Here is a 107,754-nt window from a genome sequence, read left to right as displayed (position 1 = left end):
AGACTTTTCAATCAGGAACTGCAATTGAGTTTTCAAACGTTAAACGTTGCGTCTTTCGCTCTTACGAGAAATTGCTGTTAAAATCGGAACGTGTAATAGTTGTTACGGAAATACAAAATTTATTTGTTCTTATGTTCATGTTACGGAAGAAGTCCTAACGAGAGTTTCCTGCTGAATAGATTTTTGAATACGGGTACGGATAAGGATTCGATCATGGTTGCTGCGTTTAGAGAAAAGAATAGAATTCGTGAAGATTTCGTAAGTATCTCTTTGTATAACTTTTCGCATTTTAGTGGTATATATATTTATCGTGCATGATGTACGCGTGTATTCTGTAGTTTATAGTGTTAGGTATCTGTCCTTGGTTTTCAAGGAGAACAAATGACCAGTTATTCGGAATCTTTGTATTTTGCTGACAGCAACGAACGTAGAACACGAGCCAAATTAAAGCAAGCAAATTTTATAACAATATCATGTTCGGTCTCACTAAAATCTCAATCAATGGGGTCTCATCAATGTTAGCGATAATTTTATTAGCAAAAGAAGAAAACATATATATTGGATTATCACTATATCGATGTCGATGCAAGAATCGCCACGTCCCCTTGGTGTAGAATTTTCATTTCCGATGTAAGATTTTAATTAACTTTATCTTTATTATTACCGAAACATATATTTCAAGTACATATTAAAGTATATTCATATATATTCAAATATTTTCATGATATAGGTACTTGTATATATATGATGGATTATTTATCCGCATTTTTCACAGATGATTCCCTCATGAGCGTAAAGTATGACATTGTAGTACTCATCAGCTGTAACATAAAATTTTAGTGTCGTCATAGGATTCATCTAAAAATTTATATATTTCTGGTAACGCGTTGCAAAAAGCGATATTTCCGGGATGAATGGGGTTAAATACGAAATGGATTACGTACCGCGGTAGATGTTTCCAAAGATATAGGAAAAAATCCACCAGCGGACAGGTAGCATGGTCGCATTGATTTCATCATCATCACCTTCACGTCTTCTCGTAACATTCTGCCAGTTTCGGTCATTGGCAGAATCGTCCACCAGCCTGAGTACGTTGCCAAGCTAATATTCGAACTTTCCTCTATTAAACCGTGGCAAGTGTACGTGAAGAAAATTATATGGATAAAGCTTCCGACCATGTGGAACACGAAGATCAGTCGTGTACCAGTGGATACATTTGCCTGTATACGTAATATAATACTCGTTTATTCATATCGAAATCGTTCTGATGTAGCTGGTATAACTGTCGAATATATAATACTTGAAACGAGCATTTCGTTTCTAGGTAAAGAGATAAGTTTATGAAATTTTGAGAAGGACATAAACCAAAGTTAAATTACTCATGCTATTTAACGATTCTTACGTAACAGTGAAATAATAAAACTTGCAATAAATCGTATTTCGAACAAATCGTATTTAAAAACGAATCCACTACCATACTGTAAGTAAATCCAACGTACCAAAAGTATCTCGTACGTGTCGAAGCACATTAGCAAGCTAAAGACCACTACATGGCCAAAGATCGGAAAAGTATTAACATACTCGAGCTTCTCGCAGAATTTGATCAACGACTGATGCTGCCGAATGCATTTTTTCAACGCTATGTAGCACTTGTCGGCATAATCGATCTTATCCGTTTTCTGGTCGATGATCTTCCATAAATTCAAAAGTCTGTTATGGAGCATGCGGAATTGGCAGATAACGTGCATATTCAGTATGCATAAGAAGTTGTCGTTGCACAAATACGTTATACCGATTTGTTGCACAGTCGCTAGCTGGGTAAACAGTGATCTTCCATAGTAAAATTATCGTTGTATTCGCCGAGTTCGCTATTTAAATATATTCGGAAATGGAGGAGATATACGATACCTGAATAACGAACATTATTTCGTAATACGGTGTCACGCTTAGCGGCAGATCGACCCACATTTTGAACGGAAGTACCCTATCCGATTTGTTTTTTCCGATATTCGCTGAAACACAATGGAGCATGAATTCTGAAGCTTCGATTTCGTACGTTTTATTAATTAGTTCGCACATATTTGTGATTTCTTTCAGAATCAGGGTTGACTCGATGGAGATTTTGTCAATTGTTTATTAATTGTTAACTAATTTGATTATTTTGAAGGATACGGTGAAGAGGGTAAAGCATGTATTTTGATTGTTAATATCGTTGGATCGTAAAGCTATAGAATTGTTTTTATTCGAGACTAATTTATTTATTTTGTGTAGAAACGAAGATCTTTAAATATGCATGCTCACCGCAGATTGGCGTAATTATGTAAAATGCCAAGGAGGCTTGCGTGAAAGAGCATGCCGTTATGGTCCACAGCTTGCACAATTTTCGGCACTTCATGAAAAGTATTTTCTCATCATGGTCGTACTTGAAATGCCAAAAATTTTGTTGTGCAAATAAAACTAAATCCTTAAATTCCGTTCTGCGAAAATTTAATATCAAAAGCTTGAACATCGCCAATATGATGCATAATGTATTAGAGAGCAAGAAGGTACAATGCTGAAAAAGTTAATTCATTTTATATATAGTAAACCAGTCGGAACATCGATAGAATTTGTTTCTCTCTATAAATCTTTTAAACATTTTCGTAATACGATTGTCGTATTAATATATTTCTTGCAGTTTTCTATTAAATTTTATAAAAACAATTAGGTAGATTCGGTATTCATCTTAATTATTTTCTCTGTAATTAAATTTATAATGCAATCGTATAAAAATTTAAGTTGATTTCTAAATGAAAAGTATATCTATGACTTTCGAAAAATAACAATCTTAAGACAGCGACAGATCTTTATACTCACGCTCAAATCGTTCCAAGTGTAATAAGCATCGCCGAGATTTAGATATAATCCGTAAACATGTATAACGGCAGTAAACGCCATAGTGAGTCTTCTTCGACGTTCTTCGGCGTTATTTACTGTCATCCAGACACCCGCGAGTTTTAATAGAAACTGCGACAACGTGATTGAGATATCCGTGTATCGTGTCGTATGCATGACGATCGTTTTTCTCGATCTTGATCTTTAAATCATGCGACAGCTAGAAAATTTAGCGAGAAAAGGTTCCTAGCGAAAAGGTGACTTGAAGTGACATCGCTTTGATCTATCGAGACATTCGATCGCTTGATAATAGATACGTATCTTACTTAAAGCGAACTTTTCCGCGTAGAGTAGAAGCGATACGGTGGCAGAAACAAATAAGAAATTGACAAACATGAAAAATATATGAATTGGTGTATCACGTGTGCTTGAGAGAGGGCCTGTGCGATTATTACCCCCTACAGTGCATGTGCAACTAGCAATTTTTCACATATTGATTATTTGGTCGCCAGAAGTAAAAATTCTGCTATAACGTATGATTACTTAGAGAAAAAGTACAGTTGGAAAGTATAATACTACGTCGTTGTCTCTGAATGTAGAATCACGACGTAGTGTATAAAGATGATTTCGTTTGAGAATGATCAAGCTGTTACCTTCATTGCAAAATGAATATCACGTAATTCTGTAGCGATATACTATACCAGGTACGCAGTTTTATATATCCTCTGTATTAGCACGCACATTTTGTAACACGAACACACATCTCATTATTTGCTGACTATAATACGTATAAACTATACTATCTTTAAGTACCTACAACTAAAGTTACAAAAATGAAGGCAATTAATATGTAATGATATTTTATATGGAAAAATTAGACGCGATATGATTTTCAGAGTACCGAATGGAATTCGTAATTTTGACATAGAATGAATTTACGCTGAAAACGTTATGAACGAGTCAGCAAAAGCTACCACCTCAAAAAATTCGTTATCTATCGACTTGATTAAAAAATGTTTGCAGCGAAGTTTACTGTATTTAAGGAGCCTGGTCAGACGAGTATACGAGTTGATTATCTAATACCCTATGTTTTGAGATATCAAGTTAACTTTGAAGCTTTTAATAGCCACCATGTATCTTTTATAACGTTAGCCGATCTAGTTGGACATTTTTTACTGAAAGATCCTAACTTATGTATTTATACACACAGACCGCTAGTTTATCAGATATTTTAACTGTAATTCTTTAAATTTAATGTATGGAAGAGACGAGAAAAGACGCGAAGCGGTATTATTGCGTTTACATCGTCCTTGCCTTTCGTACATTAAATTGGATAAATTAAACTTAAAATATCTGCTGAATTAATGGTTTTTCGGTATAAATTAGTTAATACTGTTTTGTAAAGAATGTCCAACTGAATCGACTAATCATCTTAACGTGTCAAAAAGTATAAGATACTAGAGTATGTACACGTCTGACTAGGCTGCTTCAATACCATACTTTAAGCGCTTTTTGATGAAGTCGACAGATAATTGCTACAGGTGGTAGTTTTTAATGACTCACCCTGTATATACAGGGTGGTTGGTAACTGGTGGTACAAGCGGAAAGGGGGTGATTCTATGCGAAAAAAGAAGTCGAAAATATAGAATAAAAATTTTTCGTTTGAGGCTTTGTTTTCGAGAAAATCGACTTTGAATTTTCGCTCGGTACGCGTGCGGTACGTTACAACGGATCTCACTGTAGATCGTTGTCTCGATGGAAAAATGAAAAAAAAAATTTTATTCTATATTTTCGACTTCTTTTTTCGCGTAGAATCACCCCCTTTCCGCTTGTACCACCAGTTACCAACTACCCTGTATATATATATATACTTCTTTTATGACGTAGGCGTGGAATAAGAAAGGATTTCTGGATACAGATCATAAAGGGCAAAAAACGAGATAACATCTTTTTAAGGATATATTTCACGAATTGCTAGTCGGGGGACGAGACATTCGACGTACGAACTTCTCGTTAAAAATGAACAAATACCTGTTCGAGCGTTTTACGAAATTCAACATTTAAATGGTGTACAAACAAGGGATAATAAAAATACATTCAAATAGGTACTGTGCCAGCAAAGTCATAAGCGAGCGACTCTAGTTGATTATACATATGTTTAGTTATCGGTTATTTTCTATTCAACGGTTTATCTTTTTTTAATAGATGTATCTATACAATTCTTTTGAATACTATCATAAGTAATTGTCTACGAATATTTTACCGAATTGGTTGGAGGTTTGCTTTTACCAATCATTTTTCAGTTTCGTTTTCTAAATGATTTCTTAGTAATGTGAAATATGATGCTGCGGTAGATAAGATCTGCAAAATATTAATAAACAAATTATTTCACGATATCGAAAATTACAATTTCCTAGTGTTTAAAAATTTGTCCTATACATTAAATTTCATAGATCGTAACGCGTATTTGTTGTATATATATATGTACTATATCTACCTTGTTATAAGTTTCTAACGATACAGGGAAAAATCTGTTCGCGGTGAGACAACAAACTCTTCTTGATCGCTCAATCACCATTATTAGATCGTTTCGAAGCATCTTTCCAGATTTGTTCATTGGCATGATCGTCCACAGCGCTGAATATGCACCTATAGCAACTTTCTCACTGTGTTCTATCACACCGTCACAGCTATAGGTGAACATAAATAATAGCGCCATTGATCCGATTAAATGAAAGATGAAAATCGAGCGTCTCGCAAGAGGGGCAGCAGCCTAAGAGCAAACTAAGCATTTAGAAAGTCCCAAACAATTAACAAATACCGATGATGGGAATGTTTATAGCATGTAAACACTAACCAATAATCCTTGATAAGCAAACAGGCAAATTAACACACTAAATACCAACACTTGTCCAAGTATCAACATCGTATACACGTTTTCAAGCCTGTCGCAAAAGTTGATCAGTTCCTGGTGGTGTCGAACGTACATCTTCAATTGTTTATAAAACGTATGCGCATAGTTTGTTATCGTCAATTCCATATCCTTCTCGTTTATCTGATGTTCTATATCGCACAGTTTTGAAAACCTGTATCGAAGTATGCGAAACTGACCAGCCAAATGTATGGCCAGAATGCAGAAAATATTATCGAAGCAAAAGTAGGTGACAGCTATTTGATACATATTTATCATCTGCAAAAAGTACAAAAATTACTTCCCCTGTTACAGCCCACGGAAAAAATCTATTGGTTTTTGCAAAATCGTATCAGAGATATCGCATCATTTCTATAGTTATCTTTAGATACCAGCGTCGTATTTCAACTAATTGTCACACGTTGCAGTTCCACAGATGCGGATATCCCAGTTTATGTCATTGTGTTGTAAGTTTAATATAGTAAATGTAAGCATATAATGCAACCAGCTACAATAACAATCGTTCGAAAAATTGCGAGAATCTAAAATACCTGTAGAGTGAATATCATTTCGTAGTAAGGCGACATAGATACTGGCAAATTTAGCCATATGTTGAATGGCAATACTCTTTCGGAATTATTTTTCCCAGCATTTGCTGCAACAAACGCTTAGATGATATACTTTTCTCTATACTAAATGTTTCGCCTATTTATCGTCAGGTACATTTTTGTATTTCATAGTACAATCATAGTACATTTTAATGTAACAATACCGAATCAAGGTTGTTTAAAAAAAGAAGTTTCTTAAATTATGTGATAAAATAGAGGAAGTATCCTATTATCTATATACAGAGCGTCTCTAAAATCTTGGTACAAGCGATCTGGTAGTAATTCTACAGGTAAAAATTAACCGAAAACAAGGAATAATATTTTTTCGTTTAAGGCTTCGATTTCGAGAAAAATGTGTTTGAAGATCCGTCAGATGTCCGTGTACTAATTGCAAGTTTCGAGGTAACCAACTTGTCTTTCTGCTCGTGTTGACGAAAAAATATTACTCCTCTTTTGCGATCTATTTCTGCATAAAGAATCCCGATAGCTTGAACTAAGATTACGGAAACATCCTGTACATACATAGCACGTCGATATTACGTACATCCACGTAAAGCATTCGCGACTTGAATTAAAGATCTACAGCACACTATTAGCGAATAGGATAACAGAATAATGGAGCAATAGAACCTACCAATAACCGGTGTTATTAGATAAGCTACTATAGCACATGCACCCATGATGGTGACGGAACAGACGAAGAAGGTGCAAGTTTTTCTGCAATCATCCAAAATTTCTTTCTCGCGAAAATTGTACTTAACATTCCAAAAATGTTGTCGCACGTACACGATCAGATTTATAAATTCCTCTTTATGCGCCATTATGATACATATCTTGATTAAACCCATTGTCACAGTTAATATGTTGGTAGTAACGTAAAGAATATCCTGAAATTATTACGAATTATTACGAAATTATTATCAATTATTACGAATTCTTTTATAACTATAGCTGTTTGTACGTTTCATAGAGTTTTAACTGAATTACTCGTGTCATAAACTATTATCCAATGTTATATGTCGCGAACGATTTTAAATATTAGATTAAATTAACAAATATTGTGTATATCGTGACTTTCACACTTTTTATTTATTAAATATAAACGGACGATGAAGAAACGTGACAATTAGAAATAATCCCCATAAATGGCATCGAGAGATCAATATGTATTTTTTGTTTATATAATTTAATAATAAATAGAAAGATGGTCGTAACAATTGCTTAATATTTTCCAGAACCTGACGCTATCACTCATTTCGTTTCTATATACATAATGAATTATTATTATTACATATTTGGAATGCTACAATATTTATTTCACAATATAGCACATACACAATTTTATTTAACACAACTAAACCAGTTAAATATACTCACGCCTTTGTAAAATATAGTGAAGTAGAAATCTCTGGTAATTTCGACTGTAGCAAATATCGAATGCCATACTGTATAGATGATCATTATTTTCATCCGACGTTCTTCTGCGGAATTTTCGGATATCCACAAGCCGATGCTCCTCAAGAAAAACTTTGACAAGACCATCGACATGTCCAAGTCTAATTCCGTTTGCATGGTGTCGGCTGGATAGTGTCTAAAGCTGTCGCTCGCGCGTGCTCTAGTGCATATGAATCATCGTAATAACAGGTGTCACGTTGATTGGAAATCATTCTTCCCTCTTGTCATCTTTACACCATTCTGACAGGAAGAGTGCAAAAAGGAAAAAGTTGATTGCTACCCTTCGGTATAGACGGAAAACATATACAAAAGATGCATTTGTCAATTACGTATTTGTTTGTCGATCAATTATTCTTTTATTATTTACAGTTTGTGCGTATTACTCTGTCATTATGTTCTACTGCACTGATCCGATGCTTTTAACCACTTTTAACTCTCGAAAAAATATACTATAGCTGGATTATTTGACAAGACGGTTGGTAGAAGGATACGAAGGCAAGTAGTGGATGTGAAAGTTCCAATCGAAATTACCGAATAGTGGTTCTTATAAAAATAATAAGAAATTTATACACACTTGTTCGCGTGTTCGTGTTGTAGAAGAACACCGAGCGGCAATATGCGACCGAATGGATTTATGAATATGGATTATTTTGATGATTGAATATGAGTGTAACTCGACTTTTAAGCATCAACGTATAACGAACCAAACTTCAAATGTAATTCTTTTTATTTTTCATTGTAGTTTTATTTCGCTTTGCAGCAGCGCCCATTAGATATTTCATCATCTGTTACTATTTTACATTCTATGTACATTCTGTATACTTGCAATTGAAATATATATATTAAGAATTGAGGGTCTCCTGTGTAGTTTGTCTTAACAGTGTGAAATATGATACCGCAGTACTTAAAACCTGTAACAATAATACGTATAAGCAATAGATATCCGACGTGTATTTTTTGTACTTTTTTACATTTTCGTACACTGTACAGTTTTAAGCAGTCAAATTTATCAATCGCTGCAATTCTGACAAATGCCACAACATTTCAATTACCCGAGTATATGTCTCTAGAGACACGACGAAGAATCCATAGCCTGTTATGCAACAAGGTACGCCAGATCTTATAGTAACGAGTATCAAGTCTTTTCGCATCATCATACCGCTTTCGGTTGCAGGCAAAAATGACCAAGGTCCTTTATACACTGCCAAAGCTACGCTCGTGCTTTCTTGCATGATGCAGTCACAGCTGTAGGTGAACATCAGTAATTGGCATAGACAGGCTATTAATTGGAAGCTGAAGATGAAACGTGTTCTGGCAGGTGCCCCTGGCTGCGAAAAGATGCGTTATTAGCGCGTAAAAGCTTGTCTGAAGTATGAACAGTGCTCATAATTTTTAAATGTTCGATATAGACACTTTTTACAGACGATGTGTGATTTGCCATGATCGTCATAGTAAGTACAATATATGGTCTATTCTAGACCGCAGATATGTAAATTCGATATTTCCACGAATAAAATTAAAAAGACGGAACTAGGGTACTTTAGGTAAACAGTTATTCCATCGACTAAATGTTCTAGAGAGTGCCGTAGTTTGATTATTTTGTATATTCTTGTATATGGTATGTATTCTGTACATTTTCGTGACACTCTCTGAGATGTAGGAGTGTAAAAACGAATAATTGATATGAATGCGTTACACTCACCATAAGTATCTGGTACCCATCGAGACACATTACCAAGCTGAACGTCAGCACTTGCGCCAAAACAGGCAAATTAAATACCGATTCCAGTTTTCCACAATAAGATATGAGAGCTTGATGTTGTTGAACATACTTCTTAAAGACGGTGTAATATTTCTTTGTCGATGATCCTGAGAACAATTGTGGATTTGTTTCTCCCTTCTCTTTATTCGTTAAATCGGTCATGCGGGACATTTTATATTGCAATATTTGAAATTGAGTAGCCAAGTGTAGATTCATGACGCATAATAGATTGTCGAAACAGAAATAGCCGACTCCAATATGGTACAATGTCAGGAGCTGTGGGTATATAAAGATTTCCATTAAGTTTGTTACTGGTATTAAATTTGATAATATTAAATACGTTGAGCATTAGGAAAAAGAAGCGATCCGGTACCTGTAACATGAATGTCATTTCATAGTATGGGGACATTGTCAGTGGTAGATCAATCCACATATTAAATAGAAATTCTCTGGCTGACTCGTTCCTTCCAATATTTTCTGGAATAGATGCAGAATGGTATAATTCTTTGTAAATATTCAGTAGAAAATATATAGTATTGAAGAAAGTTCAACAACAATTCAATTAACCTTCTGAATCTGCCATAGATTACACTTAGATATTTTTGTGCTCTTTTGGATAAGAAATAAAAGAATAGAAATTCCAATTTAAGATTAAGTGACTTACCAATAATTGGACTAAGGGCGTAACAAATAAGGGTCGCTTTGGTGGTGAATATTACGAAACAAACAAAGACGGTACATTTGCGTTTGCAGTCTATATAAATCCTTTTCTCGTACTCATCGTAATTCTCGTGCCAAAATTTTCGTTGCGTATATGTAATTAAATGAAAAAGTTCTTGTTTATGCGCAAGCAATACTGTCATCTTCAGAAGAGGCATTAGGACCGCCAAAATGTTGCACACGTTGTAAAGGCAGGTCTGTAAGCACAGAGAATGTCTAGAAAATATAGAACTACGGATGGATTCTATTTCACTTGTGCGTTATATAAATCTTTTGTTAATCCAAATTAGATACGACAAACGAGAAAACAGGGCACAAGCCACGATATTACAAATTTATGAGAAAACAACCGTTTTATGGGAAAAATAAGTTTTTTCAAGAAATCTAATACATTGTAATTGTGTTAAATGATAATCAAATTATGCTACAAGTTTTATAACTGTGTTAACATATTGTAAATTGCATAGTTCTTTTCATCACAATGTCTTGCGTTTTATTCCAGAAATAATCAATGAATTTTGTTTTGCATATTGACTTATTAGCTTCTGCAACTTGAAATGAAACTGGACTATTACAGAAATTTAGTCCACATCTGTATCGTTCATCGCGATTTATCTCTCTTCAAATATCTCGGTAAAGATAATTGTTCGAATACTTACACTCAGATCACCGAAAGAATAATAAATATCCGTAAGTTCTAACCATAGAGCAAAGAGAATAATCGCGAACGTGTAAATCTGCGTAATAAGTCTGACACGTCGTTCCGATTGGTTTTTCGACGTCCATAATCCAACGAGCTTCATAAAAGTCGATGTCAAGCTGATAGATATGTCGTGGCTCTTCAGAAATCTCATATCGTACTGCTAATATTCTGGTATGTTAGGACATTGAACTGGTACACTTGTACACGGTCTACATCGATTATTGCAACGTATTAGAGACGATCAGTCGCTTTGATGTATTGGCATCCTTTCATTCACCGATAGCGTACTTTGTATCTATTTTATTATTATCATTGATGCACCGTTATTTGATGTTCCGGAAAAGAAATGACGAGAAAGAACGAAAGAAAAGAAAGGAACGAACGTTCGATCACGATAGCCCAGGATTACTATTCTTTGTTCCGAATGAACAACGAGTGGATGCGATCGATCGAGTTATACATTATTCCGGGGTTACGAGACCCTCTGTGAAATCGAAGTGCTGTTCGACAGCTGTTTCGTTTTGCCAAAGGAAAATTTATCTTGCTAAATGAGGCATACGACTTAAGAAAGTTGTCTATAATTTCCTTTGATAGAATTTACGAGGAAAAAAACGTAGATCGCTTGATGCAGCGGCGGCGCGTTAAAATGACGAAGATGATAAATGTCTTTTTTTTTATCTTGTTTCTATGATTTGTGAAGGGTGTTGTGCAGATTCGGCGATATTCTAGCTATGAAACGAATAAAGAAATTTCAGCAACGTTTGTTCTTATGTCTGTGTGTGATGTCAGGTGCTTGTAATACGCAATAGAATATTATTGTCTACCTACTTGGGTTTTTCCCAATATATTTCATTGGGGTATAGGAGTCTTTTTTATTTTGTCTTTCTATAACATACAAATATATCACTTTGATGCGAAACTATGTACTTGAAATTCCTTACTTTATGCGAAATTTCACGTGTATTTTAATTATCGTTCGACTGATTCCTTAACAATGTAAAGTACGACACCGCGGAGCTCAAAATCTGTGAAAAGCGAATAAACAGTTTAGGCGTGTGATGATTTTAAACGTTCCTAATAAAATCGATATAACGATGGTAATTATGGTGTTTATTAGTAGATATAACAATGACGTTAGTTACTAATTCACCTTTACATAATTCGTATACTTGTCATTAAACAAGTTTTTCTGTATAAGAGAAAAAAATATCTTACCGAAACTACCATAGAATCTTTGATTAATCGTGGTTTAAATATTTACTTGCTTCGGTGATTATCAAGTGGAGCTTACATTTAGGAGCTTGCAAAAAATTTCTGAAACATTACAGCGTTTAACCAAATAGGAAGCTACATATTAATACGATTGTCACTTTGGCGACAGAAGATTCATTTCTCTATTGTTTTCGAGAGTTTGATTTGCAATATGCATAAACTGTCAAACTTTTTGTAAATAATGTTTCAGAATGGAGAAAAATGCCACTGTAGTGTTCAAAATCCATAATGGAATAGATAAAAATGATTATGTTAAAGGTAAAATTAGTTATTCAGAATTGAATTCTAAGTATTTTAAAGCGTGAGAGTGAACGAGACAACGAGATAGAGAGATAGAGAGAGAGAGAAGGAGTGAGTGCAATTAATATTATATCAGATTTGAGAAGTTATGTACGAGTGTTTGTTTTGACTGTAGGTATTAATTAATTTTTACTAAGAAAGGTACATATTTACAGGATTTCCAACTATACGTGTTACGTCTGAGCTTACCCCGGTGTAAGTTTCCAATGACACAGTGAAGAATCCACAAGCAGTCAAACAAGAGGGTGTCGCGGACCTCATGATAACCAGTATTAAGTCCTTGCGTAATATTTTTCCAAATTGGTCCATCGGTAAGCGCGACCATAAGCTTTTATACGCGGCATTAGCTACGTTCGCACTATCTCGTATCAGACAATCGCAACTATAGGTGAACATCAGCAGTTGACACATGCAACCCGTTATATGAAAGGCGAAAGTAAAGCGTCTTGTGGCGGGAGCATCATCCTATAGATAGAGAACTAGTGAAATCATCGTTTTATAAAAATGAAAAATAGAATAGCTTAGAATTATTCTACCTGAAGTAGGAAAACGAAATAGAGTAATACTATACTAACCATAAGTATCAAATACCCATCGAGGCAGATTAATAAGCTGAATAGCGACACCTGTCCAAGTACAATTAAGTTGAATACATCTTCGAGTTTTTTACAAAAATCAGTGAGTGCTTGGTGCTGTTGAATGTAAGTTCTAAGCTTTCCATATCGATGTATAGTGTACGATGACTTTTCCGAAACTTCATAGAATTCTGCACAGTCGTTCGTGTCGCACATATTTGTAAGTCTATATTGCAAGATACGAAACTGTGCAGCAGCGTGTAAATTTAAAATGCATAAAACATTGTCGAAGCAATGGTAGCACACACCAACATGATACGAACATACAACCTGTAAAAATATCGATCGATTAAACACTAATTTCAAAGGGTCTATTAATGTCGTTTTATAGATAAAGTAATTGTTCATGAGGTATTTGTATCTTTACATTTACAAATAATTGTAATGTAAAATAATGTAAAACCTGTAGCATGAACATTAGCTCGAAATACGGTGTCATGGATAGATGACATTCGGGGAGCCACATGTTAAACGGAAGTATTCGCTCGGACTCATTTTTTCCATAGTTTACTGAAAAGTATGCCAAACAGATCTTCTATTTAATCATCGTAGTTTAGCCCTTCTTGCAAGCTATGAGCGATTACGATGCTGATAAAGTAATTCCAACAATTAAGTGCCTAATTGATCTTGGTGTGTAGTGTTATAAACGTTTATTTGAGTCTGCATCGTTTGGCACTACGGCGATGTGGTGAGATTTATGACACGGTATTTACTATTAAGGCAAGGGAGACGGAAATAAAGAAGTTGAAAATACATGCTATGCGTCGAAGTCATTTTAACGTCGTTAATGTTTGCTTTGAATCACGTATCATTCGAATATTGGTAGAAAAAATCTGCCTCTTAAAAACACTAATCGTTTCTGACCGTGTCGTAAACCTCGCGTCACGTTAAATTTTTGCAGAGGTGCTTTGCCGAGATTTGTTCGGGAACCGAACTTATTTTACGTGCTTTGCCGTTAAAGCGTAAAGTTGGAAACGTACCTAGCAAAATTTATTATTTAAATTAATAACGTATGATCGTAACGAGTCAACATTTCTATTTATAGAGTGCCATTTATAGAAAGATAATATTCTATGTTAGTAATTATTTTATTCTCAAATATCTCACTTAGAAGTGGCCTCGCTATGAAACCGATAACCGTTCCCTGAGCGAAGAAAGTGAAGACACAAACGAAAATGGTACACGTACGTCTGCAGTTATCCACGATCATTTGCTCGTGCGAATCGTAATTCAAGTGCCAAAAATTTATTTTCGCATAATCGATTATGTCAAGCAGCTCTTCGTTATATATTAACAAAATGAAGATTTTGACCACAACTAGAACGATAGTTATAACGTTGCATATGACGTAAATAGAGTCCTGTAACCGATATTTTATCGAGTTGGTTTCTGCATGAAAATTGTTCAAAGTCGATATAAAGAAAATTGCCGATTGCTCGATTTAATTCGTCTAGTTAAAAAATTAGATTCTCCACTTACACCAAGATCTCCCCAACTGAAGTACAAATCCCTCGCTTCGGTCGATAGGGAGAGGAGGACGGCGAATAACGTATAACTCAACGCAACGTTCCTGCGACGTTTTTCGACGTAATTATTCGCCAGCCAAAAACCAACGAATTTCATGTAGAAACTCGTGATGATGATAGACAGATCTTTGACTTGCCTAGAGCTCATACCGAGTGTTCTATGGTAGAATGCTTCGATCTTCGATTCTATCGAATGTTTCCAGCTTGTCTATTATCCATCCCGAAGGACACTAACGCGATATTCCCGATCCCTTGATACCTTTCCGCTTTGTTGTCTGACTCGTTTCTCCTTTTCTACTTCGTGGACAACTGGTTATTCCGAACGTCATAGTAATTGCGCGCGAAGAGTAAAAGCGGTGTCGGATCGATAAATTATGTATTATTCCAGGTAAACGATGAACGTTCGGACGTGACGACAATGTATTATATATCCGACAGTTCAAGAGATTTGTTTCGTGGAAGTCTCTGAAGAGCGTTGTGCGCTCGAATTCGATCATGGTTGCTGCTCTCGAGCATAACAGTAGAATTTGCGAGGATTGTTTGTAAATTGTTCCGTAAGTATCCATTTTTTTCTTTTTTGCGTGTTTTAGCGCTGCATGTCAAATACAAATTATGCCGAATGTGTCGATAACGTATAGGTCAATGGAAGGTGTACATCAAACTTGTCACCGACTTAAGACACGATCGTTACAATTACCGATGTTGCGCGGTTAGAAATGGAAATAGGCTATACTTGTATTAGTAGTATTTTTAATTTTGCGTTGCCTTGGAAAAGTGTATAATATATTCGATACGCTGTGTGTAGAATGGAGGGAAAGAGTGGACGATCGGTGAAAGAGTGTATCCAATCGTATTCGCCCTCGTGACGTACGATCGGGGATGATAGATCGATGATCGATCGAGTATTAAAGTTTATTCGCAACCATTAAAATATTTTTATTATCTAAATTCATGTTTATACTATGAATTATTTATTCTTCATTTTCAAAGACGATTTCCTTATGAGCGTAAAGTATGACATTGTAGTACTCATAAGCTGTAATATAAAATTTTAGTGTCGTCATAGGATTCGTCCAAAAATTTATATGTTTCTGGTAATGCGTTGCAAAAAGCGATATTTGTAGGATGAGCGGGATTAAGTAAGAAATGGAAAGATACAGGAAAGAATCCACCAGCGGTCAGATAGCATGGTCGCGTTGATTTCATTATCATCATTTTCGCGTCTTCTCGTAACATTCTGCCAGTTTAGGTCATTGGCAAAGTCGTCCACCAGCCTGTGTACGTTGCCAAGCTAATATTCGAACTTTCCTTCATTAAGCCGTGGCAAGTGTACGTGAAGAAAATGATATGGATAAAGTTGCCAAACATGTGGAACACGAAAATCAGTCGTGTACCAGGGGATGCATCTGCCTGTGTACATAGTATAATATATTCGTATTTAAATCAGACGATATTCCGATACAGCTATTAAATATATTTAAAACGAACGAATATTTGTTTTTTCGACAAACGAATGAATCTGTGCAAGTTTGAGGAGGTTTAACGCGAGAAATATGTGTATCTCAAAAGTTGGACAAACATAAAACGAGACGAACTTACACGTGCGATTTAACGATTTTAATATAAGAGTTAAACGATGAAATTTGCGGTAATTGTGTTTCTACGTATTTAAAAAAATAGAAAAACAAATCCGATGTTCGCACGTACCAAAAGTATCTCGTCCGTGTCGAAACACATCAACAAGCTAAAGATGACTATATGGCCGAAGATCGGAAACCTATAAACATATTCGAGCCTTTCGCAGAATTTGATCAACGATTGATGCTGCTGAATGCATTTTTTCAACGCTATGTAGCACTTGTCGGCGTAATCGATCTTATCCGTTTGCTGGTCGATGATTTTCCACAGATCCAAAAGCCTGTCATGGAGCATACGGAATTGGCAGATCACGTGCATATTCAGTATGCATAAGAAGTTGTCGCAGGCCATATAGGTTACACAGATTTGTTGCACGGACGATAGCTGTGTAAATAGTGATTTTCCATAGTAAAATCATAATTGTGCTCGCTAGGTTTTCACCTTCTTCGGTGAATATTACAGCGCTATTTACTTAATTCCTAATTACTATCGAATATGCTCGCTAATTAGACACTGTCGTGTTTCACGGACTTAAATGGAGATACCTGAATGACGAACATTATTTCGTAATATGGTGTCACGTATATCGGCAGATCGACCCTGTTAGAATTTAATCTTGGAATTAAGATTAATAATCTGTGGAAGACACAATGTTTGTGTTGAAATAATACAATGTGATATTTATTAAACAATTATTTCAAGAATTATAAATGTGCGTTCTGGAATGTAGACAGTTGGCTAGTTATTCACAGACTAACTGGCTTAGTGACCCATGGCCCTTGAAAAGGTTTAGAGCCCCACTCTCCATGCAGTAATGAGTGTGACCTGTGTAGGTGTCTGTGTGGCGTCACATGTGGCACAGAACCTTCTAGTAGTTTCTCGACGTGCCCATCTAGAATGTTCCGTCCATATCCTCACGCTTCTTCCGGCGAATTTTTCGAAAGAGCATGCACGTGCTAGCCGCCGTGGTGCATCTCACGAACGCACGCTAGTGGGGATGGCGCTGGGCAACCAAGGGAAGAATCCGTACGATCAATTACCTTATCTGCATGCGATTGATATCGTTGTATTCCAACAGACCCACATTGCGATCGGAAGTGTCCTCTCTGAGCCAGTGCTTCTAATGTTCGCTGAAATATAACGAAACACGAGTTTCTGTTTTGTAGTATCTTTCTGGTTGTTACAAATATTTGTTTTAAAATCAGCTTTCGCTAGAACGAGTTTAGATTTTTATCCAAACGAGACGTTTATTTCTTACTTAGATCGTTAATTTATCTCTTCAATTTCCATAACTTAAGAACAAACAACAACTTATCGTGATTTGGGAAATTTCTTTTCTTATCGTTTTATAACTTATAGATTGTTTTACTATATGTTGATGAAAAGTAACTGTGAAAAATGGAGTATTATTCTTCTAGTGCGAAATATTGATGTTTATTCCATTATTTCGAAAATTATTACTTTCTTTCTGTAGAAAAGAAGCTTTATTTAATCTTTTGATCGATGAATTAACTTACCGCAGATTGGTGCGACTGCATAGAAGGAGACAATAATTTGTATAACAGACATTATAAATAGCGACCACAGTTTGCAAACTTTCTTGCATTCCGCGAAAAGTATCTTCTCGTCGAGATCATAATTCAAGTGCCAAAAATGCTTTTGGGCGTGTACAATTATATAAGAGAATTCCGTTTTATAAAGGTTTATCATCGAAATTTTAAACATCGCTAATATCGTGTTCAATACGTTGGCTGCCAGAAAGATACAATGCTGAAAAAATGATTCTAATAAATTGCAATAAATGATCGATGGAAAGTGATGTTTAACATTTAATTGTTACGACTTGCTATGTGAAGAGCAATATTACGATTGAGTAATACTTTTACAGTTAGAAAATTTAAGTTAAAAGAATATTTAACATTCAACATTTAACAACAAAGGAAAAATAACATTAGACAAACGCTTCTAAATGCCCCAATCTGCAATGGAAAAATGTCTTCAAAGTTCTGTAACGATATTTAATTCCGTATAATATATTTCATCCAAATAACTGTACTATTGATTTACCAACACGTAGTACAAGTAAGTACTTATACGCAGTTTAATAGTAACGTTAAAATTTATACAAAAACGGAGAAAATTTTTCACGGGGGTTACTTATTTTCTTACTCACGTCCAAATCGTTCAAATTGTGACAAATATCCGCGTACATGCTATAAACGCTTGTAATCATGGTATAGAATACCGCGAATTTTCCTTGCCTATCTTCGGTTTTGTTCGCCGATTTCCAAATACCCGATTTTCAGCAGCAACCGTGATATTTTAATGGATATATCTGTGTATCGTTCGGTATGCATGACAATCCTTTCTTCCCAATCCTGATTCTAAAATCATTCAATAGATAGTAAACTTAGCGATACCAAGTGGCATTTTGATCTGCCTAGACACTCAATATTTCGTGGTAGATACGTGTCTTACTTAAACAAACTTTTGACGACCAGAAAACGAATATGAATATTTTATTCCTGACGTAATAAGAGCATAAAACGATAAAGAATAATAGAGTTGTCGATCAAAGAGAAACCGTTGCGCACTTACACTAAAATTTCCCCAAGGAAAAGCGCTCCGACCGCGTAGATCAGAGCGAAACCTCTGCGACCTTGTTCATTTCGAATCGTTGCTAGCCACAGGTCTACGATTTATATGGAAAAACATGCACAAATTACTCAGACGTCGTGATTCTGCATCATTCGCGCAGTGAACGTCGAATAATCGAAGCAAGGGCGATGTAGTATCGCATCAATTATAACCGATCGATTTTTAACGAGACGCTCTCACGATTTGTGTCTACGCCAATCAAAAATTCGCGTAGCTGCCTGTAACGTGTCCTGTTCTCGTGTGAAGTGTAGGCGTTGCAACGTAATCGAAAATGCATTATTCACGATTCGAGGGTGTTTGAATGGAAGAAGTAACCATAGAAAGAACGAGGAACGATCGTGACCGTGCATAAGATGGCCTGCGATTCATTTCACTCGTTTTAAGCGATGGAAGAGTGCTTTGTCTCGTGGCTCCATGGAACTCTTACGTTTGTCCAACGTAATATCGCAGCTCAAGTTGCTGCAGAGGATCCGAGGGGATAAAGTTTGTGCTTGAATTTATTCTGAAAATTTTTCGTTAATTTTTCAAATGCAAGGAAGATTACGTCGCATAAAAGGATCCTATTCTTTTTTAACGCGAAATCAAGGAACTTGTACGTTCACTGATATCATTAGATAATATTAAATTTATTCTTGTAATTATGTAGATATAAATAGCGACATTTATTTGCAAATATTAAAATATTTCCATTGCGCAAGTCCGTGCATTTATATAACTATTCCGCCGCTGCTTTTATAGACGATTCTCTCATGAGAGTGAAGTATGACATCGTCGAGCTTATAAGCTGTAACAAGAAATTTTATCAAGGTGTTTTACAATTTTCCATGTACATACGTATTCTATTATAATTACAGATATGTAAAAACGTGTACGTAATAGGCAGAAATGTAAAAATATGACGCGTACAGTATCCTAAGTAAAATTTACGTCACGTAATTTCCAAGACACCACATACGTGATTTATATTCAAATTTTGCTTATTTAAGGACAAAAAACAGTTACATATCGTACCGGATTGCAAAATGTGGTATTTTTAGAGTAAATGGAATTAAAAGAAAGAAATTACTGCATACCGCGGTAGATGTTTCCAAAGTGACGGGAAAGAATCCTCCGGCGGACAGATAACACGGTCGCATCGATTTCATAATCATTATTCTCGTATCCTTCCGTATCTTCCTGCCTGTTTCGGTCATTGGCAGAATCATCCACCATCCTGAATACGATGCCGTGCTAATATTCGTGCTTTCCTCTACTAAACCATTGCAGATATACGTGAAGAAAATGATGTGGGTAAAACTGCCGATCATGTGGAAGAAGAAAATGAGTCGTGTCCCGGGAGATACGTCCGCCTACGTACAAATTTTTTAAGTGACCACCGTAAGCAATATAGCTTTTATTTTAAATCTAGTAGGTACCGAATAATAGTAAAACGTTCGATCGCTCTTGTCTAATTTTATTAAATTGTTAATTTGAGAAATATGGCGTATCCACGATAGCTTTTTAGTTAATTCGTTTTAAATCGCTCACACGTACCAGAATGACCTCGTACGTGTCGAAACACATCAGCACGCTGAAGATAACCATGTGGCTGAGGATCGGCAGTGTGTAAATGTCGTCGAGTTTAGCGCTGAATTCGATCAACGATTGATGTTTTCGGATGCATTTTTTCAACATTACGTAGCATTCGTTCGAGTACTCGACGATATCTGTTCGCTCGTCGATGTTCGACCATAGATTCACTAACGTGTTCTGCAGCATACGAAATTGGTAGACCACGTGTAGATTTAGCACGCATAAGAAGTTGTCGGGGCATATATAGCTCGCGCCAATTTGTTGTACGACCAGTAACTGTGTATGTAAATAGCAATTTATCATGGAGTTATCGATGACAAGTTATTACGATTGCTCGCAGAAGAAGCGGACAGCCTCGTACTCCTGCGATTCGCTTAACATCGCCTCCACGATCGCCGAGAGGGGCAATCTGTCGCCTATGACGTGACAGCAGTCACAGATGTCCGCTGCCTCGCTCCGATCCGGAACACCTGGGTCATCCTGTAGGCATGGTGTTACCTGGGCAGCGTCTAAGGCTGTCTCGCTCGTGTATGCCCCAGTACGTATGAATCATCGTAATAACATGTGTTGCGTTAATTCATTCTTTCCTATTGTTACTCGTAACACCATTCGGGTACGAAGGGCGCAAAAAGGAAAAGGTTGATTGCTACCCTTTGGCATAGACGGAAAGACACATAAAAGATGTATTCGTCAATTACGCATTTGTTCGCTGATCAATTTCTCTTAAATTATTGACAGAAATTTGTGCGTATTACACTGTCATTATTTTCTACTCTACCGATGCGATGCTTTAAACCACCTTTAACTCTCGAAAAAATATACTATAGCTGAATTATTTGATAATACGATTGGTAGAAGAATACGAAGGCATACAGTAGATGTGGAAGTTCCAATCGAAATTACCGAATATTGGTTCTTATAAAAATAATAAGAAATTTACAAACATTTGTTCGCGTGTTCGTGTTGTAGAAGAACACCGAGCGGCAATATACGACCGAATGGATTTATGAATATGGATTATTTTGATGATTGAATATGAGTGTAACTCGACTTTTAAGCGTCAACGTATAACGAATTAAACTTCAAATGCAATTTTCATTATTTTTCATTGTAGTTTTATTTCACTTTGCAGCAGCACACCTTACATACTTTATCATCTGTTACTAGTCATTCTGTATACTTGCAATTGAAATATATATATTAAGAATTGAGGGTCTCCTGTGTAGTTTGTCTTAACAGTGTGAAATATGATACCGCAGTACTTAAAACCTGTAACAATAATACGTATAAGCAATAGATATCCGACGTGTATTTTTTGTACTTTTTTACATTTTCGCACACTGTACAGTTTTACGCAGACAAATTTATCAATCGCTGCAATTTTGACAAATGCCACAACATTTCAATTACCCGAGTATATGTCTCTAGAGACACGACGAAGAATCCATAGCCTGTTATGCAACAAGGTACGCCAGATCTTATAGTAACGAGTATCAAGTCTTTTCGCATCATCATACCGCTTTCGGTTGCAGGCAAAAATGACCAAGGTCCTTTATACACTGCCAAAGCTACGCTCGTGCTTTCTTGCATGATGCAGTCACAGCTGTAGGTGAACATCAGTAATTGGCATAGACAGGCTATTAATTGGAAGCTGAAGATGAAACGTGTTCTGGTAGGTGCTCCTGGCTGCGAAAAGATGCGTTATTAGCGCGCAATAGCTTGTCTGAAGTATGAACAGTGCTCATAATTTTTAAATGTTCGATATAGACACTTTTTACAGACGACGTGTGATTTGCCACGATCGTCATAGTAAGTACAATATATGGTCTATTCTAGACCGCAGATATGTAAATTCGATATTTCCACGAATAAAATTAAAAAGACGGAACTAGGGTACTTTAGGTAAACAGTTATTCCATCGACTAAATGTTATAGAGAGTGCTGTAGTCTGATTAGTTTGTATATTCTCGTATATGGTATGTATTCTGTACATTTTTGTACTTTGTGCATACAGAGTTCGTGACACTCTCTGAGATGTAGGAGTGTAAAAATGAATAATTGATATGAATGCGTTACACTCACCATAAGTATCTGGTACCCATCGAGACACATTACCAAACTGAACGCCAGCACTTGCGCCAAAACAGGCAAATTAAATACCGATTCCAGTTTGCGACAATAAGCTATGAGAGCTTGATGTTGTTGAATATATTTCTTAAAGACGGTGTAATATTTATTTGCCGATGATCCTGTGAACAATTTTGGATTTGTTTCTCCCTTCTCTTTATTCGTTAAATCGGTCATGCGGGACATTTTATATTGCAGTATTTGAAATTGAGTAGCTAAGTGTAGACTCATGACGCATAATAGATTGTCGAAACAGAAATAGCCGACTCCAACATAATACAATGACATGAGCTGTGAATGTATAAAGATTTCCATTGTTTTGTTACTGGTATTAAATTTAACGGTATTATATACGTTGAGTATTATGGAAAGGAAATAATTCAGTACCTGCAACAGAAGTGTTATTTCATAGTATGGTGTCTCTGTCAGTGGCAAGTCAATCCACATATTAAATGGAAGCTCCCTATCCGATTCGTTCCTTCCAATATTTTCTGGTATAGATACAGAATGGTATAATTCTTTGTAAATATTCAGTAGAAAATATACAGTGTTTAAGTTCAAAAGTGGTTTAGTTAGCTTTTTGAATCTGCTATTGATTATACTTAGATATTTTTGTGCACTTTTGGATAAGAAATGGAAGAATAAAAATTCCAATTTAAGATTAAGTGACTTACCAAGAATTGGACTAAGGGCATAACAAATAAGGGTCGCTTTGGTGGTGAATATTACAAAACAAACAAAGACGGTACATTTGCGTTTGCAGTCCATATAAATCTTTTTCTCGTACTCATCGTAATTCTCGTGCCAAAATCTTCGTTGCGTATATGCGATTAAACGAAAAAATTTTTGTTTATGCGCAAGTAATACTGTCATCTTCAGAAGAGGCATTAGGATCGCCAAAATGTTGCACACGTTGTAAATGCGGGTCTGTAAGCAGAGAAAATGTAATCAAAATGTAGAACTGCGGATGGATTCTATTTCACTTGTGCGTTATCCAATTTAGGTATTACAAACGAGAAAACAGAGCACAAGCCACGATATTACCAATTTATGAGAAAACAACCATTTTATGGGAAAAATAAGTTGTTTCAAGAAATCTAGTACATTGTAATTGTGTTAAATGATAACCAAATTATGCTACAAGTTTTATAACTGTGTTATCAAATTGTAAATTGTATAGTTCTTTTTATCACAATGTCTTGCGTTTTATTCCAGAAATAATCAATAAATTTTGTTTTGCATATTGACTTATTAGCTTCTGTAACTTGAAATGAAACTGGACTATTACAGAAATTTAGTCCACAACTGTATCGTTCATCGCGATTTATCTCTCTTCACATATGTCGGTAAAGATAATTGTTCGAATACTTACACTTAAATCACCGAACGAATAGTAAGTATCCGTAACCTCTATCCATAGAGCAAAGAGAATAATAGAGAACGCGTAAATCAGCGTAATAAGTCTGACGCGTCGTTCCAATTGGTTTTTCGACGTCCATAATCCAACGAGCTTCATAAATGTCGACGTCAAGCTGATAGATATGTCGTGGCTCTTCAGAAAACTCATATCGTACTGCTAATATTCTAGTATGTTAGGACATTGAACTGGTACACTTGTACACGATCTACATCGATTATTGCAACGTATTAGAGACGATCAGTCGCTTTGATGTATTGGCATCCTTTCATTCACCGATATCGTACTTTGTGTCTACCTTATTATTATTATCATTGATGCACCGTTATTTGATGTTTCGGAAAAGAAATGACGAGAAAGAGCGAAAGAAAAGAAAGGAGCGAACGTTCGATCACGATAGCCCAGGATTACTATTCTTTGCTCCGAATGAACAACGAGTGGATGGGATCGATCGAGTTATACATTATTCCGGGGTTACGAGACCCTCTGTGAAATCGAAGTGCTGTTCGACAGCTGTTTCGTTTTGCCAAAGGAAAATTTATCTTGCTAAATTAGGCATACGACTTAAGAATGTTGTCTATAATTTCCTTTGATAGAATTTACGAGGAAAAAACTTAGATCGCTTGATGCAGCGGCGGCGCGTTAAAGTGACGAAGATGATAAATGTCTTTTTTTATCTTGCTTCTATGATTTGTGAAGGGTGCTGTGCAGATTCGGTGATATTGTAGCTATGAAACGAATAAAGAAATTTCGGCAACATTTGTTCTCTTACGTCTGTGTGTGATGTCAGTTGCTTGTAGTACGCAATAGAATATTGTTGTCTACGTACTTGGGTTTCTTCTGGATAAAGGGGTCTTTTTTATACTGTCAATAACATTTAAACGTATGACTTTGTATGAAGCTATGTTTTTGAAATTCCTTGCTTTATTCGAAATTTCAGTTATATTTAAATCACCGTTCGACTGGTATCTCAACAATGTAAAGTACTATGACACTACGAAGCTGAAAACTGCGAAAAACGAATAAACAGTTTAGGCGTGTGATGATTTTAAACGTTCCTAATAAAATCTGATATAACTATGATAATTATAGATAGGGATTATACTGGGAAGTGAAACTTTTATTGTTAGGATTGGAATCGGATATTCTCTTCGTATAAAGTCGAGCAAATAATTTAACACTAGCAATTTGATGTCGCCTGCCTTGTAAGGGAGTCATCTTTATTCTTGTATAAACTTAGTATTTGTTCAACAAATACCAATATTATACTATCTTTGATCTGTCATCTATTATCGCATTGGACGTCCTACGTTTATAATTTTAATTAGTGAAAGATTGTCTCATTAAAGTGAAGTATGACATCGCGGTACTCAGCACCTGTAAGAGGAACATTTATTTATTATATTTTCATATTTCATAAAGAAATTGCGACTTTTTGTAAGAATATGTTTGGATGTTTCATAAAATAACGTATCGCTTTTTTCTATATTTTTTACCTTTTGGTAATTTTAAGAAAACAGCTCCATGAAACGGAACGAAATGAATAAACGAATAAATTATAACCGAATGCATTGTGAAAATAATAATAATAAGAACCTTGGTACAAGTTTCTAGAGAGACAGGAAAGAACCCGCTGGCAGTTAAGCAGCAAGGCTTACTCGATCTCAGGATGATCATTGTCAGATCTTTTCGTAGTAATTTCCCAATTTTGTCCATCGTTAGATGGGTCCAGGGGCCAGAATAAACAGCAGTGCCAATATTCGTGCTTTCTCGTATCAGAGTATCGCAACTGTACGTGAACAGCAATAACTGGCTGGAACTGCCCACTATGTGGAATACGAAAATCAGTCGCCGTGTAGGAGGTGAATTTGCCTGCATGCACATCAACAAATTTAACCGAACGATTTAAAGATTATAACGAAACGGTAGTGGTAAGCGTAGAATAATAATAACAAAAATTTGGAATGTAAACGGAGAATAAAACGGCTACTTTAGGGAGAGTAGTCCATGTTTGCTAATATGACTACGGAACAGGATAGGATAACTATAATGTTTCGTACACGACGCGAAGAAGGAAGCATAAACTACTGCTTTGGAAAGCTAGGAATGGGTGATTATTTACGTTTTTTATCATAATGGAAAGTACTTACCATAAGCACCTGGAAACCAACCAGACACAGTAAAAGGCTAAAGACAACTATGTGTCCAAGAACGATGTACGTAAATATATTGTTTAGTCTCTGACAATAATTAATTCGATCTTGATGTTCTCTAACGCAACATTTAAATACCGTGTGATAATTTTTCAAGTAATTTGATGGCAAGGTCTCTTTGATAGCGTGCTCGTTCGGTTGCTTTTCAATCGTTTCACCCAAGTACAACAACCTGTATTGTAATATACGAAATTGAGTGGCCGCGTGCAGATTTATCAGACATAAAAGATTGTCGAAACAAATGTAACATATACCAACGTGGTACAAAGAGAGAACCTGTATAAACATAAGAGTTACGTTGTGTCGTACAATGTTTTGCTCCACGGAAAGCGATATTTTTCACGAATCGAGCAAATAGACGAGCAAGTAAAACGCGTGTTTATGTATGTACCTGAAGCACGAATAGTATTTCATAGTATGGTGTCACACTCAATGGTAGATCGAGCCACATTCTAAATGGCAGAACTCTATTCGAATAGTTTCTTCCAATGTTTTCTAAAATATAAACGTACAATTCTATACTTCAAAGGGACGGTGCTTTATCGTTTATATACCTTTGATATTTATGAAACAAAGAGATTTTGGCGTAGAGTTTGGCACTTTTCATAAACAGGAAATACATCGATACTGCCACTTGAATCGATACACGTACCTACGATAGGCGTTAGCACGTAGCCGAAGACCGTGCCTTGAGCACAAACATTGATCAAAGAGATACACACGATGGAAATCTTTCTACAGTTTTGTAACAACAATAGCTCGTTGTAACTGTAATTCGTGTGCCAAAAATTCTTGTGCGTGTACACAAGTAGCTCGATGAATTCTTTCTTGTGTATAAATACGACGGACAATTTTAGCAATACCATAATAAGGCATAAAATATTGCAAGCCGTGTAAGCACAATCCTGCGATTAAAAAATGGTAGAAACGGAAACGCTTGAAGAATTTAAGAAGCGTAAAAAAGATCGTTACTGGTAAAAAAAATATTTATATACTCACGCCAAAGTTCGGCCACGAGTAGTAAAAGTCCCTGAACTGCACCCACACACCGAACAGGATCGCGACTACGGTGTACATCAAAGTTAACTGACGTGTACGTTCTTCTTCCTTGTTCTTTGTTAGCCAGAGACCGACGATTTTCATTAAAAAACTCGTCATCAGCAAAGCAAAATCTTTGGTGTACGACGCTTCGTTCTCTAGCTTCAAACAAGCCGGCGTAGGACTAACTTTTGTCTTTTCTGAATCTTTATCCATCTTGTCTCTTATTCTTCTTCTTGACACTGACGGACAAGTACCTATTCTTTCCTTCTTATTTTCATTTCGTGGCGTGAAAAGATATCGTGATTATTCAAGGGGTACGGAGTAGGTCGACACGTGCAACGTGTATGTATAATTAAAGAGAGACAGACCTGTGATCGGCTGTTAGGTAAAAAGGGAGTAGACGCTGCATTGTGCATCGAGCGTTGGCGTCTTGCACGTCACGTGGTGACGGAGTCTAGGGCTGCTGCAATCGACGATAAGCTTTCCAATTTTTTTACAACAAAGTGTCACGATCAACGATACTACACAGCTGATGGTTATGTAAGCTATTGTACGTTTTTATATTAATATATAAGTCCTCCTAGTAAAAGCAACTCTTTTCGCTTTTTGATAGCCGTCGTGCGCTCGGTAGAAAAATCACAGCTGTTGGTTTAACTATTTCTTAAATGTAGACAATGCCTTAGATCATTTTAGATATAGACGAAAGGATACTTAAAAATATTCAAGCTATTTCCACGTTTCACTTATAAAATTCGTAATACATACGAGGAAGAAAGAGACGGTACGCTTTGATTTAAAATCAAAATAACGTGTTTAAAGAGTAATCATAAAATGGATGACATGGTATTCGAGAAACATTTATTGCGATGTTATAGTAATATTAAATGTATCAAACTTACTCGTAGTAAAGATACGTTTAGAAAATAACAAACCCGATACAATATATAGCACTACGTGTAAATCAGTCTTGCCATTTCACGATCAATTACATGTGCAAAGACTCGTGGAGAAATAGAATCTTGGGAACAGTGTATTATCCCTTTTTATTTAAACACCAAGCAACGGTGCCGTTTGGCACCTTCGAATCGAACGAGCCCTGTAATTTATATTTTTGCTATTAACGACAAATGTACAAGTTATGAATTTGTTGCATCCAGAGATGTATTCCTTAGCAGAGTGAAATATGACATTGCCGTACTGAGAACCTGTAACGAGTGAATAATTACAATTCAACGATTATATAGAAAAATCGTAACGGAGATACAACGAATTCGATTACCCCGGTAAACGTCTGCAGCGAAACAGGAAAAAATTTTCCAGCTGTTATACAGCAAACCTTGTGCGATCGCATGATGATAACTAGCAAATTTTTTCGCACAGTGGCACCAGCTTCGTTCATTGGAAGGATTGGCCATGGTCCTGAGAATGAAGCGTTGCCGACATTGACACTTTGCCGCATCAAATCGTCGCAACTATACGTGAACATTAACAGTTGACACAGAACGCCACACAAATTCAATACCAAACTGGCCTTCTTTGAGGTAGGTGTGTCCACCTATGGGAACACGATATAATCGATATAAAACTAATAAAATGGTTTTGGAAAACATTTTGTTTTGCAAATTTAAAATGTAGGTGTATTGGAAGTTTCAATAATACAGATGGAGTTTTATACAGAAATCGATTAAATAATTCTAATTGATCGAAATAAATTAAAAAGAACAAAAAGCTTTCTCCATTTTTTCCACAATATACATTTGACTCGACTGATTATCCATACACGCGGGATCGGAATCTTCGAATTCAAATGAGAGGATCGTGGATGTTAGCGGATAACGGTGGAGTGGTAAATGTATAGTTAACGTATCCGGCTACAAAGTCCAAAGGATTTCGTAAAACTTACAGATAAGAACTACGTACGCAAGGCTGCAACACGTACATATACCAAATAATATAAGACAATCATTGTTACAGTTATATTATAGTTATAGTTATATGTTGCATTCGCTGCATACATTCGGCCCAAAGAGTCGCGGTTTCGGTCTCTCGTTGTGGAAGCTCGGCCGAGATGGAAGGGCGAGCGATCGAAAATCGCGTGGCTGTGTCGAGCGAAAAAACGGGGAATGCGATTCGGGACAATATACACATACGAGATTGAAAAAAGAAAGGAAAGTAAAAGAAGACGTTAAGAAGAAAACGAAAATTCAAAGGCGAATGTCAAAGCAGGATAAAGGTAAATCAGGATTAGCTGACAACGAGTGTGAAGCAGTCTCTCCAGAACGAAAAGCAGAGAGGATCGATCGTGAAATAGAGATATTAGCGAACGGTAATGGCACAATGATCGACAAAAATCGACTGATTTTGAGTTCCGGCACGTCGTTGCTCTTCCGTGTTTACGGTTACTACGTATATTTTTTAACGCGAAACGTTTCCTAATAACGACGTAGAAAGATAACTTTGAACGTAAGTAACTGGAATAACTTGTAACGAGGCAACTTCTTAAAATATCTCGCTCGATAAAATATCTCAAAAAAATAACTCACCAGGAGTAGTTGAAATCCCACGAGGCATATTACCATGGCAAGAAACATTACCTGGGCAAGCACGATCAATGTAAAGATATTTTCCAACTTTTTGCAATATTCGATAAGCATTTGATGCTGTTGTACGCAATTTCTCAACTTTGTGCAACACATATTTGAATAATACGATAATCTTGCATCCGATTCGTATTCTTCTATCTGATTCTTCGTCGCGTTATCTATGCTTCTCAGCCTATGCTGTAATATGCGAAATTGGCTGGCCACGTGAAGATTAACGATGCATAACAAATTGTCGAAACAAATGTAACACACACCGACATGGTACACACAGAGTATCTGCATAAATAAAAATCGGTTTCATCGAATTATATTTTAACCCCTTAACTTACAAGTACGGGCATAGCCCGTAGTACGATGATCGGACCAAACGTAAATATTACGGGCATAGTCCGTAGTACGATGATCGAGCCAAATATAATATATAATATAATATATAATAGTTTGTTTACGTTTTCGGCCCAAAATTCTCAAACGTAAATCGTAGGTTAAGGTGTTAAACAGGGTATATTTTTATTATTGTCGAGTCGATAAGCGATCGATTAGAAATACGATTACGAAATCGTTATTAGAATGAAATACGATCTTTTAAAAAATTAGGAGGAGATACGAATTAGCGGAGATATCTGTACCTGTATAGTAAATAGTATTTCAAAGTAAGGGGACGTTCCTACAGGAAAGTCGACCCACAAGTTGAACGGTAGTATTCTGTCAGATTCGTTTCTTCCTATATTTGCTGAACAGTAAAAAAATATTTACGTAATAATATATGTAACGTAATTGTGTATATAAATAAGCAGTGGATGCAAAGATATGCTCTTTTACGTACCTATAAGCGGTGTTACCATGTAACCGGCACAAGTGCCTTGGGTACAAAAGATCATAAGAATAATGAAAATGTTGCATATTCGTTTGCAATCAGCTACAACTAGTATTTCTTGTGGATCGTAATACGGACGCCAGAAATTTTTCTGTGTGAACGTAATTAAATTAAAGAACTCTATTTTGTGCTTGTATATTACGCCGATCTTTAGGAAAACGATCGTCACGTATAAAATATTGCAACAGATAAAAACGCTATCCTGAAATTATAGATATGTACATGTGAGAATGGTACGAAACACGTTTGTAGATTGTTCGTTCTTCTTCAAGTACTCTTTCGATTTCAATTAGCATTATCAGCTAAACGAGACTACGTTTAAAAGTTCCTTACTAACTTAGAATTAGAAAACTTATAAATTTAAACTTAGAAAAATTATAAATTAGTTCGATACGATATTTTCTTCCTAACGTAATAGGAGCACAGAAGGATAAAGAATAATAGAGGAATCGATCAAAGCGAAACCGTTGCGCACTTACGCTAAAATTTCCCCAAGTATGATAGATATCTCTGATCGCGATACATATACTGATGAAAAGCGCTCCGACCGTGTAGATAAGCGCGAAATCTCTGCGACGTTGTTCATTTCGATTCGCCGCTAGCCACAGGCCTACGATTTTCATTAGAAAACTTGCCCAAATTATCGAAATGTCGTTATTCTGCATCATTCGCACGGTGAACGTCGAATAATCGAAGGAAGGGCGATGTAGTATGGCGTCAACTATAGTCGATCGATCTTTAACGAGATGTTAGACGCAGGGTCTTTAATCGCGACGACACTCTGACGATTTGCGTGTATGCCAATCAACAATTCGCGTAGCTGCCTGTAACGTGTCCTGTTCTCGTGTGAAGTGTAGGCGTTGCAACGTAATCGAAGATGCATTATTCACGATTCGAGGGAGTTTGAATGGAACAAGTGACGATAGAAAGAACGAGGAACGATTGTGATCGTACATAAGATGGTCTGCCACTGATTTCACTCGATTTAAGCGATGGATGAGTGCTTTGTCTTCTGACTCGATGGAACTCTTACGATTGTTCAACGTAATATCGTAAATCAAGTAGCTGCAGAGGATTTCGAGGGGATAAAGTTTGTGAGTGAGTTTATTCCGAAAATCTTTCGTTAATTTTTCGAATGCAAGGAAAGTTACGACGCATGAAAGAATCCTATTCATTTTTAACGCGATGACAAGGAAATTGTTCGTTCGGCGATATCATTCGATAATTCAATTTTAATTCAATTTTATTCTTGTAGGTATGTAGATATAAATACTGAAATTTATTTGCATTGTATATTTGCATTGTATATTTCTATTGTGCAAGTCCGTGCATTTATATAACTATTCCGCTGCTGCTTTTATAGACGATTCTCTCATGAGAGTGAAGTATGACATCGTCGAGCTTATAAGCTGTAACAAGAAATTGTATCAAGCTGTTTCACAATTTTCCATGTACATACGTATTCTATTATAATTACAGATATGTAAAAACGTGTACGTAATAGACAGAAATGTAAAAATATGACGCGTACAGTATCGTAAGTAAAATTTACGTCACGTAATTTCCAAGACACCACATACGTGATTTATATTCAAATTTTGCTTATTTAAGGACAAAAAACAGTTACATATCGTACCGGATTGCAAAATGTGGTATTTTTAGAGTAAATGGAATTAAAAGAAAGAAATTACTGCATACCGCGGTAGATGTTTCCAAAGTGACGGGAAAGAATCCTCCGGCGGACAGATAACACGGTCGCATCGATTTCATAATCATTATTCTCGTATCCTTCCGTATCTTTCTGCCTGTTTCGGTCATTGGCAGAATCATCCACCATCCTGAATACGATGCCGTGCTAATATTCGTGCTTTCCTCTACTAAACCATTGCAGATATACGTGAAGAAAATGATGTGGGTAAAACTGCCGATCATGTGGAAGAAGAAAATGAGTCGTGTCCCGGGAGATACGTCCGCCTACGTACAAATTTTTTAAGTGACCACCGTAAGCAATATAGCTTTTATTTTAAATCTAGTAGGTACCGAATAATAGTAAAACGTTCGATCGCTCTTGTCTAATTTTATTAAATTGTTAATTTGAGAAATATGGCGTATCCACGATAGCTTTTTAGTTAATTCGTTTTAAATCGCTCACACGTACCAGAATGACCTCGTACGTGTCGAAACACATCAGCACGCTAAAGATAACCATGTGGCTGAGGATCGGCAGTGTGTAAATGTCGTCGAGTTTAGCGCTGAATTCGATCAACGATTGATGTTTTCGGATGCATTTTTTCAACATTACGTAGCATTCGTTCGAGTACTCGACGATATCTGTTCGCTCGTCGATGTTCGACCATAGATTCACTAACGTGTTCTGCAGCATACGAAATTGGTAGACCACGTGTAGATTTAGCACGCATAAGAAGTTGTCGGGGCATATATAGCTCGCGCCAATTTGTTGTACGGCCAGTAACTGTGTATGTAAATAGCAATTAATCATAGAGTCATCGATGACAAGTTATTACGATATATGCTACCTCATTCTGTTTTCAAGAGTTTTTTAACCGGCGATCGTGTAGCAAGCAATTGTTACACGAGTCATCTTTTTTTTTTCATAGAATGAAAAGTTATTCTGACAATAAAAGGCATAGTTATCGAAAGCTTAAACGTCTCGAAGTTTAGAGAGTCAGGAAATGATCGACATCTTGAAATATACGTATTGAATATTTGGTATACCTCGAGAGCAAACATTATTTCGTAATAAGGTGACACAGTTAGCGGCAGATTGACCCACATTTTGAATGGAAGCAACCTCTCTGAATTATTGTTTCCAATATTCGCTAAAATACAGTGAAATATGAATTTTATAGGATTATCCTGATTTTTACAAATGTTTGTTTCGAAGTCAGACTTGAGTAGAATGAATTTAGGTTTCTATCCAATTGCAAGGGTTATTTCTCAGGCCGATTTTTAAATTGGCTCCCTCAATTTCCATAATTTGGATCAGTTTTTTACTACGTATTTTAAAATATAGGTGCCTCGTTCCATTATTTGAAAAATTATGTTTTTTGTGTAAAAAAAGAAGATTTCTTTAGTCTCTTCATTACTGGATCAACTTACCGGAGATCGGCGTTATTGCATAGAAAGACAAGGCGGTTTGTGTAACAAAGAATAGAAATACCGTCCACAGTTTGCAAAATCTTCCGCACTCCTCGAAAAGTATCTTGTCATTGTCGTCATAATTGAAATGCCAGAAATGCTTTTGCGCATACACGATCATATCCGAGAATTCTGTTTTATAAAAGTTTATTACCGAAAGTTTGAACATTGCCAATACTATGTTCAATGTGTTAGAAGCCAAAAAGATACAGTGCTGAAAAAATTATTTGTAACATTTCCAAAAGAACAGTTTCACAATATAATAATATTTTTACAGGAAGTAAGTTTAAGTGGCAGGAATATTTGATATAACTGGACAAGCGATTGGGCAAACGCTTCTCAAACCCTTCAAAATACAAGGAAAGAACGTTCCAAAGCTGTCCAACTATTGTACATACGTATATCGAATTCCACAAATGTATTGTACTGTTTACAAACACACTGTACAGGTAACTACACATGCGCAATTTAATAACCATAAAATTCCTATAGAAAGGGCAGAATGTTTTTTAGACTCACGTCTAAATTATCCATACTGTGAGAAATATCCACTACGTTCACGTACACTCCATAAACGAGTGCAACGATGGTATAGACTATCGTCAATTTCCTTCTGATCTCTTCGGCGCTGTTCGTCGTTCTCGAGAGACCTGTGATTTTTAGCAGAAATTCTGACATTTTGATGGACATGTCTGTGTATCGTTCAGCTGGCATAGCAATAGTTCCTTGTGAATTTCTATTTTTTCGATTCTTAAGTCACGCGGTAACTAGTACTTGAAGACAATCACTTTGATCTATCTAGATATGCGATATTTTCTGATGGATACGTGTCTTACCTTCGTACGTAAAAGAGAAAAGGGAACAAATATGCAATTGACGAATATAAAACAAATATGAATCATATATTATGCACATATGCTACAAGGTAGGTGCGTGTGGTTGTTACACCATGGAACGAATGTACACCTAGTAGTTTGTCACGTATCGATTACCTTATCGCCAGAAGCAAAAATTACGATATAACGTATAGTCGTTTAGAGGAACAGCGCAGTTGTATGTATGCATGTAGCTGTCTTCGAATGCAGAGTCGTGACATGGTGTAGAAAGATGTGTATTTGCCGCGAAATTGATATTGCGTTAACACGATTAAAGCGTCTTCTCCATTGCAAAATGAATATCAATTCTACAGCGACATACTTTAACAGGTATACTATTATCTATTTTATATATCGGTACGTACATTTTGTAATATGCATTGTTCCGTTTGCAATACGCTTTGTTCCGTCTAAAGGAACGAAAAAACGCGACGATTTTCGTGGGTATTGTTGCGACGTGTTGCTAAACGCTTGGTCCAGTATTAAGAATGCAACATAATGGAAAGTGCATGGCGGAAACTTTTGTCGAACGAAATTGAACAAACACACGGACAAGAAAGGAAAATGGATGAGAAGGACGAAGAGGTTGTCGCTACATTGCGTAGAATACCAGGATGCGATGCTTGCACAATAATAATACCGATGTAATGGAATGGATTCGTTGCTACAACGACGATAATAATGACGATTTTATACGAATGGAAACAGCGAATGAAGGTCAGCACGAAGATGTACCTTCTCACGCCGAGGTGCTCTGGCGTGCGAGAAAGCGATTCGATGGTTCCAAGTACAAAAAGAATACAACTCTATAGAGTCACTAGGGTTGAAAAATGATGTGGCCTAGCAACGAATATGATAGAGACAATAGATATGATCAACATGATCATAAACGTTTATGGAAATTAATTTGAATCTTTGTTCGAACAATCGTAATTTTATAGCAGTTTCACAGAAAAAAAGCGATCGTTCGATTATCTGAAAATTCCAGACTTTGTCTCGTTATTAGTTCGAATAAGGCAGGCTCTGCTGTATCGTGCAATGGAATTTCATACAATGTACATGTATTTTCGCGTTTCAAATTAATCGAATTAATTAAATTATCATAGGTATCGCGACACAAAGAACAAGACAAGTTTACAGTGGAAGTATTTTATTACATATCCTTTTATCATTTTCATTGAGAAAATACGTATACTTATTCGCAACTCGTTATATTTAATCTTTATGAGGGGCGGGGGGAGGGGCGTGACTCACTGTCGCGATCGCCTCTATTTTCAATTGTTCAATTGTACAACCAGAGATCGAGAGATAGTTAGAAATAGGGGAAGCAAACGAAAGTTTTATTGCTACTTCCACCGCTGAATACGTTATTTAGAGGGTGGATGAAACGTTCTAGAGGCCGATCGACACTGAATCGTCGTCCCGCGGCAATGTCCGGACGCTATACCGAAACGTACAACAAACGAAGACTCAGCCCGCGCAAAATCTTTACGTATCGAGGGCTTTGAATCGTACAGTGTTTTAAATATCGTAATACGGTTACAGCGAATAAAACGGGGACAGAGGGGTAGGAGGGCAGTTAGGAGAAGGGCCAGGGCAACAGGCATCGACATTGGTAACGTTTCTCTGTGTTTCTCTTTTTCTCGTTTCTTTTTCGTTTTTTCTTCTTTTTTTCTGTTTTTTGTCTTCTTTTTTTCTGTTTTTGTCTTCTTTTTTTACTTGGTACATACACACACATTTCGATACAATATTAAAACACTTATCAATTTCATTTGCAAACATTTCCTTACCTAGTATGTTTCTATTATTTCATCGTTATTCGGATAATGCCGCTTATCCATATAACACGCGTACCCATCAAAGCAACGATAAAACGAAACTGAAAGATTGTTCTCTCGCCTACGTTAGTGGCTTCCTTTATTTTATTTATTTATTTATGTTTTTCTTTTTTCTTCGTGGTGAAGTTTGCGCTCTTAAACCGAAGGATCTACGTTTATCATGGTGCACGGATAAATCGTTCTATCCAACAAGTAAATTCCAGAATTGCCTATCAAAGTCGAAAAGCTGCTCATCGAAGGACAATTACAGCGATGATAATCTCCTCTTTTTACGGTAACGATAACGATAGCGACAATGATGGTAATAATCATAATAACGATAATGGTAAAGATTCCGAAGGAGGTGACGCGAGCTTGTAACTGCCATGTGCAGATTCCACCATTCTTCGTCTTTTACGAACCGATCGAGAGAAGCTGTCCGAAATCAGCTCTTAAACTTAACGTATTAACGATTATTAAGGATTTCTATCATTTTTTTCGCTCCTTTTTTATCTCTTTTTTTTCGTCATTATCAACGATGTGGCGTAAATCGATCGCTATTTTGCAACAAGTTATCGATTATTTCATCTAAACGTCGTATCTTTCGAGGAAACTTTCTCGCAAGCGATTCTTCGTCTATATTCGCTAGGTGTATTACGCTTCTATTAAATATACACGTGTTAAATATACACGAGAGAAGGAAACGATAGAAAAACAAGAGGTTCTATTATTCGACTTTGTTCATGAAATTCGGGTGTAACACGGCAGCGCATAATCTACCCAGTAAAAGCTCGATTTTCATTTCCCCTACGTTAACGAAAGGCTGTTTTAAAAAAATAATCGCGCAATTATTAATCGTACATTAAGTGGAATTTCGTTTGATCGTTTCTCGCCAGGATGTTGGCGAGAAAACTATCGGGAGAAGACGTTTCGAATCCGATTCTCGAATTCTGAATATTCGTTCTCGAGACGATCGTTCGCAATTCCGATCTTTTCTTTCTACGTCTATCGCGATTCGATAAGTTGTGGTTTTATATTCTACAACTCGTAACGATGCGAACGGAGGGAAAACCGAAAGTATTTTCAGACAAAGGAATACATTGATAAAGTATGTCGCTATTTTTTGTTCTTGCTTGCTTGCTTTCTTTCCATAGAGAAATGTTGGAATTATCGGAATTATTTTACAAGTTGAAGGATTAGAAATATTTCATATCGAGGTGATTGTACAAACAATCGAAAGCTTAGCTTACGCCGGAGCTCGCTGTCCTGTATGTATTCATTGTCGTTCCAAAACTCTTTACAACTTCGACATTTTTTCTTTTTTTGTCTTTTCTTCGATGTAAATTTATAGATAAATATCTTGTTACCTTAGTCTGTGTAAACGTTTCATGTAAATTGATAGTAAATAATGTAATAATAATATCGTAATAATAATATAATACAATACTCCTCTAAAATTCCCGTTTATTTACACACACGTCACGCACTTTTTTTTTTTTTTTTGAAAAATCTAATCAAACCCGTGTAGAAAAATATCCGATGAATCGATAGAGACTCGAGATATCTGCGGCCATCGTTCACGTTTGAAAGTTTTCGACATTTCGCGGAAAAGCTCTTACACTTTGCGTCGATACATCCTTTGTAAATCTGATTTTGTTACTTTTATATATGTCGTAACTCGATTCTATCAAAGTGTTGGAATTTTTCCGCAAAGTGCGTACATTTGTACGCATTCGAAAATCTAGAATCCTTTCAAAAACCATATGTTTTTGGCCCCATCGCGTTGAAATTCTAAAAGAAAGGCGAAGAAAAGGAAATGTAGGAAAAGAAAAGTTTCTCTGATCATTTTACGCGACCCATAGTCTCGGCGATTATTATTATTATTAGAGTTAGAATCAAATCCATCGATATGCAAGTATATTTCCGATTATCGATTAAACGTGAAAGGCTATACAGGCTTGGAAAACAATATGATCGATAAATCACCCTTCGATCACGATCGCTTTATATCATTACATTTCGTTATCGTTTCTAGTTTCTAGTTACTCGCCCAATTTACTCGCCAAGAACAGCATCGCGTAGTCGTGATAAACGAAAGTTTCACCCGGGCTCTCTCGCACGGTAATTCATCGTTAATATCGGTGAATCGATAGTGATTAAAATTTTCTTTATTTTATCGCCAGTTTATTATCCGCGGTTTCTCGATCACCGTCGATCCGCCATGCAAACCAAGCAACTAATCGTAAGACACGAAATGTACAATCAGCCCTGGGATCAAGCGATTCGTCGAACGTTATGGCGCAACAGAAAAACTTTCATTCGGTAATTCTATCCGTTTTACGCGTGTATTCGCCCACCGTGAACGATAGCATAGGAACGGATCTGGAGGTTACTTTTGAGAGTCGATTCAGCCTCGTTTGCAAACGAAATCGTCGGGTACGTTGTCGTACCAGCGAGATACGGGCCTGACGATCAAACTGGCTAGGCAACACCTCCAACAGTCCAAGTACATCGACTTAGTCGTTACGAACGCTATAGCGTTTTTCTCGTGGTGCTACGAGTTTCGTAGTTCTACGTGGTTCTTACTTCGTAAGTAGTAGACGAGAAGAATTCTAAAATAGGCGGTCGAACTTTGAGATCATAGGTTGCGTTTACGACAGATTTTTTCCTCGAGACGAGGTCTTTGTGCAAAATCAAAGTCTGAATTTACATGTAGTCGAAGAGTTCCATGTTTTACAGCGTTTTCATTGACACCACTTTACAAACGAACGAACGTTTCTATCTTGTTATTAGCTCGCGTGCATCATCGATCAAGTATCTTCCACGTCACGTTCGTTCTTCCGCGCGTTCTTTCAGTTATAATGTCTGCGAACCGTGTAGCGTTAATTAGACGGGAAGAGCCTATCGTAGAATATATGCGTAAATGTACCAACCAAGGTAGTGTAGGAAGTTTGAAAACAGCATGATTCTTAAAGTATATCCAAGTATAAGATGTTGAAACAATTCTGATCGTTTTATCCATAGATAAATCAATTGCGAATATACGGACACAGATGTGATATGATATAAAAGAGGTACATGCGATTTCAAAAATTTGATTGCGATATATGAAAACTTATTACACAGATCAGGTTCTCTTCCAACAAAATCATAGGACTATTATACGTTTATCTTAACATGTGTCTACATCGTGTTACATATCAATCATTTTCAACTATATAGATTCATTTAATTACTAATTATTTTATACGATATCGTAAAATTAATCTTCAATTTCTTTTGCAGGAATATTCGTGCTATGGGCGCTACAGTCGTGTCACTTAACATTTTCATGGTATACCGCCACAGATGAGGAGCAATCACGGTCTACGAAAGAATTCCGTCCTCCTTGTAATTACAAACGTGGAACGTATTTCTTATCCAGAGGATCGTCGTATGTTCTCAAAGTTCATCGCCTAATTTTGAAAGTACACTGTATATCTGTATGAAAATAAATATCGTGCAATTTCTGAAATTGCACACGTTCCATATAGAAGATAGGACCCGTTTTAGAAACCGCGACGCGCTAATTATTTTCGAGGGATTGCCCAACCAGTCGAGCGTCATGCAGATTTCTCGATACGTACAGTCAATTGATCGCATTCTCCTCTGTTTTCGCTCCTCCGCGTTTTAAGGACGTAGCCGTTTATGATCGTCGTTATTATAAAAAATAGTATCAATAGTTGTGTACGTAAAATACGAAAACACTTGGAAATACCAACAACAATGTACAGCGTACTATCTGAGACGAACCCGAACACGTTCGAATATAGTATTTATAAGTACTAACAGTGTCATTTACGCGTGACGTTCCAAATATATCAAAATAGTTGGAATAACATTTATTAATAAAATCTGAATCTTTCGAGTAAGTTCGAAACACCGTGAACGCATGGGCGGTGCTCGAAATACAGCGGTTAATATATATGTACAATCGAAACGAACATATACACGATCGAGAGCGTTTATCGACAATTAATCGAATAATAATGGATCCAACGATAGAGATACAGAGAGAGAAAGAGATAGAGAGATAGGGAGAGAGAGAGAGAGAGAGAAAGAGAGAGAGAGACTCCTTTTCTAGAACAGCAAGAAGTCTGTCTGTCTTTCTTTGACTGTGCGTACAGGAAACGTATCTCACGAGACGGTAAAACGGTGAACAAGCTCGTTCGCTCTCCGATGAGGATATTTCTCGATGAGACGAGTAAGAATTTTCTCTCTCCGATTAGAGAGCAACGAATAAGAACGAAGGTAACGGCGGTGTATATAGTAACAATATAGCAATGATATACGTTACTTATGTATGTACAATAATATTACACGATAAGTTACATTATGTACATAAAGACAGCAGCAGATAGACGTTTAGTTCTCACGTGTACGATAAATGTATACATGTATATGTATATATACACATATGCGTACATCGTATACATAAATGCTATTTATATAAATATCATGTTCTTACGATATATGTAGATTGTTAACTTACAAGATGCTTAGAGCCGCGCTTACGTAAGTATACAGTCGCTTCTCAATTATTTATAGTTACTTCCTCGACTCGTATGTCCTTTTGTTATTTCTATATTTCTTCCTCGTTCATTTTTACAATTACTTTTTTTCTTAGTTTTTGCCACTTATCCTTCGCGCGTTTATCTCTAACGGTTTCTCTGTTTTATATTTGTTACTTTTTAAGAAACGTCACGCAAGACTCGGTCGGCGTCGCATCGGTTACGAGCCTACGATAGATATGAATAAAGTATTCCTCGTTTACAGCCGTCTGTACAATTATATTTCGCATACGTTTTCGTTACATCTAGATCCTGTCATCGCCACGTATAAAAACCTTACGAAAATAGTTGCTCTATCATAAAACCCCGCAGCTCTTCGTTTTAACACGTTACCATCTTACATCGGTATTACAAAGGATCGAGGTATAATGCTCGTCGGTAGCGTTAAAGCGCGCGTGAAATCCCATGCTGCCTTTTTTTCCATTTCCTTTGTCCTTTCCTTTCGTCGATCGTCGCGATTTCCATCTCGCTGTTATCGCGCGTATCGGATTCTTCGCTGGAGGAAAACGATCCACAGCTGATCGACGAAGATATCCTCCGACATGGAGGAAAGGATGTGCGCTACGTGAATGCCCGATAAGAGTCTCGTAGAAGAACAACGAATCGCTGCAACTCGTTAAAGGGGAACAAACGTTTGTGGAACATGGATATTAATAGTCCTAATTCTTTATCGACGGAGTATACACGAAATAATCAAATTACGAATTTCGTGTTTAAACATCGAAAATGAATAATTTTGTATTTGGTGGAAATTGAGAAGATCGCAAGTTCAGTTTAGCGCAGACTGTCGCGCGAATTGCGATGAAATGCACGACTTTTTTCAATAATAAATTTAACAAAAATAATGTACAGAAAGTAGTTGAAATAACGTGGAATTTGAATAGATAACGGGAAAATTACAATTTCATAACGACTCTTTAAACTAAGCAACTATAAGACGAATTATACGTGTTTCAACAAGTTGTTCCTCGCTGACGAGTTCGAGCGACACGTGGCTAGAAAACAAACAGGCGAAAACCACGAAGCGTTGCTGTTTTATCCAGGCTAAACTTTGTCAGTATGTTCTATGAGCACAAAGAAGAAAATGAATGTTGTACGAATGTAGGGTTGTTCGAAGCTTCGTATAGCAAAATGTTATAACAAAACTACAGAAAGGAAAGGGAACGACACTTTGCTCTTTTGAGGAAAGATATATCGAAGTGGTATTAATTGCAAGGATCAACGATTTACCGAGTAGCAATAAAATCGAAATGAACTCCATCATCAAACACAGTATCGAAATAAATCCAACTTTTTTACAGCTCGTATCAGTCAGTCGTGTATCGACAGGAACGATGAACATTTTCAAACGAAGTATTAAAATCTAGCGATACTTCTGTTACCCTTTCCTTTATATTCTATATTTTCATTACAACTTTTTAACAAAGCTTCGAACGTACATATGTATACACGTACATACGTGTTCTTCTTCTCCTACTTATACGATATAGTGACAAAGTTTGACAAAAAACAACTACAACGCCCTGTATAATATCTCGATGTTACTGTTGTAGAGATCGAGCTCTAAAATAATACGAACACATGCTCATGGAAGATCATCCAAATCGATAGATCCTCTTTTCACCAATTTTAGTCGCGATATATCGTGATTGAAATTTAACAAAAAATGTCACTATAATGTTGAACTATTTGCCACGAGTACTTACGTAGCTTGATCTCTGAACTAACTCGCGGCAGGAGCTGCCCTCCTGGAGCGTAAAAGGTCGTTATTGTCGCCAGTGATCGCGTTAATCCGTCGCACGCGTAATCGGTCGATATTAATTCGAGACAAAACTGTAAAGTCGGGCGCTTCCGCCTTTCTCTAGGTCGGCGTAGACACACAGAGGAACGAGTAGGTGCGACTGGGTTTAGGAGTGGAATAAGCGACGAGTTGAATTGGATCACAGGAGACGGAAGGAGGCAGGCAACTTGACAATGTGGCAAAGACGAAAGCGTTGTTCATCGTTTGATCGTTCCATCGTTTCGATCGATGTAACGTTAGAACCATCGTGCGCACTCACTTTGCTGTCTGGTCGGTGTGTCGATACGCGTTAACCGGTTCTTTTAAATATTTTTCACTTCCTGCACGATGATACGCGCGACACGTGTATTTATCGGTGTACGTATGGCACCGTAAGAAGTCTCCAAAAAATAAAAAGAAAAAAAATATCAACTAGATCGTCTAACGTTCCGATAAGAAAATATATATATGTATATATATATTTATATATATATATATGTATATACGTGTATATGTATTATATTTGTGAAGTCGACCGTGCTACGAATAATAAGTACAAGTAATGTATATACGTAGTAATCTGCTGTTCTCGCATACGGAGGTAGTGTTTAATAAAAATTCTCGAATACTCTCTCCCTCTCTTTCTCTCTGTCTCTCTCTTTCACTTTTACATTCTGTTCCTGCCTTTCTTCTAGCTTACTTTCTCTTTCGTTTTCCCTTCTTATCTCTATCTCGATAACTCACGTATATGCTATACCAATAATGTGTAAGGTAACGTTAGGTGTTATGCAATTAGTGTCACTTAAATCGCAGCATGCAATGCACGGATAAATTTCTGTATTACGTTATCCTAAGGACCTATGAGTAAATCGTCGAGACGAGTCAACGGTGCGCGCAGTTTCTTAGTTTGCTAGCGACCTGCTTCGTTCAGACAAGTACAATTACGAATGGACCACCAGTTCCAGAAGCATCGTTATAGCAAACGGTCTGTGTCGCGCTGCCAGCCGTTCTCTCGGAATTATTAATTGTATTCACACGCTAATTACGCTGGCGAGTATCGCGAGCAACTTACACCGTGTCTTGTGACGGTGTACAATGACGCATTGAACTCACGTACCTTTTACGGTAGAACCGCGTTTATTGGAACGAAATTTTAATCAGCGACTAGTCGAGTCAACTAAACTCTTATTGCCCGAACTTTTACTATTTCAACCAGAAACCGTAGATAGCGAGGCGAATCGACGTACAGTTTCCATCGTGTTAAACCGTTTGTCTTTCTTGTCTCTCGAAAGGTTCAGACAAATGGAGTTGCTAATTCTGTCCTGACCCTCTACTCGTTGCCGTCACATTTTTCGCTTGTTTCGCTCGAAGCAGACAACTCGGTCCCTTTGTTCGTGAATACCTTAAAAATCTAGAAAGGTGCTCGTAAAAAAGAAGAAAGCCTCGGAAGTATGCGAGCACCTCAACGCGATCTACGTCCTCGTTCGTCGAATCTTTTTACTCAGTTTCTTCGTCGCAAGGTGAGTCCGAAAGAATGTCTCGCATCCAGTCTGGATACCTCGAGGCAAAGAAGGGATCCGTAACAACGACGCGTGGAGATCTATTTGTAAAACCAACGTGGTTACACGATCATGCTCGTTTTCAATGAAATTACGATGCACGTTGCGCGAGACGATAGAAAACGACAGATTCGAGAAACCGTCGTTTCCGCGTCGACAATAGGGAACTGGAACGCGTCGCGTTACATACGATCGCGATCAAAATCAAAAGATGTGTACAAAAACGAAGGAACAGAAGAAATGAGCGGACGATCGGTTTCGCGGGTTAGCAACGTGCTTCCATGGTTGGGACTCCGTAATCGGCGACTTCCGATCCGAGTGACAATCGTGACGATCACGCGTGACCCAGAATCTCGGACCGGCTCACTGTTAAGCCCGTTCCGGGCAGCCAGCCTCGGAATACATCGAATCCCTACAAAGTGTTTACTAATTTAGACGCCGGTGTGGTTGAATATGTACGAAACGTTGCTCTCCTGGTGCACCGGCGGTCCATGGAAGGTTCGCCTGGTCGATGAGTTGTTATTGTTGTTGTTCACGTAGTACGAAGATTTCCTCATGCTCGTTGACGAAGACATCATGGCCACTGTTTCGTAATACCTGATCTTGCCACAGCAGCGTCCGCTCTTGAGGATCGCGATGAAACCACGACGGTATTTCTTGTTGAAGAAAGCGTACAGGATGGGATTGATGCAGGAGTTACTGGCGCCAAGCCATTGAGCGATCGGCGTGGCGATAGGCAGGATCTCGTCCTCTCTTTCGGCAACGTCTCCGCCAAGCTTGATCACCGTGAAGATCACGTAGAGCGGCAGCCACGACAGCACGAACAGAATCACTACGACGACCAGCATCTTCACCACCTTTACTTTCGATTTCTGCTGTATCCTCTCCATCTGGGCGTCCTTCGTGTCAGAGGGGATATGCCTTCGCCATACTTTTATCCAAATCAGGATATAGCAAAGAGAGATCAAAATCGTGGGAAGAACGTAGCATAATGTTAGATTGCCGATGAGGAAGAAGAGGGTGCCGTCTTCGGGGTGCGGCCACACTTCCAGGCAGAGCCTCAGGTCTGGATCGTCGTCGTAAATCGACACCAGATCGAAGAAGAGCAACCATGGAGATGTGGTGGTGAGGGCGATGAACCAGATCACGACTATCATCATGCGAGCTCGCCTCTTTGTTATTTGGCATTTCAGGGGCCACCAGATCGCCAGGAACCTGCAGGCAGACAGATCGATGTTAGCGATTGTCCAAAATTTTTTTTGTACTCGTGTATATTTTAGGATGTTGAGAATTTATGGTTGACGATAACTCGGTTTCTGTAAATTTTCGTTAAAAATTTTGTTAATTCGGAATGTGAAACGATAATCGATACTTTTCGAGTTGTATGAGAGGACGTGCTTCAAGTTAAATTGACAATTACGTATTTTATAAATTGTAGAAATCAACATATTTTCTACGTTTCAATCGATCTAGTTGACGTGATATATCGCGAGCGACTTTCAAACTTGGTCGATCAAAACCTTAGACATTTTACAATGCGCTAGATCGGAGAAACGGTCACCTCCTCTAACACCGAATCGAGCATATTTTCCAAATTCCTGGAACAAGTTCGATAAACGAGGTTTTCCAACTAAGAAGACCCATCACACTCACAAAGAAAGTGCCAAAACGAGCTGCTAGCGACGTTCTGCTGCATAACGACGTTCTAGCACGAGCGAACGTTGTCATTGTTTATCGATCACGAAGGAATCGAGATTTTACAACGCTGAGATACACCTACGCAGACACAGAGTCGTGCTGCGGAAAACGTAACCGTTCATTTTTTATGCCTCCATTATGGAAATCTCGATATATTCTATCGGCGATTTCGAAAGACAGTCGGTTTCGTTACGCTTGGACGGGCGCACGGCTGCTACGTAAGAATGGATATGTATAGCAATGCGCCTTTTATGCGACGCAATGGCAATTCAACATTCCTGTATCGCGGTCTATGAAACGAGTCTTGCCTAGATAAGGTGTCGTTTCTTAAGAATTTGTTAAGTAATCACGTTCGAAGTCTCTAGATCCGATGGAGAATATCATCCTAGAAATTTCATCGTTGTAGCAAGCAACTTCCTTCTCGAGATGTCTCGTACACAGTAGCTCGTTACGACCTTTCGATTATCTTTCTTTTTCTATCGCTCGAAGTCGGCAAACTCCAGTCCAGTTTCCCTCGAATATACGGTAAACGGTGTCTTATCACAGCAAAGGAAGCAGTTGAACGATCAAAGAGGGTCGAAAAGACGTCTCTTCCTCGCCTCCGTTAATTGACCGGTACGTGACTCATCTTTACACGTTCCTGTCCAACTCGAATCCTTCCAACAAGGATCTAGGCACGCCCATTAGCGAATATGGCCTGTCGTCGCTTCGCAACAGACTCCGACACGAACGATTTCGATTTTCTCGGTATCGGATTTTAATGGGAGAGCTTCGCTCGGCGAACAGTCGCGTCCTTCGATTAAACGAACACAACCGTTCGTCGTTGTCCACGTTGAAGAGTCCTTCTATAAATCAACGTCCAGCTGATACCGATCTACCTGTCCGCGTTCCCATCTGCATTGTTACTTCCGAGTGGCGCGCGTCTCTCCCGTTGCATATTTATAACGCAAAAGTGCTAACCTTCGTGCCTCCGACACCAGCCTCCGTGTATTCCGCGGAGGGGAAGACGAACGGGGGTTAGGAAGGATGAAAAAATCGTTCGATTCGCGGATACGGATTATCGGGAATGACGAAGGCTGCAGAGGCCATTGGGAGCGCACGAGTGGGAGTGAACAACGAAGACGACACAGCTTTCGGCGCGTGTATATAAAGAGTTCGATTTCCGTAGAGCTAACAGCAGTATCGACCCGCGTCCTTTTCGTGTTTGCCTACGGAAAAGCCGATAAAACGTTTAACATGTTCAAGCTGGCAAGTATATCCATTATATGTATACCCTATATGCGCTTACTTACTACATGTACGGGGTAGGTGAGTATCTGTTACGACAAACGATACCGACTTTAAACGGTTCGTGTTAAGTAATATCCGAAATCGGTGAATTTGATAGAATATGTCGTAAATTCCTACAACGTTCGTTTCTCATTTCGGTCAAATCATTACGTTGAAAGTAGGTAAATCAGTTATTTTACAGAATAATACCCGTACTCGTTATTATTTTCGAATAACGACATTTGTTTCATTTTGTAGTAGTTTGAGCGAGATACTTTACCTTTTATTTTTCATAAAAAATTTTTAATTGCATCTAGCCTCGATTTGGACGACTGCACCGGATCTCTGGTACTTTTATAAAAATACCAATTAATTTCGTTCGTTACAACACGAGTACACCAGCATGAGTAGCATTTTTACACTAACTTTCGATACACGTTACATAATCAAGCGTAACAATAATAAATTGCCAAACTTTTGTAGATAGACGATTTGAAATTGTTTCTAATACGATAAATGGCAAAATAGGCCAATCCCGATTAATATTGCCAATAAATTTATATGTTTTCAAATTTACCGTTAATTTGAATAACTTTGATTCGATGTGGTTTAAAAAATTTTTTATTAAAACTATTTATTATTCGAAAGATCGAGTAAAGTATCGAGATAAGCGATGACGAAGAAGATACGAGGAAGCAAGTGAAAGTAGATCGTTTACGGTCAGACACTGTCTCAACCGATGTACTTTATTACCGACGACAAATATTTATATCTATCACTTGTAATCTCATTTCTCTACAATTATGATAACAAATTTAATCTCAACATCGATGTCAATAATATTATCTATTTTTGGTTTAAATACTTGAGTTATATTTAAAACCGTATTTCGTTGCGGTGTACTTGACAAACTAATCAAATATCGCTGTTCTACCTAGCGTTTGTTAACGAGATCGACAATGCTATATCTTTCTCGATATGGACAGTTTTATTTACTTACTCGACTGTGCTTCACACTTTCGTCGCATGGTGAACATTAAGGATGCAAATAACGGTCGGTTTAACGAGACTACTCCTACAAATCTTCCACTAATTTGACAGTTATTAATGGAATAATCGATACATACGTGTCAGCGATGAAAACGGTAAGCTTTAAACGAGCTACGAACCATGCGAAAGAAATACTGTGTTGTCTGTATAAACTATCGATTACTATGTGTTTACAAAGCTATAAAGTGGCGCATATATACGAACAACGATTTATACATAGAATAATGGATGTTTTTTATAAAGCCTCTGTGATACTTTCGTCAAATAAATGGGCTACTAAACGAAAACACATAATTTATCGTTATTTAATTTCGTAACATGTATCGTTCAGTTTAAATTTATGAGGTATAAATAAATACTTTTGCCGTTTTTTGAATTTAGCTGTATCTGTTTCGGTCCAATGTTCGGTCCAACGAAAAGATGCGAATACTTTAAAAATAATAATTTACTAATAATACATTGGAAATGTAAATATTCGTATGTGGCTAATAATAACTCCGAAAGGATACAAAATAACATGTTTCTCTTATCGACAGATCGTTTTGCTGGCCATGACCATCTTGGCGGTATCCGCTGTACCAGCTCCAGTGCCGCCAGTAATAGCACCCCCGCTGGTCTACTGGCATCCTTACGCGAAGGTGTTACCTCTACACACCGCGACTCTGCCTCTATCCTACGCTCATGGCTACAAATGGTACCACCCAGGATCCGTGTATCTCTACCGATGACGAAGTCAAGCCAATTTCTTCACCTGTGCGATAATCTTTACGACTAAGGATTATACACCACAAAGGCGACAATTGCGCGACGAATAACTTCTTACCGATTTGAGATGTTTAAAGTAAAAGTTTAAAGTAAAACACGCGGTAGCCGCAACGACTGCAGTAGAATCCAAAGCCATTTCCCTTTTCCGGTTAATTTCACCGTCAAACTCGTTCGTCGTCTTTTATATCGACTGTAAAATCTACGGGATGGTTGGCAAGCGCTGCTCCACTCGAGTTCCAGCGTATCGCGAACGATGGAAACGAGAAGAGGCCGCCGATACGAGATTCGACAGCGTTGTTCGCAAGGAGATGCATGGAAAATCTAAAGGGACTAAAGGGGAGAGATTGTTCGGGATAGTCGTAAAACGGAGGGAGGATCGTCGAAGGCCAGATTCATGCGAAAGCAGGGTGGAGGCGCGTACGTCGTTTACGGGGATGCGTCGTTTATATGGCCATCTGCGTGTAACGGCGCGACGGTGCGGCGTTCGTTTCCCGCGTCTGCGACTGCAACGCGGACGCAAAGTATCTTTGCATGTATCTTGTTTTATCGTCGGATAAGATATATATTCTGGAAGCAGGGTGAACGCTCGAGATCGTGGGTACTTTGTTCGAAACTTTACTCCGATGGAGTTGCTTCGTCCCGACAAGCTTCTTTTGGTGCGTGAAATCGGAGAAGGAACATGTTGGAGCGATTGAGGAAGGAGACGAAACACGGTGAAAACTAAAACGAAACACACGAATCCCATTGTTTGTTTTTTTAAATAAAATTTTATTAAAATTCCATATGACCAAAGGGAAAGGGTCCTGGATGATGGTGCAATGATAGAGATGCGAATGTCCGAATTGCGTTGATGATCTCAGGGCGGCAAATGGTCGCCGAAAGGAAAGAGACCAGCCGATTCTGACGCGATTCTTGATCTTTGGATCGCGTCGCGGATCGTGTTACCGATCGTGTCCCGAAAAAAGCTGGACATCGTCTCGATGATCAGGAGATGACCAGGAATGAAACAATTGATTTACTAGTTTTCCCGATTGTGGCTGTTCTTCTCGCTCCATCCTCGAGCTATGATCTATCTTTCCCTTCGTGCTTTTTTCCTTCAATTTCGCTGCTTCGTTTTTTTTTTTGCCTGGTTTGGAGGTGGGGACGATTTACGAGGGATTAGAAAGGTGTGTGTATGTGTGTGTATGTGTTTTCTAGGGGGGCTGTCTCGTCGTGACTTGGTGGTAGTAAGATAGAATCAGTTGTCATCTAATGCAAGCCGTGCGCAGAAAGGAGGGGCAGGGGTGCGGCGGTCAGCACGGACTTGGTGACGATGGGAGCGGTGCGGACGATGGGGGCAACAGGCTGGGCGATCACGTGGGCAGCTGGTGCCAGAGCAGCGTGCGAGACGACCAAGGGAGCCGTAATTGGGCCGGTTGCGTGTTCAGCGATGATGCCAGTGAGACCACCGGGGGCGGCGGTAGCGACAGCCAGGACGGCGGCGAGAACAGCCTGTGGGAAAACAGCACGTGCGATTCTTAGTTTACCCCTGGCTCTTCTCTTACCAACCCAACCCCTTAGATCCTCGATCTACGTTCTTCTACCGGCTTCTTATCTTCGTTAATAGTCGTGGCACAGTGCAGTCGTGTATCTAATTCGAGCGTTAATCTTTCAGCGATTATGGTCTTACGTGGAAACAAAGAGAACGCTTTAATCGCGTTAAGTCGTGCTCGAGACCCGCATTTGTTTACCGGTGTCCTTGGAACCGCCGGCGTGAAAGATACAAGGAAAAGGCTAAAGTAAAAATGAAAAAGTAAATTGTTTCGAACGATCGGTGGTTCTTCCGACGGTGATAATCATGGCCCAGAGAAAAAGATTCTTGGACGATCGGAGACTCGCAGAATGAATTGACCGATATAGATTTTGTTTAGTAGTTTGATACTTCGTAGTAGTTCGATATGCTAGTTTGAAAGCGGTATGATTAAAAAAAGAATAAGCGAAATATCCAACGGCGATTAACGCTATTTCGGGGATGATAGAATTAGTACGCGTCTGTTGATCGTAGAATCTCACGAAAGACCGACTGCTTGATTAAATCCATACGGCTGGTCCGCGATGACCTTATTCTACTTCTTCTCAAGCATGTTAAGCCTTTATGCAAAATCTGCACGATGTCCGTAATAACGTTGACACTATCGCGTTAGATTATATCAACCAACGATTAAAGAAAAATTTCACAAATCGATCTGATCGAAATGTACGAAAACTTACTGAAAATTTAGGTTACGTACGAATCAATATCGGTCTTCAAACTTATATTTCTATAACACCGTCTATAACACCGCCTTGCTCGAAAAAATCGCATGGAAACGTGCAGATCGGAATAAAACGACGTAAAGCAAGTGTCGTGGACGAGCGGCACGCGAGCAGGCGAATACGCGAGATCGGTTTCGAGCCGGGGAAAAAGCGAGAGCGCGGTGTCCGTGGTGCGGGTCGCATTCCATTTTGTCCGACTGCGTTCGCGACTGGAGTTGGCCAACAATGTGCATGCTTCAGTGGTTTCGCTCGTTCGCGTAGATTTTTGTGACCGGACGGAAACGCTGGTGTCCGTCCGAGTGAACGTACAACCACACCGATGTATGTGCTCGGAAAGGTCACGGCGCGATACTTGACGCGTTTGCCGCGGGAATCGAATGCTTTATCGATCAAAGAAGATCAGAGTGAACGGAGGAATTTTCCTCGCCGCGACGTTCCACGGTGATTCGATCGAACGATTAGCCAGTCCTCCGTATGAATGTGCTCGCGAATGCGATTAATATGCAAATTAGCCGAGGAGGCCAGCCTCACCGACGAGAAATTCCGTTTTGCGTTTAGAAAAATAGGGAGAAGCTGTAGAGGTATCTCGAGAATCTAAAAATTTTCCAAAAAGAATTTCGAATAGAACGATTTTGCTGGACGTTGAACGAGAAATGTAAAGGACGTTTGAAAGTTGTCTTACGAATTCATAATGCGAATACGAATGCATAATTATGCTATATTATAGGTAGGATTATGTACTATACGCATTTGAGAAAATATTAGTGTTTCGTCCACCAGTTGCTAGCTAAGGTATCTATCAAAACGGGTGAAACTGGTATAATTTAGCCCCCTTGTAATACTTTTGGTTAAGAAGACTAGAAAATTTATACAATTTTCTAATCGGTTTGCCTGTCTCGAATACGTCAAAAATTCCAAGATCGAAGAAATAACCAAAGGGTGAACGAAAGCCGTAGCTTATTCGTACATGGTCTATTAAAACTAACTTAAAACCAAATGAAACTTAATATCTATCGCTGCTAAATTATATATAGCCGTTTTGTCTTGAATGGCTCACGTATGCGGTATATCTATCTGTTCCAAGTGAAATCGTGCTGGTTAGAACCGTTTCGTTGCTCGATTTCGCCCACCCACGTAACATCGACAAAGTAAAACTCTATTTATTTAATCTAGTATAGCGATGGAAATAAGTAATATAAAATATGATATTCTTCTTACCAACTTGAACATGTTGATTGGGTTGTGGGTTGCTTGTTTACTTCTCGAAAGTAGGTAAGCTTATGCTGGATGTACCGGGCGGCGGTCCTTTTATACAAAAGTCGGTTTTAAAAAATCGCTATAAATTTGATCACGTGGCCCTCCATTCGACTGTCTGACGTTATTCATCGGCGTGTTGAGTCAGCCGATCTAAGAACGGAGGTGGGGTGCCGTTTAGCCAATCCACGTTCGGTATTGGCTCTAAACAATGCGAATCTGGCCAATCACGCGCTTTCAACCCCTCGCGATCGGTTCTTGGGAATTGGGTTAAGACATTTCGCGTGGAAACAGTTTCGTTGTCTGTGTAAACGATACGAAGGTGTGGGTCACCCGCACAGACCCTGGTTAGGTCGGGGTAAGTGCAACAACGCTAGCTGAAAACATAAAGCCGCACGCTCTAAACGCGGACTGATTTCGTGAAAAAAATCCAGTCAAGGTCTTCTTCGGCCTCTTTGCGCCGCTCTATAGGCGCCAAACACATCCTTGGAGAGGAATCCTTCGAGTTTCTTCGGGATCGAGAATCGTTGCGAAGCTTAGGGTACCGATCGGATGTTACACATATGCATAAATTAACACCTGTCGTAAGATTTTTACGTTTTCACCTTTCGATCAATAGACGGTTGACTCTAAATAATTTTTGCTAACGTTTATGCGGAACTCGGTATATGTTTCCTATAGGGTGTCTTAAAATTAGTGATCAGCTGTGCCGTGAAAGGATTAGCATTAGTGTCTATACTTTTAGAAAATAATTTAGTGACACGAGTTCTATGTGTAGAAAAAAAGAAATAGAATTCGCGAGGAACGAATTTAAGACGGATGTCGCTAATCTTTTTTCGAAAGATGCCTATCGTTATAGATTATCGATCTCGTACAAAAACCAATAGCAAACCAAATATCCAAGGAAGTGGATAATATAAAAATTAGCTGAAAGCACTGGGTGTAATACAGAAAACGATACTACAGCGACAGCTTCCACTGATCCACTTTCGTTTTATTCTATGGTCCATTATCAATCACACGAAAGAATAAATTTGCTATGAATTAAGGAGAGATTCACGCGGAAAATATCAAATCTACGTTACCGATTGTCATGCATGATCGCGATACTCATGGAACTTTCTTATACCGATTTAAATTCGGTAAACGTAATATAAAAATTGTCGGAATCGTGAATTCCATATTTAAGGAAGATTCGAAGCAGCTTCTGCTCTCCATGTCGCTTTATCGCAATATTAAATAAGGCTAGAAATACGCAAGGAAAATCTGACACGGCGTTGCAATCTGTCTAATACGATTAGCCTTTCTCAATTATGAAATGTAGAGATATAAGCTTTCGATATTATTACGTGGTTCGAAAATTAGATACCGTTACAAATCGGCATGTTACACTTTAAATTTGTCGAAGGTGAGTGGAGAAAAACTGAGGTTTCAATTTTTTTGTGCCTGAGATTCGGGATACGAGTTGTTTAATTATCAGACCGTCCACTGAAAAAACCGATCTTTCACGGTCATTTATTACCGTGAAGTCATTTAATTCGTAATATGACGTAAATTCTACTTCACACCCATTACTTCATACAAGGTCTAATGTCGACTAAAGGAAAGTATTTCCGATCAAAAGGAGTCGCACCTAAGAGTACGTTCCAATTTCCACCTTATTTTTGTTAGATTTAATAGGAGTAGAGCCTTGCTTCGTTATACTAGAGAAGTGTTTCAAATTGATGGACCATCGGCGGAATCGCGCCAACTGGCATCGTCTTTTGTTACGCGACGAATCACTGCCAATTCTCGATCTTCGATCGCTTGGTGATGTAATCGCGTGTAATCAAGAGCGGGTTATTCGTTCTCTTTATTATGCGTGAAAGACCAGAGTCTCTGGACGTGTAACAAGTGTGGCGGGTGTCGTGTGTCAACCACGCGGAAGTCTGTGTTCGAAATATGATTGACTTACGGTGAAATGGCCGGTTTACTGATAAAATGGAACAAGAGCTGGGTTGCTTATCGATATCAAATGTGAAATGCGATACCGCTTAAAGGCATCCCGACGTCTATCCTATCTTCCAGACTATGTAGATTATAATATTATTAAATTCTATCACCATAACGAGTATTACGTAATACATTTTTGTAACTTAAACGCGTTCGATTCATTTTTGCACGTTTAAATTTTTCCTGAATGCATAAACAATAAACATCCGTTAATCTGTCACTACGATTCAACGAAGCAGCCAGTAATAAGGCAGCAATAAGGTAACCTTGTCTGTACAAACAGCGCAGTACTTGTATATACGTAGATAATTTCTATTTCTAGGATTTTTGTTCAGCGTTCGGTGTATTTTATATTTTAAATTCTCGAATATTAAGCCGATCGAAGCGATTTTTATAGATCTTCAAGATCTTGAAAGTAGAAAGGATAGGAAGCGGTAACAGTCGTATGCGATGCTTATAGAAATTTGTATAAGTTACAGATACTTTATAGGTTACTGTAGAATAAATTGAAAGTAAAACATGCTATACAGTTTGCCGTAGTGTATTTTTAGATGCAACAAGATGAAGAACCTTTCATAAATCTTCGATTCTTTCCTTTCTTTCTCGAGTAAGTAACGTATCTCTTTGGTACGAGCAACGATTACATTATAGCGTAGCAACGTGTCTTACGTAACCTAGTCGCAGCATTGAAAAGACAAAGGGAGTGTTCCAAATCTATCTTAACCCCGCCGTCTATATCAAGCTGTAATAATATCGTTTGAAATTGCTCGAGACGTGAATTTGTGGGCATAGAAGGAGGAAGTCCACGATGGATTCGTGTTAGTGGATTTACACAGGTCGATAGGTCAGCTGCAGCTTCTGTCGAAGATGTTCGCGCGGATATGAGAACAAGACTGGAAGATGTATGTATTTTCGTAGTTGGCAGTTCGTTCTATAGACAGAACAGCAGCAAGAAGCAAGAAAAAGAGGGCGAACGAAGGTAGGGAGAGTAATGCGTCGCTGCCCGAGGGTTGATCGAAGGCTAAGACAATTCCGAGTCACCGATGCTCCCTTTTGCCAGGCAATTTCAGTAAGATCGATCGCTTCCGAGGATCGTGTAAAACTATTTCGTGATACCAGTCAGGTCGTCTGACGTGAAATTGATAGAAAATCATTTATCGGGCATTTCACTGGATCTCCAGTCATTTCTTCCCTTGGTATTCGACGTATTCTTAATCGAATTTAAATTTCTTCTTTTTTTGTGTCTCGTTTATCGCAATTCTTCTTTTCCTTTAATTGGCCATTCGTTGTCGTAATAATCATAATAGGTTATTAGCGACTCGTATAAGATCGTCGGTCGAGTTTCGTAATGTTTAGAGTGGTTGATTTTAAAAATTCGAGTAACTGTAATGCCTGATTTGAATTCTTTAAACTATCCCTTATAGACAAAGAACTATAATACATGTATATAATATATATAATATCAAAGTACGATCTACCAGCTGGAAATTTTGATAGTTAACTCGCTTAAACTATTCAATTAAAAAAGAACAAAGTCGATATCTCTAAGGGAGTAGTTCGTGACGCTTTAAGCCGGCTTAGAACGAGCGACGTTGCAAGAACAGAGATACGTTCTTTCGTCTTACAAAGGAAGAATACATTCTACATATGTATTTTTTCGTTCTTCTAATTCGCCGCCGCTGCTGCGTTTCTCGTCCGCGTCGCGTCTTGTTTGGATCACTTTGTATATCAAAGCTTTCCCGAACATTTCCCGATGATCGCGACAAACAAACGAGCGCCAAAGAAACTCAACCAGACAACGACTTCCTTCATCAATTGCGTGCATGAGTTAAGCAATTGAATCGCAAAGTGCGTTCACCAAACGATGCCATCCGCATTGCCCTCTTCACCGTATCTAACATCTTGCGAAAAAAAAGTGAAACTCGTCCAGGTTATTGGCTTCGGTTAAGCGTATATTATCTTTATTGCAACACTACGAGACTTATATCGGTTTGAATATCGTTAGTACAAAATGGCTGCTTCGAAACACGGCTCACACTTTCTTCCTTCGCTTTGCTTCGAAAAATTTCGCTCAGCGTGCTTCGCGTTTTCAAAGAAAGGAAAATTTAAACGTCGCCGAGAGACGACACGAAACCGTTGGCAAGGTTCGCGAACGTCACCAGAATTCGCGAACGATGCCAAACGTTTCGTTTTAGATGTAAAGAGGAGGCCTCGAGCGTCTAAAAAAAAAAAAAAATTCTATTCGCGAGACGCCTGGCGTTCCTTTTGTCTATCTCCTTGCTGCTGGCAACAGGCCATTCGGATCGTGGAGAACGATAAAGGCACCGAGGTAAGAGTCGTCGATCGATTTTATTCAATTATGGATGAAGTTTGCAGGATTACAGAAAATATTTATAATAAATAATAAATTGATCGGAAATTCTTTACTTCGCTTTACCTTTATAATATCTCAGATGTAGATATCGACAGATAAAGAATAAAATTATTTAGTCTCTATTGTTATTAATATTATCAACACTATTTGCTATTAACTATACTGACTAATTATAACCGATTGAAGATTTTTCATATGATAAACGTCATGCGTAGGTAATTTATCGGATGATCAAGTAATTGAGGATCGTAGTTGGCGAGATTATGTAAAGATCGAGTAAAAGAGGCTCGCTTTATTCTTCTTATCGATGTGTGTATGGGAATAATTTTGTAATATACGTATCATGGAAATCTTTCTCTCCCTAGAGCTAGATCCTGTTCGTCGATTAATATTAATATTCTGTCATATGTTTCGTATACTTCTTCTTTTACATTTGCTATTATTTCATTACTTGGGCAACCTATTTTTTTATCACTTTTTTCATATCTGCATCTCGGTAATCGTTTTTTCCTGGTAAAAGTACTGGGTGTGCCGTAAAGTTCCATCGTTTCTTCGAATTATGTTTACGAGATACGGCTCTCGACTTTGTCTGAAAGCTTCGGTTTGAATTCTCATTCGACCTGATTTTTCTGTACAAGAGAAATGTAAAAGAATCTGTGTCATTACCCTATTCCTAAAAGTTTGATTCGACAGTAAACATATGAGTGGATAAGACGCATTTACGACACGTTGGATCTTTTACAAAGGCTAAAAGGAAATAACGTTACCGTTACAGCAGAAAACTTCTTTCTACTCTTCTGATTATCTTCTAACGTCAAAACGTAAAATTATTAAACCACCGAATGAAAATATCTTAATTTTCTGATTGGAATGCCGCTCTTCGAGAATTTCTGAACTGTATCATCGATTATTTTTACAACGGTGTCAAATAAAATTTGTTCGGTGGATTAAGAAGCTTACGAAATGATAGAATAGGATTATAAAAAGCAATGGATTCGTACAAGAAATTAAATAAAAGAAATTTATGTTCTCATTCTGGAAGTAAACGTTACATTTTCACCAATCCGATAATATCTTAATGTCTATAAAATGTTGGTCCGAATTTTTCGTTTTTATAGACTCAAGGTTTCGCTTTCTTAAGAAATAACGAGTGGCCATTCGGTACTATATTTCTCGTCATACATTCTTATTACGATGTTAATGGAAACACCGATTACGAGCAGCTAGAATGTCATAATAACTAGGAGGTACGCGGCCGAACATACGCGTAACCTCCCGTAATCCAACCTATAATTGTTACACATGGCTACGTAAATGAGAAATAAATATGTCAGGGAAGAATATGCGTTAATGACGTCTGCGATTTCTCAACATACATGCGACAATGTCATATATTCGTTCTCTATCTTGTTTTCTTTTCTAGCTGCAAGGTGTCTCGATAACAAGGTGTTTCGCACGATCGAAACCGATGATTATTTAGTTTTTCTTCTCGCGAAGAAAGAAGACATAATAGGATGTTAGAAACGAGGGACTGGAATGAGTAATCCTTCGTTGAAATTAGTTGCTTGCCATCAAACGCATAGTTCATATTTTATATTCATACGAATTAATATTTCGTAGATGAGTTACATAGATTTCAGAACTTCCAACGGTGTTCAAGCGAGTTGCCATTAAACGCATAGTTCATATTTTATATTCATACGAATTAATATTTCGTAGATAAGTTACATAGATTTCAGAACTTCCAACGGTGTTCGAGCGAGTTGCCATTAAAACGACATTATTATATTAAGATCACGTTATTAAGACACGCGAATCCGATTTCCAGGAAATTTCGAGAAGCACTTTGTTCTTCATTTCGGATAAAAACATCCTCCTTTTTTTTATGCTATCTCTTATCTATCTTCGAGTAGCTAACAATAAGGGTTGGTCAGTAGTTGCTTCTGATTTATTACGATAGAAAGAGGGGCAGAAAAACGAATGGGAGTTATTCTATTAATTTATCGCAGTTTGTTGTGCCGACGCGGAACCAATAGACTTTGGATACTTCCATTTCGAAGATGAAATATGGATGAGAAATTTTATCGCTCTGACCGTCGCTGAACACAATGTACTCCCGTACTTCGTAAAAGCGTTGTCAGTCGAAAGGTTTTGAGAAAAGCACCATCAACGAAACAGTGTTCTATATCTTTCGATCTGCTTACTTTTTGAAGAGAAAGAAAGAGAAAAAAGAAAGAGGAAAATGTATGAATTTCAAAGGAAACTATTTTTTACGCGAAAGAGAATCTATGAATGTTCGAGGATAAAATGGGAAGATTAAAACGACTTTTACAGTAACCATGCGTTGTATATCGAATGTCAGGCGAGCGTCGGCGAACATGGATGAAATCATTCTTTGAAAAGTTCAATGTACATGTAGTACATACCTGTCCAAGGAAACCGCAACAAGGCTGTAGACAGAGGCCGCCACGGAAACGCCTTGTATATAAGCGACGGCTTTACACATGAACCATCCCAGGAACCATGCTGAAACACAAGTTCACCGTTTATCGTTCGAAGTCAGACGATCGAGTAAAACTGCACTTTTCGTCGAAAATGACTTCCGTTCTTTTTGGAGAGAAAAGGAAAGAAAGCAAAGAGAAATGTGCGTCGCAAAGTTGTTCCTTCTGATAAAAGTGTGAATGGACATTGTAAAACTTTAAAATAATCATAATTTGTCGTTTGAAAGTTTTCAGATACAGGAAAGAATTCCTCGATTTTCAGTAACAATTTCTCTGTATATTAACCCTAGTTGAAATTATTCCAACTTTTCGAAAACGAATGATATATTTCGCTTTCAAAAGCATAGGATTCCTTCCTAATGGTCTTACTCTTGAAACAATATACCTCGTCTTATTCTTTCGTGGAGTAATTTTGCATCTTCGCGTGGTTTTGCGAAATATCGTTCTCAAAGTGGAAACACGTTTCAAAGTCTGCAGTGATTTACATGGATGTGCCGTTTGATGTTAATTGTCCGGGAAAACTGGTTTCAAAAACGTAAATGCAGAGCGGTTAAAACACTTGCATAATAACGAATAGTAGATATGCACTTACGTATGTATCCGCGTGTTGGATACAGTGCAATGTCGTATAGTAATTGCATGTCGTTTTAAAGCTTCTCGCAATTCCTTCTTATTTCGTTATCATGACGGCAAAAACAGATTACTTTCGTTCTTGTAACTTTCTTATGAAATTTTTTTTTCGTCACGCAAACTCTGCTCGCTCGCGAAGGAATCTAATTAAGAATTCTACTATCGGACGCCGCGTTGTTCTGATGGACTTTAATTAACAGTTGTTTCCATAATTTCATCCTTTACAATAATTATCGCAATAAACTGTATAAAAGGTTTTCTTCTGGAAGTCGTTTTCTTTGCGCGTGTTCTGCGTAATTAACTAATTGACAGAAAATTCATATTAAAATTAAAAGATGGTGTAGCGGGTTCGTTAAAAGGTTTATGCGTATATTATAAAGAGTGTTTAACGCGGATCAAGCCAAAGCTTCAAAAGGATAGAAGATAGAACAATTTCGTGAAACAAAATGAAATGGTTTCTTGGAAAGTGGAGATATTTTTAAGATTTAAAAATGATCTTTTACGATGTTAGGAAAAGGAAGATGACAATAGAAATCAATAGATCTTTGACGACGACGAAAAATACGGACGTCTGCGACTAACCGTAAGAGTTGCATACGTGATAATTTAAAAAGCTGCGCGTATTCAGAATTCTATTTAAACGGACAACGCATCCACTGTACCAACCTGGTACACTCGTGCAACCGTATCGGATGTCTCGTATCGAATAACATTTACCCTGTAAAACTCAGTGTACCATATCGCAAACTCCAATCGGAGCCATTGCATCAAGATGAATTCGAGTCACGGCGTATCGAACGCGTGCCGCTTTGATCGGATATTAATTGCAGGATGCGACAACGTCTTTCGTACGCCTTCGGGTTCGATGTCTGGATCCCTGATGGGTGATATTCGTGCAACGTCCCATTTTTTCCTCAGCGGATGTCTGGTCGAGGAGCGTGAAATAAGCGAGAGATACACGAGAAACGTTCGAATGGGAGGACGTGAAACGTAGGAATAGGTGTCGTTATTCCGCAGACCTGGATTTTTGACGCAGGCGGCGTGCACGATTATCAGCTGGTTACGTGTTCGATGGAATAAATAATTATCTCGCGCAACGCTTGATCTACGGCCTACGGGAAGTTCCTTTCTCATGTATAAGGCCTCGCGCTTACCCTTCACTTCGCAACACAATACTTTCGGTGCTGGACTGCCGCTAAAAGGCCACACAATCGGCATCGACGTAGCTTGAAAGGACTTGCTATTCGAACCGTTTCGACGGGAAAAAGGAACTAGCTCTTTGCACGCCGATTTCCTCGCCGTGCGAATGACGTGCTGCTTCTCAGGGGAATTTCGTGCTGGCTGTCCGATGGAAGCTACGTTGACGCGTGAAAATATACGAGGAACACGAGAGAAACATCGTAGAGACGGTTTTCTGGAAATTGATTAGGGTGAAGATGAGGAGCTTTAAGTGGCGTATAATAAATGTACGATAATGATTATACGTATGTATACAAGAAATATTTGTAGGTTTAGATACGTCTGCACGTTGATTAAATGCATAAATTGGAAAATAGAAAAATGAAACGACGATATTTTCTATTCTTTATGTCACCTTCTTGCGATAAACGAATTCGTAGAAGCGAGTCGTTCGTTTGTTGAGAATCAAAGATCGGTCGTGTATTTACGTATGTAATGAAATTGACAAAAGCGAAGTTGATCAGCGTGGCTTCCGAAGTCCCAAATATTGGAAAGAATACAAATTACGTTCGTTGTTTTTTATTTTTCCGGGAGCCGCGGGTGGATTCGTATGGGAGAAAGAAAACGCGAAAGTATACTTCGAAGAAAGAAAAGAAAGAAAGGAAAATGCAAAAGTATCAGAAAAGACGCCATGCTTTGCCTTTGTATGAAAGCCCATTATCGACGCAGGCTTGCGTACATATCGAAGATGTGGCAGTTCCGTGGAACGAATCTGCAATGTCACGTGCATCCGTCGCGAAATCGAGAACGAATCTGGCCTGAGAGTTTCGTGAAATCCATCGAAATTCGGAGCTTACTCGCTATCAATCGCATCCTGACAATCTGACGTGTTCCAACTTTTCCATTGAATAAATTTACCTCTTGTATGCAAGCGCACGAAACCTAAGGCCGAATCGTATCAAACTCGAAGAACTCCTACGTATTGTTTTCGTCTCGTTCGTGAATTTCAAACGGATGCTGCCTGTATCACGAGAGTAGAAATCGACGGGACGCAGCCACCGCTTTATCGTAATTAGACAGCGGATATTTGTGCAAGTATCTCATATTTTTATAGGTACAAAATATTGAGCAACAGCAATAAAGTAATATGATATCGAAGAGCTTATGTAATAAATAAATAAAGATGGATCAATTTATTCAAGCAGATACATATTTATAAATTTTACCAATTATTGGCTTAATTATCTGCTAAGAGATTGAAATGATATATTAATCGTTTCGACGTAACTCTATGACACTAAAAAAAATTAAGGCGCACATAAATAGAAACGTGAAAACAAAGTGGTGGATAAGAGGAAAGAAATTCGTAAATTATAAGATCGATTCAGAAGCAAGCATAATTTGCAACGTGAATAATTTTGTGAACATGTTCATGCGCGGCGAAAAAACGGGGCAACTTTTTACGCATTCCTCGTGCGATTAACGCGAGATATTATCGGTTATTAACGATAAATGCTGGCTGGAGTAACGGGGCTAACTCCACAGCCACGGTCAGTTTACAAGATACAATCGGAGAGAAGGTTATTACAACACGCGTCTTAATTGCCACGCTGTTCGTTTCATATTATTATATAATAGTATCTTTTTGTTTCTACGTACACATATGCGCATATATACCGTGATTTGGCGAATTAAAACGACCAAATGTGATATTTGAACAAGACGCTGTAAGTAAAAATCGAGAGAAAACTGGTTTTAAGGAATCGATTGGTCTGAAAAAAGATTATAATTACGTATACGTGTAATTATACGACACGTACCTACTTATATGTAAATTATATGTAAATGTTTCGTTAGACGTTTTGTTAGACGTGTATCTAGGTAGGATAATTGAAGTGGGAGGACAAACTTCTAATTCTTGTTTTAAGAATAAATTAACTACTATTTAGGATACGATAATTAAAATATCCTCGAGTAATGTTTTATGTAAAAAAAAACCAGTCGCGGTCGCTTTCACCCCACGATCCGTTAGTTTCTATAAAGAGTCTATATAAAAATTTCGACATGCAACAAACGGGATAAGAAGTAGAAAGAAAGCGATTCTGGAAGAATTATGAAAGAATCGATAAATAGAGAAATCATGCATGATGCGCGAAGCGTTATGACTGCGAATATCTAAGAATCTCTTCTCCTTGAAACTGGAATTTTTGAAATCATAAAAAGCAATTGCAACTTTGAAAACAGGGCCAATTCGGACAAATGTTTACTGGAATTTGTTTCGTTATTTCTCTGCATCGTATTCATCCTCGAGTTACGTGTTCGTATTTTATAAAGCATTTTGCTCGTATGTTAAGATACACGACGCGTATCGTAGCGTATATCATAGCTCGTTTCCATTGCGACTAATTTACGATTGTAAGATTCTGTTTCCGTTTCACTTGTGTTTGCTCTATTAATTGGTATTACGATCGTTGTTTAACAGAAACGTGTTGTCATAATGATATTTCGCAAAGTATCGCTTTACCGAGTGATTTATGAAATGTTTTCGTGGTATTAACGATCTCTGATTCGTTCTGATAGTTTCAAATAATAAGATAATTACTATAGAATATTTCACTTTGTTTCACGCGATATTTATTACGCTCTGAGGTATCAAAGCGTTTAATTAACTCGCTATACGAGATACTACGTTAGAATATTGAAATAACCACTACATACTTTGGAATATCAAAATCAAACGATATAAAACATTTGCTGCGTTTTTGAATATTCAAATATTGGTTATGACTTAATTAATATGTAAAATTGTGTAGCATAGTGTATAACGCGTTCAGCTTTATGCTAACGTTTTATGAAACTGTCGGTAGCCTTAACGATACTATTTTATTTTAGCTATTAAAACATTTTTAAATCGTCAAATCCTTCGCTTTTGTGCGAATTAATATTCCTTTATATATTTTCGCTATGGTTATTAGAATATTTTCCATTCTACGCATTCGTAAGAATCACGAAAGATCGATACGACGATCTATCGCGAGAAAGATTGCCAATTGCAAGAAATCAAATTATTGGTCATGAATTATTGGTCAATGAAAGTACTCGTTCGAGCATTCGATTTCACTCGTTTAAGCAGCCATCTGACTGATCAATTTTGCTGCCACGTTACCTGCTCCAAGGATGGATAGATAAACGAATTAGCATTCGAACGAGCGTGCCAGTAGCAGCTTTGTTTCGCCCATTAAAAATCGATCGAACAAGAAAGGAAAGGGAAAGAAATTTTGAGAGCAACTATTTTTCCAACAAGCATTTCCATCGGCTAAAGAAGAAACTGATCGACGCTCGAAATATATTTCTCTTTATATCGTTGTTTTGCTCCATTTAATTTGCAATTTTATATGATATTACGTAATCGATGATCGGTCTATTCAAATCAATCAGCGATTAACCGTTGTTATCGTAAAATGTTCAAAGGGCAATAAGTTTGATCGCATTCGATATCCGTTTTCAATTTGTAACAGTAATTAAGATCAAACGAATGAGTGAATATAAATGATAACAATCTATTAGTGTATATACTTTGATAAATATTCAAACATATCGCGTCGCGTGGTTAATGGACGACACGATATTAAATATTTGATTTCTCTCTGAAAGTGAATCAATGTTTTAAATTGCGTCTCAACTAAAATAATACTTGGTCGAATCTCGATTAAAATTAAATATCACGAAAGAGAAACCGAACGATTCCCGAAACTCCATATATTTTACTTTAATTCAAAATTCGTTCGAGTCTCGAGTAGAACGTATTTCTATGAACACTCGCAATTTTTAATCAGTGGAACATTAGTCTCACGTTTCCCGGGTGTACGCGGAATTCCGAGTGTTCTGGCCCGATGCTGAACGGATGATGCTGCTGTCTGTACATTATCATGCTCTATCCATAATTTGTTTGCACTTCTTCACGCCGTCCAAAATCTCTCCGCCCAATTACGCGAGCCACCGATCAAACGGAAAATTAAAACGATTAGACTGTTAACCTCCGTCGGAAACAACGGAACCGGCAACAGCAGACGATTTGTAATTTGGCGAACGATCTCTGGCCTAGAAAAATTATTAACGCGAGATCGTGTACTTTCATTAGTTGACGATTCTAATGACTAACTGCTATGCCTTGTTTCGTAGAATCGAGAAATAAAGCGCCAAAAATATAAAACATAATTTCATGTGGAATACGGCGAAAAAGAACATAGGATGACTTAGTCTGGCAAATTAATTGAAGCCGAATGTCTCGATTAGCGTATCAAATGGGCGTAGGAATTGCAGGGATATTTCGAGTCGAGTAAATGACAGATTCACTCTGGCAAAGGTTTCCAGTTACCTACTCGAATTCCAGTGGCTTCGATTAGCTTGTCATTCTATTTACGTGTATCATTTCATTCTACCTACCTTAGCCTTAGCCTGGTTATTTCTTGCCGTTATCTCTTTATTACTTCCTTACTTCTTACCTCGCTAGCAAAGCTTGTTCTTTTCATAAATTTTGGCAAGTTGGAGAAGATTGAAAAATGCGCGTTTAACATTATCCGCCCCGTTTCGTATGACTTCAGCGTAAGTACGTCATGGTAGATGGGAGACGAAAGAAGAAGGCTACGAAACACCATAGATTCGAAGGCAAGAGGTGGAACAGATTCGATCAAAAGGGCAAAGTCATGTACGCCTGTAAATTATGTAGGTAAACGTGAAAATTTCCCGATCGCCTGGAACCTTAGTTTCCTATGCGCGTGCGTTTCTACGTTTCGCGTATTTTACTTTCACCGTCTACGCTCTGGTGGACACCTCCACCGAACCTGTATGCACCGTTCCACGGAGATAAAAGGGGCCAGCTCGGTCAAATAAACGGGCAAACGCCGGAGAACGAACGCGTAGGCAAAATGGATCTTTCCCCTCGTAACTTTAGTTACGAGCCTGTTGCCTGGTAATTCGGACAAATGTTCTATCGATACTTTATATTGAAATTATTGTTATATCGAAACTTGTTGCATAGGAATAACCTTCGGAATTCTATCGCCAAGTATTTGCACGATAAATTCGATACTTGCATATTTTTACTTTAAGACATCTGGTTGCATTGCCCCCTTTCTGCTAACTTTTCTTTCTTATAAACTCGCAGAGACTAACTCGAAGATGAACATTTCCTCGAAGCATTCGTGATTTTCTTCCATCTCAGTCTTTAAAGGTTGGTTTAAAACAACTTCTTACTCTTCTTATCGGTTCGGCTATCTTTTGTAAGGTATTATGCAATACGTGTAGGAAATATAAAAGGGAAATATAAAAAGAATGAAGAGGACCAGACGAAAACTGTGCAGAACAGCAAGTAGATTATACGCGAAGCGAATACACATGCTCGTAATCTATTCACACTGATCTGATCTAATGCTTATTATTATAAACGTCCGCCTAAAATTTATTTATAGCAGATCTAATGCATTTTTTAGGTCGATTAGTTTTACTTTTTCTTTTGTTACGGGGTAGCAAGGAAAAGATAAATTGTTCTCTATCGTTCTTGCGCGTAATTTCTTCGGAGCAAAATATTTGACTAAAAAAAATATTTATCGCGTGTTACATGTATGTATATGATCGACGGAGAAAAGATTGGAAGAATCCAGCTCGCTTAAAATACAAATACGGTATTAAGTTCAAGGAAACACTTACGAAAAACTCAGTCGTTCGTATATTTATATTCACTTCGTTCGCACGTATATCTGTTCTGACAAACAAAATGTGTTTTCGAAACAATGCAATGTAATTTATGTTCTGAAACAGTTGTAATAAACGTACTTCCATTGCGCAAATGTTCCTGTTTAATATTCCATTGGATCGGAAAGACAAATACAGCTGTTGAATATGTGCAAACATTTATATCCTGCGACAGTGATCTTCTAATCTACAATACGCTCGTATAGTTTCAGATACGTAAATTTATATAATCGTAGAAATCAAATTTCTTGAGAATATGGAAAAAGAAAAAGAAAGATAATAATTGATATATTAGAATATTAAAAAAAAATTTCAAAGAGCTCGATTAAATTTACCGAACCGATTTGAATGTATAGAATGCCAATTTTTACTTTTGTCTCCCACTCCCACTGATCGCTCAATTATCGAATCTGATAAAAGTATATCATCAAGCACTTGCGATCGATCAATTTCTCAATATTTTCCTTATTTATTTTGCGTTATGCCAGCGACGTTATATTCTTTCCATCGTTTCAGATCTGTTTCCATTTTCAATCATCGTCGATTATCGCATCAAATTTTTTTACATGTAATTCAACGTTGCACGGTACTTTGTTTTTAATTCCACCATACGTTTATTTAATTCCGGCGACAGGTGTTATTATTACGCGGTTAGCTAGTCCAAAGGAGGAAGTTGAAAAGGAAGAGAGCAACTTGATAAAGGAACGAACGTAACGAGAGGAAAAAGCGAAACGTGTAGAAAGTGATCGTTCGACCTGTATGTCAGTTTAGAGATCTGAAACAGACACGCTACATCCTACGCAAAAATGGAAGAACGAGACAGGAATAATTGCTCGTACAAACTCTTGTACGCAATTACGGTAACGAGAATGTGCGGTACAATTAAAAACACGCCTAACGTAATTACGAGAACCCTTTCGAAAAGATCTCCTGTTAAATGACCAGTCCTCTGAACAGCACGTAGAGTCCGCAAGATAACGTCCTGCCGTTATTTTGTAATCACTCGTTCTATTTTCGCACGTGAATGTTACATTTTCCCATTAATTTATACCGACCCCCTTCTATTTAGAATATTTTTATCGAATAAATAACAGTCGTTCAACGTTCACGCTCTTATCATTTTGCAGTTTGAATTTTGCCCCAGACTATTTTGACTATTCTTCGCACATTGATTGTTCAAGTACATCGCGGAACCATTATGAAAACTCGGGATTGTTCTACCGCTAAAACACAATCGGTATTCAAGTTTCTTGGCCAAACTCCACAGTTTCCGCACAGCCGTTCTCCTATCCACCGGGAAGTTTGCCGAAAACGACGATCATGGGGATCAAGGAAGTTCAGAAGGAGATTGTATCTACGTACCGTTTATGCCCCAGTACGCAGCTTCGATTCAGTTATCCCGGCGATATAATCTTAACAAAAGCGTTCTAGAACGCGCGTTATGTGTCGCTGGTTGTTCGATTTCACCTCAGTCCACTTCTATTGATCGTGGCACTCACGCCTCGCGATTTTTCCTTAAACGCTTCGACGTGTACGCGAGTTGTATTTTACGGACAAACATCCTGCGGAGATATGCGAGATTCCCCTCGTAAACAGAGATATTGCCGAAAATATAAAACGGACGAGTGTCTGTCCAGTTTGTCTACGTAGAGCGGTTTTTGTCCTGGGATCTTGATTAAAATCGATGCCTTCTCGAGGAAATGATTTTAACGAAATGGAAGAAATATCGGATAGGGAATGGAATATTACGCGAGGGTGTGAATGGGGATTGTTGGCTCATTTTCGTGTAGTTTTTTCTTTACTACAAACGTTCAACCTTTCACTCGTTCGTTGTTAAATAATTATAACAAGGTCCTATATTTGATGCGCACGGAACAAAGTTGATTAAAAAACTACAGATATATCGAATTGCATGTCGTATGTCGTAATTTGTTCTAAAATCTAAGATTCATTAACGGATTCAATCCTCTCCATTGATTCCTAAACTTCAGATCCAAGTTTCATTTACGTCTCATACAATAGAATAATCATTACTGGCGGAAATAATACCCTTTCTCGAAGAAACGTGACAAATTTCGAAACTGGGCCGAATACAAGCAAAAGGAAGAACGAGGTTCTTCGGTAGGAGCTGGTGGCGGAACAGGATGAAGACGTGGAAACGGACGGAAAAGCTTCGACGAAGTCGTTTTTCCTCCCTTGGCGAGAGAGATCGAAGACCACTCAACCGGGCCTCCTTAAGGGTTCAAGCTGACGACTAGTTTGAATTTCAATTTAACAACGAGGGAACGACGACAGTGCGCGTTCCTTTTTCTGTCTTCTCGAGGGACATTTCAATCGCTAAAGAGATCCGAGTTAATTCGACTCGTCCAATCGAACGACTTCGGTACTCGGTAAATATTTCATTTGAGTAAAATACATGTTTGGAAAATGATTATTTAAACGATACCTGGCTGGATGTTATTTTGGAAGAATTATACGTTACTTTACTTTGATAAGCCATTCATTTCTCTTTGAAGCATTATTCATATAGTTATCAAGTGAATTATTTGTTTATTTTGCTTGGTATTTTATATTTGGATGAATGAAATAGGTCAAATCGACCATTACACAAATATATGTATATATATTAATCATGATTCATCCAACCCATTTACCTAATCCTTCTTTCCCTTCGTTTATCAGGTTGTGCAACTTGTCCGATCTAAAAAGCAGCGTTTTCTTTCATTTGAGCTACAGATTTAACTCGGAACGGAACAGGACTCTGAGCGGTAACGTGACTCAATTAACTGGAGTCAGTCGGTACACGCGGTCTAATTTTATTCGGAGCGAGCCGACTTATCAATTCGTGAGCGTTTCTGCGCGGCTGAACACCGAACATGCGGCCTCGATCTACCGAGCAACGGTTGAAACGAAATCTCCGCGAACCGTGGGGCAACCGTGAAAGGCAGCCGAAAAAATCTACAAAATGAGACAGGATTTACCTGCTCGCGAGTCTATTCTCTCGCTAAGGCGCGAGGGTGCTTGCACGATTTCACTTTATCTCACGCGCAATTTCATTCAGACACTAACAATCTTTATTGTCATCTCATTTTAGAAAATAACGTGTTTTAATTTTGGATGTAAGTTTATAAACCTAAGTAAATCTGCGATATAAAGTGTTTCAAAGCGAAACTTATAGAATAAGATATATTTTATAGCTAAACCGCGAGCTACGATGAAGAATCTAAGAGTCTGAGGTACCTGTCCTATAATTCTCTGAGAAATCTGTGCGCCATAATCGAACTGTGTTCGATAGACGACGCGAACGTTGGTGCCACACGAAAGTCGTAAATTCGGTCCTCCCAAATCCTATAACCGGTTTCGTTTCATCGGTCGGGGGGTTGAGAAAGGAACGGGGAAGAGAAGGAAAAATAGAGTGAAATCGGTTTGCAACATCGCGTGACACCAAAGAGTTTTCGCGTCGACTATGGAACAGTGGAACCCGTATGCAACGCTGTTTCCATCCACGTACGATATTATCGGTCTGGTCGAAAGTGCCGCTTATTCGAGCCATTCGTTTCGTGCGAAGCTCACTCACGTGGTCATTTCAGATCTCGCCTATTGGGCGACAGACTTACGAGATAATCGACGAACTCCTGTTTTGTCCCCTCGTGAAAATGGGCAATATGTCGGACCGCAATTTACTGTCGGGGCGAGAATGCAATTTGCAGCCACGCTTGAATTAATATCGGCGATAAACCTAAGCTTGGTAAGCTTTCGTGTTTGTTTTGAGAGTACACTGTCAGCCAAAAGTTATGAATTTTCTATTTTAGTTTCTATTTCTATTTTAGTGTATTTTACTGCGAATCTCATAGCTCGGATGATGTGTATTTCCATTACAATGTATGTCTATATTTGTGCCGATATAAAACGATAGGTTTAAATTTGTTCTTTGATATTCCTACTAGAAATTAGACATTTTTTGGAAAGTTTGACTCGACGATAAAATGAACGAGCAAGGTAATAGAAGTAGCAAAATACCGTTACAGCGAAAGCTCGATATCGGTATGAAACGTGTTCGCGTAATATCCATAGATACCTATCGGTACCATTAAATCTTAAATGCCTATAGTAACTTGAATAGCGTAATTTCTATCCACAAAATCAACGTTACTTCATCATACTTTACCATCGACCTAGTGCGAACGACCACCAATACCAGCACACTGTCAAACTTCTTATGTCTGGCGCAAACGAAGAGTTTGCGCAACACTCTGCTTGTACATATATTATCGTGATCCTTCGGCTAAATAGCGCGCTAACAGATCGATATTTTTCCCCAAAATCAATGTCCCACGAATGAAGATTCTATCGACATATTCTACTTGCACCACGCACGGAAATTATTTACGTACTTCTTTGGCTCGATTTTCTGCGCGGAACATTCGCGATAGTGGAAGGAATAAGCCTCTCGACATTGAAAATCTCAGTTGAGAGCAGTGTAAATAGCGGTCCACGTAATCAGGAGAGTGGCTGCAAATAGAGACACATCGCAGACCGGTTCGAATGTATCTGCATACCACTAATCTGTAGTACAGACAAAAATTCTACGAAGCATCGTGATCTGGGAAATTTACAGGGTATTGGTGTTTTGTATATTTGGTAGTAATAAATTAATAGAACGTTCGGGTGTTTGTTAAATGTAAATTAAGATTTTTTCGGAACTATCTAAGAAAATGGAATTATTGTAAAGATATTTTTGCTCTTTGATTTATTTTTATTTCGTTTGATTTAAATCGTAGATGTATGCGCCCGTCAAATAACTGTCGACTTTAATTGCAATGTTTTACGTTTCTCTGCTTAGATCTCACACCTGAAAGAATGATTCCGCTCTGTAAATTATAAAACATTCCATACGATTTCTCGAACGTACTAACGAAACGAATCAAACGAAGAGGTCGTAGGGACGAAGACAAGAGTCTTAAATATTTCATCGATAAAATAACTGTTTGCACGTTTCAATTTCGTGACAACGCAAAAACTTATTAATCCAGTTTGAAACTCGTTATCTGAAAATCTTCGAACATTTCGCCAATTCATCGTATCCAGAGCAAAAGACGAATCTGGTACGGTTCTAAACGTATCATCGTAATTAATCCGTAATTGAGATCGATTTCTTGGTACATGCTTCTTCTTTCGAACAAAAGTCGTAGCCGGAGATAAGTACATAGACACATATATTCTTTACATGCAGAGGTTTCGGATAAAAACGATTCCGTCGCAGTGTTCTACTTTCGACTCGTTACCGCTCGAATGAAAGCGACGAACGAAGGGGCAAATGGAAGAAAGGAGAAGACAAGTGGAGGAAACAGGCTTCAGAATCGTCCGATCTAGACACTATCACCATTATATGCACCCGGTGAATTCCATTATGACAGTCTGGAAGAATCTTTGTCAACGCTTTCGACACACCGAACTCGAATGACGTTTGTATCTCGCTACTAGAATGCCATCCTGTCGGACACATGTGCATCTAACGTGTTGACAGGATTGATTTGTTAACCCTTTCGGTGATCAGATAGCGTTCACCATGTTACGGGCATGACATGTCGCAGAAATAAGTTTTTCGCAAAGCGAGCGGATGGATGTCTCTGATTGGCCGATTCGATCAGTGCGACTTGTACGTAGATATTCGTAAGGACGATTTATCGTACGTTAATAGAAAATTTTGTTACGCTGTTAGTTTATAAACATTTTTGAAGATCGAATAAAGTATCTTAACTCGTTAAAGAACGTGGAAATCGTCAAAGATGAGTTTCTTTTTAGCCAGTAGCAATTATATTTTACATTTATCAGTTATCGATTATCGATTATTATATCGTATCGAGGCTCAAATAGGCATACGGAATTTTTCTTGGAATATAGTTCCAGCAAAGTCGAGGGTCCATTAAAACTCCTACACAGAATCTCTCTGTTTAAACGACTAAGTTAATTCGTACTAGTTCGAGTAGAAGCTGGAAATGAACAGGGCACAACCGTCGGCTATATGAGTCTCGGTCTCAGCGTGAAAAGAGAAAGTCGTGTGATAAAAAAAGAGCAGGATATTCTCTGCAAGTCCGACGAGCATCTCCCTCGAGTATTTAGCTTAACCGGAATATCTGGTGTGCCTCGTACAAGAACTATACAGCCATTTTCCTCGAGCTGAGGAGAACGTACTGTGGTTGAAATCGCGACCGCTTCATTAAGCCAGGGTTCACGGAAGATTGCGATTCTCCCCCGCCGCCAGGTAAATTTATTGCCATCTCCCGCACTCTATAGGGGCTCGTTTCGATGAATTACGACCCGCTGAATCTGTTCTCCGGTTACGATCGCTTCCTCCACCCTGGTCCAAGCTTTTACTACTCGTAAAATTCTAACATGAGCCTCGCGTGTATCGACGATCTACAGCTTAATTTCATAGGCCATGTGCGAAACCTTAATCCCTTCGCTTCTCAGGGAAATTGGGGATATGATATTCGTATACAGCGGGCTTCGAGTCACGCAATTCGCACGATCGCACTCTCGTTTCTTGTCACAAATAATAAAAAATTCTAGCACAATGTAGCGCGTTAAGTTTCTCAATGGTATTTTATTTATTTAGTTAATGGTATCGAGCGTATATCGTCGTTTTGTTACAAAATTTCCTAATTTTCAGAAACGAACACCTTTAATATGAGGTTTTCGTGAATATCGATAAATTCCTTCCATTTCCTTCGAGATTAAGAAAATTGTCTAGCGAAGGAACACGATCGACTTGAAAACGATTCCAATTAAAAGTTTTACGTTCGGAACAAAAATTACAATTGCTAGTAAAATCGAATTTTTACCATGAATTCTACTAAAACACCCTACATAGTTTACTACGATGTCATTGAAAAATTCGAAAGTAAGATATTCCTTCGGGTATCGGAAACTTCGACGCTTGTTTTATTCCCCTGTGATAGAACTGAAAGTTTCAAAGACAAAATACTTTCTTATACGGTTGAGAAGCCTTCGTATTAAAACGTCAAGAATATTTCAATGGCTTAAAACAGTCTGCATATACAACCTATACTACTTAAATCTGAACGTCCTTCGCCACTTTCTTATGGGATTTCTATGAAATCATTAATCAGTCGAAGGAAGGGAGGAAATATTACCGAAGTACGTTTCACTTAAAAGTCCTGGCTTTCCTCGAAAGCGGATTATTGCCTTGAATATTTCTTTCGCAGCTCGGCCAACGTTATTAGACTCTACGAGTCTCATTTAGCCCGTGTTCCTTACCCTTGATGAGCCTCTTCGTCCCTTTAACGAACCAAGAATTACTATTACTCACCCTGGTTCTCGATTCTCTTTCCCACCGTGCAACCTTTCTAAATTTTAGTCTAAAACATTATCCTAGGAATGTATACTTTATCGTGAAAGATACTTCTAACGAAGATCAAAGTATCTCTCGTACCTCTTTTAATTAAAGTTTCAATTTATAGTAATTTTCCTCGATGTCAATTCCTCGTTCATTACAATTTGATATTTGTGGTTTCTTAATCCATGAAAAGTTTGTCATTACGTTTCCATTTCGGTTAATACGCCGTATATACCGCGTTCTTCGAGATTTTCAGATCAGAAAAAATTAAGACTCTTTCTTGCTCGATATGCTGTAGGCGGTTTAAATCTATACAGCAAATGCACAAAAGGTATTGTTCTTCCCAACTAATCCATCAAGTGCTGTCAAAGATACATTCTATTACAAATGTTCATGCACATATACGTATCGAGTTTATCAAGCGTAAGGGACGACTGTGGCGTAGCGAGATTTTATCTTCGACTGGAATCTACGATGTTTATAAATATCAATGATCTATAGTTGCGATCGTTTTAAGGAGAAAATAATTTTTTTATGAGACAAACATAATTTCATATAAGGCAACTATTATACTCCGTTGAAAAATATTTTGAAACCAGAAAACCACAATTTTTCAACTACTCGCACATCCTAATAAAAAACGAGAAGTTAAATAATCTGCTAAAAAATATATGGTATATTTTTCCTCGATAAGAAGCCGTGTCCTTTTCACTGTTCGTAAATTATACGAAGCGTTCCTTCGAGTATTGCTAGCCTGGTTTACTGCCTTTCGTTTCAGCTCGATGAAAGACCTGTTCGAGAGAGGAAGGAAAGGTAGAAAATATTAAAGCTTGAGGACGAAAAGGAAGTGTAGCGTTATCGAAATTCCAAAGCTCGTAAAAATCGTGCAGACGGCGCGCGTTCGATGAAAGCTCGGAGATAATATTTATTGACCTGACACAGACAATTCCCTGACAATACCGGAAGAAGATGTATCAACCAGCTACGCGCGCAAACTCATACAGAAGCTCCTTACGATCGTTTATCGTTACGCGACCGTTTACTCTCCGCAGCTGTAGATTTACCACGGTGTGCTTTAAGATCGGTGCATCGATATAAACAGCTCAGATTTTCGATTGCCATCTTGCGATGAACGATCATCGGATCTTCGAATAGGTGGCAGAGGTAATATTTTTACCTTTTAGTTCCAAGTAAATGATCGATCACGGTCAACCCTAGCGTGTGAAACGTTCTACTCTTTAGAAACCGATAGAGACGCATCTTTCCAACCATTCTGTGAAATTGGATCACGCATCATCGTCCGAAGGACGGTTGAAATTAAATCTTAATCATGCATCGCGTCCTTTCTCTGATTCTTTAAAGTCAATTTCCCCTATTCTCTTTGAAAGAGTACTTTTTTCTATATTTCCCATTAAAACTCTTTCAATGAAAATCACCGCTATTCAAGTATGACTCCATATTCTCCGAACATGGACTCCAAATATGGAATACTCTCCGTAAACACGTCCTTGGTTTCTTCCATAGAAACCTTCGATTCGTTCCGATAAAAATCGCCCAATGCGCGAAACCTTGCAAATAAAACATCGATCTCCAACGTTCTCCACATTGAACCCGATCGTCTGGCTAAAATTCTCGTGGTACGAGATTCGAAACGTTAATTACAAAAGGTGAGAAATGCCTCGGAGGTGAATACTTGCTTCCTAGCGTTGATAGAGATTCGTAGAAAATGTGGCGGGTGTAACGAACAAGCTTACTCGAGGGAATCGAAGCAGTCGGCCTCTGTTCTAGATTCGCCCGGTGTGAACGCCGAGTTTAAAGGCGCACCAGCCCCGATCTAGGGCAACCTGGCTTCGCCTCTCGGTATACACGGTCGACGGTCCGCGACAGGGACACTGCCCCGGTTTCGAGTACCTTCAAGGTCTCGCGCCGTCACCGTGCACCCTTTTCCAGGTGCGTTGTTGCACCGGAAGCGGCATCGCTCCTGCGAGACTTCCTCCTCCGCCTTCTTCCTTGTATCGCTTTGCATACCTCGCATCGTTTCGGGTTTACGTTATATATTAGAGAACGTTTCCATCGTTTTGTCTTTGTCACTAGAGTTTTAGACTTAGAGCCTAGGTTTTAGACTAGAGTTAGACTTAGTGACGCGGCGTCATACTAATTTTATAAAGAAAAGAAGACAAGATATTTGAATTAGAAAATGTATCGGATATGTTGAATTTTACCTGCCAGATGGTGGATTTTGGAAAGATTCTTTCTGATAATCGATGAGTCTGTTAGAAGTCGTCGCTTTCTTATTCTATATTTGAATCATCTATCTTGCTTCTTTTTTTAAACATACTTCTGTATCTTCTAGGATAATATTTTACAAACGCAAAATCGTTATCAAGAAAATCGATACATTTACTAGGTTATTAAAGTTATACTTAAAATCTGGTCACTTTATAAAAAATTCTAATCCTCAATTATATTACTCGATGTTATTTTAAGATATAAGCCCTATTTATTTTGTTATTTTTATTCGTCATATTTAAATACAGTTACTTGATATATTGTTGCGTCACTTTATGAAAAATTCTAATCCTCAATTATATTACTCGATGTTATTTTAAGATATAAACCCTATTTATTTTGTTATTTTTATTCGTCATATTTAAATACAGTTACTTGATGTATTGTTGCGTCATCCTTTTTAAATTCGAATCTCATGTATCTAACCAAATTAATGTGCACGCTATCACCCGACTGATTTCTGCCACTAATTACAGCCCGCTTATCGTATATTATACGTTTTAATCGATGCATCAAACATCTTACGCAACTGATCGCAGCGTACCGCCGCAAATTGAGGGGAAATTTATTAATTAGGTCATACTATCTTGAAAATTCTAATTTACGCGATGTCCAGCTATCGCTTCAATTGTAAGCCGATTACCACGGATAAAGCTCGTTTTGCCCGGTTAAAAATAATACCGCGACATTTACTCGTGCAGATCGCGATAACAGGTTCCTCCATGACATCGGAGACGTCTTCCCTTTGTTTCGATACAACAAAATAGCATAAAGAATTCTTCCAAGAAATTTTATTCAACGTTTATCGTCGGTTCGTAAGTCTGAATGTTCTTTTCGCTGGTGCTAGTCAACACATTCGAAAGAACGTGCACACACGCATCGTTCATCGTTAGAGAGTTTAACCGCGACCCAGAATCGATGGCAATCGTTGCTCTCGACGAGCAAGCCTCCCTTTGTTCGCCGGTTATGGAATAAGGAGGAAGACGAAGAAACGAAGTAAAAAACGACGATATTTTCAAGGGAAAAAGAGAAAAAGTAGAGGAGAATAACAGAGAGGTTGAGGGCGTAGAGAGGGGTAGAGGGAGAAGCGTAGGGGGATGAGTCGGGACGAACGAGGGAGGTAGTGACCTACTCTAAGTGGCCGAGATGCATGACCTGAATACCGGTGCTGTACAGGTGTGGTGTGTGTCCCACTGGCCTCTACCCTCTTCGAAGCACGAACTACCTTCACAGATACGATGGTAACCGTCGATGGTGGTGGCGGTGGTGGTGGTGATAGCGGTAGAGAAAGAGCTATATAGTCTCGAGGGATGCACAAAACGGAAATGCCATCGATCTTTCGATATCGGTGTGTATCGAGGTCTCTCTCTCTCTCTCTCTTTCTCTCTCTCGTAGGCCGTTCGATACACGAAGCACAAACACCAGCGTTAATAACAGGGCTATGTTTCAAAGGGGATTCAACGAAAGGGGTAGTTCGGTTCGTTGTCCGGCTATAAGCTAATCGGTCTGTTACGTAACCACGGCTTCACGTAACAGCCAACTAGCTGGAAGTAGACCGATCGAAGGTGTGCTCTTTGCCTTTAGCAAATTACTTGGAAGCGACAGTAGGACGGACCACTCTGTTTGAATCGGGGTAAATGTCCCGGGCCGGGTTCTTTTAATAACACTCCCATCCATCGTCTTTCTAAGCTCGTGGCTGCCGGTTTCTAAACTGCGACGTTGTTAATGTTGGAACGAGGACCATCGACTTTTCCTGGTCGCTCCGTCGTACACCGTCGCCTGATAATAACTCATCCGCTCACATTCTTAATAGACGGAACGAAACTTGGTCACGACTCGTCCCGTTGATGGATAAGCGGATCAAGTGGCCCGGTCGAGAGCAATCGTCGACGCGTTACGTAACATTTCCCAGCTAAACGAAGAGAGATTGAAGTGGAACGTTGAGGGGATCGATTATCGGCCGTGTTGTGCTTCGCTGTTCGTGTAAAAGGGTAAAGACCTAGCTACAGCTCGAGACCAAGTTTACTTTGGACGATAACGTATGGATTTCTTTCTCTGTATATCGTAAACGCGTTCACGTGTCCTCCGAAACTGTGGCATTACGAGTTTGCGTATAGTCTGATGGAAGAAATAATATTGTTAGGTATCTTCACATTGCAAATTTTCAGTCATTCCTCCCGAAAACACAGATTCATTTACAAAAATTGTATATCAAGGTTCCAACATATTTTCTTATAAATTGTATTTACGTACTTGAAATAATTTCAAGCGATGCGATCTCAACTACCTGTTACCTACGCAAAGCGCTGAAAGAGAACCAAAGAACTTGTCGTAACGTTCAAATAGCCTGAGAGAAGCACGCGATATAGACAGACCTGTTGTCAGCGTATCTGAAAATTTAGTTTATTAGCGGCGTTCTCTGTGGAGATTCGTTCGGATTTATACGCGTCCTTGACCAAATGCTCCGCGCTTCGCGCGCTTTTCGAACAATGCCGGTTGGAACGGTGCAACCGAGACACGAACTCAGGGCAACTGCTCGCGTTTCTGTGAAAGCCTTCAAATTGTCCAACCGAACGTCGGAACATCGAAAATTCGTTTCCGAGTTTCCTAGATTTCCTTTGCCATCTTCAAAGGAACGACCTTGAACGCCACCACGACGAACGACAGGGCAGGTTTGACGGGAGGAAATTACATTGTGATTCGAAATAAGAGTCGAATCTGCGAAACGGCCGCAATTACCGCCCCTATAACGCGTTTTCATCTGGCGGAAATGAAGATTCCTCTTACGACTAAATCCGTAAAAATTTCGGTGGAATTGTTCTTTTACCAGCGGGTGAGACGACGTTTGAACTTTAATAGAGGAGCTGTTAAAACGAAGCAAAAGGAGGAACGAATGCCTTGGAAAAGAGATCGAGTAGCATCTTAGACGGTGTTCTAGAATATCGTAAGAATTACTTAATAATATATGTTTGCAAATATTGTAATATGAGTTTGCATTCTCTTATTTTAAGAAAGAATCCGTTACCAACTATAATTTCTCTACCTTCGTTAATGTAACTACTTGGCAAGTTTGCGTGCAGCAAGGAACGCGTCGAACAGTTCTAACATCACTACTGTTGCCACCTTATTTATCATTTTCTCATACGACACATTCGTACAATCCTTGAACAACGCTTTTACGATTTTCCATTGCGTTTCGGTTCTGCCGACCGGCATAAACGATGTACGTACGCACGGACACTCGACTAAGGGTAGAACGATTCCGCGTGTAAAAATGATTCGAAGGCGTTGAATAAAATTTGTTAATACGCGCCTTTGTTTTCGATAAAAATTGAACTTGAAAATACCGTGGATACGCAGAAAGTTACGTGGCTTGTCGTTACCTACTTTGGATTTTGCAATATTAAAATTTTTGATTCGTTATCTCTTTGATTTCATTTTTTACCGACTTATTATCATTTTCATTTCCTTTAGTACTAATCCGTTGTAGAACGTTGTCCTGAGGCGCGTATGAAGTTAATTTTCAAGTTCAATTTCCACAGAAATGGAAAAGAAATCTTGTTCCGTATCTTCGATTCACTTTTTTTCGTACTTGGAATCGCTCCATTCCGATTTGCATCTCTGATTCCAGCACGTTCCGTATAAATCTCAATTTTAATTACGAATCCAGGCTTGTGCAGACGGTGCGCGCTCCAAGATCATGGCAAAATATTCACAGTATCAGGATTAATAGGTGAATGATACATGCGGAGTGTATACGCCGGCTTCTGCCTACTATTTGTATCACGGCCGAACCGTGCAGATATCCGCCTGTCTGACCCAAATACGTAATTATCTTTTCGCGAGGCACAACCTTGAACGGGCCAAGTCCGAACTGGGCCATGTCTCTGTCTACCAGTTTTACTTCGTTCGTCGCAGGTTACCTGCCAGGATTCAAGAACCTCTCCTTCCCTCTTTCTCTCTGTTTCTCTGCTCCGCTTGAAAGGATCTCTTAAGACAGCTGTGCGACCAATCGGCTACACTGGCAAAGCGTCATCTGGATGGGGAATAATACGTCGTAATTTTACCGTCGGATAATTCTATTAATCCGCTTTAACGGAGATTCGAGATACTGCCGGCTAGTCGCTTTCTTTAATTACACGCGAACACCGACGAGAGTTCGCTTCACTGGGATTCGATGCTGCAGTCTCGCAAAACACCGTTCCCCGGTGGCGCAACGTCGCTAAAGAGCGGCTGTCTGTTTCAAGATATTTGCATCGTGCACAGTATGGCTGAGTTTCCTGGCGGCTGGGGAATTTTTATCATACTATGGGGATATATTCCGTTATTTAACGCTAAGATTACTAAATTCGTGAAAACGAACTTTGGCGTTTTCTTCGCTTCGCAATTACTAAAAGTGTTCGATAAAATTGTTCATTATCGAAAGTACCGTAAAATTTTCTAAGAAATGCCTTTCACGTTTCGGTTTAACGTTGCAAAAAAGCTCGAAATCAAACAAAAATGCTTCCTATAATTCGCGAGTTACAAACGTCACAGAAAGGGAAGAAGCGCTGTTTCTAATCGAACGAATTTGGTTGAATCAAGAACAGAGGTTGTCTTGAAAATTTCTACGTTTACGGAGGACCTTTATGTAGGTCCGTTGGAAATCGATGGCTGATATAACGGCGGATGCCTTTCAAGATGATCGTTCGATCGAAAAGCGTTATATACGTCGGCCATCGGAACGACACAGCCCTTAGGTGAACTCGTCCCGGTGACCACTCCACCCCCGCCACGATCCACGACCACCCCCAACAACTGGAACGCTGACCCAGTTAATACACCTGTAGAAACGGTGCCAACACTCCCGTGTTCACGAATGTCGGTCTGTCGAACGCACGACCCTGTACATTGTGCATATCCCACGGAACGGCTACAATTTCGTTTCGCACGCAACACGCGAATCCCTTTTGTTAAACGACCACTTTCCAATCGTTTCTTATTGTTCTCTCTTCGAGCAAGGGGACAGCTCGATTGTTCCTCGGAGAATTTCAATCGGTTAATTATTTCAAAGCTTTCGTTCCCCTATGTGCTTCTTTACGAATTTATATATTTCGTTGTAATTTATTCGGTCATCTTATCGATAATACGATTCTTTCTCAATATATTACGTTAAAACAGAACTCTCTTATTTCCCTTCTATCAGACCTCCTACCACGCTAACTTCCATTCTTGTAACCTGAACATTCTCAGAAAAATCGTGATATCTGCGAAATTCTTAGGATCGATCGTACTTTCTCTTAAGTTTTGAATTCTAATTATTCTTTCAATATCCGTTGCATGCTTGTTGATAGATAGGAACGAAGGTAACGTAGCTTCCGCAGCTAGGAACGAAGGTAATGTTTGCAGAACGTGATGATTGAGAAGGTTGCCGTGTGTCTATATAATGCTCTGCCTAACAAATTAACGTCCAGGTAGATTATTTGCACGGTGGTATATGCATTTTAGTTCCTCCTACGAATCTTTTATAAAGAGTCAACGGTACCGTACTAACTTAATCGTATTCCGATAAAAATGTGTTCCACGCCGTTGACGGAGGTATTTCGAAGGAAAATTATAATTCTTTACGAACAAATATCACTGCAACGTGCAATTGTTCTACTTTGTTACCAGTTTATCACGAAATATTGATCTTGACCGAAGATTCTTGTAATAAATTAAATTTATACTTTAATATTGCAATTTATCTGATAAACTGCGCATTACCAACAAAACAACGTTTATCGCAAGCAACCAAAAATCTGTCAAATTTACCCTAGATACGAAAACCCTAGAAATGGTAAGACAGGTGTATCAAGCGAACGTTAATCGTCCTTGACTCGTCGCTGCCATCTCAGGATGTCGAGCGACCCCAAAGAACTTTGTATTCTCCTCACTCCACGTTTCCAAGAACATCCACCACCTCTCTGATCCTAACACCCTCTACAAATTACACTTCGGTCAGAATCTTCCCTCTTACGTCTTATACGTCCCTTTGTTCTTCTCGATTATCCGTTCCGACCCGACCATCTCGATCTTTTCAAAGAGCTTGCCCGTCTTATTAATTAATCGAACCTGACGTTCTAATGACATCCAGAAAGATACAGCCAGACAGCAAAGGGAGCGTTTCGAAGCTAATATCAGACAACGAAGGGGAAAAACTAGAATCTAGGGGTGATCGTTGAAGGGTGCAGGTGGATAGCAGCCCACGGAGTGGAAGCCGTGGGGTAGGAGTGTGATCGGCCGATGTAGGTCAGCCGAGAGTGTTGGCCCCTTTCGCCTTGACACAAACACAGGTTATATGGATCTCGGTACGGGTCAGGTTACCGATGCGCGGAACTCTTGAAATTCTACGAGGCGAGGGCGCACGCACGCACCCAACGCTCACTCGCCTGTTCTTTCTCTATTTCCACCGATGTACGTATAACGCCGCGTATTATCCCGCTCGAATTATTAATCCCATCGTTCACCGTGAAACGAGCACAAAGAACGCTGCTACGGGACGAAGCATCATCGAGAGCCGACCGACCTTCCTGGCTGTTCCAGACGACACGGCCACCACCACTACGCTCCAAACAAACGGGGACAATTAATTTAATCGATCGATCCGTTGCGCAGCGCGGCGCGCACCTGCCGCGAACAAATTTTTGTTCCACCGCTGAATTTCATTTCGAATCCCTCTCCCCTATCGGCTACCACATCTACCGCCTGTCTTTTAACGATCCACTCGGCGCGCTTGATTTTTGCCGCGACTCGTGTCAAGGTTAAATCAACACGAGCTCATCCCGCTTCGGCCGTCCGGGTTTTTGCGGCCGGCAACCGGCCAAGATATTACACCGCGCCTCACCGGTGCGTCGAATAATGTATGGATAATCGAGCGCCTCGGCTTTTCATTTCGAAGCCGGATGAATCTGTTTCGGATGAAACGGAACGATGGCAGAACGAAGGATGCCGATTAATTAATTCATTCGCAGAGGCAGCCATCGTGTATACCTATAATTTAAGTTTGACTTTCAAATTCTTGTAGCCATCTACAGGCATGTCACATTGGCGAATTAGCGATTTAGACGAACGAATCAACGATACGTTGATTTAATTGTCCCAATAAACTTTGTTAAACCAGTCGAGCCCTCGTCATGCGAATACTCTATTATCTAGATGTTTCGTTATTTCAATGCGTTTTGCATATAAATAGTACAATTATCTACAACAAGATTTTTGCAATAAACGATACTACTGAAAAGCTGATGCATCTTCGTGAGCTGTTACATGGTGACACATGCTTGGATGGACGTCGAGCAAAGATACTATACAGGAAGAAGTCGAAGATAATATTAGGACAGATACAAGATAAATATACCAGGATGCGGTAATTGCGAGTACATAACAGGATGAGACGATTGTGCTAAGATAACAAGATACGATGATTGTGCTAACGCCGATATGATAGGATGGTTTCAATATGACTTCTTTGATTGATTATAATACTGGTGTTATCTGTGTTTCCAATAACGAGTTAGAACATGAATGTAACGATGAGATCGTTCACATTTTGAAGCATTTGAGGCTTCAAAAATAAGGCTATGATGGTACGAGGCACGAAATTTCAGCTGCTAAAAAGATTTGGAACACATAATAAACAACTGAATCATATCGAATTTCATTACTCGTGGCTGCTACTATTAATATTTATGTTCATGTATAGATATACGGACGAACATGAAGTTCTACAACTCGAGAATTCCTTTATTCGAATCCCAATGTCGCCCGATTAGCTGAGATAGCCCAAGTTTTATCGTACTTCGTAACTTTTTTCGTTAAATAAACGTTCTTTGATTCTAAAAAATTTCAGATTATTAAATATATGGACATACCGTTATAGAGCTCTTGAACGTGCAATTGAATTATACCGTGTAGAAAGAATTTTAAAATCTTCGGAAAAAATCATGTATACACAGGTGTGTAGTCAGATAAGATGCGTACACGTAATAGTAAATCTTCGTAAAAGTAATCAGTATGCGACGAGGAAAACTTTGGAGTCACATTATAAATTTCGATCTCTAGAGGCAGAGCCGAGTGAAAAGAGTTTAAAAACTTTCAGCGCGTCCAAGAACGCGCGTTGTGTCAAGTTCGAAGAAAATTACTCGATTTATTAGTAATAAATACAATTCCTCAAATAGGCTTTCCAAATTAGTTGCAAAATTTTGTCACAAATCGTTGCAGTCCATATGTATTATAATTTCCTGTGGAATTTACCTTCCGCTATAAAGAAGAATAACTCTGTCTAAGACAAGAGCCGGCGTCAATGGGGTCTACCTATTTTGAGTAGCAAAGCCTATTGTGGCCGTAACGATATTTCAATTATTCGGCCGTGTACTCGAGAACACACGCGCGTTCATTGACGCAACACGATGCCAATTGTGTATACGATTCTGGCGTTTCAGCTGAAGAAACATTTCAGCGCCATTTCGTCGTCTCGAGACCCTCGTGTGTCGATTCCTCTTTAGTCGACGATCGAATCGAACGTTAGAATTACGGATGGCCGAACTTCACACTAGAACCATCGACGAATAACGTCTTTATCAAAGCATTCACAATGGACGGAATGCGAAAAGTTATATAATTCAAGGAGAAGAGTAAGCTTTTGTTCGTATATTTCGTGAAAAGTCATCCTCAAAACTGGACCTTACAAAATTTCTACGAAGATTTACAAATTGATGATTTTGGCCATTCTGATAGTTCTACCGTTAAAGCAACTATTCGAGACAACGAAAGGAAAGAATGCTCGTTTTTATATTTTTCTAGTAGAAATACAAATAAAGAAACTCGTGGTTTGATTAATCCGCCATCGATCAAATTTTACAATATTTTACTTCATTTTATTTCAAAATAGTTGAAATATTCGCAAAGTTAAAACGCGGATCTCTTTTCACGTAGCAATGGAAAGATGATTTTATTTGATTACTTTAAAGTTGTAATCCCTGAGCTTCCAAGGTCTTGAGCTCCTTTCTAACGAAGTTACTGGTTTCCTAAAAATTCAGGTTAAAAGGATGTAGAGACAAATTCAACAATGTTACGTATAACGAGTTGTTCATTGTGAAATATGTATTCAGAAGTAGCTACGTTGGACCCTATATGAAGAGAAATATATGCATATTCGTTTTTATTCAATGTTTCCAACGTATATTGGTAATATGTACATGCAAAGAATAAGTATATGAAGAGAAATGGTCTTTAGACGAATCTTTAAGTTTATTTTATTGCATTGTTTATTCTTTTGTTTATTTTATTTTCGATTCTGCATATCTACAGATTAATTTTACCTAGTACACGATCGATACGTCTACTAATCACGTTTATACCGTCTGAAAATTTTCCAAAAATTAAACTCGACCACTTCCTCGTAAAAAGCACATTTATTTTTACTCAAACCAAAAATCTAAACTCGCTAACTAAGATTCCTCGTCCGGATCAAAGACAATCAGTTGCTCGTTTTCAATTGAATTGGCGAATTAGCGAACGCTAAGCGACGAGTAGCAGAGGTCGAAGATATATCGGGCAACGAGCAGTAGAACCAGCGTACTTGAACTGCCAGGAACAGCAATGTGCTTCCTGTTCTCGACGCATTACCGCCAGTTTCATCGGTGGAATCGGGATTATTGCGAGTGTTGCTGCACACAGAGCGCTCGTTCGAACGGTGATATAGCTCTCTGCTGGATCCAGCCAAGGGAAAACTGAACGATACGTTCCGTGAAGCGTAATAACGTGTAATTAAGCGTACACGGAGCATGTGACGGTTAGCAACGCCATGACAAAGGCAGACTGAATAGACACGTTCGAACGGCACACGCGTGCTCTCGGCTTGTTCGTATTTCATGCGTACGTATATACATGCATACATAGGTACGTACGTACGTGTGATAGATGTGTACACGGAGCATGTGCGTCGCCAACCTGTTCCAATGCACCCATGACCGTGTCCGTTCGTGTGAGCTGCCACGTATTCCCCTGCGCGGACCGCGATAATATGTGTCAGGGTCGATGATTTATCACAGAATTTTGACTGGGCGGACTATGGTCCGGTGGAAAGCCTTTCTTTTCAATTTGCGAATACTCACGAGCGTGAATGTACTTGATAATTACTCGAAATACTTTTTCTTCGAACGATGCATCAGGCTCGGTATCGCGCTATTTAACGTCGAAACAAAACCAATTAATTACTCGAGTAAGAAAAAGGGTGAAAATAAGAAGCTTGGGAACACAAAAACTGTACGAAACCTTCCTCTGTCTTTAGTTTCGTGGAATCAGCGACTTCCAATAAACACAGAAACTTTTGTGTAAGATCGCGATGTCCAGCGAACGGTGATTAAAGTCACCGAAATGAAATTGGTTAATCTTTTTCCCCTTTTATTCTTGTTCATCGTTGGGATACAGGCGATGCACCGGAATTATCAGCTTTCAATCAGTTTTTTAAGGGTTGTCGATACGAACGATGTTCATCAGAGCCGAAAGGAGCAAAGTACGGATCGAGTTAATTGGAAATTGCTCGGTTCGTTTGCGAACAACGCGAATGATGCGAACAATGGCCTGGTAATTCGTGTGACGGCTCTTTAAGGCAGCTTTTGTTAAAGAAACGCTGTCACGGACAACGGAGGCCACCCTTTCTAACGAGGCTCTCTGTTCGTTTCGAATATCACGCGAGAAATGCGAAATCAACGAGCGTTTGTTTCGATTTATTTCCATAGAAACTTTTGACATAAAGACCCAGATATCCTTCGCGTCACAAGTCTCTACTACACTTCCGGTTTAACAGCCCAACTTTTAAAAACGTACAACGAATTTGGCAAAGATTCGTATAAACTTCGCGTCGTCGCTCTTTGTATATTTTACCGTAGATCGGATTATGGAGGTTTAAAGAGTTCTCAGAAAAAAGTTTTGAAGTGAAGCGAGAATTGCGATATACAGAAAATAAATGAGAGAAATGCGTAATACAGCTAGCCCAGAAAAGATACTAATACTATTTGTTCAGACTGATCGATTCTTTCAATTCCATTTGTTCTTAAAAATGGTATCTTGCTAAAGAAATGCCTAAGAGGGTGCTATTATCATAAATCTTCTCACAAAAGAATCAATTACGCGAATAGAAAGATTTGTTCGTTAATTCAAGGCGAACTCCTTGAATTTTCATGAAAGCGTGATAAGATCGTAACACGAGTACTTGACATTCAGATGGTATTTAGTTGTTCCATGAGCGATATTTTAATATATTGCCCTACTTCTGCAAATTTTGCGAAATGACGCTACGTAGATAAGTTGTACCTTTTGGATAACTTATGATATTACTTTTCGAAATATCTGTATCCAGTTAACCTTTACTTCGTTGTAGTAATGAGAGCAGTTACAACTTCGAACGAAGTTTCGCCAAATATCGCATCGTAAAATGTCAAAAGATTGCTGAAAACAATTGCCCTCTGCGATCTCGTGTTTGAATAAAAAATCACGCAGACGCGTCAACTATTAAAAATCTTAAATACCAACGTCAGCTCCTTGGAAGCAATACACGTAAGTGCAATTAAATGTACGATACAGCACCGATGATAAACCGTGAATAAGTTAGTTATCCATCGTTCGGGAAAACAAGAAGCGATGTAAATTAAGTAATAGAGAAATATAAGTAGTTATCGATAACAATTTCCCGTGCCATCGGATAATTCCAAACAAATTCCGAATAATGTAAAGTGCAGTAAAATTGTGACAATCGACGTTCTATCATATTGTAAGTAACTGGTGAGTAACTAGTGCGAGGGAAGCACGGGAGAGTGGCATAGTGGAACCGAGCCCCAATTTCCGAAGGAGACTCTGAGAAGTAGCGCAGGTTGGCGGGTGCAGGGACGCGGTCACCTCGGGACGTTCACCCCGTGCAGCCAGCGCACTCGATACATCTACCCCTGTCTGCGTGTGCGGGGGCGTATGTATACATGTTGAACTCGGGTGGCGTCCCGCTATCTACGACCCACGGCTTGCAGTCTGCCGTGCACGACCGCGGCTGTACGAGCTCTCCACCCCACGCTCTGTTCTTTCCACCCTTCTTCATTTAGTTATTTTACGCGTCGTGTAATATTAAGATATACATGTGTATGCATATACAGGCTCGTTTTTGAAACATCGTCTTCTTCAAATAAAACATTCATCGTATTTAGTACGTGTCACTAGTTGTAGTTGGAAATAAATAAGAAGCACGATATATTATTTGTGGAAGTTATACACACGTGTAATAAATCACTCTGAACTATTATCTCGGATGGCACGCACGAAAATTTCACATGCATCTTACAAATGGTTCCACGGGCCATAAATTCATAAAGCACTTTCGTAGAACGTGCAAAGTAGAGTTAGAAAGTCGCAGTCTAACAAACTGGTTCCGTGGCACGGAACCATCAATGAAAATTCTAATTTCTTAAATATAAACAGCTAAATACATGCCTTTGTTTCTTGCGACGCAGCAAGAGAGTAGAAATATTATTTCTTTAATTATTTTCACAATAACTAGATAAATTTATTTCCTTTACGGTCGATGCATTTTACTGTTAATCTCAATCTACGTGATTAAAATTTATTCGTATCGCTCGTGCTTGCCCTCTTCTATGTTGCGATTATATATTTTTAAAATTAAAATATCGTGATTTTATACATCTATCGCTCGAGAAACGATCAAAGGCATGTCAATTAATTTTAATTAATCGGTTAAAACTTGAACACCTTATACATATATCTCTATGCAATCCTGTTGCCAGAACACCCATCGCATAATCATTCGCATCTCCATTTCTCTCGGCTTGTCCGCGTTTAGCCAAATGCACGACCTAATTATCGGTGCATCGATCGTAATGATTAATCTGACTCGTCCTTTTGCTTCTTTTCCTTTCCCTCTTCTCTCCTTCTCGTCGTTTTTGTTCCCCTTTAGCTCCGGAAACGAGCGGAGTTGGGCTCGAAAGAATATTTCTCGAAATGGGAAACATCGTTTGACAGACGAAACAAGGAAGTTCCTCTACTTGTAACAGTTGCTCGAAACAGCCGGTGAATCTTCTATAGTCGAGCAAGATTAATGAAAAATCACAGACAGAAGAAAGACGGGATGATCAAAGATCAAAACCTTTTTTCCTTTCTAATCGTAAATAATCGGAGACTGGATTATCATGGAATATCTTTACATGCTTTGCTTGAAAAATTATATTAGCGGCGAGTAGATTCGAAAACTATGAAAAAATAATAGCCAACTAAAATGTATTCAAATACGAATAGGCAAGATGCCTATGCGTTCGAGCGTTCGTGACAGAATTTTACACCGGGAAAATTACACCGGACGAATTTCCGATTTTTGTGATTTACACGATGGTCATCTAAGGCAAAGTTTAAGAATATCCACAGAAGCACGCGTGATTACCCAAAGGAGGACCGCCCTTCTCTATAGAACTATAAAAACGGCCTTGATTATCGATCAAATCGATTTCCGGGGAAATTTTATCCACTGCATTTTATCAAATCAATTTGTAACTCCGAAAGTGTCGTCACGATGGAGGAACGTTTCCGAAGAACATTTGCAGCTAGCCCTAATGCTTCGATTTCGGCGGATTTTTATTAAAACATTACTCATTTTTGGAATTTCGTTACTCGTTATTGTTAAATCAACAAGTTACGGAGAGAAAAATTTATTACCTTCCTTTATCTTTTCTTTTTCCTTCGTAGGGTGGAAGGTATTATAACGCGTTAAAAGAACGTCCTACTGCGATCCTCTACTATGAACGTTCTAATTTTTTACCTCCTACTACAGCTCCTTTTTTCCGCCTAAATCGGAAAAGTCCATCGTTACCCATTATCAGCGCCGCTAGATCAATTATAGATAGAAATCTCACAGTGGAATGTTTGGATTCTCGATTAGGAAGACGCTATTTAAATACAATCCAGGGTTTACGGATAATCTCGTAGATATCCGACATTTCTATTTGAACTTCCTACCAGTAAGACCGGAAGATAAGCGATAATGGTCCATAAAAGTGACTTTAATTAATAAACAACAGTTTTGCTTTCAATTAGTTTTGCCGTTTCTCGCAAATTCCTTTCCGACCAAACTAAATCAAGATTTAGTTTACAATACGCTTCAGTGAATGAAAATATCTGTAAAATTTTGTTTACGCGAATTTGATAAATATAAATAGAACATCTTTTGTTAGAAAATAATGCAAGTTAATAGGAAAATTAAGATATCTATAAATAAATAGTAGTATTTGGCAATGGTGTGTAAATGAAACGTAGATCGTAAGATGCTAGTACGGAGCCATAACAAAATATAATTATAAATAAACTACGAATAAAAACTAAAACTAGGAAAAATTGAGCAAACATACCTAACCTAATTTGTCTTTCTTGAATTCTTCACTTCCTTGGCATTTGACACGAATCTTACATCGTACGTCGTGGTTCAATCGATTATAATTGATTTTAACGAAGATAAATCGTACGTAGGTGATCGCGATTGTCTCACGTTCGTGCAGCTACTTAATTGGGTTGACTCGTTGTTTGATTTTTTGAGGCGTGGACGATTAAGCTATCGAAATAGGATAATACTTGTACTCGAGCATTGCCCTGAATCGAACAAAAGAGAAGGTCATGATCTGGACAAGTGCTACTTCGATAAAACTGGGCTTGAAGCACCACGTATCGATAAGTATACACAAATTTGAAGAGATTCGACGCTCTTCAATATTTATCTATCTATCGATCGATTTTTAACACGAGCGAATCCAAATTTCATTATCTACGATACTATATGTTAACAAATAATTTTCATACAGTATCTGTCTCCACAGAAATATGTATCGTACAAATCCACGTATTTTTTGTAGAATTGCGTGTTAAATCACGTAATATTCGGCGAAAGGAAGTCGTTGAAATTCCCGATAAAAATTCCCGTCTATTAAAATATTATATACCTAGTTATTTAAACCGAATATTACTAAAAAATCCAAAGACAAATACCATGTAACGAGTTTAAAATAAAGATATAAAATTGATATGACTAAACACCAGAATTACCGATTATTTTATTAATTGTAGAGGCAGAACGTGCAAAGACCAAAGAAAAGGATAGCGTGAGAAGCGATTTTACGAGTTATCCGTCTCGATGGACGGCGTGATCGTTCAGCCTCGAAAACGGCGCGTCCACATTTTCCACAGCTCCGGCTGAATATACGTATGTAGGTATGCAGGTACACAGGCACACTAACGTTCGCTTTGAAATGGAAATTGGCAGCGGTCTCGGGATTCTAGACTAACGACACGGTAAATCGAATTACCTGCGCACAGAATCGATCATCGGAACACGGCGCGGCTGATTTCGCCGTTCGGGACCGCTTAGCCGTGCATTGGCATTCCTGATGCGTCAATGTATGTGTGTTCAGAGTTCAGAGGGTCTTTTGAAGCGAACAGCCACATTAATTGAACCGCTGGTCATAAATTAACGAAAACGTTGCAAAGTTCTTTTTTCCAAAAATGTTCCAATATGTTGCTTTAATTTGCTATTTCCGAGTTGATCGAAAACACATCTCAAATTTCATGTAAATCCGAAAGAATCTTCGTGTCTGTTCTATTTATCGTTCGGCTCTATCGATTCGTGTTTACAGATTTCTCGAAATATCGGTCGAACATCCCCAATATTTCAATTTCTTGCCTCCATCGGCATTTTGGTTCTATGAAACGAAATTTCTGAACCACAATCAGTGTCCTTGGATTGGGATCTTTAGAGATATCCGCGATGAGAGTTCGTCTCCGGTTATGTGTTTGGCAAATACTGTAATGTTGAAGGACGAGAGATATTGAAATACTTTTGAGCCGCATACTCCAAGCAAGATAGCTTCGCAGTATTTTAATAAAACGATGCATGTGAATGACGTTAATCTGTTATAGCATATCGATTTTATTAGGCAGATGCTAAAGTTATGGGCGTCTCTGCGTGGGAAATCTTTATCGATATTATTGACATAATATCGACGAATCAATCGTTTTAATATTAAACAGCAAGATACACGTATTATCTGCGTGTTCAATGATTTTTTTACTTAAAGTAATCATAAATACTCGACAATTGTATCTTATTTTCCGTACCTTACAGTATTTTCCTTGCCAATGACCATTCCGACCAACCGCGGAAATTCGTCACTCAACGAGAACTTGCCCGTTTCACAGACGAGATCCACCGCGTTATTATGCACCGATTACCAGTCAAAGGCAACGGTTGACCGATATCGCTATTAACATAATCGTACGCGATTACACCCACCCGTCTCGTTTCCCATTTAACCTCTAATGTTAAGAGCCGCTTTCGAATCACGGTTACAACGTAATTATAACGAGCTTCCGCGGATTTGCATAGTTTTCTAAACCGCCAACCGACCTTTGAAATTGCGTTTCGCGCACCCTTTCGGCAATGCGAGCTTTTGAGACCAGTTACTAGAAGTTCTAGCTACCTTCTTTCGGGTGTTTGAAGAACGTTTCGAAAAACGACTGTTTGCCGACGATCGTGCTGAATTAAACGAGCTCACTTTTATTGCCACTCTTGACTTGAATGATGAAAACTTTGTACGTCTGTTTTTTTATGGGTAGACTGCGGATTTTTATGCAGCTAAAACTCGTAAAAATATTCAAATATTCAAATACACAGGAAATATGTCATATCGTGTAAGATATATGGCAAATTACGTAAAATACATACACACGATACGTACATATAAATGACGGAATATAAATCATATTATTATCTACATTTAATTATTATAATCTGCGTTACAGTAAGTAACAGTAGTTTTTTCAAGATTAGTAAATCGATATCGTTTGTCTAATTTAGAAGCAGAAATAGATTGTTCAACGTTGCAAGATGTAATTGGGGTTTCTTCTAGTCCTCGTATGGTTCTACCATACGGAATTTCTGAAATTTTCGATATCATATTGCAATCGAGAACTTTCTTCAGAATACGATTAAATTTCTTTCTTATCGGTTTGCTAAAAGAATCGTATATGTGCTTCATGGTTTCGGCAAATTCAATTTCTTACAGCAATCATCTTCGACATTTAGCAATGATATTCGAACAGCTGAATCGACGTCGTTTATGTAAGATATGGAAAACATATGTAATGTGAAAATTATGTATTTGCATAAAAATCCGCAAATTTATAGGATGTTTACGAAGCCTACTTGACAAGTTTAGTTGAGTGGCTCGGAAGAATTATCAGTAATACATATTTGTTTTCGTAAGTCGAACTTACTAACTCTTACCCTAATCTCTTATGTCACGCACACTGAAATCGACAAACATTTTTACTAAATAAACACCATCCGGACCACGGTCCCCGACAATAAATTACAGAGCAAAGATGCAGGAGAAACAGCGCGGACAATTTCCAGCACGAAAATCATCCCGCGGGGATGAAACTTCTTCCTGCCATGGAGCAATCATTTCACAAGGGAGAAAGAAAAAGCTCTTTACCACCACCCACGGCAGAAGCACCACCTCGAACACGAGTTCAATTTCGTTATAGTCTCTAAGTTTCTTTTAGGAGAGTAAACAAAGGGATCTAGAAGAATTCACTCATTTCGTGTAGACGATATTCTCGGAAGAAAATGGTACCCTCTGATCAAACGGTGCGGCTTCCTCTACTGGTACTTAATCGATACTTGTCGATCTCGCAATGTCATACAAGTTTTGAAACAATTATTTAACGATTAACTGCTCTGTTTTACTTTTTAATCGAACGTTAAACTCCTATGTAAAATGAGAAGAATTCTACATGAACAAGACTGGCAACAACGATGTTCTACTTTAGATCGTATAAATAAAATCGAGCAAACGGTGTATAAAGCTATCGATGGCTAACCAAGTTTGCGTCTACGATATATTTTCTCGAACGTTTTATCGAATTTAAAGAAAATATTTGTTTAGTCATTTACACTTGTAATTCTTGACATTGGTATCCTAATATCCACATCGTAGATCAGTTTTCACTGGATTTTCAAAATTTAACGTTGCGAATGTCGCGTTCGATCGAAGAAGGGGATAAGGGAAAAAATTGAATAAAGTTTAAAAGTACTTTCGTCTGATAAAAGCTGGAATGAAAATTCTTGGATTAAATCTATGTTCGAGAAGTTAGAAGCGACGTATCGCCTTGAACTCGAACGTCAAGTAAAATCGATGACTGAACTCATTTTGCATTTTACAGCGGGAAGAAAGAACCATATTATTCTATATTGCCCAAGTAAATAACTATGTTTAAAGTTGCATGTTAAATGTTGCACCGAAGCTGTTGGTGTGTACTTATATAATGGATAAGGAAATCTGTCATATATTTGTCCGACTAAACGTTTAAATTATTAAATAAGCGCTTAGAAGGATGGTTGCCTAGAAAATTGGGTTCAGTAAATTCAATCGATAGTATATATCTCAATGGATTTCCATTTTTGAATCTTATTTAGTGGATGGTGAATTTATAATTAGATTACAATTATTTGTAGAATAAAGAATGATCGAAAATTGTGAATAATTTCGACATCGCAAAACGACGACAAAAGATGAGTTTACTAGATAAAATCCAGAAATTGTAGTGCAAATAGTTTACACGGTGAACAAGTCGGGTACTCGGTAGGAAACACTTGAATTCCTCGGAGAAAACAAACTGGCGAGGCATGTTGGCCGCGCGAGTGCGTGCTAATGACGTCGTTAGTCGTGCGACAATGCGACACGCTGACAATTGGCTGCTCTGGAGGCTCACGGTCGAATACCGTCTCTATCGCAATTATCGCGACCTTTGCGATTCGAGACCAGATGAACCGATCGTTGTCCCTCGAACGGAACTCTTTTCTGCCATTTAATCGCTGAAAAGCTACTGAACGAAAAACGAATTATTTGATTCGGAAGCAACTAGAATCGCTAAGGAATATAGAAATTTCTTGCTCATACGAAAGTAAAACTATTAATTCCACCTGACGATGGAAAAATACGATCGATCGAACGATGCGAAAGCACGACCGATTCTCTGTCACGTTTTAATCGTTACGATCGAAAAAGCATGGATATCTCCTGCATAATATTTGTTGGAGGATATTTTCTATTGATAAAAGGTATAATACTCAAACACGAGGAAGCGGAGGTAAAGATGACGATAAAACAAACATCTGATGAGGAAGGAATTATCGGTAGCAAATACTTCGATTCGGAATAAGATATAGTCCGCTAAAACGGGAAACGACGATGGTCTTATTAGGTTTCAATAACCTTAAACGCTGCCAGCGACAGCATTACGGCCCTAACGTGGATAATAAAGTGGACAGAAGGCAGTAACGGTCCCCGCTCGGTGAAAACAAACGATCGATGCGCAGGATCCCTCGGTGGATCTTGGTAAATCTCGCTGGAACATTTTATCCGCGCGCGTTCCTACTTCGCATTTGCGACACATACCTTCGAAGACGCGCAGAATCGTAGAGACGACCCCTTTACATCTATGCTCGCCCTTCGATCCGGTTTAAACAACCGTAATTAGATGGACGTTACATAGGATACACGCACGTAACAATCTCTAATTAATCGGACGATCTACCCTCGACGAAATTATATTTACTGCTCGTTATCCCTTCCTTCGAATCGGCATTAACTGACCCGTTTAATTAATCGTCGTTAAATCGATGGAGCACAAGTCTACAGAGGAATTAAGCCTTTCTTGGACATAAATTTGGCAATGATCGTGATCCAGCGAGCAAGAAATTGAAAAAATTTGGCTTTCTGCCGCGTTCATACACAAACAGCTCGACAGAGTCCCTATGTTATATTTCCACTATAACGATTTGAATGCAAAATGGTTGAAACGTTTTGAACGCAAATCGAACAAAACGTTGCATTAAATTATTGAATCGTTAAAAGTATATTTTACGCAAAAGTGCGATAAATAGATCGCTGAATCCATCGTCTCCGCGAGCGCAAGCCTGCGAGAGATTAAACTTTCTTTCGAAAATAAACCCGGTGGGGATCAGGATGAAGCGCACGGGAAATTGAAAAGAATTCACGAGCTTTTCTTCGAGCTATGGAAGAGGTAAGTTTCGCCCGATTCCATTATAGAATAATTTATTCGCAGTTACTCGAGATGAAGCTGTCGGCTCTTGTGTGAAATCAGAATCGCGATACGCTCGGTGCATCGAGCGTGAACATGGCCCGCTCGTGAGGATCACGGAGGGATCGATTCCGTACTGGCAAGGGAACCCCGCCGGGCACGCTTCCACCCCCGTGACCCCCACGAGCTCGTTCCAGAGAGTGGAGACCCCTGCAACGACAAATCGACGCCGAACGAATCGCACCTTGCCTCTCCTTTAATCGCCTTCGATCCAATTTTTACGTTTTCTCTCCCACTCGATTTCTCTTCGCTCGATCACGCATGATCAATACTCGAGATCGGTAGCAGAGTTTCTCGTTGTCCGTATTAGATTCGTGTGTACGCAATCGTACAAAGAATCGTAAATGTCGTTGATGGTGATTTGTAAGTACCGAATAATGTTTATGGAGAAAATTTTGTGTTATAATAGATAAGAAGTTGCGATTGGTCGATTTTTCGAAATTCGAGTGATGGCGTCAAGCGGATTAGGAGGAATATTGGTATAGAATCTTTTGCTATCGGAGATCCTAATGGATTAGACGAATAATTTCGAGCTTTTATATTAACGTGGAACCTTAATTATTCGAACCAATCGCGATATACGCTATTCGGATAATCGAATAAATTTACATGTTTTATGAATATTAACAGATTTCGGGTAGGTATGTAAGAACTTTTCTCAGTTTCTATTCTTTTATTTTTATGTTTCTCGTGCGTGACCATCGAATTCTCTATTAATCGATGTTTCGATAATCGATCGCTTCCTCAATCGGTGTTCTAATAACTGAGATTCTTCTGTATATTTCGGATTTCTCAATATTAATAATCCTATGTATAGAACAGATTTTAAACGCCCTTGGAAAGCCAGCGATTTCATTAGTCCAATATAATTAAGCTCTCACAACTCAAGATCTATACCAAGCAGCTCTTCCCCATAAAATATTTCTTCGCATTCGCGAATCATACTACTTAAACTTTAAATTCTCGATCTAATAATTTTAAAATCTTCTCCTTAAATATAAAGCAACAGAACGACATTGCAATGTAAATGAATATTGTAACATTTTGGTACTCACGGACAAAGATGTTGCTCATCAGAGTAGCAGGCAGACAGAAGACTATGACGAGGACATCAGCGACCGCGAGATTGACGATGAAGAAATTCGTTACAGTCCGCATCCGCGGTGACCGATACACTACGGCTATGACGAAACTGTTCCCGATCAGACCGACGACAAAGACCAGAACGTAAGCGACACAGTAAACCGCCGACATGGCCATGCTGTGCCTGTACAGTCGATCGGGAATTTGTTCAGCGGTCGAGAGGTTCACCGTCTTGCTGGCGTTCAAAAGTCCACCCTGCTCCTCTATCGATGTCCTCGGATTGGTCGTGATAGCCTCCGCGATCAAGTTATTGAGATAATCGCCAAGATCGTTCCTCATCTGCAAGAGGGTACCCGTGGTCTGTGGAATGGCCGAAACGGTGGTAGGCGGGACGTTTCCATTGTTACTTCTACGACGCGTATCAACGTCAAACTCCTCGGAGTCCGGCAGACGTAGCGATGCCATCTCCAAAAGAGGAGACGGTGGTTGCAGCATGGGTAACTTGATCGTGAACCGTTGAGTCGACGTTGTTTCGACCATCGGCCGAGTTTCGTTCTCTCGATACCGTGCTCGTTATATTTCTCTTGATATTCTGCACCGTCGACGTCGCGTCGCGGTGTCGACGACCTCGGCTCGCCCGAGTTCCGCCTTCACCCTCGATTACGTACACTCCGTTCACCTGATCGATCCGTGTATCTGGATCTGCGCTTCCCTTTCCCCTGTATCGTCCTCTTTCAATCGATTTTTACGATACCGTGGTTGGTATTTCCTTACGTTCGACTTATCCGTTCGAAGAATATCGATGCTATGCGACACTCGATCATCGAGACGTCGTTGGATAGGAGACTCGCAGACTGTTCCAAGAGATTCACTGGAACCGGACGGATGTCATAACCGAAGAAAACGCGCGGAGACGATGAATCGCGGGTATTTAAAAATATTTTGGTGGAAGAAGTAAGAGACGGTCAACTAGCACGTGTACGAGAGCCTATCGAGCTTCGTTGCATCCCCTCGCGGAAAGACTGTGCGATATCGAACGCGGCGGGAGATGTTTGTTTCTTAACTTGTTCAATGAAAACTTTGTTCTGGTAGTTGATCGATAGCCTCTGATTAGGAACGAAAGGTGAGATAAGAGAAAGATGGATGGAGGGAGAAGTTTTTACGGAGGAGATAAAGATGGAATATCAAATGAAACGGGACACGAGATATTCGAACGTGTGTAGCGTGATCCACGGAAAGGTGTCCCGGCCGAATGCTGAGCGACTAATGAGCTTGCTTTAGAAGACGACTGTGAACTGCCGCGAGATGCACCCGTAGCGGCGAGCTGTCTAGCGACGCGCCGTCACTGCGCAAGCGTTACCATCCACCGGCACATGCACCCGCATGCGAGCTACGCCACGATCATCGTAGTGGCGTACAGCTCGAGACCAGGAAGTAGCAAGATTCGAAGGCAATTCTACGCAAAGAGCGAAGATAAGAAACAGAATTAAAGGATCTCATCTATGAATGGATCTATCGTGATCAGAAATGGACAAGTTCTATAGGCTCGATAGTATGACGATTTAAAAATGATAATTAAAAAAGATGTACGAAAGTAAGAAATAAATATAAAAATCAAAGAGCCAAACCGATCCTCTAATTGCTTCGAGCAATTTATAATTTTATAGAACTATGAAATACAAAGGATTTTTTGGTTCAGTTACAACGATAATAGGATTACTGATAAATAAAATATTTGAAAATCTGTTTTAGAATACGATGTGCCATGCTCTAATACAACATGTTTTATTTCACACGCGCTTTCATATATTCTACCCCTACACGCGTTCCTTCAACTTCGGAGAAATCGCAGCCATTTAGCCACGCTGACGCCACGATGTATACTCTGTAAAACTTTGCCTTACAAACACGACAGTCGTACGAGAGTCGAAAGTTCCTTCACTTCCTCCACACACTTTCCATTACGACTTTTCATTTCTATGTTCGCGATATTGGTTACGACCGTGTTATTTAAACTACCAGCCTTCAACGAATTTATCCAATAAGTATTGCCTTCTCCTCCTTTTTATCGGTATGCAGTGGCAATGATACTTCGCGTCACCCTAATAACGAAAAACATCTATAGGGAGAGCGAAGAAAACAAATAAACTGGATTAGAAATGACCAAACCTTTTGCGATTGTCAAACGTTTTCCTCGTGAGCGCCTACGATGAACTTGTATAACTCAGTTTCGAAGAAGCAACTTCTTCAGAGTTTCCGACACGACGATAAAAGATTTCGTTCAGACGAAGACTTGGTTCTAATAATAGACACACTGTTGTTCGAAATACTTTCAGCACTGATAATGGAACATAAATTTCGTTTTTCTAGTAGGAGAAAGTAATCAAACAACGAACATTTCTACGAAATTATGTAATTCCTGAGACTCAAACTGTAGCGGAGATTTATAAAAAAAATTTCACGCATTTTCATAGAAATATTGGTAGGAATAATAGCATTAGAAATTTCTTCTCGATATTTAATTTGGATCCATGGAGTTTGCCATCGTTTATGCTATTCGTGCTTCAAAACATATTTCTCTCTGTTAAAATCGATTTCCTGCAAGAAGAGAATACAAAGGAAGAATGGCGTGTCCATTTAACGTCTCAACGCTCAAAGCATAATTTTCCGCGTCTAACCGTTCGAAATCTTCTAGCCACAAAGAGAGTTATAATGAACTTCACGCTGTTGCAAATCCCTGAAAATCGTCGTAAGATTTTCCTTATCGTTAACATTGTCACTAAAAACCAATAATTCTTCTCGCTTAATTTTTCCGCGATTAACTTTCATTATGAGATATTCGCTATTCTTGTAAAAAAAAAAGGAACTATCGTCGTCAAACCATTCGATATCGCGAACAATGCTTTCTCTTCGTTAAAAATTACGATAGCGTATCATCAAAAGCATATCATCTTTTTCTAACTCCTATAACTCATTTTGGACATATTTATTTCCAACTACCATCCAACTACCTTTTCATAGTTTCGTAAAATTTTGTTCGTCGTGTTATGTTAAAATACAGTAAATCCTATGCCAAAGATCTCGCCTAAATTCCAATAACCTTGTTTCGCGTAAATTTGAATGACTAATCTCGCTATTTTCTTCTATTCTTTGTCAGTGTCTCGAGCATAGTGTAACCTAAACCTATTGTCAAAGATAATGATTAGATGTAGAGAGAGTATGGAAGAAGTATTGTCTTTTCCATTTGTTCATGATAGATTTATTCCTTTGTCGAAGGACTCGAAGGTCCTGCTCTGCGTGAATTGCAATGCGATTCTCTGATTTGAATTCAAGCAAGTATTGTACGTGTGCAACATGGCGACCGCTTAAAATCGAAACGACGCGACGTTCAAACATTGAATTACCAAACTTTTAAATATAAAACTTCCTACTCACTGTATGAAATAACTGGAGAATATAAGCACCTCGTAAGTCTGCAGAAAGATCTTTTAGATTTTGATAATATTGATTAAAACACTGAAAAAACTGCACAAAAATCAAACACGAAACCACACGTTACACGCACCACACTTCGAGTCGTTAAAACTACTGTGCGCGCGCATTACGCTTCAAATTGCTCAACTGCGATAGGTGCGCATTATCGACCGGAGTATCGATCGCAGAGACGTACCGCATCGATTCCTAAAATCATAAAAAAAAGCAGTACCGCGAAAATAGTGTCGTGTCGTAAACATGGCTTCTTTTCTGTTGATTTTACTGCTCCGAACAATCGAATTGTCTGTCTTTTAAACAGCTACATATTACTTATCTGAAACAATTTGCTGATTTAATGCAGAAAATATTGGTTAGTTTACAGCGGTTTACGGTGGATTCGTGTTTTCAAGACTAGTTTTGACAAATGAAATATCTAAAAACCGTAACGTATGCTTTCATAAGAACCCATATATTTGTCCCAATCTGTGTATAAGAACACGCATTCGCCGTAATCGTAGTTTAATTGTGGAACCGTGTTAGTGAATCGGTGGTTTAAAAAAAGTACTTGTTAAAATTTGTACGCGCATAATCAGGTTAACCAACAAGTCGAACGATGCGTAGCGTATATATTCGCTCGAATAATTGATCATCGAGCAAATTGCGTGCGCAGGAAGAATCCCCAACATTGGAGGATGTCAATAACAGCCAAAATACAGAGCAACGGTCGATCACAACAGAACATTTTAAAGGGCACAAATTATATCGACGTTTATTTACATGTATCTGTGGCGTAACTGGTGAGTTTGAAAATGTAATTTTCTTAGTTGTCCATACTTGAGCTGGTCAGAAATCACATCGATTAGTACCGAATCCCATCTAAAAATTGAAAAGTACAGAAAAGTGATGCGTTTAGATTAAGCTTTATTATTATGTATCTCATTTTCTTCCTATAAATAAACCTATGGAAGTACGTAATTTGTTTCTTCCAATATGAACGTTAATCACGTACCTACGTAATGAAGTTCTAAAAATGTACTTTTCATAATTGTATCACTTTTCTAGCTATAAAAATCTACAAAAGTTTGGATTATAAAATTTCTTCTCTTCTTTCTTGTAAAACTGATTTTCCGAAAAATAATTTGATAAATTAGGTACATGGCATAATATGTAGTTAAAAATTTCAAAAACAGAATACTTTTTTCTTAAAAGCGTAGAAAATTTCTCCAAACATTCACTATATTCGAGACCAACATGATCGCTTCTTAAGAACAGTTTAAAAACGAGGCTTTATAAAATATATGTATTTATGTATTCGCCGTTGGCCTTCTGACACTCCCAAAAGATGAAACGTTGCCGAAGAAGTGGCGAGTGATGTCGCATTCCGATTCTTAAACATCTTCGACTTTTGTCGAACTTCCGGCGAGTTCGTAATTCGTTTTGTAGGGTTCGTTGCGGAGAGCTAACTCATTTTATTTCAGTCGCAAGCTCTCAAAGATCTCACTACAGTTTGACTGCCGATGTCCGTGAAATATTTCGACTTCCTGTCATTTTTCCGTGAAGCTACGTTATTTCCGGCTGAAACGCTATCTTATTCTTAGTTTCATTCTTCTTCGTGTTTCATTCCCAACTAATTATTATTTATAACGAAATTATACTCAGATTTAAAGATTTATAATTGTTACGACCGTTCGCGGAGAGACGCGGTCGCTAGGAAAACGCGTCAGCGAAAGGCGTAAATTCTCGCTACGATTATGTTAATCGACGCCGCGAAATAGTCGTTTCCCTATTTCGGTTAAGATAACAGAGGTGATTTAATGAATGTAACACTGTATTAACAGGTTAACATAAAATAATATATTTTACAATAATATGATGAATATATTACAGAAAGTTGACTCGACTTTACGATATCTCTAGATAAATTCGTTAGACTATTTGATTTTGCTCGTCAGACCTCTCGATGTGTAACGTTTGACTCGTCAGAAGGAACTGATTGCCTTTCGATCATTTCTTTGTCTCGTTTGGAAGACGACCCCCACTATGCTCGGGTCACGCCACCGCTCGCGCCTATGATCACGTATGCCCCTTCTTGTGTGGAGAACGTAACGAACAAAATTCAACGTTTCTAGAGCTCGCTGCTTGGCGACAACTATGCGTTCGTCGATACATTGTATATGATCCGACGGGCAGATAAGACGATCTGCCTGCGACACTGTAGGACCGTGAGCGATGGTTAGAAAATATAGCCTGTGGTAAGCCTCGTGGCGTAACAATAATAGTATTCGCTATAAGTATTGCGATATATACTGAACCATACAATATCGAAAAATAAACAGATATAGGCAAATTTTATAATCGCTACTCAGTCTTTTTTATATATTTTTTATATACATTGAAATCTACTATCAGTGTACGTAAATTTTAGTTAAAATCATTGCATGGAAAACGGTAATTACTGCTAGATATCTAGATAAATAGGCGAAGCTCAGTGGAAGATTAAACAACTTGTTCCATTCTAATTTCATGCTTAACCGAACCAAGATCGACACGAAGGCGTAAAGGGGAAGTTGAAGATCAACGAACGTCCCATTTATCTTAAATTACAATCGGTTACGCACTCGTTTTATACGCTTTCTTACAAATATGTCGGCGATCGATTGATTTTTATGGTCATAATTGTTCATATTCGTTGTCTTCTTCGTTATCTGTTATTTGTAACAATTATTTATTACGACAAATTTAGTTGCATTAGTCATTTTACAGTGTTTCAATCTTTAAAAAATTTCAATTTTTCAAACTCTTCGAGCTCACCAATTCTATCAAAAATCTAGTTAGGTTTCACACGTGTATGACAAATCCTCCTTCGCAGGATTGAATAAAAAGGAATCATCGTTTTCCAACCCAAGAAATCCCTTCAACGTGGAACGCAAACGTGTAAAATCGAAAGTAAAACAAGCTCGGAGTAGCTCCAAAAAACTTTCACAAACAGAGTTAAGTCAGGGTTTCGGTGTTTCTCAACGCAACGTAGACAACTGTCCGATTTGCATAACACGCTCGCTCTAGCAAAAGTTGTCGCCGTGATCGTAAATCAGAAATTACTTATTATCCGGCCATTTCGAGCGCGGAGACGGTATCTCGTGTGTGCTCGACCGGAATGTCTCCAAGTTCCCGAACCATCGTTGACGACCAATAAAAATCCTGAACGAGCGTTCGCGACGAAACACTCGAATCGAACTTGGCAACGCGCGCGGTTAATCGATCGACGCAAGATCGTCCCATCTCGGGCATCCTCCTCTTTCTTTTTTCTTAATAAAAAGCACGGTAAGAACGATAGAGGAAGTTCCTCGGTAGGGAATTGAACTGCGTTTCACGATTGCTGAAAAACATGGGATCGATTGGAAGACACGTGTACGCGGCGCGTTCGGCCGACTGAAAGTAAAAGGCCGCAATGCGGGGAGATTATTGTACCTTTCAACGAATTCGACGGGTTGAAATAGCAAACGAACTATTTTTAGTATCTCAGTCATGGCTAAATATACTTTCCTAAATTCCGCTATGGCGTACTTTTAAAATTTCTATTTAAATATTATAATATTATAAATAGCGTACTAAATTTAAATCAAAATGAAAGAATTTTTGTCACTGGTTGATACGATGCATCGATGCGATTATCAAATTGCAAAAATAACGCAGCTGACATAGCTATTCGAGAGAATATGAAAAATTCCTCTCAGTTCGCTAGAATCGATTGAAAATCAATTTCGCCGACAAACCAGTCAGCTTCATAGATTTCCGAAAATTCCAGACTCAAGGGGGGGAGGGAGTGATTAGGGGAAAATAGCTAAACGACGTGGAGCACGTTGGGAAAGAAGAGGTGTAAGGTGGAGAGTGATGATGCAAGGTCGAGAGCGATGATGCTAGAGCGCGAGAGAGAAAGGGAGGCGGTCAGGGTGTGAGAAACTAATCGAGATTCTAATTGAGTTGCCACGTTAATCGCATCTTCGTCGATAATTCCATACCGGATAGAATATGTCCACAATTTGCTATCTCATATCCGTTAATTAAACTGAAAACTTCCGAACGAGAGGCGATGCGAATATTCTAATCGCTTTTAGGCGATCAAGGAAAAGATTGCCAGTCGAGAACCGCGGATAAAGCGAAGGATTAAAAGAGAAAAAAGGTGGAAGATAAATAGAAAAGGTCTTTTCTCTTTACTGGTGACGATGTAGAAGCGATAACGAGGAAAAGAGATGTTTACTCATTGTCTAAACGAATTTCAGTGTTCTCGATAAATGTACGATAAAATCTTCCCTGAAGGAAATAACGCGTTGATAATTCCCGGTGTAATTTCTTTCCGATCATCGTAATAAAAATCGTCGACTCTGTTGAAATCACGGCACGAATACGAGGCATTTAACGTAGCCCCATGAAATTCAAATGGGAAGCATCGATTCAAAGGGTCGGCTAATTAATATTCAAAGGTACGACCTACTCCTCCTCCATCTGACGTATCTCGATCGATTTCGTTGAAATAATTAACGACTCTCGAGGATCATCTCCGCCTTCCACCTTTTACATTTCCATGTTTCGTTCTGTTCCAACGCGCCTGTAAAACGAAATGTTAGGACGAACAGGAAAACAAGGAGTAATTACATAGAACAGATCATACTCGAAATATAAAGGAAAGTATTTTTTAATATTCCGATAAGTTACACTGACGCTTAAACATTTCTTCGTACAACCGCAACCGACGATTCGAATCTTTATCTTCTCGTATTTCTGTCAATTTGCTTTCCCTGATACTTAAATAAACGCGTTAATTTCATTCCTGATTGATTTTACAATTTTGCTATATCGTGGAGCTACCATAACGCTGATCTCTCGTTCTTTAATAATAGGCAGATATTCTCAGGACACGTGCAAAATCTTGCTTGGTCATACGATCTTCTTCCATCGTTCATGCCTCAGTCTCAAACACTCGGTCTATCTACGTATTTCTACCATTTGTAGTTGGCTAAAATTCAAATTTCCATACTACGTATCTAAAATGTAAATATACGATTCGTAGTATGATTTATAGCACTTGTTTTGGTGTCTACTATTGAATTACCTTATATTAAGAGTATTAAAGTTAACAAAACGTTTGTCATCCGCCATCATAGTAACAGGAACGTAGTAACAGTAACTATAATAACGTTTCAAAAGAACGACAGTTCCGAACGCTCGAAGCTTCCACCGTTGTCTTACGTGTCACAGAAAAATTCAACGAAATTCTATTGTCCGTGAACCCTCATTCGACGTTCTCAGACTACCCTGTCGTTCGACGTTTCAAGGTAACGACAGCCGGCGTAAGAAACACAAGAACTTCGATCTCGGGATCATAAATCTCCGAGTATCACGCGGCTGCACCGGCTCTCGAGTTTTCTTGCAGCTTAAACGAACTCCAGGGAGTGGGATGCTTGTTTCTCGTCGATCGAGCCGCGATCACGAATATTTTTCAGTCGATAAGACGGACAATATTTCCCGTGTGATCGTGTACGGAGAATCTTGACGACTCACAGTGATCTGAAAAACGGTGTTTCTTGGCCAAAATTAAAAACAACTTTGTATCGACGTTTTCCTACAGAAAACAGAAAGTAGAAAGTGAAAATTTTCATCAAGATCGCTTAACGTTGCTACGAGCTACAAACAGTAAAAATGTTGAAAATCGCAGTTTTCCACTACATTTGGTCTGTAATTGTAATAAATCTACCTCTTTCGATGCGCGTCGTTTGTTCCTACACCAACCGATTTCCAGGCACATAACTCTCGTAAATGTTCAAAACGCTTTGTTTAAATTTTCATTA

General features: G+C 38.6%; 8 protein-coding genes and 1 pseudogene across 8 annotated transcripts; all 9 read right to left on the bottom strand.

Moving 5' to 3' along the window:
* Positions 1-696: 696 nt before the first annotated feature.
* On the bottom strand, positions 697-7,996 carry LOC117240174. The gene is made up of 11 exons (XM_033506074.1): positions 7,771-7,996; positions 7,028-7,280; positions 6,337-6,440; positions 5,732-6,064; positions 5,372-5,647; positions 2,857-3,006; positions 2,302-2,554; positions 1,909-2,012; positions 1,500-1,814; positions 945-1,220; positions 697-821 (listed from the first exon to the last, which is right to left on the bottom strand). Exons 1-11 carry the CDS (start codon positions 7,963-7,965, stop codon positions 753-755), a joined length of 2,328 nt encoding a protein of 775 aa, XP_033361965.1. The 5' UTR covers positions 7,966-7,996; the 3' UTR covers positions 697-752.
* Positions 7,997-8,501: 505 nt separating this feature from the next.
* Positions 8,502-11,444, bottom strand: LOC117240236 (odorant receptor 13a-like). Its single transcript, XM_033506210.1, has 6 exons — positions 10,990-11,444; positions 10,275-10,527; positions 9,984-10,087; positions 9,551-9,886; positions 8,901-9,176; positions 8,502-8,759 (listed from the first exon to the last, which is right to left on the bottom strand). The coding sequence occupies exons 1-6, from the start codon at positions 11,182-11,184 to the stop codon at positions 8,691-8,693; spliced, it is 1,233 nt and encodes a 410-aa protein (XP_033362101.1). The 5' UTR covers positions 11,185-11,444; the 3' UTR covers positions 8,502-8,690.
* A 4,289-nt stretch (positions 11,445-15,733) lies between these two features.
* On the bottom strand, positions 15,734-18,761 carry LOC117240237 (annotated as a pseudogene).
* A 1,016-nt stretch (positions 18,762-19,777) lies between these two features.
* Positions 19,778-20,937, bottom strand: LOC117240173 (odorant receptor 13a-like). The gene is made up of 3 exons (XM_033506073.1): positions 20,596-20,937; positions 20,136-20,411; positions 19,778-19,846 (listed from the first exon to the last, which is right to left on the bottom strand). The coding sequence occupies exons 1-3, from the start codon at positions 20,935-20,937 to the stop codon at positions 19,778-19,780; spliced, it is 687 nt and encodes a 228-aa protein (XP_033361964.1).
* An 874-nt stretch (positions 20,938-21,811) lies between these two features.
* On the bottom strand, positions 21,812-24,572 carry LOC117240238 (odorant receptor 13a-like). The gene is made up of 6 exons (XM_033506211.1): positions 24,134-24,572; positions 23,436-23,688; positions 23,149-23,252; positions 22,717-23,052; positions 22,045-22,320; positions 21,812-21,903 (listed from the first exon to the last, which is right to left on the bottom strand). Exons 1-6 carry the CDS (start codon positions 24,326-24,328, stop codon positions 21,835-21,837), a joined length of 1,233 nt encoding a protein of 410 aa, XP_033362102.1. The 5' UTR covers positions 24,329-24,572; the 3' UTR covers positions 21,812-21,834.
* Positions 24,573-25,491: 919 nt separating this feature from the next.
* LOC117240172 (odorant receptor 30a-like) lies at positions 25,492-27,645 on the bottom strand. The gene is made up of 6 exons (XM_033506072.1): positions 27,391-27,645; positions 27,044-27,296; positions 26,783-26,886; positions 26,329-26,667; positions 25,775-26,050; positions 25,492-25,555 (listed from the first exon to the last, which is right to left on the bottom strand). Exons 1-6 carry the CDS (start codon positions 27,643-27,645, stop codon positions 25,499-25,501), a joined length of 1,284 nt encoding a protein of 427 aa, XP_033361963.1. The 3' UTR covers positions 25,492-25,498.
* Positions 27,646-28,568: 923 nt separating this feature from the next.
* LOC117240171 (odorant receptor 13a-like) lies at positions 28,569-34,895 on the bottom strand. The gene is made up of 12 exons (XM_033506071.1): positions 34,591-34,895; positions 34,033-34,285; positions 33,649-33,752; positions 33,071-33,385; positions 32,611-32,886; positions 32,254-32,321; positions 31,392-31,542; positions 30,862-31,003; positions 30,665-30,768; positions 30,027-30,311; positions 28,697-28,987; positions 28,569-28,637 (listed from the first exon to the last, which is right to left on the bottom strand). Exons 1-12 carry the CDS (start codon positions 34,783-34,785, stop codon positions 28,569-28,571), a joined length of 2,253 nt encoding a protein of 750 aa, XP_033361962.1. The 5' UTR covers positions 34,786-34,895.
* Positions 34,896-44,517: 9,622 nt separating this feature from the next.
* LOC117240179 (neuropeptide SIFamide receptor-like) lies at positions 44,518-99,757 on the bottom strand. The gene is made up of 3 exons (XM_033506081.1): positions 98,407-99,757; positions 59,836-59,935; positions 44,518-45,927 (listed from the first exon to the last, which is right to left on the bottom strand). The coding sequence occupies exons 1-3, from the start codon at positions 98,972-98,974 to the stop codon at positions 45,144-45,146; spliced, it is 1,452 nt and encodes a 483-aa protein (XP_033361972.1). The 5' UTR covers positions 98,975-99,757; the 3' UTR covers positions 44,518-45,143.
* LOC117240180 lies at positions 50,242-53,161 on the bottom strand. The gene is made up of 2 exons (XM_033506082.1): positions 53,008-53,161; positions 50,242-50,985 (listed from the first exon to the last, which is right to left on the bottom strand). The coding sequence occupies exons 1-2, from the start codon at positions 53,017-53,019 to the stop codon at positions 50,743-50,745; spliced, it is 255 nt and encodes an 84-aa protein (XP_033361973.1). The 5' UTR covers positions 53,020-53,161; the 3' UTR covers positions 50,242-50,742.
* Positions 99,758-107,754: the final 7,997 nt, after the last annotated feature.

Source organism: Bombus vosnesenskii, unplaced genomic scaffold (genome assembly GCF_011952255.1).
Source record: "Bombus vosnesenskii isolate JDL3184/JDL3185 unplaced genomic scaffold, Bvos_JDL3184-5_v1.1 scf7180000014579, whole genome shotgun sequence".
In the NCBI taxonomy this organism is placed as follows: Eukaryota; Metazoa; Arthropoda; class Insecta; order Hymenoptera; family Apidae; genus Bombus; species Bombus vosnesenskii.
The sequence above is the reverse complement of the archived record's forward strand: the minus strand, read 5'-3'. Positions and strand labels throughout refer to the sequence as shown.

What these genes read in the sequence shown, in the direction of transcription:
- LOC117240174 (XM_033506074.1), bottom strand. Translation starts at nt 7,965, where the DNA reads ATGCAAACGGAATTAGACTTGGACATGTCGATGGTCTTGTCAAAGTTT. An exon ending in TTGCTTATCAAGGATTATTG is followed by an intron (nt 5,648 to 5,731) that starts GTTAGTGTTTAC and finishes GTTTGCTCTTAG; the next exon opens with GCTGCTGCCCCTCTTGCGAG. An exon ending in CTTTGGAAACATCTACCGCG is followed by an intron (nt 822 to 944) that starts GTACGTAATCCA and finishes TTTATGTTACAG; the next exon opens with CTGATGAGTACTACAATGTC.
- LOC117240236 (XM_033506210.1), bottom strand. Translation starts at nt 11,184, where the DNA reads ATGAGATTTCTGAAGAGCCACGACATATCTATCAGCTTGACATCGACT. An exon ending in ATTCTTTCGGTGATCTGAGT is followed by an intron (nt 10,528 to 10,989) that starts GTAAGTATTCGA and finishes CTGTGCTTACAG; the next exon opens with ACCTGCCTTTACAACGTGTG. An exon ending in ATGGGTACCAGATACTTATG is followed by an intron (nt 9,177 to 9,550) that starts GTGAGTGTAACG and finishes ATCTTTTCGCAG; the next exon opens with CCAGGGGCACCTGCCAGAAC.
- LOC117240173 (XM_033506073.1), bottom strand. Translation starts at nt 20,937, where the DNA reads ATGATAAATTGCTATTTACATACACAGTTACTGGTCGTACAACAAATT. An exon ending in ACACGTACGAGGTCATTCTG is followed by an intron (nt 20,412 to 20,595) that starts GTACGTGTGAGC and finishes ATTTGTACGTAG; the next exon opens with GCGGACGTATCTCCCGGGAC. An exon ending in CTTTGGAAACATCTACCGCG is followed by an intron (nt 19,847 to 20,135) that starts GTATGCAGTAAT and finishes TTCTTGTTACAG; the next exon opens with CTTATAAGCTCGACGATGTC.
- LOC117240238 (XM_033506211.1), bottom strand. Translation starts at nt 24,328, where the DNA reads ATGAGTTTTCTGAAGAGCCACGACATATCTATCAGCTTGACGTCGACA. An exon ending in AAATAACACTTCTGTTGCAG is followed by an intron (nt 23,053 to 23,148) that starts GTACTGAATTAT and finishes ATACATTCACAG; the next exon opens with CTCATGTCATTGTATTATGT. An exon ending in ATGGGTACCAGATACTTATG is followed by an intron (nt 22,321 to 22,716) that starts GTGAGTGTAACG and finishes ATCTTTTCGCAG; the next exon opens with CCAGGAGCACCTACCAGAAC.
- LOC117240172 (XM_033506072.1), bottom strand. Translation starts at nt 27,645, where the DNA reads ATGGATAAAGATTCAGAAAAGACAAAAGTTAGTCCTACGCCGGCTTGT. An exon ending in TTGGTTTCCAGGTGCTTATG is followed by an intron (nt 26,051 to 26,328) that starts GTAAGTACTTTC and finishes ATGTGCATGCAG; the next exon opens with GCAAATTCACCTCCTACACG. An exon ending in CTCTAGAAACTTGTACCAAG is followed by an intron (nt 25,556 to 25,774) that starts GTTCTTATTATT and finishes TTCCTCTTACAG; the next exon opens with GTGCTGAGTACCGCGATGTC.
- LOC117240171 (XM_033506071.1), bottom strand. Translation starts at nt 34,785, where the DNA reads ATGCCAGCTGAACGATACACAGACATGTCCATCAAAATGTCAGAATTT. An exon ending in ATAAAAGCAGCAGCGGAATA is followed by an intron (nt 31,543 to 32,253) that starts GTTATATAAATG and finishes AATTTGGGCAAG; the next exon opens with TTTTCTAATGAAAATCGTAG. An exon ending in CCGGGGTAATCGAATTCGTT is followed by an intron (nt 28,638 to 28,696) that starts GTATCTCCGTTA and finishes CACTCGTTACAG; the next exon opens with GTTCTCAGTACGGCAATGTC.
- LOC117240179 (XM_033506081.1), bottom strand. Translation starts at nt 98,974, where the DNA reads ATGGTCGAAACAACGTCGACTCAACGGTTCACGATCAAGTTACCCATG. An exon ending in GATGAGCAACATCTTTGTCC is followed by an intron (nt 59,936 to 98,406) that starts GTGAGTACCAAA and finishes CTTGTGTTTCAG; the next exon opens with CATGGTTCCTGGGATGGTTC. An exon ending in GTTGCGGTTTCCTTGGACAG is followed by an intron (nt 45,928 to 59,835) that starts GTATGTACTACA and finishes GTCTGCCTGCAG; the next exon opens with GTTCCTGGCGATCTGGTGGC.